This window comes from Capra hircus, chromosome 25 (genome assembly GCF_001704415.2).
Source record: "Capra hircus breed San Clemente chromosome 25, ASM170441v1, whole genome shotgun sequence".
Taxonomy (NCBI): domain Eukaryota; kingdom Metazoa; phylum Chordata; class Mammalia; order Artiodactyla; family Bovidae; genus Capra; species Capra hircus.
This window is the reverse complement of record NC_030832.1, coordinates 19,644,445-19,788,623: the sequence shown is the minus strand read 5'-3', so window position 1 is coordinate 19,788,623 and position 144,179 is coordinate 19,644,445. Positions and strand designations below refer to the sequence as shown.

General features: G+C 42.5%; 2 protein-coding genes and 1 pseudogene across 2 annotated transcripts; 1 reads left to right on the top strand and 2 right to left on the bottom strand.

Annotated features, from left to right (window-relative positions):
* On the bottom strand, window positions 4,094–54,083 carry VWA3A (von Willebrand factor A domain containing 3A). Its single transcript, XM_018040802.1, has 32 exons — window positions 54,022–54,083; window positions 53,573–53,696; window positions 49,506–49,630; window positions 49,335–49,412; window positions 47,394–47,448; window positions 43,573–43,671; window positions 41,442–41,548; window positions 38,569–38,694; window positions 38,167–38,275; window positions 37,889–37,954; window positions 35,432–35,557; window positions 32,502–32,637; window positions 32,290–32,393; window positions 30,833–30,913; window positions 29,967–30,061; window positions 27,918–28,037; window positions 22,471–22,545; window positions 22,121–22,265; window positions 21,499–21,694; window positions 20,100–20,170; window positions 17,069–17,221; window positions 15,529–15,619; window positions 14,745–14,855; window positions 14,079–14,176; window positions 13,140–13,277; window positions 12,102–12,210; window positions 9,219–9,363; window positions 8,128–8,272; window positions 7,564–7,715; window positions 6,688–6,811; window positions 5,337–5,434; window positions 4,094–5,185 (listed from the first exon to the last, which is right to left on the bottom strand). The coding sequence occupies exons 1-32, from the start codon at window positions 54,081–54,083 to the stop codon at window positions 5,134–5,136; spliced, it is 3,516 nt and encodes a 1,171-aa protein (XP_017896291.1). The 3' UTR covers window positions 4,094–5,133.
* Window positions 70,411–143,121, bottom strand: C25H16orf52 (chromosome 25 C16orf52 homolog). The gene is made up of 3 exons (XM_018040803.1): window positions 142,994–143,121; window positions 75,817–76,029; window positions 70,411–70,974 (listed from the first exon to the last, which is right to left on the bottom strand). Exons 1-3 carry the CDS (start codon window positions 143,097–143,099, stop codon window positions 70,790–70,792), a joined length of 504 nt encoding a protein of 167 aa, XP_017896292.1. The 5' UTR covers window positions 143,100–143,121; the 3' UTR covers window positions 70,411–70,789.
* On the top strand, window positions 120,704–121,471 carry LOC102191296 (annotated as a pseudogene).

The window sequence follows — 144,179 nt, the reverse complement described above, 5'->3', positions numbered from 1 at the left end:
GCACTGGGGACCCAGATGGATCACACCATCCCTGGAAAACTCATTCATAAGTGGCAGTGGCAGAGAGGCAAGAATGTGCCCAGGAGTGGGCACAGCTGATGAAGTGGAGCTAGGGGCGGGGCTGTGCTCCAAGGCTGACCCAGACCACCAAGGGCTGCTTATTTTGGAGAGGGCTACTGCAGAGGCTTCACCTGTATGAACTTCCTTTGTGTGCATGGGTAGGAACAGGGAAGAGAAAAAACCTCAGCCTGCACATGCTATGTGGCAAGTGGTAAGGTGTCTTGTTCAAGTCTCACAACTCTGTTTTAGCGCTGCTTGCTTCATTAATCAGATTCAGAGAGATGAAAAGTGGTGTAGTGGGAGAGTGTAGTGGGGCAAGGCCATGGGGTCAGTTCAGTTCAGTTCAGTCACTCAGTCGTGTCCGACTCTTTGTGACCCCATGGCCGCAGGATGCCAGGCCTCCCTGTCCATTGGGTAAACTCAAGTCCATTGAGTCGGTGATGCCATCCAACCATCTCATCTTCTGTTGTCCCCTTCTCCTCCTGCTCTCAATCTTTCCCAGCATCAGGGTCTTTTCAAATGAGTCACCTCTTTGCATCAGGTGGCCAAAGTATTGGAGTTTCAGCTTCAACATCAGTCCTTCCAATGAGTACTTAGGACTGATCTCCTTTAAGATGGACTGGTTGGATCTCCTTGCAGTCCAAGGGACTCTCGAGAGTCTTCTCCAACACCGCAGTTCAAAAGCATCAGTTCTTTGGCACTCAGCTTTCTTTATAATCCAGTTCTCACATCCATACATGACTACTGGAAAAACCATAGCTTTGACAAGACGGACCTTTGTCGGCAAAGTAATGTCTCTGCTTTTTAATATGCTGTCTAGGTTGGTCATAAGTTTCCTTCCAAGGAGCAAGCGTCTTTTAATTTCATGGCTGCAATTACCATCTGCAGTGATTTTGGAGCCCAAAATAATAAAGCCAGCCACTGTTTCCACTGTTTCCCCATCTATTTCCCATGAAGTGATGGGACAAGATGCCATGATCTTAGTTTTCTGAATGTTGAGTTTTAAGCTAACTTTTCACTCTCCTCTTTCACTTTCATCAAGAGGTTCTTTAGTTCTTCTTCTCTTTCTGCCATAAGGGTGGTGTCATCTGCATAGCTGAGGTTATTGATATTTCTCCTAGAAATCTTGATTCCAGCTTGTGCTTCATCCAGCCCAGCGTTTCTTACGATGTACTCTGCATATAAGTTAAATAAGCAGGGTGACAATATACAGCCTTGATGTGCTCCTTTCCTGATTTGGAACCAGCCTATTGTTCCATATCCAGTTCTAACTGTTGCTTTCTGACCTGCGTACAGATTTCTGAAGAGGCAGGTCAGGTGGTCTGGTATTCCCATCTCTTTCAGAATTTTCCACAGTTTATTGTGATCCACACAGTCAAAGGCTTTGGCATAGTCAATAAAGCAGAAATAGATGTTTTTCTGGAACTCTGTTGCTTTTTCGATGATCCAGCAGATGTTGGCAATTTGATCTCTGGTTCCTCTGCCTTTTCTAAAGCAGCTTGAACATCTGGGGTCAGTCCTGGGCTTAAATCTTGGCTCTGTCACTTTCTCGTGTGTGTTTGGGCTCAGTTTCCTCATCCATAAACCAGAACTGGTGTGTATTTTACAGCTGTGGTGTTGTGAGACTTGTGGCTACCAAGGTACCATAACAGAATGCCGAGTATGGTGTCTGCCCAGTCAGCACTCAACCAGTGGTAGCTGTTAGCATTGTTACATGAGAGGTTGGGATTCAGTCCCAAGACCTGTGATTTGCTGCTTTGCAAACCATGCATCTGGTCTGTCCTTCCATTCACAAAGACCAGACTTTCCTCTCCCACCAGCAGGGCCAGAGGACTCTTGTTCTCCAGGCCCAAGTGTAGTCTCATTAGGAAAAGCATAGTTTGCAACTGTTAATAGATGTTACAGTTGAATTGTACCACCCTCAAGTTCATCAACTGAATGCCCTCAAGTTCAGTTGTGCCGCCCTTGAAGTCCTAAGCCCCAGCACCTCAGCATGTGACCCTAGTTGGGAAGAGTCATTGCAGATGTAATTAAAGATGAGGTCATATGGGAGTATGGCCCTAGCCCAGTGTGACTGGCATCCTTATAAAAAGGGGAACTCTGGACACAGATATGCGCACAGGAGAGCATCATGGGAAGATTGGAAGCATGCTGCCAGAAGCAAGGAACTGGTAGAAGCCAGGAGAGAGGCTTGTTCCAGGCCTTTCCCAGTGCCTTCGGAGGGAGCACTGTACTTTGATTTCGGACTTCCAGCCTCCAGAGCTGGAGACAACACTTCAGCCACTCAGTCTGTGGTACTTTGTCTTGACAGCCTGAGTGACATAACACAGTGACCGCGGGTTGCTTTCTCCGCACGGATGGGGATGACGTGGAGGGCAGCTGTCCAAGACAGAGACCAGACTGATATCCACTGTGGCAGGGACTCTAGTCACTGCTGTCTCCCTGGGCCGGTACAGAGCCTGGCCAAAGGCATGGCTTGTCAACCTTTAGTAAACTGCGTTTTTAAACAGTTTGATGAATTTTTACTTATCAATGTAACCACCACCAGACTGAGATACAGCCCTGTGGCTCCAACACACACAAGGTAATCACTTCTGACTTCTATCACCAACAATAGTTATGCCTGTTCTTTTTTTTGGTACTTCTCACACTTTGTGGGATCCTAGCTCCCCAATCAGGGATTGAACCCAGGCCCACGGCAGTGAAAGCACCGAGTCTTAACCCCTGGACCACCAGGGAAGTCCCCAGTTTTGACTATTCTTGAACTTCATATAAATGGGACTACAGTGTATGTGCTCTTTTGTGTCTGGTTTCTTTTGCCCAATTTGTTCATAAAAGCTTGCTGAATATAGCTATTCATTCTTTTTACATTGATGTGTACTATTCCACTCCAAATATGTATCACAATCTATTTGTCCATTCTACCACTGATGGGCGTTTAATTAGTTTCCACATTCTGACTCTTATAAATAAAGATGTTATAAGCATTCTTATATATGTCTTCTGTCAAACGTGGGCACTTGTTTCTCTAGGAGTGGAACTGCTGGCAGAGAGGAGGCATACTTTTTAAAAACTTTATTTAATTAATTTATTTATTTTTGGCTGCACTGGGCCTTTGTTGCTACCTGCAGGACTTCTCTAGTTGCCAAGAGCAGGGGCTACTCCCTAGTTGGGTGTGGCTATTCTCTCACTGCGGTGGCCTTCTCTTGCTGTGTGGCATGGGCTCTAGGGCTTGGGTTTCCGCAGTGGTGGTGCATGGCCTTAGCTGCCCTGTGGCACGTGGAATCTTCCTGGACCAGGGATTGAACCTGTGTCCCTTCCATTGGCGGAGGATTTTTAACCATTGGCTCACCAGAGAAGTCCACATATTTTACTTTAGTCCATATATTTTACTTTAGCAAAAATTGCCAAGCAGTTTTCCAGACTGGTTGGATCAATTTACACTGCCCTACTTCCACCCCAGCAACGTGTGAGAGTTCCAGTTGCTCCCTATCTTGATATTGTCAGTCTTTATTTTTAACCATTCTAGTGGATGTTGTGGTGGTTCTCACTGTAGTTTTATTTTGCATTTCACTGATGGATAAGGCTGTTGAGCACCTATATATACACCTATATTCATATATGTAAAGTTAATTTATATCTGTTTGAAACTTCTGTCCATTAAAAAAAGTTACGATGTTTATCTTTTGATTTGGAGTTCATATATCTAGAAATGAGTCTTCTTTTTAAGTGTGATTTTAATTTTATAGAAAAAATAAAAATTGCACACAATTTGAATATGTAAGTTTGCAATATCTGAAATAAGTTAGCTGTTACATGATATAAGAGCTAAAAGTATAAAAAATACTAGAAAGACCATGATCACAGTTTTTTTAAAGATGCAAATAAACATAGCTACATAGAAAAGCTCATATACCACTTTCTCATAAAAAAAGTTAAAACATAGATGAGTCTTTTAATAAAGTTTATCTCACCAAAAATTTACACACAGACACATGCCACAATGATCACATCAGTTTAAAAGTACCTTTGATCCTATTAATTATATAAAAGCAATTTTTTGTGTCTTAGAAATGACCCCCAATGATGTAATACATGACACATTCATTTTGTGTGTCCACAGTGTGGCTGGCCCAGCAGATCCAGCCCAGTTTTCACAGGCTTGAGCCAAGCATTTGCTCTGGATTGGGCTCCAGAGCAGACTGCAGTCCAGTTTGGTTGAGCAGGGGTGGGGGTGGCGGTGAGACTCATTTATTTCTTCTTCTTCCAGGATGGGCTGATGCTGAGTCTGTGTTGCACCCATGGACTAAGGTGGTGGGAAAGCACAGAGCAAGAGGATCGGGGCCGAAATGATCCCATCTGGCCAGTCCCCAGAGCGGGGCTCTCATAACTAAGCTGCAAGCTCGCAGTTTACTACGTGTCTGCCACATGGCAGGTTCTGGGGACCCAGAGATGGTTAGGACACCAGCCTCATCCTGCGGGAGCTCATGGTCAGGGAGAAGAGACAAAGAAGCCAGGAAGCACGATGTGGCGTGCTAAGTGTAGTAAGTGCCACCACTAAAAAGAAAGATGAGTGGTCAGAATGCTATGGGGGGAAGGCTGGAAGCTCCCAGCTCTTGATGGATCCCAGGGGCATCTTCGCAGAGAACCTGACGCCATTTGCACTGTGCCTTGATGCATGAGGAGGAGTCACCAGGCAGAAGGTGGCAGAAGGGTGCTCCAAACAGGGGGCTTGGAGTCCTTGCAGGACTTCCAGCAAGGAATGGTCTTGTGACTGAAGTGCAGGGTGTGTTGGGGACAAGGCAGGAACATTAGGGTTGACCCAGGGATAGACAGCTTTCCTCTTGCAGCTTCCGGGGAGTCCTGGTGCCTGATCTGCTGATCTGGCGGTTATAGCTTTCCAGAGCACCTTGTGCTCACAGCAAGTATGTGGTTCTTTGTAGGATGGCCTTTCTATGTAGAGGAATCCTCCTTGTTTCTGATCCCTCCCCATGGTTACTGCTGTCCACAAAGCAGAGCATGCTGCCTGGCTTGCACAGGGTTTGTCCCCTCCCCTTACCTGAGAACGCTTCTCTAAAAAAGAGTGACCTTCGGTTCTGGGTTGTTTTTCTTCTGGAGTTGGGACCTAGTGAACAGGAGATGAAGGAAGATGCCCAGATTTCTGGACCTGGCACACAGGAGCTCTTGGGGCAAGGGTGTCATGACTGGGGTGGGACCCAGGGTCTGGGTGGGCTAGAGCTATGAGGCAGTGGGGAGGGCCTGCTTGAAGGGCATACCTGATGGATTGGGCCTGCCAGAGGAAGCCTCTGGCCTTGGTGATCTCCTGCGCCAATCTCCTTAAATCATCTCCTTCAAATAGTGGCAGCGCAGGATCCTTGAAAGAGGGAAATGAGTCTGAAGTTAGATCCATTAAATGACTGGTTGGGACATGAAAATTCAAAATCTCAGGAGAAGAATTTTAGAGTGAACTCAGTTCAGCCTTCCTCCCAGTGCAGGAAATCTTGTGGGCCTCAGATTGCATGTTTTCAGGGACAGAGAGCTTACTATTTGCCATGGCAGTCATTCTGTAAAGGGGACACTTTGCAGTAAGATGTCTGAGAGTCAGTGGAAACTAAGATGGGCCCTGGACTTCACTGAAGTCAGCACTGCTCTGCCCTGTAGAACAGAAGTGGCATATACACCTTATCTCACTGTCAACCAGTAAAACCTATCCAGCCCCTTCTCTATTTCTTCTAGTAAAACAGCTCCACAGACATACCTTTTTCTTATGTCAACTAATGAAATTCCAGAGCTTAGCCTTAAAAATACAAATTCTCACAATTAGTAAGAGAATCTAAGAGAGATGAAAGTGTTCCTTCTCCCTGGAAACAGTAGTGGCAACGGTCCCACTCTGCACCCAGAAACTATTCAAAGAATCTGATTTGATAAGGCATTAAACAGAGAACCTTCCCAATATCATCAAGTGTGTTTTCCTTATGTGTAGGATATGGATGAATATTTATTACTTTTACTTGTTCTGACCTCTATATCATTAGTAATATTTGCCCCCAAACTGTTACTCAAACAAAGAAATCATGCAAAGCACTCAACTTCAAAAATTTTGCCATGTCCTGTGACAGTAAAGTTTAATTAAAAAAAAAAATCTAAAATTCTCATTGATTGTTCTACTGGATGATTTGTTGGCCTAGAAATGTTATAATTCACAGCAGCACATCCCTAGAAGGTATGAATAGATACATAATCTTTCTAGCAGGTTGTAAAATCTTATTCCATATGTGTGATAAAATCTATGACTTTACTATATTTATTTTTAACAGATCACACATTTGAATATCTGTACTTTAATGAATTTATGGTGAGAAGACAGAAACATCCAGGAATTAAAGCACAGAACTTAGGAGCGTGGATGTCTGGACTCCAAGCTTTACCATTTACTCTGACTTTAGGTGTATTCCTAAACCTGGCTGAGCCTGTTCGTTCATCTGTTAAATGGGTACAGTAATGGTTGGTAGGATTAAAAGAGATAATTTACAAAGAGCTAATTGTTGGTTAGGAAGAAAAAAACCACACCTGTTGACATTGTATTGCACCATTTCAACAGAACTCACCCGCGGATTTACAACCTACCCTTTGGTGGATGAAGCCCCTGGTCTGCAGGCCCTGCATTTCAAGAAGCAAGTCCTCACCAACAGGGCAGTGATAGCGCCCCCCGGTGAGGGCAGCCAGGTCTCTCAAGAAGCTAGCAGCAGTCCTGCGGGGAGGAACAGGGGGCTGGGGTCAGGCCCATCAAGCTCTCTGTGAGCCCCCAGCCCCTGGAGAAGTCACGTCAGTGGGGTAATGGGTCTTGGACCCTGACGCTGTGTGTTATTGGGACCGTGTCATGATCACAAGCCCACTCTCCAGGATGGTTTTTGAGTGGCAGTGCTGCTGCTGTGTGAATTGTATTCACCGTATCAGGGTCGCCCTCTGAGCACATGGCCCCATTCCTTGATCTGTCCAGGGCCGTCTATGTGTCTGGCCTGGCAGGGAGACACTGTGCCTTTTACGGAGCTCGTGGTTTGGACAGAGAGATTAAATATGAATGTAAGTAATCACAGCTTTGCCAATTACATTAAATTTTTTTTTTCAGAAGGAGCTGAATCTCTCGTTTAACACATGTTCTTTCTTCTGTGGTGATTGTTTATGGAAATAGCCATAGCTACTTTACAGTTTTACCCCTGAATATTCACAAATGTGCCCCCAAGAAAGACGAAGTGGGAGAACACAGTGTGTGACTGGGAACCAGTGCAAGTCTGTTTCTACACTGGAGAAAGTCGGGGTGCCCTGCTGACAGGGAGGCAGGGTTTCAGTGGGGTTCCCTCTCTGGTGCAATGCCTGCTCAGGGGCCTCCTAGTGGCTGACCCATGGGACTTGGGCCCAGGACGACTCAGCTCACGGCCACGTGCCCCTCAGACACGTGGCGGTAGGTAAGTGGTGCAACTCGGCTGCCTCCTCGTTGCCCACCTGCAAGAGCAGTCCAGGGAGATGGTGTGCACTTTGATGTCTCTCTTCTCCTTGAGTCTCTGGACTTCACTGAGAATAAGGCTGCAGCTTGTGTCTGGCTTCCCGTCAGTCAGGAGGTATAGTCCTTCTACATCAGGAAAACTGAAAGCTTTCTGAAAGAGCACATAGGCTGTCTGGCTCAGAGGAGGGGCCAACCAGGATGCAGAAACCACTGACCTGCTATCCCCAAGTCTGCTTGGATCCTACCAACTTGTCATTAAGACTGTGAGCCTCCCCTTTCACCTAATGACAGACCGGGAAGCTGTTGAAGTTTAGGAAAAAGAGTGCCACTCACTCCAGAGCTGGTTAACCCCAAGCAAGTCATTTAACCTCTCTGAGCCTCTGCGTCGTCATTTATAAAGTCAGAAATTCGAGAAACTCATTCTCACTGGATTGTTGGGAAGATGCAGTGATTGAACACTTAGTAAATTCCAAAGTGCTCTCTGTAAACTCTAAAGCATCATGCAATGTCAGGATTAGGGGTTAGGACAGTATTTCTGGGTTGGGCTTGGTGGTGGAACTTGCCAGCAGTGCTTGCAAGACTGAGGTGCTCCCCTGAGCGTGCAGGCAGGTCACCCACTGCATGGCCTTGTGACAAGCTGCGTCTGTGGTCTCCACCAGAGAGTCCTGCCACGGCTGTAGGCCCTCTGCAAAGCTGAGCAGGTTAAAACTGGGAAGCAGGGAGAAGTGGGGGGTGGAGAGAGGAAAAAGAGATTTTTTAGCATGCGCCAGTCTATATTGAGGGCTTCACTGATGGCTCGGTGGTAAAAAATCCACCTGCAATGCAGGAGACGTGGGTCTGATCCCTGGGTCAGGGAAGATTCTCTGTAGGAGGAAATGGCAACACGTTCCAGTATTCTTGCTTGAAAAACTCCATAGACAGAGGAGCCTGGCCGGCTACAGTGCATAGGGTCACAGAGAGTCAGACACGACTGAGCATGCGCGCAATCTATTTTGATCTTGGGCGAGTAACCTCCATGAGGACACATGCTTATCCCTGAAGACCCTACAAGCAAGCCCTGGGCCCCCTGCAGACCAACCGAGTTTGAGAAGGTACACGGTGAAAATTCTAGATGCAGACAGATTTAAATCCGCACTCAGTAATTGCTACTTACTAGTTATACGACCTTGGGCAAATGACTTAATCTCTAAGCCCTTGTTTCCTTTTCTGAAGAATGGGGATAATAACAGGATCATTGTGCAGGCTGAATGACCTCATGCATGTAAAGTGCTTGGCACAAGGAAAGAGCTCTATAAATGCCTGCTCATTTTAATATTAAGGCAAGAACGAGTCCCAGCCTGGGGTCTGAGTTTCCAGCTGTCCCTTTGGGGTCAACCCTTCTGGGTAGAGAGAACAAACCACACCAAACCCCCTCTTGAAAAATCCACAGTTCAAGGCGGCCTGGTGGTTCCTCTGATCTGCTTGCAATTGTCACTGGACCTGAGACGGATTTCTAAAAACCACTTCTGCAATAGAAGGCAGTGTTCCTTCCCGCTATTCAGCTGAGCAGTTTGGAACCCTCCAGGCCCTTTGGAAGTGGTCTTGGCCAGGGAAGCATCCAGAACTATCACTTGGATCTTCTTGCCCCAATCTACATGCAACCCCTGCCTCTTACCTGTCACAGTGCTTCCGCAGCTGTTCCCATATCAGCAGGGTAAGCTCCGCCTTCACCTGCGGCAGGTAGGGGCCCATGGATCCTGACGTGTCCAGCAGGATGCACACTTTGCTCTCCAAAATGACACCGAACAGTCGGCGGCTGCCTGCTCCAGGGTGGGTGGGGGCAGAGGCCAGGAAGGAGCGAGGGTGGTTTTTCCCACTGCAGCTATCAAATACACCACACCCACCGCCTGACCGTTTGTGGATCAGATGTGAACCCGCCGGGAGGTAGCCTCTGTGGTGTTGCTAGAATGGTCACCGTTCAAAGGCAGAGCAGGTCGGTGGCCTGGGCTTTGGGAGGTCAAGGTTTCCGCTGTGACTTTGCCTGAGATTACCTGATTATAACCTCCCTGGGCTTGAGCTTCCTCACCCCTAATGTTAGGTGATTGAGTTAAGTGATGTCACAGCACTGTTTGGGGCTGGAAGCAACATTACAGAACAGAGAGTCTGTACACTGGTCAACAGAAATCAAGTGAGCATCCACTGTGTGCCCGGTGCTGAGCAAAGTGCAGTGGAGATGAGGGAGGCTCCCTGCCTTCACGGAGCTGCCAGTTGGTAAAGGAAAACAGATGTTATACTAACAGCTACCACTCTGCTGACGGTTCTGACAAACTTACAGGCACGCACACTGGGGAGAATCTGAAACTGATGGATGTGGGGTGGGGAGCAGACAATCTACGGCTGAAGGATGAGGAGCAGTGGCCAAGGAGAGGAGGTAATGTATGGAGCAGACAGACTGAGAAAAGCTCTGAGTGGGAGAAAAGTGTCCCATGGTTGGACAGAGATAAAGCTGGAGCGGCTGGTACAGGATTTGGGAATTATCCCAAGAGGAAACAGAGGGTCAGTGACTTGCCCATGGTCACACAGCCTGGCAGCGAAGCCGAGATTCACATCCAGGTCCTCTGATCCACATTTTAAGGCAACAGCTAGCCCAAGCCCTTCTGGTGCCCCAAGGCTAAATGGAAGTAACACGGAGGAAGCCAAAGAGCAGAAGATGGCGTGTCAAGTGTTCCTAAATCACACTTCAGATCTCATTGGAGGCAGGAGTAGAAAAAATGGAAACCTGCTGCAAAACGGGCTCACTGCTCTCCAGGAAAAGGCGGCCTGAGATGGCTGGACCCACCACCCAAGAATCTTCCAGGACTCACGTGGGGTATTCTCTGGCAACGCTCATGGCCACATGAGGATGGGAGGGGAGCCATCCTAAAGCGTGGGGGATGTTCTGTGAGGACAGCCAGCCAGCTGTCAAAGGGCCTCCCACACAAAAGGCCAGCCGATCCATCCTGGGAACCAGACAGTGGAAGGGAACACCCTGCAAGCCACTGAGCCCTGTGGTTGTCTCCCTAATCTAACTCTGCTTTCTTCCTCTGTCTCCATCATCACTAACCTTCCCAGTTATCCTATTCTTATCTCCTGGATTCCTACTAGGTTCCCCTGATTGCACTCCATCCCCTCAACAATTGCTGTCCACACAGCAACCAGAGAGATTGGTTGTAACTTCATCACATTTCCTTTATTTAAAACCTCAGTGTCTTCCCATTGCTCTTAAGATAAAATCTGGGCCATGGCTTCGTCTTCTCAGGATGGATGCACCCTTTACTCTCAGCCAATCCGGCTTCCTTTCAGTCTTTGTACTCAGCCTAGTACCCTGTTGAGCAGCTCAACCACGTCCTGAGAGTCTTTCGTCTCTTTGCTCAGGTGATATCTATTCATTCTTCAGATCACCTCCTCAGGGAAGCCCTTCACGATCTTCCTGTGCAGGCCCACTGCCCCCTCTCCCTGCACCATGCCTGTCTCCACCTTACACTCGTCATCACTGTTCTTTGGGTAACATCCTTCTCCTCTGGACCGTATGCTCCATGAGCTCAGGGACCACGTGGGGTGTTTCCTCTACCACCTCCCCAGCACGGAGCGGGAGAATGACACTATTTGCTGAATAATGAATGAGTGAATCAGTGCAGCATCCTCTGGGTATGTTTTGAGGTGTTAGATGGTGTTGGGTGTGTAGCTCTCTGTGATGTGGGGGTGCAACTCGTACTACACCAGGAGTGACTGCACAGCTGGCCTTCTCACTCTCCCGGCAGGAAGTGTGTCGGAGTGGGGAGCGCACAGAATGTCACTGTTGCCCCACGTTCAGCCTCTGACTTGACAGCTGCATCTGGGACTTGCAGCCCCCTCCAGAGGCTTTGGAGAGCCATGGCAGACCATGGACTGTTTATACCAGGTTTTACTGCAGAGGACTGGACTTAATGAATCTGCACAGGAGCCCGAGTGGCCCACACTGGGATGCTTCTTCCTATTGTCCCAGGAACTCTCTGGGCCCCAAAGCCTAAACACCTTCCCGTTCAGTTCTAGCCAACCGCCCGGCCTTTTGGACTTGATGCTGCAGACCATCCTGATTCCCCCCGAAGCTGCCTCTAGGATGTGAGTCTGGCTCCCAGCCAGCCCGGCCACTGGCCTCTCCAGAGGGTCCTCAGGGCTCTCTATAAAGAACAGGAGCATCCTCCCTGCTGGAGACCCTCCTATCTCTACCTTCATGGACCAGTTCTTTGGAGCCCAATCAATGCTAAATTGAGGCTCCCGAGGGCCAGCCCCTCAGTCACACCCAGGAGGTGGGGTCTGGGAGGCCTCTTGGATAGACCTGGTTCTCTCTGATGCTCTGGTCCGTGCTCCACCTCCTGTTATCCAGCACAATGCCTGACCTCTGAACCCAGAAGTCATGTTGCTGCTGGGTGACAGTTTGTGAGTGCTTAGTCTTGGAAAGAGTGACCCTGGGGTCCCTGGGGTTGCCCTCCCCCGTCCCTTCATGCCCCCCGCCCTCCAGGACAGCGGGCAGTCTCACCAGACAGCAGCCATTGCAGCCTCTGGATGTAGCGGCGCATCAGCTTGTCCAGGTGTGTGATGTACACCTCCATTTCCCTGGGGGTGCACTCAATGTGTCTCACTGTCCCCTGAATTAAAGCAAGCAAAGAAAAATACTCCCCTGCCAGCTCTTTCTTCATATCCCCATCACCCCCAAAACAATTTAGTCTATTGTGGTTCACAATTTTTGCAACACCGTAAAAGCATACATTTTTGTTTGTTTGTTTAAAAGCTTTTTTTTTCTTTTATTAAACTATCAAATGCAAGGGTTTAGGTAGGTATGGGGGAACTGGGATGATGGTTTTTGTGTCAAATGTGGTCACTGTCATAACTAAAAACTAAAATAGTCTCTCTAAATTTTAAATAGAAAACCCTTAATGGTAGAATGGGAGGTCGATATATTTCACATTAAAAGATGACCTCGGATGGAGGAGGCAGACAGCATGATTAAACTCCTATGAAACTTGTATGGTGGATAATTTTTAGCTTTACAGTTGACAATGTCACATTAAAGGGCAAGGAGAGAAAATGTTTTTTTTTTTTTTAAAAGCAGGATTAGATTTTAATTTTGTACTAAATATACCTGTTCCAGTGTCAGATAAATTAAAAAACTACATCAAAACTAGGAAATAGGGAAGCTCCCCTGATCTCTTGCCGTAACCCCTGTTTCTGGCCATCTTAACAGAACCACCATCAGAATCGGGGTAGAGTTCTTATTGGTGAGTATTCTAGCCACTGGCCTGTGATCTCAGCAACTGTAACTAATTCTCACCCCAGTGAGTCCCTAGAACCTTGACCATGGTCTCAGGCATTCTGAGGGGCTGGCTTTTCTTCCAGCAGGGCTCTGTATCCTATTCCTTGAGGGAAGTCCCCCTTTGGGGGGTTGGGGTTCTTAGCAGGAGGAATAAAAGCTGGGGGCTCATACATTCGTGTGGACTTTCCCCTAACACACGCAGCCATCTGTGTCTGAGAAGAGACAGAAGCTGGGAGTGAAAAAACAAAACCAATCTCGACTTACACTGATCTCTATGCTGGGGAAGACACTGCAGTATTTGGCTGATGCCGACGTCTGTACTGATTTTTGATGAGTGCAGTTGGGACCAAGGTATCTGGAGACCTCCATCTTTAGTTTCTTTAGCCCATAATTTGCTACCCACTTTGGAATAAAGGAAAGAATGATTATCTTGGGTAATTTTGGCTTAATGGAATGATTGACTCATCTTTCAAAAACCTCATGTTTGAAATCTGTCTTGTATCTGAAATGTGGGGTTTCCCAGGTCCTCACCGAGACTACCTCATATGCACATTCCTGCCCTGGTGCAGGAGAGAGAGCCAAAGAAATATGGGAACCAGGGAACAAAATTTACTGAGGACTTACTCCCTGTCTGGTGAACCCTCTGGCTTCTTCCATTTCCATTTCAGCCTCTTCCATGAAACTTGAATGGAAACCCTGATTGGTCTCAAGTTTAGATCAATCAAGATATCACAATAAGAGATACAAGAATGATCAGGTTTAAAGCAATCAGCGTATGGCATCCAGGACTGGACAAATTAGAACCAAGCTCAGACTAACTGATGGTTGCCAGAAGAAAAGATATTCCTATCTTTGGATCTGAACAAGAAGGGGGGTTTCTGGTACTTGCCTCCAAAAGGATCTGATACCACTAAGGACTTTACACAAAATATACTTCAATTAATCACCAATCCTATTAAGTACAAGAGTCTTCATTTTATAAATGAAGACACTGAGATTGAGTGACTAGCTCAAGGTCACCCAGCTAGGAAGTGGCAGACTCAGGCTCCCCCGTAGTTCTCTTTAATCCTTATCCTGACACTTGCCACAGTCATTCTAAGCAGATTTGGTCTCAATTCCAAGTATGTCCACCTTCCCAGATATAACGGTTGGTGGAAGGAATGACTGCTTGGGAGGGACGTGCTGGTACAAACAGCATAATACCTCTTGGCTGGAGCAGACTGTATCCTTTCTGGGCAACTCAATAGATGATCTAGTCCTTCTGAGTCCCTTTCCTTGAGGGTACTTCTTGTATACCGAGCCTGGGAAAAAGAGAGCAGAATTATCTTGTGCAATTCTCTTACCCTCTCCTCCCTTTTCCATGTCAGTTTCTGTCAATCAAGTCAGTTGTAACATTCCTTAGGTGCAACTTGCTAAGAGATAGGAGGGACTCTTGGGGGGGATCTAGGGAGGTCTTCTGGGACCCTCTACCCCACCCTACCCCACTCCACCCCACCTCCGCGCTTCTCAATGAGTTGCTACTGGGACCTGCGCCTTTCCACAGCTATCAGTCCTGCTGACTTGGGGGACTCATGCCCACTTCCTTCTCAGTCAGTCTGAGGACACCACCCCTTGTGAACAGAGCCAGAGCACTGTACCCAGGGACCTGGGGGAATGCCGACATCACCTCTTCCCATTCTACTGCTTTGTGTCAAGACTTTGTGAACTCACTTCCCTGGGTTGGGAGATCTGAGTGGTTTGAGGATAGGCCTACTCTGCGGGCACTGCTGTCTGTGTCCTGGGCGGGTAACTCTCCCTTGAGGCCTGATCACCTTCCAGGTCTCGAGGGGTAAGGGGGCTGTCCAGACATCTGTGTAGCCGCCAACTTACCCACTTTATTCCCTGTCTCTGTGTAGAACAGCGAGAGAGCTATTTCTGCATCCCTTGATTGGGTCTTCTTCCTCCGCTCCGCAGTCCCTTTCTTCACTGGCGGGGCTGCAGCTAGAGGACATTTGGCCTGTTGTCTGGAGCAGCCTTGAGAGTTTATGCAGTGAAGCCGTGCAGCTTGGCTTAGAGACTTGTCAACTTCAGCTATGTTCTGCCCTCAGAACTGGGGCTCCAAAGTGGCTTTGAGGTCCTTTGGGACGACCTGACTCTGGCCTCACCGGGATGATCAGTAAAGCTAGAGCTGCTGCTACTTACCAGGCTTGGTGCGAGGTGCCTCCTGGTTCCTGTCTGGGTTTATCCTCACAGATGAGGCACGGGGCACTCAGAGTCAGTAAGAAGCAGAGCAAAGACTCTACCCAGGTCTTGCTAACTCCAGGACTCCAGAACTCTGCTCTGAACGGCCCTGCTGTGTTTCTGACATTAGTGAGACACATGGTGTTAGGCTCTATAAGCTGAATACTTTCAGAAAAATACCAGCGCCTTGTCATGACCGGCTGGCACCGGACACTCTCCTTAGTCCCTCTGAGCCTGAATTTCTTCATTAGTGAAACAGAGGAACTAATAGATTCCTTGCTGTATAGGATGGATGGTTACAAGCTTTAAAGGGGACGACCTTAGCAGAGGGCAGGTGCACGATCACTGATCACTGATCACTTTAGAGATGCCATCACTCATCCATGTCTTAGCTGTGTTTGTCCGCCCCTCCCACCCCGTGGCCATGCCTTACCTGGGGGGATGCCTGCTTTGCCACTGAGTGGACGCCATGGCAGAGCTTTCAAGGGGGGCCTCTTCTCTCTGTCAGGGTCATCTTTAACACTCTAGAAAACAGGCAGCCTTTCCCATCAGAGGCCTGTTCTCTGTGGTGGGCAGTACCCCCATCACCCCAGCCCCAATATGTCAAGTAGGAGCCTTTGCATGGAGAGGCCTGAGGAAGAAGTTTTCTCATATGCTCACCCCTCTCCTGCAGCAGATACAGAGAGGACTCTGGTGTTTGAGGTGAAAAATATGTGTGTGTGCATGTGTGTGTGTGTGCATATATATGAATGGGTGTGTGCCTGTGTGTGTGTGTTATGAGAGAGGGCCTATGGACGCTCCCTGGTGGTCAAGTGGTTAGGACTTGGAGCTGTCATTGCTGTGGCCTGGGTTCAATCCCTGGTCAGGGAACTGAGATGCCACAAGCCATGAAAAATGGCCAGAGAGAGAGAGCGAGCTTGCTAGGACAGCTCTGGGGATTTGCCCAGAGACGAACCTTCTTCATTAGCTACCTGCCCTTCTTCCTACTGGACTGGGATTTCTGGGCCTCCAGAATGACCAGTAACTACTCAGTAATTTCTCTACCATGTCGGGCCCCTCAGTTTTAGGGGAGGGGTTCCATCACTACTGGGCACAACTGGAATGTGGCGACAGTTGAACAAAGTCACCCAGGCCCGGGACCAGCTGACCCCCATCACCTACCCAGATCCCTGTCCCTCATTTCAGGAGGCCTGAAACCCAAGCCCCCTCACACTGAAGGCCCAACCGGCAGACTCCGAGACCCCGGGGTTTCACCTCAGAACTTGGGAAGACGAGAAGGGGCTGGCTCCCGACTCCACCAGTACCCGTGTGGACAGAACCTCTTGAGGGTGCAGCCCCGGAAAGGGAGTGAGCTGTGTTCACCAGAGTCTGTCAGCTGGTGAAATGCTGAAGAGTTCACACACCTCACTGCGGCTGCTGCTCACAAGTGCTGAGGAGTCTGGGGTCTTCCCCCAGGCATACCCCCCGAAGCCCCCTGTGATTGTTACAGTGGACATTTTATGCAAGACAGATTTTGACAGGCTGTGAACAAGGATCAACGCTGCGGAAGACCCAGGTCCAATCAGGCCCCTGTAAGCCTTGAGCCAAAGCAGCAAGAGCCCATTAGATGCCACACCACCCTAATTCCTTTGCCCCTGAGAGACCATCCGGATGAGCCCTCCTGCCTTGTAACCAGCATGTGCCAGGGTGCCAGTTCTACAGAACCCTTAGTACCACAAGGACAACCAGGCAGAGCCAAAGCTGGAGTGGACGGGGTGGACAGAGCTGAGAAGCAGGCCCCGGGGGTCTCCTCCCCCTTGGAGGCTGGGCCACTGACCACTGAGGACACTACCCCCGCCTCCACTGCCCCTGGGACCTAGGGACCTGGTCCAGGCCACTTCACTATCTAGGAAAGACCAAGAGACAAGATGGAAACAAAATCCTCTGTGTGTTATTGGCGGGGTGGCGGGGGGGGGCTGGGCGGGGAGTCAAACCATTCTGGCCACGGAGAGTGCTGTGGGCTTGGAGGGACAGAACTTCCTGGGCTGGCTTCCCGGCTTGAGCACATTCGGCTTCTCTTTCAGGAGGGCCGCACTTTGCTGTTCTTTCCCAGACTGGTTCTTCAGGGAGGACACGAGTAAGGCACACTGCAGCGGGGATTGGGAGTCAGCCAGGTGCCTCCCCACAGGGAGTGCGCACACACACACACACACACACACACACACACACACACACACATACACACAGAGCAGTGGCTGAGGCCACTGGGGCCCCTGGATTTTTCTTTCTACCCCTAAAGTACTGCTGGGAGCTGAGAGTTCTGTGGTCAAACCTACTAATAGTAAGTACAGAGGTCCTGGGATGCATCAGGCTAGTTAGTGGGCTAGTTCGTGCCTGGGGGTCTCAAACCCTCTTGTCCACAAGGCGTGTGACTACACAGGCAGCGTAAGTGCCATCTTATCCCATTTTACAGGTGAAGAAGTAAATCTTACGAACTTAAAGGACCTGCCCGAGGCTACTACGAGTATACAATGGATCTTCCATTCATTCTCAGGTGGACCTTGTCCCAAAGCCAGTTTCACTCCCTATGTGGACCCTGTGCCCATGGCCAACCCTGGGGGCCCACAGAATGGTGGTGTAATATTTGGCTCCTTTGCCTACCTAGTTCTCAACTGCCTGAAAGATTCTTCAACAATTATTCTCAATCAAAGCACTAGAAAACACCACTTGAATGTAAATAACACCATATGAGGGTGGATTAAACCAGTATTGCCCATTAACACCTTGGGAACGAGTTTATCAAATGAGGGAGCAGGACTAATGGGCACCTGAGAAGCAGTTTTTTTTTTCAAAACACCAAAGAGGGGCCCTTTCAGGGTGGAAAGCTCAGACACATTTCGGGGAGCCACAGGTCTGCCAATCCATGGCCCCACCCTCCCAGGAGCTCACAATGTAGTTGGGGAGACAGGCAGTTCTGGCAGTGGTGGTACTTGAAATGTGAGTCGCCTACATGCTCTGTCCATCTCCTGGCTTCAACTGCCCCACAGCTCTATGTCTGGCCCTCATCTTTATCCACCTGCCAGAAGGATGCCCCCACTTATTATCTCACAAGTCCCATAGACTCACCTTTGTTCTAGCCTCTCTGAACTCTGTCCTGATTTCTCTCTCTGGGTCTATGGCACCACTGTCTACCAGGTCCCCCAGCAAGTCACCCCGGGATTTCTTCTTCTTTCTCACCCCGTGCATTCAATCAGCCATAAGTTTGAACAATTCTTCCTTAAAAACATGATCTCAGGTTTGTTCCTTTGTTTCCATTCTCTTTGCTTCTGATGCGGTCTGGTCCCTCTCTCACCTCACCTTGAGCTGCTCAACTCCTTCTCTGAAGCGGTGACACTTTAGTGAACCCTGAATGATATGGATGACCTGGGAGGGGCACAGCTGGCAGAGGACATAGCAGGTGCAAAGACAAATTTGGGGATGAGTTTGACCTGTTCAAGGGTGTACAGGCCAGGATGCAGAGCACATAGACCCCAAACCAGTGACTTAGAGGAAACCCTCATGTTTCATTGGAAGCCTTTGGTGTCTATGGATCAGCAAAAAGGTGGAAAGCTGACGTGGGGGGAGTTGTGTCCCCCAAAAGACATGGTCCAAACTCCTGGTACCCGTCAACATGACCTCACTTGGAAACATGGCCTTTGTAGATGTAATTAAGATGTAAGTTAATGAGGCTGTACTGGAAGGGTGGGCCCTTAATCCAATATGACTGATGTCCTTAGAAGAAAAGAGACACAGACACACACACAGAGGGAGGAGAGCCATGTGGAGATGGAGGCAGAGATTAGAGTGAGGCTGCCACAAGCCAAGGAATGCCAAGGAGTGCTGGTGATAAGGATGCCCTACTTGACCAAACTCTGGTCATGTTCCTCTGAGCCCTCTTCTTGACTGGGTTTTGACTGCTCCAAAATCACTGCAGATGGTGACTGCACCCGTGAAATTAAAAGACGTTGCTCCTTGGAAGAAAAGTTATGACCAACCTAGACAGCATATTAAAAAGCAGAGATATTACTTTGCCAACAAAGGTCTGTCTAGTCAAGGCTATGGTTTTTCCAGTGGTCATGTATGGATGTGAGAGATGGACTATAAAGAAAGCTGAGTGTCCAAGAATTGATGCTTTTGAACTGTGGTGTTGGAGAAGACTCTTGAGAGGCCCTTGGACTGCAAGGAGATCCAACTAGTCCATCTGAAAGAAAATCAGTCCTGAGTATTCATTGGAAGGACTGATGTTGAAGCTGAAACTCCAATACTTTGGCTACCTGATGAGAAGAGCTGACTCATTGGAAAAGACCCTGATGCTGGGAAAGATTGAAGGTGAGAGGAGAAGGGGACGACAGAAGATGAGGTGGTTGGATGGCATCACTGACCCAATGGACATGAGTTTGAGTAAACTCTGGGAGTTGGTGATGGAGACAGAGAGGCCTGGCGGGCTGTGATTCATGGGGTCGCAAAGAGTCGGACACAACTGAGCGACTGAACTGAACTGAACTGAACTATTGAACCCAGTTTTAGCAAAGAATACTGTTAGCAAGAATCTCTCTACCCTCGACATCTAATCAACTTCATCTTAGTAACTTTCATTCCACTAACCCTCTCACTCTGCTCACTGGCTATAAATCCCCAGCTATCTTTGCTGTATAATCAGAATTGAGTTCAACCTCTCTCCCTGATTGCAGTCATCTTGAACAGTGTCTTCCTTGCCATTTTGAACAAGCATCCAGTGAAATTTCATTTCTTTAACAGCAGTTACCACCAAAGCTATGAAAAGGTAAAGAGAGCCTACTCAGAGCCTTTGGGCGGGGGGCAGGTCATGGCTCTTTAGACATCTTGATTTTAGGCTCCAGCCTCTGGAACTGTGAGGGAATAAATACCTGTCATTTTAAGCCACCTCTTTTGTGGTCCTTTAATGACAGCCCCAGGACTCTAACAGAAGCCAGTGTAGTCATTGATTGCCCCATGCATAAGGCATACCTTTTGGGAGTAGTTGAGAGCCTTTTCCATCTCAGACGTGATGGCGTTGATATCATCACTTTCGTAAATACCTGGAAACAAAGCACATCATGAGTGTGGGGGAGGGGTACAGATTCTGGCAAGTGTCCATATCTGTAAACACAAGGGCCACGTGGAGGTGACCTCAGCCCAGGGGGCAGGCTGGGGTCTTAATGGGCTGAGCTGACCAGCACCACCCCACACTATCTGGTGGTAAAGGAGATGGGCAGGTACAGTGAGGGTACCAAGAGTGGAGCCAGCCTTAGGACCCAGCACTCTGGCACCCAGCCATGAGCTCTCACCCACAGAAGAGTAGGTCAGGGAAAGGTCCTGCTCCTCCAGTGAATAAGATCCACCTTGAGGTTACTTAAAGTAGCTAATGTCTGCAGTGAGTAATGTCTCAAATAGGAGAAGGCAGTGGCAACCCACTCCAGTACTCTTGCCTGGGAAATCCCATGGATGGAGGAGCCTGGTGGACTGCAGTCCATGGGGTTGCTAAGAGTCAGACTCAACTGAGCAACTTCACTTTCACTTTTCACTTTCATGCATTGGAGAAGAAAATGGCAACCCACTCCAGTGTTCTTGCCTGGAGAATCCCAGGGACAAAGGAGCCTGGTGGGCTGCCGTCTATGGGGTCGCACAGAGTTGGACGCGACTGAAGCGACTTAGCAGCAGCAGCAGCAGCAGCAGCATCTCGAATATGACTCATTTGAGTGGGACTAGAGTGTGACGCCTAAGAAGACAAACTCTGGGTTCAGCTCCTGGTTCCTTACTTACTATCTCTGTGCTCTGGGTTCTGTGTCTCAGCTTCACTGGCTGCAAAATGGGGTAATAATCATAACCCATTTCATAGGGTTATTGTGAGGAATGAATCACATGTTTAAAACACTTAAAACCGAGTTTAGCATATAATAACTATTTTATAAATGCCTGCTATTATCAATAATAATCACCAATAATAACTTAAATGTATGTGCCTGGCACTTTTCATGAGTTCCAGCCCCAGCTATACCACTCATGTCCCTGGGAGTCATTTCTTCATTTGTAAACCAGAGAGATCAGAATGGCACTCTTGTGTCCCAAGCTTCAGTCCTTCCTGAATCACGTCACAATTTTGCCTTGTCTGCATATCACCTAAACCATAATTTACTTAATAAATGTATTTTTAAAATTTTTAAATTGGAGCATAATTGCTCTACAATGTTGTGTTATTTTCTACTGTACAACATGAGTCAGAGATAATTATGCAATTATCCCCTCCCTTTTAAGCCTCCCTCCCCACCCCTAACCTATCCCTATGTTTATGGCATAGGGAGCTATGTCAGTACCAAGACTACTGTCTGCAAAGAAAGAGGTGGAGGGACCAGCACCACTCCCTCACCTGTGTCTCCAAACCAGTGGAAGCGCCCACCAGCAGCCCGGGTGACCTCCCTGTAGGCGGCGGCAGTGTCTGTGCGGCTGGCATAGCAGGCAGGGGGCATGGTGTCCGTCTGTGACTCACCCACATAGAATAGACACACGTTCAGATGAAAGTCACAGCCCCCGCAGGCCTCGGCCATGTAGGCGCTGAGCATGGCCTGTGGGCAGAGAGGGAGGAGGGGCCCAGGGCTGAGGGCTTTTCAAGCTGCTGGTCTCGGGTCAGTTCAGCCCAGTCTCTTTCTTGTGGGCCTACTGTGTACCAGGTCTAGTACATGGCACTGAGGAAGGAAAGATGGAAGAGCCTGGGTCACCATTTCTCTTACTATCTTAATAGATCTTGGCAGGGAGCTGGGGCTGAGATCTTAGACCGGCAGCCTCTAATCCCCTGGGAGCTCATTAGAAATGCAGACTCTCAGGCCCCTGGGAGCCAGGTCTGACCACCTCTGTCTGCATTTGAACAACATCTCCAGGTGATAACATCTAGATGGGAAAATCATGCTGGAGAAACTGGTCGCTAGGCGTCCACGCAGGGGAAGATGTGGGGGTCCTGGAGGATAAGGGAGGCCGAGACGAGGCTCACCCACCATGTCCTGGTCAGGGATGCCCCCTGTGAAGAGGTAGATGCCCTGTGACTGCTGTTCTTCTTTGTCCTTGAAGTCCACTTCCACAGCCTTCCGCAGGGCGCTGAGGATGTTCCTGCTGCCCTGACACTGCAGGTCCAGGACCCACCTGGGAGGCAGGGAGGCCGTGCTGAGGCAGGGGGCTGCCAGGCCCCAGAGGGGAGGGTGGGGGATGGAAGGGGGATGTTTCCCGATTCGCGTCTGTGCCATCTGTCGGAGGGCAAAGGTTCTAGAGAGAGCTACTTGCTGGGGGAGAAAGGGGGCCAGAGAAAGTAGCACCAGGGAGGCTGCTGTCAGACCAGCAGGTCACCTACCGCCAGGCGCTTTGTAAATTGCTGTGGCTGGCAGCAACCATCTCGGGCCTCCAGCTTTCGATGGTGCTTCCGAACCTTGGAGAGAGGGAAAGAGGTCTTGTTCTTAGTGGAGAGATATGTGCCCCAGCTCACTGGGCTTCCCAGGATTTTAAGGGGGCAAAATTCTGGTTGAAAGTGAAAGTCGCTCAGTTGTGTCCAACTCTTTGCAACCCCACGGACTATACAGTTCATGGAATTCTTTAGGCCAGAACACTGGGGTGGGTTGCCATTCCCTTCTCCAGGGGATCTTCCCAACTCAGGGATCGAACCCAGGTCGTCCGCATTGTAGGAGGATTCTTTACCAGCTGTGCCACCAGGGGAGCCCAAAATTCTGGTTACATCCCCCAAATGTTAGGATGTCACCTGCGAGCTCCTTGCTGGTCAGGACACGTCCCAGCATATTCTTGGTGGGAGCAGAGCAGGGGCCCTCTGTCTGACCTGCCAGGACCGGTTTGGCTAGACCTCTTCCCTGAGGAAGGTACTCCCTCCCCTGTGTGAACTTCCCCACCTCCAGGGAAGGAGTCGCTGCTCTCTTTTTGGCTCCCCTAGCATGGATTCAGGGCTTCTCAGGTATCTCAGATGGTAAAGCGTCTGCCTGCAATGCAGGAGACCCAGGTTTGATCCCTGGGTTGGGAAGATCCCCTGGAGAAGGAAATGGCAACCCACTCCCATAACTTTGCTTGGAAAATCCCATGGACGAAGGAGCCTGGTAGGCTACAGTCCATGGGGGTCGCAAAGAGCACGATTCATCCTCAAAGCTTTCACTCTCCACCTGTATTACAGTTTCTCTTTTTTATATGCATCAGCTCATTCTCTCTATGAGACAGAATTAAAATCTTTGAGAAGAAGATTTATCTCCTTTATCAAGGAAAAGCTGTCCCCTCTCTGGTTTGAGAGCAATTCCTCCACCTGGGTCCTTTACTTGACCACCACCAACCTGTCTGAGATGCTGCCCCGTGGTGACCTCCCTCCCACGCCCACTCCCGGGTCTACTTCCCTCGTCCCCTCTGCCTGTCTTAACTATCATTCCACCAGGGTCCACTCTGCCGCTACTCCTCTCTCTTTCCTCTTCCTCTTCACAGACAGGCTCCCTGGAAAAACAATGTTCCTACCACTTCCTCATTATCTGCTTCTCAACCCTCTGCAGTCAAGCTTCCACCCTGGGCAGTTCTCTGGCAAATATTAATGATGACCTCCTTTCCTAATCCCATGGAAATCTCTATTATAGTTGGAAAATAAATCCTCTATTATAGTTGAATAAAAATTCTAACAATATACAGAGAGTGAAAATTCCTTCAATTTTATCCCTCCCTCCAAATTTCTGTTAACTCTTTGTTTTATATTCTTTTGGATTAAAAACTGTTAGATAAAGATATATTGATAGAAGTGGAATTATAGCCTTTCTTCCCACCCTGGTGACCTTGTTTTCTCCCATAAATCAGTGTTACAGCCTAATGGATAGTAACTGCAAGTTTGTGAAGAGAGTTTGGAAACCTGGGGGTACTGAGAAAGAGGGTGGGCGTCAGCTTAACATGGTTATTTTTTCACTTTACACAATAATTTTAAAAAAATTTCCAGCAAGATAAAAGAAATGGAATTACATAACCTATACTATTTATTTCATTTGGACTTATTGAGGAAGTTTTCTAAATGTACTCACATAACTCTCCCACAGTCTTTTGAGTAGTTGCATAGAATTCTACAGTCAGGTTTATTTTACCAATTCCCTCTTGTTTTGTCCCAGGTTTGTCAATTATCAGAATGCTGCACTGAAAATCCCTTCAAGGTTATCTCTGCACAGTCATCTTAATATTTCCTTTGGATATTTCATCAAGGTTTAATTGAAGGAACATAGACCATACTGACTCAGGGCTTAGTTCAGTAGCACGTATACTAAAATTGGAACCATACAGAGAAGATTAGCATGGCCCCTGTGTGAAGATGATGCACAAAATATTAGGCACTCAGGATTAACATATACACATTATTATATACAAAACAAATAACCAACAAGACCTACTGTCTTGTTGACCTACTGTTTAGCACAGGGAACTATACTCAATATTTTGCAATAACTTATAAGGGAAATGAATCTGAAAAACTATGTATATAGTATATGGACTTCCCTGGTGACTCAGATGGTAAAGCATCTGTCTACATTGTGAGAGACCTGGGTTCGATCCCTGGGTTGGGAAGATTCCCTGGAGAAGGAAATGGCAACCCACTCCAGTACTCTTGCCTTGAAAATCCCATGGATGGAGGAGCTTGGTGCAGGCTACTATCCATGGGGTTGCAAAGAGTTGGGCACGACTGAGCGACTTCACTTATATAGTATGTAACTAAATCACTTTGCTGTACACCTGCAATTCACATTACATCGCAAATCAACTACGTGCATGTGTGGTCAGTTGTATCTGATTTTTTGCCACCCTATGGACTAGAGCCTGCCAGGCTCCTCTGTCCATGGGATTCTCCAGGCAAGAATACTGGAGTGGGTTGCCATTTCCTCCTCCAAGATCCTCCTCCAGGGGGATCTTCTTGACCCAGGGTCCAAACACACATTTCTTGTGCCTCCTGCATTGGCAGGTGGAATTTTTACCACTGAGCCCCCCTGGGAAGCCCAAATCAACTATGCTGTGTGTGCTGTGCTTAGTTGCTCAGTCGTGTCCGACTCTTTGCAACCTCATGGACTGTAGCCCACCAGGCTCCTCTGTCCATGGAGATTCTCCAGGCAAGAATACTGGAGTGGGTTGCTATGCCTTCTTTCAGGGGAACTTCCTGATCCAGGGATTGAACCCAGGTCTCCTGCATTGCAAGCAGATTCTTTACTGCCTGAGCCACCAGGGAAGCCCAAGAATACTGGAGTGGGTAGCCTATCGCTTCTCCAGGGGATCTTCCTGAGCCAGGAATCGAACGGGTCTCCTGCATTGCAGGCAGACTCTCTACCAGCTGAGCTACCAGGGAAGCACCAAATCAACTACACTTCCAATTTTAAAAAATGTAATACAAGAGCTGTACCGTATTACATTTCCACCAATACTTTCCAGGAGTGCCCTTTGCACCAAATTATCATCAGCATTGGGTACTATCAATCTTTTAAATGTTTGCCAAACTAAACTGCAAAACCATTATGTCTCATTGTTTTCCAATCAGGGAGCTCTATTGCCAGATTCAGAGAATTCCTTCTCCTTCCTACTTTGCTTCTGCAGGCCCTAACTCTGTTTCTTTCCAAGATCCTCCTTTTCCTTGGGAAAGGGGAAAACAGCTTTCTCTCCAGGTTTTCCTCCTGCCTCTTGGGCTGCTCCTCTTGTTTCTTAGGTGGTTCCCTTTCTCTGCCATCTAAATGGCAGCTTGTCCCCAATTCTGTCCTTGGTTGGCATCTCTCCTCCATCGCGTCTCCACAAGTGCAACGCATGCCCTCCCATGTCTTCCACTTATGCTGATGGCTAGAGCTACAACCAGGAGACTCTCCAAACTCTTAAGGATCTCAGACTGTGTTTATCTTCCAAACTCTGCTCCACCTGGCACACCTCTTCACCATCCCCTCGTCCCCTACAGCCAAGCAGTGGCTGCATTCTGCATATGTAACCCTGGGCACCCCTCACAGGCCCCCTGTCTTTCATTTCCACTGCCTTGGCTCAGATCTCCCCTCCAGTATCACATCCCTTCAGCCTGTCCTTCACCTTGTAACTCAAGTGTCTCAAGATTATTATCTTGCTTAAAATCCTTCAATATCTATATGTCCCCTAGTATAAAAGCTCCTGTTTAAAGCCTCCGTCAGCTGGTGTTTCCTTTCATTTCTAGGCCATCCGGTTCTCTCTCTCACCCTTTGTTCACACTCAACTACTCACACTGAAGGTCCCCCAAGGTTGTGTCACACATCACACCTCTGTGCTTCGCTCACGCTGCTCCCTGCACCAGAAGGCCCCTTCTCCACATTCCCTGTCTCTTCTGTGTGCCGGGAAACACCTGCTCTTTGTCAAGACTCAGCTAAGATTTCCTGACCTCACTCTTCCCAGGTGAATGAACTGACTCCGCCTTTGAGTCGATATGGGACTTGCGGTCCCATATCCTGCCTTCTACTTATTCCTTCAGAAAACATTTAATAGCATTTATATTTTAACATTTCTGCTTCCTACTACTAGGTGATAAGTTCCTTAAGGACAGGTATCATGTGTGTTAACTTCTATATCCCTAATGCCTAGCATACCTGCAGTACATGGCAGCCTTTCAATAAAAGTTTGTTAAATGAATGAATGGGATGAGTGAATGAAAATCTTGTCCAAAATGCTTCTCTAAGCATTTTTCTGTAGAATTTATTAGGGAATGACTAGGCTCTGACTTAGTAGGTTTAGAACACTCCCTATATGATGTGAAGTTGTGTAAAAAATATATATAACTACATATATTAAAATTATATATACTTTATAGATAAAAATATAAGTAACTATGTAGATAGACCTATAACTTAAATATTTATACTATTATATAGTCATATATAATTTAAACATATGTAGTAAAACTACATATTAAATATACTTTAAGTTAAATTTACTTATAGTTAAAATTTATATACATAATTATGTATAAAATACATAATTTAAATATATAGCTATATAGTATTAATTTATATTATATATACTTATATAAGGGCTTCCCAGGTGTTTCAGTGGTCAAAAAAACCCAACTGCAAATGCAGGAGACGTAAGAGACATGGGTTCGATTCCTGGATCAGGAAGATCCCTTGGAGAAGGAAATGGTGATCCATTCCAGTGTTCTTGCCTGGAGAAGCCCATGGACAGAGAAGCCTGGTGGGTTACAGTCCATGGGGGTCCATAGGGTCTCAAAGAGTCAGACACAACTGCAGCTACTTAGCATGCAGCTACTTATATATAACTTAAACGCATAGTTTTATATATAATGGAGCCATGTAGTTTTATATATAAAGGTATAATTTAATTCTATATAGCTCTATATAATCTATTACTTATAACTATATATAATAATAATATTGATAGATCTATGTACAGTTAAAATTTATAATTGGAATTCTGAATGTTTAAAATATCGTGGCTTGCTAGAACTGAGGTAGGAGCCAAGCCTGGGGACCCTTCTTTTTCTCTTTTGCGTTTATCAGCTTGGGAGCCAAATGGGGCAACGGGCTGAGTTACTTTATCCTGGCTGATCAAACAGTGTGTTTTGGGGCTGCTTATCACCTTCAGCCCAGGGGGACCGTCCTACAACCATTTAATTATTCAATGCCCCAAACAAGATGGTTCAAATGAGATAAACGGACAGCCCTCCTGGGAGGCCGGCTGCCCATACATTTGTCGTCCTGCCAGAAGCCTCAGCCTGGCGATGGCAGCCTTGTGCCCACGACCTCCCCACCAGGAGAAGCTGCTGCGTACGCAATGATGTTGAAGCAGTCCTTGTTGGACAGCTGCTCCTCCAGCAGGCGGCGCAGGGAGTGCTGGATATGAATAATGTACATGGAATTGGTCACGGAGATATCGAGCAGTATAACCACCCTAAAAAGAAACACAAGCTTTAAGAGGAGAACCGAATCTCTCAGATAATGTTTATTCTGTTCCATTTTACTATTTAACGTTTTTTCCAGAGGAGCTCTGCACGCCAAATTCACCCCTGGCCAAATCTTCTCCGTGGTTTGAGGTCAACACAGGCAGTAGCCTGAGGGTCATGGAACCTTTGCTGCAGGAAGGTCTATCATGGAATAAAGCCTCGTGGTGGACAGTTTAAGGGCAGGACTGCATATAATGATTTCATACATTTCCTTGTTTTAAATCACTAGCATTCGATACGACAGTAGATTGGGGTCTGTGAAGGGAAAACAAACAAGCTAAGCAAGTTAGATGGGGAATTAGGTATAACTGGAGCCTTTGGGGAAATGTATCTTTTTATTTTCTCTCTCTGTTTTAAGATCTCTTGCAATGGCATCCTACTCCAGTACTCTTGCCTGGAAAATCCCATGGACAGAGGAGCCTGGTAGGCTGCAGTCCATGGGGTCGCTGAGAGTCGGACACGACGGAGCGACTTTGCTTTCACTTTTCACTTTCATGCATTGGAGAAGGAAATGGCAACCCACTTCAGTGTTCTTGCCTGGAGAATCCCAGGGAGGGGGGTGCCTGGTGGGCTTCCGTCTATGGGGTCGAACAGAGTCGGACACGACTGAAGCGACTTAGCAGCAGCAGCAGCAACAGTGTTGAGCCTTCTCTTTAGATCTTATAGTCCTATCTCCTCCCCTCATTCTCATTTTGAGACAGCTATGGATTAGCAAAAGAAAAGTCACCTGATATAGCATCAGAAGACCTTAGTTCAAGTCCCACTTTCTGTGGGGCCTTACGCAAGTCACAGCACCTCTCTGATCCTTGCCATGCGTTTGTGTGTATGCTCAGTCATGTCCGACTCTGCGGCCCCATGGACTGTAGTCTGCCAGATTCCTCTGTCCATGGAACTCTCCAGGCAAGAATACTGGAATGGGCTGCCACTTCCTACTCCAGGGGCTCTTCCTGACTCAGGGATTGAACCTGAGTCTCTTGCATCTCCTGCATTAGCAGTCAGATTCTTTACTACTGCACCACCTTGGAAGCCTGTTCCTTGGCATATTTAACTATATAAACTATAATAAGACTCTTCAAGGGGTTGCTTTGAGAGTTAAAAAATAGAGCGGATGAATGGTATTACAAACTTCTAATATAAAATAAGTGGTAATGCATTAAGTAAGGTATGGAATGGTAATGATATAATAGATACCCTACAGTTTTTTCCTACTCAGCATCCATTACCTCTACTCAAAACAGCATCTTGATCTTTTTTTCTGGTGTTGGGGGGAATACCTTTGTCTGTAATGGTCCACTTGAGTTGAGTAGAGCTGACCCCAGCCCAAGCTTTAAAGTGGACGTTAGACCCCAGGCAATCAGAACATCAAATCCTCTTGGCCCAAGTGGCTCACGGGTGGACCCATGCCCTAAACCCTGGAAGTGCTAAACTGGAAGGGAGGAAGTTGGGAACTTTGGGTGGCTATCTTGCTACCTAGAGGGGGCAGCCTACCTAAAAACAAAGCCAAGAAAGAGGAAAATGGAACTGAGGGTTGGAAAGAAATTCCTGACATGTATGAATCTCTGGATCAAGCCAGGCCTGAAGACAGCTACCAAATCTACTTTAGAATATAGTTATCTTAACCAGACTTCCCTGATTTGTTTCAATTTGCACTTAGTTTCTTTTGCTTTTTAACAAAGACTCCTGAGTGACACAGTGATGCTATTCTTGAGGTTGCAGTTAATGGTGGTGACTTTTCCCTCCAGGGGTTCTGCTGAGCCATATTGATCCTTAATCTAAATGATGGATTCTGACGCCACCAACAGGAAATTCATAAGCTGAATGAGTGCTGTGTCACACACGACACCATGAAGGACAAGAACACTACTGGAGGAAGTTACCTTTTTTCACAGACGGTGCCCCAGATTCTTCTGCTGGCCAAGGAGAGCCACTCGATCCTTCTCTCGTACATCCGCATCGCTCTGCTGAGCTGTTTCTGCAAACTCACGGGTCATACACAGTCAGCACTGCACAGAGCATGTGGGGGAAGAGGGTGTACCCCACTTGGCTTCTGGGAATGGTGTGTCAAGGCCATGGGTATCCAGGCAGTACAAAAATCCCTCTAAAGCATGTACTAGGACTTCCCTTGTGGCCCAGAGGTTAAGAATCTGCCTGCCAATGCAGGGAACACCAGTTTGATACCTGGTGCAGAAAGATTCCACATGCCACAGGGCAACTAAACCCATGTGCTACAGCTACTGAGCCCCGACTCTGGAGCCCGTGAGCCACAACCACTGAAGACTGTGCCCATGCTCTGCAAAAAGAGAAACCATTGCAATGAGAAGACCCAGCAATACAACTAGGGAGCAGCCCCTGCTTGCTGCACTAGAGAGAGCCCGTGCGCAGCAACAAAGACCCAGCATAGCCAAAAATATATAGATAAATGAACATTTGTTTAAAGAGAGAGAGAGATATAAGCTTGTACTTGTCTGTCACAAGCCTAGGAAGGGAAGAGTCAGAGTATTTCATTGCCTCAAATGGGGAGGAGGTAAATCTTGACCAAAAGGATTAGAGGTTTTTGTTTAAGGCATCCGGGTTCCTGCCTGGAAAGGAGGTGGAGAAAGCTCCAGAAGGGCCTGTGGGTGAAGCGCAGTCTGTTTACAGGAGGGGGTTCTGTCACTGGCTTGGTGCCTCCACATTCCATGACACCTTCCTGCCATCCCCCTCCCCACACCCCACATTCTGACTGATGGGACCCAGCACTGACCTGGTACTCGTACAAGAAGGGCAAGTCCACATGAATATTCTTCACTGTCCCGTCATGCCATTCAAACTGCACCATTGCCTTCTGCATGCAGGTGTGGCCAGGAGGGGAGCAGGTGAACAGAAGCGCAAGTGAGGAAGGATTTTGAGTTTAAATCGGTCACTGGGTTCTCCAAGTCAGATGCAAGAGAGGGAAACGGGCTCTTAACACATCTGCGGGTGGTTTGTGCCCCTCCCCATCACCAGGCCATTGCCTTGGCTGGAGCTGGCAGCTGAGGGACTTCAGGACACAGCCCCCTGAATGAACCAGGTCTGACCGCAAGCCGGCTCCCTTCTCAGGAGGCTCTTCTGAACATCAGTGTCTTTATTACAAGGTATGGTTAGAAGTTTTGGTAATAGTAGAGTTGGAGATTTAAAACATACTACAGTCATAAGTTCTTAGATTTGGAAACCCACGTGGGAAACACACTTTGAAAATCAAATTTGTTCATTCTGTTCATTCATCCTCCATCAAGCTGTCATATCTGTATCTCTGTCTCTGCTTCCATCTAGTCATTCATCTATGGGCTGCCAGAACTAGACCTCCCCTGTCTCTTTCCTTTCATTCTTCTGTCTTTTCACTGATCTTCTCTTCTCTGGCCTTGCCTCGCTGCCTGTGGGATCACAGTCCCCTGACCAGGGATCGGACCCATGCCCCTGTAATGGGAGTGCAGAGTCTCAACCACTGCACCACCGGGGAAGTCCCTCCACTGACTGATCCTTCTGTTCACCTATTATGCTGTCCTTCCAATTCTCCAGCCTTTATCCTTCATTTAATCTTGACTTTCATCCTTTCATCTTTTTGTTCTGTCCTGTTATCTGTCCTTCCATCTGTTCATATTTCCATCCACCTATCCATTCTTTTACCTATTCATTTATCATTTCCATCGATCCACTCACTCAGCCTTTTCCTCCCTCTTTCCATCCTTCTGTCCACGCATGCAGACATTCCTTGACTGCTTACTTGTACTACATATAGGGGACAGAGTGTTGGGGAAGAGTTTTTCCTTTTATAGGGCTCATACCGCGGTGGGCATTAGACATGTAACAAATACACACAAACGCGCACCACAGGAGCAATAGGAGAAGTCTGTATCAGGTAGAGCGAGGGCCCAAAGAGAGAGCGTGTTCTGAATGACAAGGAGGAAACCTTCATGGAGGGGGTGACCATGGTGCCTGATGTACTCCCTCTTTCCCCAATCTCCCAAGTTTCATTTTTTGTATCTTTGAAAAACAGCAGCTAGGGTAGATTTGATGAGAGTTCTAGAGTCCTGCGTGGAAAGCCTGCACCCCACGCCAAGCCCTCAGCTCCTGTTCCTTCGTCTCTGTCTCAAGACCTCTATTTCCCCAACATTTCAGAAAGGAAATACCACACGGGAGCTCCATGGCAAAGGTCTAGACAGAACTCTGAATCTGAGTTACCTCATGGATAGTTGATGATACTGTTTTCCGGAGAATAGGCACAAATTCCTCCACGGGAGAGAATGCATTGGGTGCCAGAACCTGATAAAGGCTTAGCTTCTTGGCTGTAAAAATAAATGGTGGGGTTTGAGGCATGGCTCATGAAGCCCCAAAGGGTTCATGCCTTCGGTCAGTTGTCTGCATCTTGGGTTCTTCCCTCTCTGGGGATTTACCTTTCAGGCTATTGGTCTTCAGCCATTCTGCAGAAGTCATGTCCAAGTTTGGGAACTCAATCATGAGGGGATCCTCATGCTTTGGGGGTTTAGGCAAGAGACTCATGAGTGAACTCTTTGCAACCTCTGTGGAAATCTAAGTTGAAATGAAAAATCATCATTACATAATCATATTATAGAGCTGAAAAGTCCACAGCCTTCCCCCACCCACCCAAGGGAGCATCTTAAAACATTGTGCTTAGTCTTTCAGTTGTGTCTGACTCTGTGACCCTGTGGGCTGTAGCTTGCCAGGTTCCTCTGTCTGTGGGGATTCTCCAGGCAAGAATACTGGAGTGCGTTGCCATGCCCTCTTCCAGGGGATCTTCCCAACCCAAGGATCGAACCCAGGTCTCCCACATTGCAGGCAGATTCTTTACTGTCTGAGCCACCAGGGAAGCCCAAGAATACTGGAGTGCGTAGCTTATCCCTTCCTTCTCCAGGGGATCTTCCTGACCCAGGAATTGAACTGGGGTCTCCTGCATTGCAGGCAGATTCTTTATCAGCTGAGCTACCAGGGAAGCTCTCTTAAAACATTACCTATTAAATTACAGGCAGTTTTGCCTTTCCCTCCCATAGTCCCATCCCCATCTCGAGAGATATGTGGAATTACCGGGAGAAGACAGAGCTGTACCCAGCAACTCACTTCCTCTGTCATCTGTCCATCCTCCTAACCACTTCCCACCCTTACCATTTGAATCAGCACCACGGACTCCAAGATGACAAGTGGCCCTGCCATGGGCACAAAACATAAGCTCCGGGGAACTAAAAAGCAACTCCTGTACCAAATCATTTAGGGAGCCCTGATCTAGCCTAGACTCCCTTGCCCACATTTACAACTGAAAACCTGAGGTTCTGAGAGGTTAAGTCACATAGAATGTGTATGAGGAAAGCACAAAATAGCAATTTCCAAACTTCAGACATTTGAGAACCACCTGAGTACCACCATACTGTTATTTGTTGTTGTTGTTGTTTAGTCACTAAGTCATGTCTGACTCTTTTGTGACCCCCATGGGCTGTAGCCCACCAGGCCCCTCTGTCCCTGGGATTTCCCAGGCAAGAATACTGGAGTGGGTTGCCATCTTCCACTCTAGGGAATCTTCCTGACTCAGGGATTTAACTCATGTCTCCTGCATTTACATATGGATTCTTTACCACTAAGCCACCAGGGAAGCCCTATATTGTTATTTACTCAATATTTTAAAAAATCAAACAAGTAACACTAAGTCTTTTTAGTTATTAATTTCACTAACATTAATTGAAATTAATATCAATTTCAATTTTGATTTTAATGGACCCCTTTTTGTACTTAATTATATGTATGTGTATATGTATGTGTGTGCATATATATATATATATACACTTTGTTTGTTTTTGGCCATGCCTTACAGAATGTGGGATCTTAGTTCTCCAACCTGGGATCGAATCTGGGCTCTTGGTAGCGAACGCATCAAGTCCAAAACACGGAAACTGTCAGAGAATTCCTAGAACTTAAATACTTTCAGAAAGCTCTATTTCTACCATAATGAGCTAGTTTTAAATATATGACATTTAAAAGAATGTTAATCTGCATATCACCTTATCATTATTTTGCAAACTACAAGTAGTATTTTGCAAACTACAAGAGCATTTCATTTTGGGAAACTCCTGGCAAGATTCTGACATCAAGCAGACCTAAGTTCAATCAAGACTAATCAGCTTTTATCTCTGCGATCTCAGGCAAATTATTTAAACTCAACTTCTGTTTTCTCATCTGTAAAATAACATATCTGCTGGAGACCATTGCCGGAAGATAAAATAAGGCATTTTAAAAGATTAAGCCTTGTGCCTATCTTAAGTGCCTACACACTCAGGAATTGAAAACCATTAATTATTGTTATTGTTTATAGGTAATCACATGGTCCTGGAGGCTGTGGAGTTTGAGAAGACTCTTGAGAGTCTCTTGGAGTGCAAGGAGACCAAACCAGTCAATCCTAAAGGAAATCAGTCCTGAATACTCATTGGAAGGACTGATGCTGAAGCTGAAACTCCAATACTTTGGCTACCAGATGTGAAGAACTGACTCACTGGAAAAGCCCCTGATGCTGGGAAAGATTGAGGGCAGGAGGACAAGGGGACGACGGAGGACGAGAGATCATCGGCTGGATGAACATGAGTTTGACCAAGGTCTGGGAGTTGGTGAAGGACAGGGAAGCCTGGCGTGCCACAGTTCACGGAGTTGCAAAGAGTCGGACACGACTGAGCGACTGAACTGAACTGATAGGTAATCAGTAGAAGAGTTGAAACTAAAATTCAAGACCTCAGTCTAAGTGCTGTGTTTCTTTCAGGACAGCTAGCCAGGTCAAAACGTTTGGTATCCCAAGTCCATACCTTCACTCTGTGATGCTACAGAAGCGTTTCCAGTTCTCTTCTGTCCACAGCTAAGTTGTCTATGCTGCCTAAACAGAGCACAGCTTTTATGGCGCTTTTGTCCATAAACTTTCTGAGTTATTCTGCTGATAAATTAAATGCCCTCGAGCAGGGCCTTTGCCCCGAATGAATGAGATGCTGGTGGGAAGATGTCTCCAGACCTCCTGCCCTGTGTAGCTGAGGTTTTCGTCATTCTCCAAATTGGGGGGAAGGGGGGGACACTGTTTAAGTGGACGGGGTGGCAGAGGCCTAATGGCCTTTCTCTGAAATAAATTTTTTTTCCAGTTAGAAAATCCACCAGGATCCTCCAGCAGAGGCTGTGGCAGTTCAGAGCTGTGGGGGCTGCGAGGGGGCGGGGCCTCGCTTTACTCCACTTTTGGGGGCCTGGCAGCCACGCCCTTCAGTGACAGGTGAGACGCCAGAGAGCATGGTGAGGCCAGCTGCGCGCCTCCTGGAAGGTCTGAGCTCCGGCTCTCAGCACCTACCTCCTGCATCATGCCGGTGGACTTCTCACAGGGGGCGTTGGGGTGCAGGGCTTGCATGTGGTCCCGGAGGCTCTGGGCCTTTTGGATTTCTGCCAGGAGCTCATCCACCTCCCGGCTGCTGCAGACCTGGGGGTGGTGGGGACAATCAGTCACCCAGTAGTCACCTGATTACCGGCAGTGGCCGAGGTGGGAAAGGGCAGGATGCCACGTGAATCCCTAGGGCGGAGTGGCATGCTCTTCAAAGCGGAGGTTATAAACAGGATCCATGTGCAGGACAGAACCTGCCAATGCCTGTTCTATTTGTACATTATTGGCTTGCAGTGTTTTAAATAGTTGAAGATGTGAAGAAACACTCTATACCCTCCCCTAGCTATAATAATAATTATTAAAGGGCTATAACAAGTGTTGGCAAACACTGGAGAATTGGAACTTGAGGGGTGCAGGTGGAACCGTAAAATGGTGCAGCTGCTGTGGAGAACAGTTTGGTGGCTCCTCAAAATATTAAACAGAATTACTACATGACCTAGCATTTCTACTCCTAGCTATGTACCTACAATAATTGAAAACAGGGACTCAGATACTTATCCACCAATAATCACACCAGTTCACAGCAGTTCAAATATCCATTGACTGATGAATGGATAAACAAGAGGTAGTATATTCAGAAAATGGAATATTATTCAACCATAAAAAGAATGAAATTCTGATACATGTTAGAACACAGATGCATCTTGAAAACATGATGCTGAGTGAGAAAAGATGGACACGAAATATCCACAATGGGCAAATCCCGAGAGATGGAAAGCAGATTGACAATGAGCTGGGGCTGCAGGGAAGGGGGAATGGGGAGTAATTGTTTTAAGGGTACAGAGTTTCCTTTTGGGGAGATGGAAATGTTTTGGAGCTAAATAAAGGTGGTGGTTACACAACATTGTGAGTATAAAAAGTGCCACTGTTGTTCACTTTATTTATGAGAATTTTCTCAATTTTAAAATATTTATTTATTTATTTGGCTGCTCTGGGTCTTAGTTGTGGTATGCCGGATCTAGCTCCCTGATCAGAGATCAAACGCAGGCCCCCTGCATTGGGAGCATGGCGTGTTAGCCACTGGACCACCAGGGAAGTCCCTCAATTTTTAAAAAATGAAAGGAAATCACACACACACACAAATCCAGATTTCTGGCTCTTGTTGGAAAATCAGAAGACTGGTAACACTGGGGGTCACTCCTGCAGAACAAATAAACAATGGGCTAGAGCTGAGCAGAGGCGTCTCATTCACTGGGGCAAGTGCTGTTTTGTTCATCACACTCCTCACCACTCTCTGCTGTGTTCTCATCAGATTCAGTTGTAATTCTTTGTCATCTTTGCACTGTTGTTTTGCTCATAATAAAGAAAACAATGAAATTTGTTTTACCCATACCTCCATCAAGAGTGGGAAAACAACAACTAAGCCAACAGGTTCACAGGTTTTTAAGAGAAAATATTTCTTAAGCCAGCCACCAGTTTCATTCACTCACCCATAGTATCTTCCTAGCCTTGGAGTATGTCACTCCTACAGAGTCTGGCCAGTGAGGTAACAAGGGGTTTTGCCCAAGGAGAATGTTGCCTGACCTAGACTTTGTAACACTAGGACATACTTGTGAGATGCAAACATTCATTTACTCTAGGCAGTTAGTAGTTAGCAGGCAAGGCACAGCCTGTAGCTCAACAGACAGCTGGATTCTCAATCTGCCATATGGATTTACGCACACATTTTCTGTCATCTCCATTACAGACACAGAGTGTGTGACGTTATTATTAACTACGACAAGGACTAATGGATGGATTGGTACAGAATTAACTTGCTCATTCAGAATTGATTGCTGTGTGTCTCTTGCAGTAAATGGAGTCTACCTAGGAGAGAGAACTGAAGCAACTGCTTCAGACTCAGAGCTTTGGTGGGAGCAGAGGTGGGGTGGGGCCCATGTTGATGGCAACTGGGTAGGAATTCAGAATTCTGTCAGCATGCAACCAGCTCACTGTGTGCATGCTCAGTTGCTTAGATGTATCCAACTCTGCGACCTTATGGACTGTAGCCTGCCAGGCTCCTCTGTCCATGGGATTCTCCAGGCAAGAACACTGAAGTGGGTTGTTATTTCCTCCTCCAGTGGATCTTGCTGATCCAGGGATTGAACCCATGTCTCCTGTGTTTGCAGGCAAATTCTTTACCACTGAGTGATCTGAGTAGCCCAATCAACTCATCATACACCCTGACAAAAGAATCTCTTGTGACTTTTTGTTGTTTCTGTTCTTCCCACATTCTCTTTTTAATCTGATTTTACTTGAGTAAACCCATTGAGTTGGGGAGAAGGGAAGCAGGTACACACAAAGAATCTTTCTGGCCCAGATTCCCCAGGCACAACCTTGGAAGCAGGCAGGGATAGGAGGAGGGAGCAGTGTGTTGGTCCAAGAGCTTACCTCTGTCTCTGGGCTGTAGCAGTGATAGTAGCCCCCAAAAGCTTCCACAAGGTTCTTCAGAACAGCCTGTGGGGATGGAGACAGAGTCAGCCCTCCCTAGGGCAATGCCGCTAGTCTTACAAGCTTTTTCCTTGCCTGAGCCTCCCAACTGGGCTGACCAATGGGAGAACTAGATATAAGGAGAATTGTATTTTGATCCACAACTTCGGGGCCTCAAAGGCTGGCCCAGCTCACTATCGCCAATCCAAGGGAAGCCTTGAAGATTCTTGGGTACTTACAGGCGGCACCTGATCATCACATTTGTAGGTGATGATGTGGGTAATGAGATCCCTTCCCAATGTAGACTGTTGGATGTAATCAGACAGGATTTCAGAAGGTTGATCTGGGCTGGGAAGAAGAAGCAAGAAGAGAAGGGGGCACTCCAGCAAGATGGTAATTCCCAAAGAACCTCTACCAAATCACCTGTGTCCCAGGTCACCTGTGTTAAGATGCAGGGCATAGTGGGCCTCAGGCTTGGCCTGTCTGGCCCCCTGCCATAAAAATCTGTGATGAATGCCCAGGAAACACAGCCCTCTCTCAAGAGTACGTGAAGAGTCACGCTTGATGGTCTTTTCTCTAACATTGGTTTGGTTCTCCAATCACTTCCTGGGTCTGTTATCAGCTTAGAAAAGGAGGCCTACCAGCTTCCCATGATGGTCACCAGAGAATTCAGCCGCTTCAGAACGAAGACTTTCTTCAGGGCTTGTAGCAGATTGCTGCCTCTGTCTGGCTTCAGTTTTTTCACCCAAAGCTTGAGTTCCTGGAGACTAGGCAAAATGATAAAACCTAATAAGAGTACTCATACTAGGGACCAGGCCCAGGACAAACACGGGCTGGTGTGAGCCTAACAATAATTCTTTGAGATGGATACCTTATTCCCATTTTATAGATGAGGAAACTGAGACTCAGAGTTAGGACTTGCCCAAGGGGATACTGTAAGCAGCTGGAAACACTGAGACTTCAATCCAGGTGTGACTCAAGGGCCTGAATTTCTAGGCGACTCTGCTACGTGGGGTCTGGGACCTAGCTCCTTTCCCCTCCAACTCTTCTGGAGGCAGATCTCAGCCTGAAACATGGGGTTAATCCCCAACTTAAACAGTCTTGAAGAGAAGACACTACAGCTGTGTGGCTACATCCCACATGGGTTGGAATACACACTACTGGCAATAGGGGAATGACTCAACACAGAGCTCTCCTGGTTCACTGTCTCACATGGAACTTGTGAGACGGCTCTGGTCTCGCCATATCTCTTTCATTCTGACACCCACCCCCCAAAAAAACCCCTCAGCTCATTGCCAGTAAGTCTCTTTCATTATTGTAATGGCTGAATTTCCCTTTTTAACAAAGAGAACAAATCCCAGGCCTGGCGCCATCTCTAGTCAATAGGTTTCAAGCTGGAATTTAATCTTACTGTTTTGTCTGCTTTCATTCTATTTATTTTTATAGCAACTTTCTAATTATGCCAAGTGATACAGGCTTCTCAGTTATGGCATTGATAGTTTCATTCAGAATAAATATTGGGTTATTTTTAAAATCAATAATAGTACAAGTTGCACAGAGTAAATAATAGTACAAGTGGCAGGGATATGACAAAAATCACAAGGGAAATCCAGGAATAACTGCAGTTGAGGAACTCTTGGCTAGATGGTCTCAAGGTGACTTCCAGGTCTGACATCCTGGAGCTTTGAGGTTGAAATCACCGTTAAAAAATAAACAAACAAACAATCTTATCTGCTGAGTGCCTTCCCCATGCCAAGCACTTCCCATGCCAACAACTCTGTGAGAAGCAGGTATCCTCACCTTATTCTGCTAATGAGAGAGTTAAAGGATGAGTCGGGATCCCCCAGTAACTGTCAGAGCTGGGATTCAAAGCCTATGCTGCCTGAACGGGCACTTCTCTACCCAGAAGGGCACCCCTCTGCGGCTAGTGCTGGACAAGGGAACTTCTGTTCCAGAAACCTAAGCATGTGGCTTTCCTTGGGATCCGCTCTGTGCTTTGGAATCCAGTCCTGACTACCATTTCAGAAATGTTCCCTAACCTGAGTCTCACTTTCCTTGTCAGCAAAATTGGGATAGTAATCCTATTCCATGTGTTGGCTATAAATATTGAGTAAGAGAGTACGTGCGAAGTGCCAAGCATGGTGGATAATCAAGGCTATTCTCTTCCTGGAAAAGAGATGTCTACTTTCAGGCATAAGTTAGTAGAAATTCTTAGTCATTTAGTTACATTTTAACATGTTAAGTTGCGTCTGATTCTTTCAGACCCCGTGGACTGTAGCCCACCAGACCACTCTGTCCATGGGATTTCCTAGGCAAGAATGCTGGAGTGGGTTGCTATTTCCTTTTCCAGGGAATCTTGCCAACCCAGGGATGGAACCCAAGTCTCCTGCATTGGCAGGTGGATTCTTTACCACTGAGCCACCTGGGAAGCACAAAACTGTGGAATTGTAGGTAGCTGTTAAAAAGAAAGAGGTTGATCTCTACATACTGAGAGAAAATTAGGTGCAAAGCCAAGATGAAAAAAAGTGTAATGTTCTCTTGATTATGTTTAAGTAAATGAGGATAAACACACAGATGCATATATGTGCAAAGACTGTGGAAGTAGATTGAAGAAACTATTATTGGGAGGTGAGAGGGGGAACTAGGGTGAGAGGGAGACTCATCTGCTATTTTTTATCCTTTTATACTGCAATTTCTGAAAATCAGCATGTATCATTTTCTTTTTTTTTTTCAGAAGAGGTCATAATTTATTTTTCTTTATTTTTATTTTTTAAATTTTAAAATCTTTAATTCTTACATGCATTCCCAAACATGAACCCCCCTCCCACCTCCCTCCCCACAACATCTCTCTGTGTCATCCCCATGCACCAGCCCCAAGCAAGCTGCACCCTACGTCAGACATGGACTGGCGATTCTTACATGACAGTATACATGTTAGAATTCCCATTCTCCCAAATCATCCCACCCTCTCCCTCTTCCTCTGAGTCCAAAAGTCCGTTATACACATCTGTGTCTTTTTTCCTGTCTTGCATACAGGGTCGTCATTTCCATCTTCCTAAATTCCATATATATGTGTTAGTATACTGTATTGGTGTTTTTCTTTCTGGCTTACTTCACTCTGTATAATCGGCTCCAGTTTCATCCATCTCATCAGAACTGATTCAAATGAATTCTTTTTAACGGCTGAGTAATACTCCATTGTGTATATGTACCACAGCTTTCTTATCCATTCATCTGCTGATGGACATCTAGGTTGTTTCCATGTCCTGGCTATTATAAACAGTGCTGCGATGAACTATCTTTATTAGATTTATGGATAGAAATGGTATCTGGTCTTCATTTTGTGGTGCTCGTGGGGTGATGACTTTTCCAAAAGGTATTGGCTCCCTGTGTTTCTGTTTTTGTGAACTGTCCTCACTTATTTTGCACTTTAATCATTTGATAAAGACATTAACACTTTTAGGGAGGAAAATGACCAGGTAAACACCCAGGCCAAGGCCAGGCAATCACTTACCTGGAGGTGCTGACTTCTGTTGGGTTGGGCCAGAGGGCACTGGTGGTGGCACCGAAGGACAGGATGTACAGCTTCTCTTTATGGCTCAGCTGCTCGTCAATGAGGTTCTGGTGGGCAAGAGGACATCAGTGGCTCCCAGAGTCATACGGAGCTTGCCTTCACCTCTCATGCTGTGGTTGAGATGCGAACTGTGCTGAAACAGGTTCGCTTAAGACTCAGCTTAGCAGCCCCAAGTTGACATTTGTTTGCTGCCCCTGGGGTCACAGGGGTCTAGGTGGAGCACCCCAGCTGCCCATCCCAGCTTGTCCTTGGCTGTGCGTGGTCAGGGTAGGGCCTGGGTGGTCAGCCAGTTCCAGAGACTGGCTTTCACTCCCACTGACTGCAGACCAAAGACCTCTTCTGGAGCAACTGCCGCACACTTGGGTCATGGGTGTGGTTGGGATGAGCACCCACTTCAGCGTGTGCAATGGCTGAACCATTTATACGTGGCACCCAGGGAGGAGCACAGAGATGGGGGTGGGGGCAGTGGTTGCTGTACCGGCCATGTTAATTGGTGATGGAGTGATGGGTGCAGGGCCAGCTATTGGGTGTTCTCAGGCTCAGCCTGGTGAGTATCCAACAGTAAGATCACTCTTCCCTCTCCTTCCCAGTGAGAGAGCTTATTCTTAGGTACACTGATAAGGAGACCAGGGTCCTCGAGGAGGAGGAAGGGACAGACTTTTTTTCCTACATTCTCTCATCTTAGTCACAGAAGACTTTTCTCCCCTGAAACTTTGCATTGTTATGACAACAATCTATTTCGCCTAAGACTAACTTTCTTTAAGCCTAGAGCTAATGATTGCACAACAAAACAACACATCTTGCTCAAGGGTATGTTTTTCCTTAAGCTCTGTGCTAATGATTATACAACAGCCATATATCTTGCTCAAGGGCATGTTTTGTCCTTAACAAAAAGCAGCGACTAATCCTGCTATCTTAAGATGTGTGTTGTGGGAGTGGGCCTGGTAAGACTTTTACAACCTTGAGATACTCTTTTGATCTATTGTTGGTAACCAAATGAAAGAGTATATAAAGCCCCACCCAAACTAGTGGGGCACTCTCTGCCTCCTTCTGATGTCTATGTCAGAAGCTTTCTCTGTCCCATCTTCACTGTAATAAAACAAAGCTCTGAGTGACCGAAGCTAAGTCTTTGGTCCCAAAGGGAAATTTTCTCCTTCGGAGATCACAAATCCAACACCGTTCACCATAAGCTATCATCGGCCACCTAGAAACATTACCTGTTACCACCAACATGAGCTCTGCGTTGGTTAATACTGAACCAGGCCACCAGGGGTATCTCTGGAAACTGGGCCCCGGGGATGCTGTGAAGGGCAATCTGCTCTGACAGTGGTTCCCTGACACCTGCTGAGACCAGGAAAGGGCAAGCCTGGAAACTGGCCCATCTTGATCCCTCTGTAGGATTCTGGGACCAGCTACGGCTGCTCAGGTCTCATTCAAAGCTTAGAGGTTCCTCTAAGAAAACAGCCCCTCCACATCACTTCTCAGAGACTACAGGGGCTTTTGTCGATGCCAGACTCTTGTACTGAGTGCTTCATTTGCTTGGGCTCCTTTTGTCCTCTCGCGACCCTGTGAGGTGGTGAGAGTCATCGTCCCTGTTTCACAGATGAGATAACAGAGTCACACAGCCCAGAAGTGGTGGAGGTGTCTGGGATTTGGCCCTAGAGCTCTTAGCTTCTCAGTTACGACCAAAGCAACCAGGATCGCTCCTCATCATGAAGAGGCTAGAAGACTGTGCTGGAGTTGGTCCAACTGATCCCCACCTCCACAACCTCTTTCCAGGGAGCACAGGCTGTTGAGACAGTCAAGTTGGTAGGGACTGCCACAGCGTGAATACTAGAGGCTCACACTGCAACTGAGAATGACTCTGAGGCTGGGTTTTGCAGAACTCAACATATTTTTTTAACTGTAGGTGCTAATTAAGTGTGAAATGTTCTTTGTGAAACACTCCATTTTGCACTTGCTATCAACAAAGCCATTAGCAAGCTCACAAGGGAGGGTGGGGAGGAACTAGGGATAGAGGGTGGGGAGGAGGTGGTGGTTCCAGGTACTTCTTTGCGCCAGAGAGACTTACCATGAGGTCATTTTGGAACTCCTCTTTCTGAGGGTCACTGCTGACAGCTGCCACGTCAATGAGAATGCCAACTCTGGCCCCCTTGATGAGGCCAAATGCCTAAAATCAGAGAGGGCATGCAGAACAACCAGCGCAGCTCTGTGCTTCTGCAAACCTTTCATTGGGCAGCTTGTTGAAGCAGAAAGTCAAGCGCACTCCAGCCTCAACAAGAGGCCACACAAGGAAGACCCATTTTGAGGAGGAGAGCGCAAAAACTAGGTGTCTTGGTTTTAGTTTTGGGCATTATCTGCTTCTATTTGTGACAACTGATTTAAAGTTTTTTCCCCTTAATACTTATTGTCCACTTTTATAAAGTAATTTGTGTTCATTAAAGAAAGTTTGGAGACTGGAGAAAAGCAGCCTTTGTAAGATAGTTTGACATCTAATTACATCAGCTTATCTTATTTCATTTCTCTATATCCTTATTTATTTTCTGCCTATCCTACCAATCAAAAGCAGATGTGTTAAGTTCTCTAGCTGCAGTGGTATTTCTGTGAATTTCTAATTATGTTTCTAACAGCTATTTCTAGCTACATGTCAATGCTGTTTGATTCACCTCGTAACTGTTCTTCCTGTTATAGCTGCATTGTGAATTGGAATTTTCATTCATATGAAATTGATAGTTCTCTAGGGCAGTAGGTTCCACTGGATGCTTGCCTTAAATCTTGCTTTATTGGATATCTAAGTTATTGTTCCTCTTTAAATCTGTTACATACTTAGTTTTCCCCACCTCAGTAAATGGCATTTAACATTCACCTAGGCACTCTGGCCCTAAACTTATCTAATCCATCAGCAAGTCCTGCCAGTTCTGCCTCCAAACCATACCCTGAATCCATCAGTTCTCATCCCATCTCCATACCTGACCCTTGGATCTAAGCCACCATCATTTCCGCCTAGATTTTGTTGTCTGTGGTCAATTTATGAAGCATACAGAGTGATCTTTTTGAAACTGAAGTCAGATCATGTCACTCCCCTGCTTAAAACGCTCATCTTTGGGATAAAATCTGAACTCAGCAAGGTCTTCTTGATCTGTGCCTGCCCCTAACCCCATCCGCTCTCCAAATGCTCACTCTGGGCTCTTGAGACAAAGTCAAGAGCTGCATGGGCCTGCTTGCTGCTTCTGGAACAGGTCAAATATGTTCCTGTCTCAGGGCCTTAGCACTGGCTGTTTCCTCTGCTTGGAACCTCCTCCCTCAATCTCAACATCACTCCCTCCCTCCCTTTAGGTGTCTGTTCAAATGTCTCCTCTTGGACTATCCTATTATTTAAACATCCCTGCTTCTATCCCTCCCTCTCATCCCTCATCCTGCTTTATTTTTCTTTATAGCACCATCACAAACTAACTTTGTATGCGATTTGTCCTCTCCCCCGGACCATAAATTCCATGAAAGTGGGAGCTTTGTACTAGTCATGTTTGAATCCCCAGTCCTGGAAAAAGTGTCTGATATGCTGTAATCACTCAAACAATATTTGCTCATCTAAAAACAGATGAAGTATGAAGCTTCCCAGGACATTGCCAATTTTCAGGGGCCAGAAGGAATTCAAATTTGGGGCCAGTTCTATCCCTTAAAATTTTGAGAAAGCTGACTTTAGAGCTTTAATAATTGACAAACGCATTCCCTTAAACCTAGCCATTGAAATTACAGAAATTTATCCCAGAGAAAAAACTGGAAGAGTACATGAGAGGGAACTGGAACCCAGTGATGCCAGATAGCCCTAAGTTTTTTCAAGAGAAGACTGAAAGTAGACATAAGAGGGAAATAGCAGGATTTAAAAATCTTGACAACTAATTTAAACAATATTTAAAACTACTGAGGCCAGGAAAAACAGGGTTGTAGGGCTAGATTTGCCTGCAAGCCACTGGTTTATAACCCCTGCCTTTATCCTCTGCAGACATGGAAACAGACACCCAAGGAAGTGTGGTTTTGGGGACAACAGAGTCCAAAACTGGGTCCAGTGATGGACTATGCATCACGTCAGGCGCGGAAGCACCCAGAAGACTCGTGAGTTCACTTACAAGTGATTGCTCCCCTGGAATCCAACTGGGGTTTATTTCCCTGGCTCCTCAATAACTCCATCAGAAAAGGATAAGGGGAAGAAGGACCCAACCAGCAATCTCTGCGCCTCTGTCGAACGTGCCAGGACAAGTGTGATGGGCGTAGCTGGGTGAGAGAGCTGCGTTCCCTGAACTGATGTTTACGGAGGAGGTGAGGCTGTCGTCCCTCTCTGCCTGTGTTACCGCGACCGACCAGAGGGGGCGTGCTACAGCTGGAGATGTGCATCTGTTGACCTGTCTCAAGCGAGAGAAGAGGGTTCTGGATCTGAGATGTAGACTACACCCTGGAATCGGCTGAGGCAGCTAGCCTTAGCACTGTATTGTCACCTACTGGGCTTGTGTACAGGTAGGGGTTGGGGTTGGGGAGCATGAATTTCAGCACTCACTCTCAGGCTTTAAAACAAGAGGTTGGGATTGGACTTCCCTGGTGGTCCAGTGGTTAGGAATGTGCCTACCAATGCAGGGGACTTGGGTTCAGTCCCTGGTGTGGGAAGATTTCACATGCTGCGGGGCAATTAAGCCTGTGCACCACAACTACTGAAATCCGCAACAGCAACTTACTGAAGTCTGCAATAAGAGAAGCTTACATACTGCAACTCAAGAATAGCCCCCATTAGCCGCAGCTAGAGAAAACCCGTGCACAGCAACAAAGACCCAGCACAACCAAAAGTAAATTAGAAGTAAATAAATAAATAAAGAGTTGAGGATTGCCTATCACATCATCATATCATGTAGTTACTCAGTCATGTCCGACTCTTGGCCACCTCAGTGTTCGCCAGACTCCTGGGATTTTCCAGGCAAGAATACTGGAGTAGGTTGCTGGTTCCTTCTCCAGGGCATCTTCCTGACCTAGGGACTGAACCTGGGTCTCCCACATTGCAGGCAGATTTTTTACCATCTGAGTGACCAGGGAAGCCACAAGGTGGCTAAGGATTGCCTAAGGTGAAAGCAAACGGTGGGCCAGAAAGGCATCAATTGGAAGAACATAGGCTAAAACAAATAGGGAAGCAAAATCAAGGTTAATTTTCTTATGAACACCCTTCTACCCTTTGGGTCTGAGGGAAACATTTAATCAGACTTTCAAAAGTTACGTCTGGACGATCAGCCTTAGTTGTAAATCTCACTAAAGGTCTGAGCTTAAATGGTCCAGGGGAGCTTCAGCAGTTCTCACCCAGGATGTTTCCTCTTTCGGTAACAGCTCTCTGGCTTTCCAAGTGCACCCATCTGTCTCCCTTTCTCAGTCTGTGATGTTTGGGGAGATCTCACCCATTCTCCCCAACTACCCTGACCCCTGTCTTTCCCCAGGAGTGAGCACTAGTTCCAGGCCTAAGTAGTCAGTGTATCTTACCCTGTTGGCTATGGTGGATTGGTCTAAATTGGCCCAGAGAGAGTCAGTCCCAGGACTTGGGAGGGTGCACTGGGAAAGGAAGGCCACCACTTCAGTGACATGTAAGCTGAGAGCTGCTGGTGACCCGCATCTTCCCAAGACTGGGGAGAGTCTTGTGGAGGGTAAAACCAACCCAGAGGAAAGCAGAGCTCAGAAACAAAGAATGATGTCATTTGAACCCTAGGATACAGCTGTGTTTGGGCTTTTCATTTCTGTAGGTCTAGAGATTCCTTTTTTGGGTTTGGTTAATGTAAATTGGAGGTCTATTACTTGCAACAGAAAGGGTTCCAACAAATACAGATGCAATGACTGAAAGGAGGCAAAGAAAAAATCTATTACCTTCTTGCTGTTTTCTGTGAGCCACTGAATTCTCTGTTGATAGAGTTCAATAGCTCTGTTAAAACACAAGGAAGACTTGTCACCCAAGGTCAGTTCCAGCACCGAGCAATGCCCACTCACATACCAAAGGAAAATGCAGTGGGAATTTATTTCTTTTAATGTGTTTAAGGCACTGGGAGAATATATGGCAAAATCTAGCCCAGAAAAAACTGAAGGTCTTTGTTTGCTGGGGCAAATTATGGGGGGGATTGTGGAAAGGATTAGTGCTTCAAGGGAGGGTCAGTCTGTGCAGGATGGGCGAAGGTTCTCATGAGGAAGGTGGAAGAACATTCTTGCTCTTCTCAAATCTGTGTCTTCTCAGGTGAGACTTCTAGTCACCTGACATAATCATAAATGCACAACTGAGGCTGCTCAGCGTCAGTTTCTCAGTGGATTGATGAACAAAAAACTGTTTTTGAATAGTAAATGGCCAGGGGAACTTCTAGAGTTTCCCTCATCGCAGACTATTCCTATGGCTATCTGGAGATCAGCCTGTAACACGTGCTCAAGTGAAGGGCTCAGTCATCTGAATTTAACTGAATTGACCTCATTGAGGTAGGTGGGATTTGGGGGGCCCAGAAATGGGCCTCTGGTCATGAACTCATGGATGGGGGGCAGTGGGCAGAGTCATAAGACACACAAGTAGGTGCAGGCAAAAAGCATGGGCTCCATGATGAGATGTGCTTGTCTTTGAGACCCAGCTGTGTTGTTTACTAGCTGTGTGACTTGGACAGCTATGGTAAACTCTACAGTTTCAACATCTCCAATGTGAAGATAATAATAAGACTTTATTCAAGTCAGTTTGCTGAAATTTAGTCTACTTGAAACGAATTCTCTGAAAATCAATTTGCCAAATGACCAGTTAACTGAATAGAACATTCCTTAAAATGCTGGATTCACAATTAAAACCAATCAACCAAAAATACTACAGAAATCTTTAAAATCTGTTTAAACTTCCAACTCAATAAAATTTGCTATAAAGGTTACAGTTAAAATGCTTTGATAAATTTGACAAATTGGTCATTTAGCAATTGATTTTCCATTAACTGTCTTGAGAATAATGTTATTTTTTGAGTTGTGAAGATTAAGTAAGATAATGTGTGCAGCCTTTAGCAGAATTCCTGACATATGAATAAATGTTGGTTCTTTATTATTCTAACCTTTGAAGAAATCTCAGGCAAGCAGTAATCAAGCAAGCAATTGCTACACAGGGGATGGTGCTAACAAAATCTAGTTTGGGGGAATTCCATGGTGGTCCGGGAGTTAGGACACTGCTCTTTCACTGCTTAGGGCCTGGGTTCGATTCCTGATCGGGGAACTAGGATGCCACAGGCTGTGAAATGAAGCCAAAAAAAGTAAAAAGAAGCTTTAAAAAAAAATCTGGTTCAGGGACTTCCCTGATAGTCCAGTGGTTAAGACTTTGCCTTCCAATGCAAGGGGTGAGAGTTCAACCTCTGGTTGGGGAATTAAGATCCCATATGCCTTATGACCCCAAAACCAAAATGCAAACGGAAGTAATATTGTAACAAATTCAATAAAGACTTTAAAAATGTTCCACATTAAAACAACAACAACACTGGTTTGGAAGTGGGGGACCTGAATATTTTTAACATATATCTGTAAAGATATGAACCCAATCAATCTGTCACTCTTAATCGTTACACATCAGATGAGGCAGTGAGGTTTCATCCAAAGGGGCCATGGGTTTTAAGAGGGTGAGAAAAACTGATATAGTTTAACCTTCTTTATTTGAAAAAAGAAGACATTGGAGCCAGACGTGGGAAGAGAACTGCCCACAGGTCCAACAGAGTCTGTCTTTTGAACACAGTCACTTTCAGAGAGCTGAAACCAGGTAATTCTTGAGCTCTGGGCTTGTTGGGAGGACACGAGAAACATACTTACTCAGAAAGCTTGGCTTCAAATTGGTGGACGGTCTGGGTGGGGAAGTGCATTTTCTTCATGACACTGCTGGCCTCCTCCCTGAAGAAGCAAAGTCTCATGAAAGGGTCTCTTGGGCTCAGGGGGCTGGACATGTCTCACAGGCTTTGGGGCGGGGAGTGGCTTCGGACTTACAGCACGGATGTGCCCTGGCATATCAGGTCAGCCAAGGTGAGTTTCTTAGACTTTAAACTGTGCATTGAAAGCCAGTCTTCTGAATTCTCCCAGACTGAAGGCTGGGTCTCATCCCCCTGTAGCCTCTGTGAAACAGAAGCCAGAGTCAAGGCAAAAACAGGGAAAAGAGAAGGCAAAGCTCAGAGTGTTTTAGGTCTCTCCATGGGGAGCCCCGGGGGTGCCAGCCTGACTGGTCCTACCCAAGAGAATCTGTTCAGGAACTCGCCTTGCTGAGGCAACAGACATGTGCAGAGAGGCCTGCTGTGGGCCACCTGCCCCCGATGATACTGGTTCCCATCCCTCACCTCATGCCCAGTATGTCCCCAGAGGAGTCAAGGGGTCACTCACCACATCCTGCCTTGTGAGAGACTGAATATACAAACACACAGTGGCTAGACCCTGCATGACTTCAGGACTCTGACCCACATCCTCTGCAGCAACCAGTCCATGGAGCCAAACCATAACCTCTCCGGCAACTGGATCAGGAGGTCAGGACTGCGACGGGGCTGCCACCTTTCCTAATTCATCCCCCTTTCCAGCTCAGGACCAGCCAGAGAAATCCAAGCATGCTCCCAAACCAGTCACAGGAGATACCCAGCTTCTAGTTAGCTCATCTCTGGCTTCTGTGTGCCTGCTCCTTCAGGGCACACCTGAAGCTTCCTCATTCTTTTCACTCTAAAGTTTACCTATTTCCCTGCCTGCCTTTGAGTCTTTGACAAACACAAGTGACGGTGGTGTGTTTGTTTATTTCTGTATTTGCATTCTCTGTATCTTTTCAGATATAAGAGTTCGGCCTCCCTCTCAGTCTGAGGGATCCTCCACAAATATTTGTTGACTAATAGAAGAGGGAATAAGTTTCCCTGTCTGTTCCAGAGGCCAGAAACAAGAGCAGAGGATAAAAGTTTTAGTGGAAGAATTTCCTAGAATTCACAGGAGTCTGGCCATGAAATGAACAAACCCCCTTGCTTGTGCCTAGTGGTGCTTGTGTCCCTTACATAATGCTAAGCTCAGGATGTGGGTGGTGGCCTTGGTGATAGAGCTGAAGTCATTGACAGCAAGCATTCAGCATCGCTGATATGTTCTGGGAGCCAGAAGGTGGGAGAGAGCTGACATAAGGCTTTGAGCCCATTTTCCTTGTTTTGAGCCCTGTTTTGAGGTGCTAGGGCTACAGTGTGAACAAGATAAAAATGTTCCTGTCTTTTTGGAGCTCACATTCTAGTGTGGATAGAGGGTTAGTAAAGAAAAGCAAAATCAATGTACATAATTTTAGGAAGGAACAGTTATATTAAGAAAGTGGGGCAAGAGAATGTGACAGAAAATGACTAGGGTGGAGATGGGGAGTCACTTTAGCTGAGATCGGGGTCAGAGAAGGTCCTCCTGAAAGTCCAGGAGGCAGCCCTGTGCGACCCTGGGAATGCACATTCCAGGCAGAGGCAGACTTGGGGCTGGGTCAGGGTTCTTCCAGAACAGAAGGGTGGCCACGGTGACGAGTGTGTAGTGAACACAGGGTGTGTGTGACACGAGAGGAGCCTGGAAAGGTGCAAGGCCTGGCTCAGACAGGGATTCTGCGAGAGCTTCCAGCACAAGCACCATTGTCTGAATGAGTCAATGGGCCTTACATGCTGCCAGGGTTGGCCATGACTCGGGGTGAGGAATCCCATCATCAGGGGAGGCTGGTTCAGACCCACAGTGAGAAACCACCCTGCAGTGTCCGATGACTGTGGAAAGGACCTGCGCTGCTTAGCCCACCACGGCCCTGTCTACACCCAAGGATGGCTTTGCCCGTCTCCTGTGCACCTGAGTGGGTCCTGCTTGGGCTTGTCTTTGTCGGGCTGTCACTGCAGAGGGTGAGGTGGTGGACAAGGGGATGAAATTACCTGCTGTGGCTGACCAAGCTGCCTTAGACAGAATTAGATCTGACAGAGGATTCTGAAGGAGGAACGGGCAGAGGAAGAAAGAGAGGAAAGAAGGGGGTGCAGTCCTGGGCCCCCCGCTTACTAGCTTTGTGATGCTGGGCAAGCCATGCATCTCTTACACCAAACAGTGCTTAACAATGACTCTTGTTTCCCCTCATATTTGGTGGACAGAAGACTACAGTTCATGGAGTTGAACTTGACTGAGTGAGCAGCACACACACAGAGGAGGTAACGAACAAATGGACAGTGAAAATAAACGGCTGCTGCCCTATTCCTGGTAGACAGCATTGGGTGCCTTACATCTGTGCCTGAGGCCGGATCACCCTCTGTTTCAAAAGGAGATTAGCAACTGCTAAAGTGTGAAAAACAGTAATAATTAGAGCGACACCTAATAGCGCTGCTTTAACGTGACAAGCACTTCACATATTATTTACATCTGTGAAACAGGTTTCATCATTGTTAACCTCATTTAACCAACAAGGAAACTGAAGTACTGAGGATTAAGTAATTTGTTCAAAGTCATATAGCTAGTAAGAGGTGGAAATGGGATTCAGACCCAAGCAGTATAGCTTGAGTCATGCTCACAATCACCATACTATGTGGACTTTAAATTTACCACCAGATTCTGACTGTCTTTGTGAAGGATCGAGTGAGAACTGACTGAAAAGACAATTTTCTCATTATTTCTCTCTGCTAATTAACGTTGCCTGTAATCTTAGCCCCAGCCCCACACTTAGGGAGCTGCTGCTGTACATCATATAACCACTAGATGTCACTCTTCTCATCTTTCAGGACAACCACCTCCCTAGTTTGTAACAGAAACAGGTAGACTTCTCATTCCCCTTTTTCTTCCATTTTACTTGCATTTGAAATGTTCCATCATGCTTTAGGACATGGATTTTGTATTGTTGATGTTTGAAGAGTTACTATTAGACACAGGCTTCCCTAGTGGCTCAGTGGAAAAGAACCCACCTGCCAATACAGGAGACTCGGGTTCAGTCCCTGGATCAGGAAGATCCCCTGGAGAAGGGGATGATGACACACTCCAGTATTCTTGCCTGGGAAATTCCATGTACAGAGGAGCCATGGAGTGGCAAAGGGTTGGACACGAATGAGCGACTGAGCACCATTAAACACATTATGGATTTTGACTGTAGACATACTGATTACACGCTAAAGGAAGTGCTTGACATACAGAAGAGTATGATCTTTGTTGGGGCAATCCATTCTCTCTTTCCCACTGCAATTTGTTTGTGATGTAAATAAGGCCCCGGTTGCGGCTGATAAGTAAGAGTGGTCCTTGTACACCTGGGAAGTCATGTATTTGATAAGAAATTAGGTGAGATAGATACTCTTAGTATCAACATCTAAGGTCACTGAGAGAATGCTTCAGAATCTCCAGACACTACTGACCTTTGCTCATTTTCTTGTAATTAAACTTGCTTTCCTGTTAGTGCCAATATTTGGGAAAAGTAAAACACAACTATTTTCCTGATTTTTAATCACCAGCACTAAAATTGTATTATTTTTGACTGATTATCATTTCAAAAGATTTTTGTTAAACTCTAGTATAGGTAGAGAGTTATGGGCCAGGCTTGCGCTGACAGCCGTGGATGACAATTATTTCTACGGTAGAGTGAGCTGTGAGTTCTAGACAATCCACTCACCACCATGAGAAGACAGCTCATCAACATGCTGGGAGTCAGCCTAAGACAACAGTTCCGGTTATTCTAGAGGTTAATTCTCCTGCCATAACTCTCTCACTCCAATAGCACTTCCCGAAACTGATTTTTGGATTTAGATTTTTTAGGAAATCCTACAAGAAAAACAAATCTCAGGAAGGAGAATCTTAGAATTAAATTCCTTAGTCTTCAAGCTTTGATAACAAGGACAGCATCTTCACACCCTCCTGAATATTTGATGATAATGGCCAAGAAGGCTATACTATTTCTATAAATAGCATAGAGATTCTTTAGTAATTTTTAAAGACAGGAGATTAGAGATGAATTCTTAACTAGTCCTGAGATCCTACATGAAGAAAGAAATACATTCTGCATTCCCAGCTATGATTTGTGAACACGGCTGCTCAGTAGAAGCACTTATGGTTTTTACCAGTAAGTCCTGTGTCTGGTTAACATGCGTAACCAGGAGTCCATTGTCTAGCTTTTGGCCACGTTCATTGATATTCTTCTGGTTCAACTGCTTCTTCGGATCTCTGTCATTGTTTCTCCTCATGCTACAAAACACAAAGTCATTTGATCAATGCCCTGGTGCCAGACATTGATGCCACATTGTCAGGGCCTCCAGAAGCATTTTTATTTCTGTGTAGTAACAGGGGAAGTTTCTTGTGTAGATCTTGATTAAATGTGGGCTCCAAGTTCATAAGACATTTTATTTTATTGTTTTGGTTGTTAGGTAACTGAAGCCCTCAGGTGTAAGATGATGCAATTATCATTTACCCAGTCTCACTTAAAGGCACGTATTTCCCCCTCAACTCTCATGATAAAAAAAAAAAGTTATTGTTGTTGATTTCATTTGGAAAAATCAGAGAAGATGCTTACCAGTGATTTTCCAGAAATGTACTGTCTTGACTATGGAAGACATCACTAATTTGTGTGGCCATTATAAAAACATCCAGTGCTTATTTTCCTAGGGAGCAAAATAATACCAGAAAGGAATGAGTGCAACATGTAGGCAATGGCCTTGGAGGGCATCTATATTCAGCTCAACTCTTTAATTCGTTCATTCAGTAAGTCCTTATTGAACGCCTACTTGGTGCTGCGGATACAATGGTGAAGAAGATGACAAAAGTGTTCTCAACTTCAGGGCTTCTGACATTTTGGATGATTCTTTGTCATGGGGTTGTCCCATGCACTGAAGAATGCTCTGCCTATCAGATGCCAGGAGCATCCCTGCCCTTTGGGTTGTAACAACTAATAATGTCTCTAAGCGTGGCCTAATGTCTCTGGGGAGCACAGTCATCCCCAGCTGACAATCATGGAGCTAGACATTGTCCTTGTCTTGCCAGAAGAAGAAACTGATGTTAAAAATTAAATATAGTAGGGGCTTCCCTTGTGGCTCAATGGTAAAGAATCTGCCTGCCAATGCAGAAGACACAGGTTCAACCCCTGGTCCAGGAAATTCCCACATGCCATGGAACAACAAAACCCATGTGCCACAACTACTAAGCCTGTGCTCTAGAGCCCAGGAGCCACAACTACTGAGCTCTCGAGCCTGAGAGCCTGTGCTCCAAACACGAGAAGCTATTGCAATGAGAAGCCCTCACACGGCAACTAAAGAGTAGGCCCCCACACTCGCCCAAACTAGAGAAAGCCTGTGCAGCAGTGAAGACTCAGGGCAGCCAAAAAAATAAATAAAATTTAAAAATTAAATATAGTAATAACAAACTGTGGAACGTGTTATGAAGGAAGGATAGAGAGTAATCAGGAATCTCCTTTGCATAGGTAGGGTGGTCAGTGAAGGTGTCTTTTGAGCTTAGACCTTTTTCTTGTTGTTAATTTTGGCCACACCCCATGGCATGTGGGCCCTTAGCTCACCAACCAGGGATCTGACTCATGCTCCCTGAACTGGAAGGTGGAGTCAACCCCTGGACCACCAGGGGAGGCCTGAGCTTAGGCTTTCTTGAAGGATGGAAAGGAGGTAGCCGATGAAAAGTCTGGCAGAGAGGACAGCAAGTGAAGTAGGCAGAGAAGACAGCAAGTGCCCATAACGATTTAGAGGATGGGGGAGCGGACAGGGAAAACATTAAGATGAGGCCGAGTTTTTCCTCTGATAACTGCCTCTGCACTCAGAGGGTGGGTCCCTGTAGCTACTGCTTGCAGCTTATGGGGTTAGTGGTACACGCGGGCCTGACAGATCAATCAGATCCTCCCTTTGGGAATTCAGAATGAAGAGCTGTGAGGCCACCATGTACATTCAGAAGCAGGGAAAGGCTGTCTTCAGAGCCAAGTTGAGGGCAGGGCCATTCCCGGCCTTGGTTTCCCTGGGGCCTTTCTCTCCCGGCTCCCTCCTCTCTCTGCTCCTTCCTAGTCTCTTTTGCAGGCTCACCTTTTCTACCTGAGCATTTTAAGTTGGTGTTCCTCAAGGCTAAATCATGCACACAGTTCTCCTCTCACTTTCTTCTCTTTTCCTAGGCAAACATCCTTGTCCTTGACTTCAACTGTCATCTGTACATCAGTGACTCCCAGTTGCATGTCAAAAGCCCAGACCTCTCACTCTGACTCCAGACCTATGTGTTCAGTTACACTGGATATTTCCACCTGGAGCAACTTGGACTCAGCATGTCCAAGACTGAATTCAAATTTCCTACACACTAACCTCTGGTCTTTGTTCTCTAACTTAAGAGAAAAGAACCACCATCCATCTAATTATATGAGTCAGAAATGAATTATTCTTGAGAACCTCATTCCCCATATCCACTCCATCATCTAATCTTGCTTTCTTTTTTTTTTTTTGGCCATGCTGCCCACATGCAGGACCTTACTTCTGCCACCAGAGATCGAACCTGTGCCCCCTGCAGTGGGAGCCAGCGTCCTAACCACTGGACTGCCAGGGAAATCGCTAACCTTGTAAATTTTACCTCTCTCAAATCTCACCACTTGTCTCCACTGACGTTTCTCGCATTGAGGCTGCTGTCACCTCTGCCATAGATGACTGCAGTAGATCCTAGGTGGCCTCCCTATATCCCCTCAGTTCTCCCATCTAATCTCTTCTCACTGAAGTCAGAGTGAAACTTTTTAAAAACAGAAATTCAGGGCAGTCTCTGGTGAACTAGTAGTTAGGATACTGTGTGCTCACTGCCATGTCTGGGTTCAATCCCTGATCAGGGAACTAACATCCCACAAGCCATAAATTGCAGCCAAAAAACCCCACAGACCCAAAGTCACACCCCCTCTTCTGCCTCTTGATGAAAACTGTTCAAAGTCTTCCCTTTATTTCTAGAATAAAGATTAAGATAATAACAATGGCATTTGAGGCTCACAGGCTCTGGCCGCTGTCCACCGACCTCTCCAGCTTTCCCGCCCTACCACCCTTCACCATGTCTGTGTCCCACAGCTCCCCTTCCCCTTCAGACCCTGCAATGCTGCTCATTTCCTCTAGTCACAGGACTTTTTCATGGGCTGGCTTTGCTCTGAACATTCTCTTCCCCTCCTTGCCCCCAGTTACTCATCCTTGACTCTTCAGCTCACACTTCACTTCTGCGAAGTCTTCCGCACCATCCCACTCTATTCCAGGTTTCTTGTGTTATGTAAACTATCACAGAACTGTGCTCCTTTCTTTGAAAGTACTTAATTTAGAATAATACATTCATTAGTGTGATTTTTTTAAAATTGGCATCTTTCTCCCGTGAGATTATAAATTACATGAGAGCAGGGACTGGTAGACAGTAAATATTTTGAGGAGGGGAAGTAAACCTTGGTTTTTGAAGAACTGACCTCACTTCCTGTTCTTGGGTTCCATTAGATACTTGTTCCTCCTAATTCCTCCCTTTTTGTAGGAATTCCTTCTAATTCCTCCCTTTTTGCTTTCTGCGTGCTAAGTCGCTTCAGTCGTGTCCGACTCTTTGCGACCCCTTGGACTGTTGCCTGCCAGGCTCCTCTGTCTGTGGGATACTCCAGGCAAGAATACGGGAGTGGGTTGCACTCCACTTCCCAACCCAGGGATCAAACCCATATCACTAGCACTGCCTGGCAACTTCATTTAGGTTTCTTGTTATTTGAAACAAACAACAAACAAACAAACAAAAATTGCCTAAAACACAGCCAGTGGGAATCTCCAGATGGAGTTGAAGGTTAACATTGGAGTGGGTGTTCTCATAAAAACATTAAATAGTTTAATGATGGTTCAGGGACTTTCCAGGTGGCTCAGTGGTAAAGGGGCTTCCCTGGTGGCTCAGATGGTAAAGCATCTGTCTGCACTGTGGGACACCCAGATTCAATCCTTGGGTTGGGAAGATCCCCTGGAGAAGGAAATGGCAACCCACTCCAGTACTCTTGCCTGGAAAATTCCATGGACTGAGGAGCCTGGTAGGCTACAGTCCATGGGGTTGTAAAGAGTCAGACACGACTAAGCACACACATAGCAACATAATGATGGTTCAGCAACTTGTTTTTCTCCTTTGGGTCTTTAATCTTTTATTCAGAAGAGTTTTCTTTTCTGGGAAGCACCAAGATAATGTGGCAATATCTCGAACAACAGCTGGCTCTACTTACAGTTAGCCGGGAAACTCTCAGTGGCTGAGCCTGTTGGAATAGAAAGGCCTCGTGAACACTGGATGCCCCATCAGGCTCAGTTCCCTCTTTTCTAACAACCTAATGAACTCAGAGGCTTGCACAACTGGATTCTGGGGTGACTTGTGTTGGCTGATGGAGGGGTATTTGGGCTGCATAAAACTAACATAACAATGTGGCGTGCTAAAAGGAGCACTGGACCTTTGGTTTCTCCATCGGCAGAAGGGCATGGGGATAATAGTAACTGTGCCGTCTACTTCAACTCCATCAAGAGGCTCAGATGAAACTGAGAATATATAAGAGCTTTGTAAAATACAAAGTACTATATGAATGAGGAATACCATTTTAAAACCTGCCACATCTTCAAGCACTTCAGCATGTGACTCAAGCACTCATTCATTCTGTGTACATTTATAGAGTGCCTATTCAGAGCAGGAGAGACCTGGTACTGGGGAGGCAGAGCTGGACAGCCCTTGCCCTCAGGCCTTTGCTCAATGAAACCTCAGAGACATCTTCTTTGATTGCCCCTCCTCAGACAGGACCTCCTCTGCCCTGTTTAGTTTTCTCTGTAGCACATTTCATCATCTGATGTTCTCTATATTTATTATGTCTCTGCTTCACTCTCCCCTACCCATCAGTCCATTAAAAGTAGGATCCTTGAGGGCAGGGACTTAGTTAACATAACTAAGTTAGAATGGTTCTTTGTAATCATTGCCTAAAAAAACATTGCCCCCCAAACATTTGTTGAATAAATGTACTCAGGGCAGGTCCGGAGTTTAGACAAATGTGGGCCACGTTACCTTGGGAGACTGGTCACAGGAGGGGAAGAGAACATGCAAAACAGGTCCTTAGGAAACGACATCTTGTCAAAGGGAGAGAGGTAGCCCTGATTAGCGGATAAAAGAAAATCTTCAGCTAAGTTCCTGATGTGCTAACATCTGGATCTAGGATTCTCCAAACTATCCAGGATAAAGCCACACCCAGGGTTTGTATTTTTAACTGCCAAGTAACCTCTAGTCTTGTCCCTATCCGATCCATTTTACAATCTGCTGCCAGAATGATTTTCTGATATGCAGAACTGTCTGTATTATTACCTGTTTAGAACCTTGCCGTGGCTCCTCAGTACTGTAGACAAGCAGACCAGATCTTCTTCAAAGACTTTTCACTCCTTTTGCCTCTATTCTTTACTCACCTCTCTACCTCATCTTGCATCCTTTTGTGCACCCTGATAACCTCACTTATACACTTTGCTAATTCATCCCCTTCTTGGCTCAAGTTGGATCTACTTCTAGAAATGCCTTTGCAACAAAAGTTTGATAAGAAAACCCAAGAAGTTTTTCCTGAACCCCATTTGCTGCCCCCAACCCCTAAGGAAATAATTTCCTCCTAGTCCTGCCCTCTGGCTGTCTCCTATCAAACTGTCACAGTTCTCCCATTATTCTCTTTTTTACTGTTGTACCCCCAGCATCTAGCACAATGCCTGGCATGTAGACAGCAGGTGCTTAAGACCCAGGCTCCCTGAGTCTCTCACTCAGCCCAGAGCTTTGTGTCTGGGCCTCCCTCACCCTCTCTCTTACCACCCTATCAATACTTGAGACTCTCAACCTCACCTGCATTTCTCTATTTCTCCAACTCTGGGAGAAGGGCCCTGGTCATTCCAGCACTCTGTTTTTCCTGGTTCCCGCTTCTAGTTCCTCCAAGCAACAGTGAAGCTTGCCCTGTCGCGAAGTGTTAGCTGGTGTCCAAGGTAACAGACTGCACTACTGCAGCTAGAGGCAGGGATGGGAAAAAACGTTCCTCACCCTGGGGAAGAAATTACCACTTTGTTGCTTGTAACAACCTCTCCCTGGGCACTCTGCTTTTCTCCACCCCCACAAAAGCCAGGAGCAGGATTTGGACCTCTTCTCTAGTTTTAGAACCTCTGGGTCATCGGAAAACTATGGTTTAGACCAGTGGAGCCCTGGTACCTGCTGCCTTCCTGTGCTAGGAACTGAAGACAGACAGCAGAGAACCTGTGACATGCGTGAAAGCTGATGACCTTCCTTCTCTTCTGCAGATTCCCTGGGGCCCTCCAAACACACTCCTTGGGAGAGGTCTGGCAGTCCCTCACCCCGACCAGCTCCAGCTCCACCCAAACCTGGCTAATGCAACAGCAGGCTCAGTGATCTCTTAGCATAAGACGAGATCACCTATTACAGTGGTTCCCAAGCCCAGGTGCCCATCACAATCATCTAGGTTGTTTGCTAAGAAAACATACATACCTTCCCATCTGGCAGACTGATACAGAACTGTATCAGAGTGTGGGAACAAGAATCTTTAACAATGGTTCCAGGTGATTATGATGTAACCAGCTCTTAGCCCACAGTTGGGGACCTTTCCAGCTCCTTCTATGGAAGTCAAGAGAGATGAAGTGATGTACTCAATGTCAACTAACTAGCTTGTAGTAGCGAAGGGATCTGCACTTGGTTTTTGTTCTCCAGGTCATTCCTCAAATCATGATCTTCACTTACTGAATCTTGAATTCGTAATTTAGAACATGTGCTACTTGTGGTAGTCACTATGTGATAGAGAACCCCTTCAGATGTTGACCCCCCCCAAGATCCCTCTATAGGTCAGATCAGAAACAAAATTCTTCAAAATAGAGACAGCTCACTTATCACCTCTCACTCTGGGCAGACTAGTTATGGGTGAGAATAGCAGCTGTAAATCATGGCATTTGGTCAACACCAATGAGGCAGCAGAGGAGGAGCCTAGAAAGAGAAAAGGAAGTCAGAAGAGGGAAGAGCCACAGATGCCAAGAGAAACCAGCCAAAGGCTACCCTGTGAGCAAGAGGTGAGGGTCCTTGGGCCCACCTGATTGGAAATCCTGGGTAGAAGGGGCTGGCTGGCTTTGATGCACCATTCTTGGAGACACAAGGGCTCAAGATAGATGGGTTACCACCCTCACAACATCCTTTGCTCCTGGATAACGGATTTTCAACATTTTACAAGAAGTAAAACCCAACTTTGAAAAGTTCATTGTTACTACTGTTTTCTATTTGAGTTTACATGACACATACTCTGGATGTATTTGGGCCAGATGGGTAAAGCAGAGTAAGGTTTTCAGGCTTTATGATTAGTGTAGGAGAAAGCTCTGTGCTGGTACCATCTTTGAAGGCTCTCCTCAGACTGCATACAGCTCATGATTGGCCTTGTGTTGGAGCACAGTAGGAATTTCTCTTTCTCACACCTTAGTTTCTTGGGACCTGCCATCTACTATACTCCAGTATATATGTACTGTATTCTGTACTCTCATGCTCAGGGCCTGGGTTCAATCCCTTGTTGGGGAACTAAGATCCCACAAGCAGCACACTGCGGTGGAAAGAAAAATCCTCTTTTTTTTTTTTTTTTTAAATCGAGGTATAATTGACATACTACATTAGTTTCAGGTGTACAATGTATCTAGTTAGCATCTAGTTAAATTTGTTTTTTATAAGCCAACTAAGTCTGAGGTATTTGTTACAACAGCCCAAACAGACCGACAATATTGTGATATACTTCTTTAGACACCAATTTGTATTTTGCTGTATTTCTTTCCTCCATTTCAAGCAGTTGCAGGTGTTTTGTTAGGTTTAGAAGTGGCCTGAAGTCAACAGTTTTTTCCTGTCTTTTGTAAAAGCCTAAGTCACTTAAAAGATTAAAATGACATGCAAAGCATGGGAAGTGATGGATGTATCAATGTCAAGAGGAAAGTGGGAAAGTATAAAGATTCTTTTAGTTAAAAGAGACAAAAACCCAACTCAAACTGGCTTAAGGAAAAGAGGGAGTTTATTTACTCAGAAGACAGAAAAATCCAGGAATAATTTTGGCCTTGGGCATGGCTTGATCCAAAGGCTAAAATTATGTTCAGAAATTTGTCTCCATTTCTTTGTGATGGCTTTATTCTTAGGTAGGCTCTTTAGGAGTGGTTGGCAAACTTGGGACGTCAGCCCTCAGCTTTCCTCCCCACAGCCTTCAGCACCCTAAAGAAAGAACAACTCTTCCAGGAGAGTCCCAGGCTTGGCTTGGTCACAGGATATACTCATTCCTGAACCAATCACGGTGACTCTGATTGGCCAGATCTGGCTTCTGCATCTAGTCCTGGAGCCAGAGGGTGAAATCAGCCTCATGAAAAGATCTGTTTTTGTTGTGGTTTAACCAAAGAAGGGGACACTAGGCAAACATGACTGAGGAAAGCCAAAGCAAGAGAGAATAGTCCCCAGAAAAACAGAGGTCAAGAAATCAGATGTGAAATTAGAGGGAGGAGGGAACCGCATAGCGTTTGTAGCCATAGTGGTGAGATAGCAAGACCTAAAAGGAAACGGGTCCTTGGTACATCCAGGAAGATAGTCCAGAGGCATAGGGGCTTCTAGCTCACCAAAGGTTACCATGCCCCAAGTGTGGGGATTATTGCACCATTCGGCCTAGAGTAGCTGATGTTTCAGCAGCAACGAGTATAGGGGCTCACTACCAGAGGGGTCAGTCAAACCACCAGAGGGGACTTTCTAAAGTTTCAGCCAGGGGTCTCTGCACAACTTGAGGGTGTCCCCAGTGGCCAATAGATTTCCTGCCAACAAGGTAGAAGAGAGCTAGTTGATTTTTTAAAGTGTTATAGGTAGGATAGGGGATGGCCTTTTTGGGAAAATTTCCCTATGTGCTCAATTCTCAAGAGGGTTCCAATAAAACCATTGGATGACATCATGTAATTCACTAGGTAAGGAAGTAAGCACTGCTGCTGCTGCTGCTAAGTCACATCAGTCGTGTCCGACTCTGTGCGACCCCAAAGACGGCAGCCCACCAGGCTCCCCCGTCCCTGGGATTCTCCAGGCGAGAACACTGGAGTGGGTTGCCATTTCCTTCTCCAATGCATGAAAGTGAAAAGTGAAAGTGAAGTTGCTCAGTTGTGTCCGACTCTTAGCGACCCCATGGACTGCAGCCCATCAGGCTCCCCTGTCCATGGGATTTTCCAGGCAAGAGTACTGGAGCGGGGTGCCATTGCATTCTCCAAAGTAAGCACTATAAAATACCAATTAGCAATGATTGCAGAAAGCTTGAAAATCAGCAGTGAATAATGGCAGATTAAAGACAACTTAATAACTTTTATAATTTTTTCTTTCAATATAAGTAATATTTATAAGTAGAGACTACCTTTTATGGTTGTTTGCATTCCACATCCAGAAGAAGCAAACCATAGATTTAGCTGCTCATGTCTGAGCCAAGGAATCATGCATCTGGGACAAGTTATTTTTATTTTCTTTAGACTAGCCAAACTGGCAATGTGGGACAGCAGAAGCAGTTCTAGATCTGAAGTCAGGGAACCTAGGATTGAAACCCCAATTCACTAATGAAACTTTGGGTAAATGGTTCACCCTTCTGATTCTTGGTGTTTTCTAATTTATAAAATAGTCTCCTACCTCATAGGAGTATTAATTGACATATGGAAAAACACAACATGGATTTAACGTTAGCTTCTTTCTCTAAACTCTTACAAATGCCACTATTTTCAACCGGTTTTTTAAAAAAAATATGAATTGCGTTAATAGAGTAATTGATGTGCTTCGGTTAGAATGTCAGATTATTCTATTTGGCGAGATATTTGGGGAGTTTCTGTTATCTAAGGATTAAGTTCATAGCTGCATTATTTGTAATAGCAAAGACTTGGAGACAAATGTACAACAGGAAAGGAGAAATATATCTATATTATACAGTGTATAAGAGATGTATCTATATAGTCATTAAAAATGAGGAAGATCTATATTTACTGACACAGAAAGAGTCATCATAAATTGTTAAAATAGAAAGTAGTGCTACTCATGTATAATATGATCTTGCTTTTGTTAAAACAGTTGAACAGGATACATCCACATACATATACGCAAATACCACACACACATACACACACACTGTAAAGAAAGCAGTCTCTGAAAGAATACCTAGTAAAGTGTCAACAGTGGTACTCTCTGGAAGGTGGAATGTCAGGAAGGGAACTTTAACTTCCTATATTCATTTAAAAATTACAGACGTGTTACTGTTAAAAGAAAAAAAATATTTTGTCCCAATTTAGGGTCATGGTTAACTTTCTTCTCCACAGCAGCACTGAGGACAAGAAAAAGTTGCCAGTGACCTTGAAAGCAGAAACGAGCTAAAGTATTTGAGTGGCGTGTGTGGGGGGGGGGGCTGTGACACACAAGTCCATTTTGCTCTCACTACATTAGCAAAATATGTAGAAGATGAGGTAGTTAAAAACTTTCTTAGATATGTGGAATACTTTTTCCCCTCTAACACGACTTATCAAGGTTAGTGGGAGAGGTTTTCTTTGGTGGTTCTTCAACTACATTTGCATTTTGCCACAGAAAACAAAGCAATGTGAAAGAAAAAGGTTTTAAGTTTTTTATTTAAGAAAATACTTAACTGTCTTACACAACTAAATTAAGTATTTAAACAACATGAAGAGTGCCAGCGTTAGGACATAGCATTAATTTTACTGACTTGCCCCAACAGATAATAAATATTGATTTAATGGTGACCAAACACATTGGCAATAGCAACTAAAGTGCCATAAGATGGTCAGTTGGGGATAATCTCCTCTAAAATGAGATCAAATCCTTGAGTCCATTCCTTTTAGCAGAAACAAAACCATCTTGGCAGAACCAGGTCTCGGCAAAACATACCACATGTATGGAAGGCTTCAAGAGAATGAAGAACCCACAAGCTTGAAGAAGCCTCCAGAGTTCTCGTCAGGATCAACAAGGTGCTTGTTATCATCGTGGTCCTCTGTATGAGTATCAACATTAGAGCACTGTGAATTTAGTAGTAAAGGGTCTTGAGTCCAGAGAAATCCTAAGGGGGTCAGCAAGACTGGCACGTTACACAGTCCAATACTTACCAATAAAATAACCACACTCACCCATAAAGGCTGCTGATCTATGCATGTCTCTGCTTTCAGGAAAAAGTTCACTGAAACAATCCTGGCAGATAGGTAAGTGGGCCTTTCACACCTCCAGGAAATAGTTTCATAGTTTTCCTTTATAACCTAGCCCCAAATTTAGTCATGATAATTCATGTAAAGCACTGTGTCAGGTCTCTGGACTATGAGAAAGCCACATTCCTTGAATTCAGAAGTTTGATCAAATTATAGAGAAGTGTTTAATAACAGCAGCAACTAACACTTGAAGGTTTACTATGTACCAGTAACTTTCTGTGCTTTACCTCATTTAAACCAACAATACCCTATGAGGTAGGTACTATCAGACTCGGGCTACAAGTAAGAAAACCAAAGTGCACAGAGATTAAGTGATTTATTACGTGATTTATTGTGGAACTGAGACTTGAATCCAGGCAGTCGATCTCCCTCTAGTTAGTTCTGTTACAGAGGTACAAGCAAAAGAGAAACACAGCACAAAAAATTAGATTATTTAAAATACAAGAGGGATTAAAGAAACTGCAAGGGGGAGGGCATACAGGCACAGCTAAGACAGAAAGCAAGGTGTAGTAAAAGAATGAAGATGGTTTGTCAGTAAAAAGTGAAAAGAGAATGATGGGAAATCAAACTGAAGAGACAGACTGAAGTCAGCTCATAAGGGTTTTCGATATTATGGTAAGGAAGCTTGGATTTCATTCTGTAACTGTGGGGCTAACAGGAACTCAAGTGAAGAAACGAAAAGTGTTCTTCTGTGTTAAGATTATTTTGGCAGAAATGATTTGGATGAACCGACGGAGATGGAGATTAGTTGAAGAAACACTAATTCAAGTGACTATAGAATTTGAAGAACTGTCCTAGGTCAACAACTGCCCAAGGCCTATTTGTCAAACATTCTTTTCTACAGTATTGAGTGTCCTGCTGAGACCTAGTTATGTGACTTTGGGAAAGTCAAGAAGCCTTTGAATCCTTGATTTCTTCATCTAGAAAATGGAAACACTGAACATGCTTTTAGATTTCATCCAGCTCTGAAAATTTGAGTCGCCTGAAGAATCTTGTCTTGAAACTTAATCTTGGGTGGTCTTAGTCTTTAGAACTGGGGCTTATTTGTAGAAACCTTGAATGTGCTTGAAAATATCCCAGAGTTTTTTTTTCTTGCTGGGAAAAGAACCAAAATTCTAAAAAATAATACATTATGCTTTCTATCTTTAATACAACTTATAAATAACTACTTTTATTTTGTTGCTGGGTAACTGTGACCCAGAAGAGCTGACTTTGCATAAAAGGAACCCACAGTCCTCTAGTCTTGGTGTTTTTCCTATAATCTTCTCATACAGTGGTTAGAAGAGTTGATGGAAGACTAACTCAAAGTATTTTTTAACTCATATTATTGTTCTTTAAAGACAGTGTGTTGCCTTTTCCTACAAAGAGAAGAAAAAGGCATTTTTCCCCCCTCTCTTAGAAGTTCAGTATTTAGTCAACCACTGCCATTTCCAGTTGACCTATTCATTGATATTTATAGAAAATAACCCTTCAAATACCTCAAATCTGTGTTATAAATTGGGGTAAGATCTGAACGGTGCAAAAGCAGGGTGACCAATTAATTTCTTTTTGCCTGGAACTTTCTCAGTTACAGCACTAAACATCTCATTTCCCAGAAAAGCCCTGTCTCAAACAAACTGGGATGGTTGGTCATCCTAAGATGCCGTTAAGGTCCAGAAGCCAGGAACATCCAATTCCTACCTTGTCTTAAACTCCCAATTCCCTATGAGGCTCCTGCAGAGGCCATATAAAGAAACAGCAGTGAAGGGTAAACCTAGTGTTTTATTTGATTACTAGTTACTATTATGCTAGGCTACTCCCAATACTACTAAACAGAGTTACAGTAAAGCTGGGATGGAGCATGTGAATGAGTCCGGAAACCAAAGGGCTCTACATTGCTCCTTCAAGCCCAGTTTTAAAATCTTACAAGCTAAGAGTCTTTGGCCTGAAATAAAAGTAGAAACAGAAGACTGAAGCAAAGATGAAAGAGTTTAGGTCAATGTGCAAGGAAAAAAGAAAAGATGAGAGCGCCTTGGCTCAGTACCTCTCTTCAAGTCCATGGAAATATGATACAGAAGAGTGCCACACGTATGGTCTTTTATTGCTGAGTGCCTCTTCTTATTGGTAAACACACACTGACCCATGTTGTGGAATATTAACAGCATCTCTTCCCTAGCGGGTAGGTAGGAGAGTGGGAGAGGGGAGGCCTTTCCCTGGCACAATGCTAACAACAAAATCAAACCAAGAGGCATCGAAGTGTCACTGTGTGAGTATGTGAAACCGCTATAAGAAATTTATTTCTAAAATAAAGTTTTAAATTCAAAGCTTGTTTCAAAGTAATAGAAGCCTTTTTAGTTTCTTTAGTAGACAATTTATTTTGATAAACTTGCTCAATAACAAAAATACAAGTGAAGAAAAATTATGTTCATTTTATACAGTTTGTATTAACAATTTGTTTTTAAACTATTAATTGAAAAATGCTATAACCAATTAGAAAACAATCCTTAATAAAGTTTGGGGTAATATACAGGCCTTGATCACAAACTTTAAAATCTCTTGAGGTGATATAACTAATAAGTCCTGTGTAGGGAATCCAACCTACACAGGCCACTTTTTTCCTTCATATGCTTTTATCCTTCAAAAATTAGTTCTGAAAGACAGCTTACTATTTTGAATTGTGAATGTAAATTTAATATTTTAAAAGAAGATCAAAGTGGGTTGATAAAATAGCTACTATAATCAGAGTAACTTGTGGCTAGTAGTCTTTTAATAAAGACAAAATAAATGCAACATGTTCTTCCCATGAAGCCCACGATGCAAAACAATAGCTAAGAGTAGTGTATTCAAAGTTAGTTTCCATTACCTTTTCAGGGTCTTCCTCAAAATCAATAGATTGTATGTCACCAGGACTGTTCACTATTTTACTTAAGAGATTAAGTGAATTCACAGAACATCAAAAGGGATATCAAAGATTTAGGCAAAAGAGTAAAAATCAATGAAGTGTTTTGGTCATCTAGAACATTAAAAAGAAAAAAAAAAGAGCCATCCTTCAAAAGCAAAACAAATGAAACAGAAAATAGGTTGATAAGAAATAGAAGAGTCAGAAAAATTACATACACACATTAACAACATAGAACATGGATTACCTTTGGAAAGAATCATACTGAAATATTTGCTTTTAATGAATTGAAGATTTTTCATGTTTACAGATGTTTAGGCATGTTCAATAGGAGCTTCCAAAAATTTCAAACTAATTAAGTCTTGTGCAAATAAAACCTATAAATATTTTTCAGCAGATTTTACAGTGATGTTCTTAGGTATGAGAAGAATGCACACACTCTAAAAACAATGTAACAGACAAAAGTTTGACAAATGATTGCACCATTAAACAGTGTTTTATATACAGTTTACAAGATATGATTTCCTGCTATAAATTAATACTGTACTCTATAGTACTTATTATAGTGACCTTTTTAAAAGCAACTGCTGACAATTGTCTATCTTTTCACTTACAGGATTTATAGAATTTTATATGAATGAGTCCATTTCAATGTTTGGTCTGGAAGAGTACAAAGATGTGACTTCACATACTACTTGATGGGATGGTTTTCATCCTGGGTTAGAGTGCGGACTGGTTAGAGGGAGTTTCCCCCATCAGTCCTTTGTGCACTGGACCTCCAAGACAGTGATGAAATTAAAGACAAGTTTATGGTTTGTGTAATAGATACAAATAAAACTTTAAATTCTGCAATCTTATATGCAATACCACTGTAAGTGAAAGAAGTAAACAGTGGGGAAATTCTTAGCAGCTGAGAAACTTTCTCTCCCCATGCTCTTGATCCAGTTAGAAATACTTTGAGAAACTATTTACAATAAAATTCATCTTTTGGAAGAGAAAAGCTCTTGGTCATTATTATAAATTAATTTGAACCATACTTTGCTAATAACACTTTACTTCAGTGGTATAATGGCGACAACCAAAGCTTTCCTTCAAAGTGATCCACTTGACTAAGACTGAGGTCCAATCAAGTCACAATGAGAACTGCAATCCCAAATGTCCACAGCACATGTCCAGTGGTATTCTTAGAATGGACTAGACATCATAATACTTGGGGAAAACTAATCTCCCTCAGGCATTTCCTAGAGATTTCTTTGACCCTGGGAAGGAAATGTGTGACATTCCCCCAGTACACTCAAGGAACACACCACAGTGGTGGTCCACCTCTTACCCTGACTCCTGAGTGAGCTGAAACACTGGGGTTTTCTTCTACAATCAATTACTGCTGAATTAACAGTAAGAAATATGAATGTCAAACAAGCCAGTGTGAAACACATCAGGCTCCTCCATTTCATACCTTGAATAACTGAGGAGGCAGCCCCATCTCTGAAGTAATCATTAAAAAACAAACAAACAAACAAAATAAACCAGTGCATTCATTTCCATTTGTGTGAAATAAGGGACCTACACTCTACTGAGGACACTTGGGTTGCTGTTGTCATGAAAGACTCTCCTGCCCCACATTTCAAACAGGAGATTATCTATTGTGTTTGCCTGGAAAAACAACTAGGCATGAAGGCATGGAAATGTGGAGAAGAGAAATACTGTATTTCAAAATGATCTGTGGGCTCAAACGTTAGCTGCAATGTTGCTTTCAGGAAGAAATATAAAGCTGTGAGGTTAGTACAGCTCTTTAAACTAAATGCAAAGATGTTAGCTTTTAGCAAACAAGGCATATAGCATTTAAAGAAAATATTGTATTGCTCATGTTTTTGGTAAAGGAGATTATTAATAATGCTTACAGATGAAAAGAATATTAATTTTTATGGCAGAGTGAAGTTAGTGTTATAAATAGCCAAAATATTGTAAATTGATTCTACTAGATTTTGAACTTATGTAAAGTTGTGTGCTTGAACACATAAAATGCATTATTAATGTAATAGACCAAGCCAGTTGAAAAAGAGAACCTCTGTACAACAGACAACAGTTGCCAATAATTTAAATAGTGTCAGATTCCCCAAATTATAAGATTTGACATGGTCTTACCTTCTACTATCATGTACAAATAAATTAACCCTACAAAGAATTTTAGTTTAACTTAAAATTGCACCTAGAAAGGTATGGGATTATTTGTACCTATTACAAAAACCAGTTAAAATCAAGGGCTGCTACAAAGAATGAGGTAAACTGAAGACTCTCTCCACTATGCAGCCTTCAGATAAATGGCTTTTTTTTCTATTGGGTTCTAGGTTTGCACACCACAGTGTTTTGCTAGCAAAGCATTCAGAGTTCTCTTCCAGGAACTGTTTGCATGTGTGTGTATATAAATTTACACACACACATACACACACACACATATATACACACTGTATACTGCATCAGCAAAATATATATATTATATATATATTTATATAAATATAAGGAACATTTCCCCCACCCACCCACCCCCAACATGTTTCTTAGTGTTTAATTTTTTTTTTTTGTACACAGAGAATAGGGAATTTCAGAATTTTTACATACATTTTAGCAAAGAAGTTTTGATCTATTGGCTTCTTGGTGCAGTGATGCAATGGCAATCCATTCTGGTGCCAAAGACTCATACCATTACAAGGAAGCTGTGAACACTAATTTCTTAGGAGGTGAGGCCAGCCCCACATGAACATCTTTTGCATCCCTCTGGTCCGCCATGATTCATAAATACTTAGACTTTTTTCTTTTCCTCCCTCAAATGAATCATTAGACGTTAAAAATGGAACAACAGAGTACAAAGGGCCACATGCTTTTCGGTATAAAGCATTCTCCTTCACTAGGTTGCTATCACAGTGCAGACCTGACTGCCTGAATATGCTCAGGAGATTTAGTCAATATTGTCTGTATTTGGTTATGGAAAAGGCTCTCCTTATTTTTGTTTTTAAATCCAAAGTGCATAGTGAGAACAAATCAAAGCATTTTTTTTTTTTCTTTTCAGCATCAGTTTCATCTAAGCATCTTCCTATGTGAGGACTACTCAGATGCCTTGCCTTTGTCCTCCCCACCCTCCAAAAATAAAAAAATAAAATAAAATTAAAAATAATAAAAGAGTCAAGCAATTTAGACATTCATCAGCCTGGTAAACAAACTTTGCCGGCAAATAGAAGTCCTACTATTGTAAAGAAAATTGATAAGACAAAAAGTACATATGATGACCCAACTACTGTGTTGTTGGGTAATTTATAAGGTTGACCTCCGACTTCATTGATGTAAAATCCTATTGGAAATATTAGGGCAGCCATACAGAAAAGGATCACTGTAAAACAAACCAAAACATAACATTAGTAACATGGTTTGGTGATTAAGAAAACAATGAAAATTTGGCACAAAGGAAGTTTATAAGCAGGGTTGTGGACTGATGACAACATGGTCAAATCTGTTACAACATGGACCACTTGTAAAAAGGTTTGCATATACTACAGATCCTCCAAGCTTAACAATTAAATACAACAAAAGCTGGTTTAGCCTTTTACATACAGTTTTGAATACAACCATTAAGAAAGGCCACCAAACCTACTAAGTAATTGTATATACAATTCTTGACCATTTAAAGCAGTGGCAAAGGGCTCAGTCAGACAGGGGCGAAGTTCTGGCTCTACTAGAGTAATCTTAGTCTTCTGAAATTCTGAAAATGGGTAAGTTGTAGGAGAATAAACAAAACAATTTTAAGTCCTTTGTGCAGTGCCAGGTTGATATTCAGTGCTGAATAATGTTGATTATTATCATCCTAGTATTATTTTCCCAATTCTCTGCTCTTCTCAGTTGATATGTTATAAGGAATTGAGGAAAGGTACATACAAATATAGATACTATTTACCTTACTCTGATTTAAAATCAGCTAGTGGAAAGAGCCACAGACTTCTGATATGTGGAACAAACTGCAGGTGTTTCTCTCTCATGGACAACATTCAGAAAAAATAAAAAAGCACAACTCTCCCAGGTTTCTGACTGCACAGAGTTTAAAGAGGGGGATGGTGGGGAAATCTTTGAGTTTTGTATACAAATACAATGAAATATATTATTTGCTAAAATGCTTTTAGAAAGATATCAGAAAACCCAGTGTTTGGGCAGAAGTTATTCCATAGTTGGTTGTTTTAGAAACTATGTGCTCCCCTATGCTACCAAAGAAAATCACTTCTTAAGAAACACAAATTACCTATAAATAGGCTGGCTCTTCCAAGAAAATATTTTGTGCTTTTTGAAAGCATATTCATAGTCTTTCAACTTTCTCTGAAGGCAGAAATATTTCCTCAGTATATTGTGAAGGCAGAATACTATAGTCATCCCTATTACTAAATCAATGAGAAAAGTTTTCTGTGTTAAACCCATTCCCAGCAATAATGACAGAATCCTGGATGAATATACCAGTTGACACTTGTCCTAAATTATTTGTGTTACTCAATCAACAAAATTTAATAGGAGAGTTCTGAAAAGGCCAATTAGAAATATTTCCTGGATGGAACAGCTCCAGAAATGTAGTAAAAGGCAACATTTTCTTAAGTAATACACTAGCTTAAGAAACACACCAGCACGCTTGTTTGCTTTGCACCATTTACGTGACTATTTTATATTAAATCGACATAGAGTTTGTTTTCATTTTGGGCATATGACCACAGCAAATAATGTTACATAAGCAGATTTAGATTCTTTTAGATACCTACTACAAAGCGAATGAAAAATTCAGGTATTAAGCATTAGATTTTTTGGCCTTTCTGTTGTATAGTTAGCAATAAACAACTTTATTAGCACTGCCAATGTCCCCTCATCAGTGTTATTTGTCACCAACCTTTAATGGTTCTTATGTCTTAATGTGGTTTGGTAAATAAAATGAAATCACAATCTAAATAGCTATAGACAATCTAATAAAAGCAATGGGAAAACATTATTGTCTTAAAAACAATTTGTTATTTAATATAGATTAATCTAACTTCAGGAAACACTAAAATAATTTAGAAGTGCTTCAGACATATGCAGATGTTACTCTTGTTCATTCTGTTAACTGATGTGCCAACTTAATTCCTATCCTTTATTATTTTCTACTGTAAAATAAAAATCTATCCTTTATAGTAATCATTTACCACTTAATGACTATATTTAAAGCAGGGTTTAATATTTTACAAGTGTTAAATATTTTCCAAATTGGTTAGGAACAGCTTAATCAAATTTCAAGGAAGCAATGAACACCTGATTGTATCCAACAGTGACTTCTAATCCAAGGAATCAAGTTATCTATACTTCCTGAGGAGTTTTTAATGCTGGTGGATGAGATTTTTTTTTAAGCTCTTGAGACCTGAGAAGTTACTTCAGATCTTAAAATACTGTTTATGCTGCAAATATCTATCAACTTTTGACAATTAAGTTCTGGGTCCTAAAAAAGTCTGTAAAACATATATAAAAAAGTCTGTAAAAACTTCATATCCTGTATGGCATAGATTTCTTGGCAGTGAGAGCCAGATATCAGGTGTACTGGCAGACAAGTAAATTAAGGTGGCAAAAGCAAGGACGAGAAAATAACTTGAAGAAAAAGACACGTCTTTTTGTCACTCTTGCCGCCACAGGTGAGTCCCTAATGTGTGGCTCTCCTTTGAGCACTTCTTCTGTGTAAATCCATTTGAAAATTAATTTAGTTTATATTAACAAAACGACTGAGAAGTACATTTTCAAAGGCTGAAAGGCAACACTAGGGGGAGTCCAACCCCTCTTCTGACTGCCACCCCAGTAGACTAGCTGGGGTAACAAAAACAATGCATTTAAGGAAGTTAAGAGAAAGGCTCTACGCTTCCTTAGATGACATCAACCCTAAAATACACTGTTGAACCAAAAAACCAAGATACAGAATAGTATAAATAGAATAAATATGTATTTATAGAACACTCACACATATACATATATGTTTCTACACACAGAACACCTCTGGTAGGAAACCCCAGAAACTGGTGAGAATGGTTGCTTCCAGGAAAGGAGTAGTGGGTAACTGGGTGACAGGGCCATAAATGAGATCTACTTTTCACTTGGTGACCCTTTCATAGGCTCTGAATTATATATCATACACATATTTTAAGAATTTAAATTATTTAAACTGAAAAATAAAGGAAAAAATTCTACATTTCAAGGTGAACCAGTGAAGTTGCTCAGTCGTGTCCGACTCTTTGCGATCCCATGGACTGTAGCCTACCAGGCTCCTCCATCCATGGAATTTTCCAGGCTAGAGTACTGGAGTGGGTTGCCATTTCCTTCTCCAGGGGATCTTTACGTATGTAAATATTCTCTCTTGAAGAGGAATGAAAAACAAGATAATCAAATTTCTTTCCTTTTATTGAGTCACAAGAATCAATGGCTCATGTGAGTAACTTAGTGCTTTTCTTTGACTCATACTACTTTGCTAACTTATATTTTAGATTTTTGATATTCAGAGCATGGAAAGTGAAACTGTTAGTCACTCAGTCGTGTCTGACTCTTTGTGACCCCAAGGACTGTAGCTTCTGTCCATGGAATTTTCCAGGCAAGAATACTGGAGTGGGTTGCCATTTCCTTCCCCAGGGGATCTTCCCAATCCAGCAATTGAACCCAAGTCTCCTGAATTGCAGGCAGATTCTTTACTGTCTGAGCCATCAAGGAATATGCACTCCCAAATTTTAACTAAATCCTTCTGGATGTTATTTTACTTCTAAAGAGTGAATTCTATCTGGACAAGTAACTGTATCTGTAAGTAAAGATTCTCTTTAAATTCCTCATCAGTACCCTTTAATTTAGTAGCCCCATCTCTGTAACTGCCTCTAGACCCTACTATTTAGAAAACTGTCTCAGGAGGTCTGAACTCAAACAAGATCATCAACTTGTTTTACAATTCTTAACAAGGTTGAAGAAGCGTTTTTATGTCAACTGCAACTTGATCTACATTTTAAAATTAAGGGAGAAATAGAGGTGAGAATAAAACGACAGATCTGGAAATGTATACATTCTCTAAAGAAAGAGCTTCACAGAGAGAGAGGGAGAAAAGAGGCTCATGAACTAATATCCCTATCCTATGATCTTTAAGAATAAATTGAGTATTAACATTAATAGGAATACATGGGATTATGCCTGCCCCTATAAATCCTACATGGCAATATCAAGGAAAGTAAGCTGTGCTATAATATTTATTTTTTAAAAAACTTAAGAAAACCTGAGATGATTATAAGATACTGAATTAGAAATTAAATCCTGTATTATTTGGCATAGGTATAGTTACGTTGTTCTTTAGTACAGAGTTTCTTAACAGGCCCTACTGGCATCTGGGGCCAGATAAGCCTTTGTTTTGGGGGCTATTCTGTGCATTTGTACACTTCTTAGCAGCATCCTTGGACTCTGCTCACTACCTGCCAGTAGCATCCCCTTAGTTGGAATCTATCTATCAATCTAAGATGTTTACAGACTTTGACAAATGTCCCCTGGGGGATAAAACTGCCTTAGAAGGAAGAAAGCAAAATTATAGGAATCTTTCCTTTGTGCATTTTTGTTGTTTCTAGCTTGGGAAAAGCCTGTGTTGTGTTTTCAAATTAAACCAATTTTGCAAAGTACAAGAGAATGTGTCATATATGTATCATACCCTTGGGTATAGCTTAATGGCATAAGAAATGTTGACAAACAACTGTTAGCTAGCTAAATGTGTTGATTTTTCAATGATCACACAACAACTTACAGCAGAAACTCAAATCAATGATATTAAAAAGCAAATCACCACCTTAAACTAATTTATATTTCTGTATATATTTTTCTAGATTTATTTGACAGAAGATACCAATACCTTTAAGAAGAGGCAAAGACTCAGGTTAGTGGTAGCTCTGAGTCACAGGCCTGGAAAACTTATGTCACGGTGTGAGCAAAAATAAAATTCATTAAAATAGCACTTTATTCAAAGCAATTAAGGTCTGGATGTCCTGGTCTTGTGGTGAGAATTCTGAAGAGCTGATGGGACTGCGTGGAGTCTATCTGATGGCCGTGCACAAATGGTGCTCTTTGATGATTAGAGAGTCCTTATTACTGAGACTTGAATATCTTCATAAAAATACCAGTGTGAGTGCCTTCGAGACAAATTTACTTAGCACAGGTTACTTACTTCCAGTGAATGCTATCCATCGAGCATATTTTGTGGCTTCTCTTCGCCAGTGGGAAGCCACCAACAAACCACAAGTGACAGTCAATGAAATGATTCCCATGATGATAAAAAACAGTGTGGTGACCCACTCTGGGGGAAGCCGAGGTGGGATGCATGTCCGGTCTCGCCCATGGATTGTTTGACACTGTCGCACAAGGCCTACAGTGAGTGCTCCTGGGGAGATGCAAAACACAGGAATATGTTAGTGGGTTTGGCACACCCAGGGAATAGTCCCTACCAACACCCCTTAAATCTTATTTCTCTCTGAGTGGGTCATCCCAGCACTTAATCCCACTGGGTCCTACTCTGCAGCATTCTGCTGTAGTCTGTTACGTAGAAATATTTCATTTAACATGCAAAGTAAACTTAAACAAACCCCACAAGTCATAGAAGGCAATTCATTCAGTCATTTATTACTTTTCTGGGTGCTTGAGTCAAGCACTGTTCTAGGCTCCAGGGAAATAAGTGAATAAGAGAGATGAGGTTCCTGCTCTCGCTGGGCTTATCATTCTAGCAGAAATAATTGAAACTTTTCTATTCCCAGATCTAAGTCTCACCGTATATTGTTTTGGCTGAGAAGAAACACACTTTTAAAAAAAATTAAAGGCAAACTTGAACTATTTCTAAGTGTAATATGTAGATAAAATTAAATAATGGATTAAATACTAGATACAAATTATTTTATTAAAATGTAAAAGGTCTAAGAATATTACAATATAAGCATTTTTCCATGAAATTCAAGAAAATGCTAGAAAAACTAGTAAGTTCACCTTGTTTGGTAAGTTCAACAATTTTTGTACAATGTAAAAGTACTCACATTGCTAAATCATTACTAGCATGCTTCAGCAAAAAATCATAGAGGCATCAGTGCTAATTTTTAAAACACCTCTCTCCCATTTAAATAAATGAAAGCATTTTTTGGTAAAACATTAAGTGCTATTTTTAAACAAACATGTTCTCATGTCAAACCCAAGGAACCCCTCTATCAAATTTGGGGTAAATTAATTTACAGAAATCTACACAAGGAAGATGAAAAAGTAATTATTTTATCCTTTTCCCCACTAAGAAGAACAATTAAAATGTTACTTCTGAGTAAAACTTCCTTGCTTCTCCCTTTAAGAGCAACTAAAAATGGGAAAACAGCTGCCAAAAATACAAGAAATTTCTGGAGCCACTGAAAACATAATAGATTTCTGCATCTTTTGTTGGTCTTATTTTCTCACTATGAATAACAGCTACAACAAAAAGACGTTAACCTCAAAATCACAGCACGTGCCATGAACAAGTTCCTTTGTGAGGCATTTTGGGAAGCTGCCCTTAGTGGGAGAAGACAGACCAGGGCTGGAGCTGTATATATACGTGTATATGTGGCGCTGTTGGATGGGTGCTGCTTTCCTGCAAGTTGCCTTTGCCATTAGTACATTTTTAGAAATAATCAATGTGTTTAAAGAAAACAAAGAAAAAAAAACAGCTCTGCTCTCAAAATTGAGTTGTGGTCTTTTTTTTTTCCTCTAAGGCTAAGACTGTAACTTTTCAAGAATGGAAGACAATAACTCAAATGGGCTGGACTTTTTCTCTCAAATCATCTGATAATTAGGCGCTTCCTGTGATCTCCGAAGAGGTGCAAAGAGCGTTATAATTATGGGATCATCTCCAGCAAGGTGGAGGAGGTGAGGGGGGAGAGGGGCAGAAAGTGAGCAAGCCTTCATGGTAATGCTACACTATCCGCCTCCTATAGCCGCTGTTTGGAGTGGAGTGAGTTCATAGGCTCAGTTCAAAGTTTCAGACAATCACTAACCCCCTAGATCACGGATTGAACCTGTGTCTCCTGCTCTGGCAGGCAGGCGGATTCTTTACCACTGAGCCACCAGGGAAGCCCAACCTTTTTAGTATCCTGGTAATTGCTTCAGACCAGAAAAGGGGCGACAACAGGGGTGAAGAGGTACCAGGGAGTTGCATAATTGTTCTTAAAATGAATCACTAAAAAGTTTTCTTGAAAAGGAAACTTGGGGGAGAGAGTGTGTCTTATTATGATAAGCCATTTTATAGTAATTTGGGAAATAAAGAAGGCATTCACAGCAGTGCTCAAGTACTTCTATCAGGAAACCATTCCTGATCACTCAGCAAAAAACTTCTAACAAATTACCCTCTGTAGTCACTATCTCATTTATAAAAGCTCTAATTACTGTGAGAATAGACAACAGGCAATAAAAGACCCTCTGGAAAAATTCAATATTATGAATTCTGATTACAGTAACAACTTCCCTCACTACTTAAATATTGGTACAGACACTTTCATCGGTAACTCTAAACAGCCAGCACAGTGAAATTTAAATTTGAGAATTATTCTTTGCTGGTAAATATTTGAGGCTGTAGGTTCAATACATCTCTCCTTCAAAATATTTTTGAGTATCCTTTTGTTGCCCCTCTTATTTTCCATTTATGGGCATGGCAAGGAGGACTCAAATTTAATTTTCTGCGCCTGTAGATTGTTATGCTTTCTGAGTAGGACTGCTTTTTCCTCCTCTCCTGAGAGGCACACCACACCAAGTGAATACAGAGGTAACAAGTAAGAAAATGAAAATTATAGCTTTCAGTTCAGTTCAGTTGCTCAGTCGTGTGCGACTCTTTGTGACTCCATGAACTGCAGCATGCCAGGCTTCCCTGTCCATCACCAACTCCCAGAGCTTGCTCAAACTCATGACCATTGAGTCCACTGAGATAGCTATACTTTCTAGAAATCAAATGGATATAACCTGACAGATGTTCAGCTTTGAAAGAGGAGTTATGCTCCTATATTTACAAAAGGCCTTATCACCACAAATCAAGACCAAATATTCAACAGCTATGTTCTGGAAGAAAAGAAAGCTAATACTAACAGGAAGATATACTGTATATAAAAAAATCAACTCACAAATATTTTATTGAGTGTCTCTTATGTGCTCACATTTCTATAGTGGTTTGAGATTATAAAACTAATACTCTGTCACACTTCGGTTAAAATAGATTTTTTTTTTCTTAAATTATGCAAGCCTTAGTGCAAATAGTGGTTGGTCAACATTGTTGCTAATATTCATTTTCCTAAGATTCTAGGGCAATATAATTTATATCAGAGTTACATATTTTCCATAAGCTGTCTGGATGTAGGGAACTGCAAGGGTAACTGTGCTGCTATTGTAGAATGCTATAAACTCAGGTACTGTGAGTACCCGAACTTTCACCAGGTCTTTAAATTTCATCTTTTACCTCAAAGTATTATCTCCTACCTGCAGATTCAAATCCACCACTCACACTGACTAGATAAAATCTTTTATATCCTCCAAATTCTCTGAACACACTTACAGACTGTATCACGTAATTGTGCACTTGATTTTTTAAACATAAATTTTTTATTTATCTATTATTTTTGGCTTTGCTGGGTCTTCATTGCTGTGTAGGCCTTTCTCTAGATGCAGTGTGTAGGCTTCATCATTGTGGTGGCTTCAGGGCACGCAGGCTTCAGTAGTTGGCTTCAGTAGTTGCGGGCACGCAGGCTTCAGTAGTTGGCTTCAGTAGTTGCGGGCACGCAGGCTTCAGTAGTTGGCTTCAGTAGTTGCGGGCACGCAGGCTCCAGCAGTTGTGGCTCCTGGGCTCTAGAGCACGGGAGCAATAGTTATGGCGCATGGGCTTAGTTGCTCCGTGGCATGTGAATCTTCCCAGATCAGGGATTGAACCTGTGTCTCCTGCATTAGCAGGATTCTGTATCAGTGAGCCACCAGGGAAGCCCCATGCACTTGATTTTAAGGTAGCTTCTTTTAGACCCAAACAGAAAATGAGGAAACTGAACGTTTCACTTCACTGAAAGCCCTCAGAATGGCCTGCAGCAGTGGGTGCAAAGCAGGAATTAACAAACATTTGGTGAAATTAAAAAATAAACTAAATTTAAAAATCACGCTGCATTAAGTAAATTCTCTATAGAACTCAGTGTGATTTCTTGAAGCACACTAAATTAAGCATAAACTTAGCCATTCACTAATTTTTTGCTTTATCCAACAGGTCTTCTGTTTCTTGAAGGGGTCTGTAATTCCATTTCCCAAACAGCCAATCCATCTTTACCCTGCAGCTGTTTCCTAGGTAACCAGTCTAGCCAAATAAAAGACTTGCACACATCAGGAAAAAGGAAATCAAACCAGGAACTATAGCATGCCATAGGCCTCTTAGTATCTCACCCGTGTATCAAAACACAGAAAAAGAAGTAATAATTTCCTGTGAAGTGGGGAATCTTAACTGAGGAGGCTTTTGACATCCATCATCTATGGATCCAAACACTACTGAAATGATTTAACACAGCCAGTTTGAGCACGTCTGTTGTTTGCTACAATGAGGATGATTACAAGGCATGTCATCACCACGTGGAAAAGCGGTGTTAACAGAAAATCTGAAACACAGGAGTCGTAAAGCACTAAGGCATGCATATCCACCAATCCGTCAGAGCAAACTGGGTGCAGTAACTACTCAATAAACTGGCCATAGATTGGGTTTTCCAATATAGGTTTGAATTTGAAGAAAACGGTGAAGTTATTTAACGTTTGCTATTGTCCTCTTCCATCTTCCCCTTGAATTTTCTTCCTACCTGTGTTCTCTTCATCTCATGGGCTCTCTTTGTTAGTGAAAGGTACTGGGAACTGGCCCATCCAATTGCTACCACTGAGGTGGATCTTTTACTCTACTTTCTCTCTGGGGATATAAACATCTGATCGTGGCAAGCTACCTGCTAGTAACGTAAGGGTCTTAATGATTGATAAAGGCTTAACATATTGCCCTTTTCAAGAGCATATGTTTAAGTAAGGGACAACCGAACTGAAACTTAAGAGTTTTATGTTTTAGTGACAGGTTGGCTGAGGAAATTTAGGAGAATCTGGAGGCAGGTGAGAAGAAGCCTGGTAGGGGCCCCAGTGTGGGCAGTGATATACACCTTCCTGTGTAAGTCATACCCTGGCAGCTCATACTTTAAATGAGTAGGGACACAAGCACAGAAAATAATAGCTCACAGGTAACTTAAAAACTTCACCTATTTAATTTTTTCCTCCAGAAGCACTGCTAGTAATGATTATTTTTTATCAGCTGTGATTTCTGGTTTCTACCTTAAGAAGTTGTTGTTTACTTGCAAAGTTGGGTCCGACTCTTTGCCGCCCCATGGACAGTAGCCTGCCAGGCAAGAATACTGGAGAGAGTTGCCATTTCCTTCTCCAGTGCATGAAAGTGAAAAGTAAAAGTGAAGTCACTCAGTCGTGTCCAATTCCTAGCGACCCCATGGACTGCAGCCCACCAGGCTCCTCCGTCCATGGGATTAATATTTGGGTTTATTAGGCCAGTCACCAGTGTCTGCTATAGTAAGTGTCCCTTCCTCTTACTTCCACCTGTTCTTATACCTCCCTGGCACTTCCTGTCACTGGCTGCTATTTTCTTACCATCCACCACTCTGCTATCTTCTTCACTTCTTCCCTTATCCAGCCTAGAGTCCTTGATCCATCATATTACCCCCTAACTTCTATCCTTTCATTGCACCCACCTGGCAAAAACCATAACCCAGATTCAATGTAAGTTTTGCCCTTGCACTTACCTCCACGATGCGGACGCTCAGAGCAGAGGAGTGCCACTGTAAGTTCCTATCGAGAAACCATCACTATCTCAGGACCATTATTATCCAGAAACAAATTAGATTTCCCTAATTCACCACTTCCCCATTCTCTCCTGCGCCCATTTCAAGTCCGCTGCACTCAATATGAGAACGATCCACCACCCCCTATCACTTCAGTAGATGCCTTTGTCTGTTACTTTTCAGAAAAGATAGGGGTCATCATACAGCAACTCCTTAACTGTTCACCATCAAAACTTACAAATTTATCTGCATATACTTGTTCTTTCATCTTATTGATCTTTCTACCTTTGTTTTGGATCCTATTCTCTCTTACTTTCTCTGGGAACTTGCCTAACATTATTTTCTTTCTCTTCTGGATTGCAAAAGTCTCCCCTATTTTTTAAGACCTGTTTACTTTTTATTGTTTGGCTGCACCACCTGGTGTGTGGGATCCTAATTCCCTGACCAAGGATGAAACCCATGGCCCTTGAATTAGACATGGAGAGTATTAACCACTGGACAGCCAGAGAAGCCCCCTAAGTCTCCCCTATTATAAAACAAGAACACCCCATCATGTCAAGTCATCCTCTGATCTCAACATGCCTGTGTTTCTGTCTGCTCTGCCTAGCATCTTTTGTCCCCGAGCCTGGTCAAGAGTTCCTGGCTCCACTTCCCTGAGTTTTGTTCACCCTTAAATCTACTGTAGCTTGGCTTTTACCCCAACCACCCCCTGGCACAGCTCTTGCCAGGCTCATTCATCTACTCTGCTGACTTTGATAGATATTTCTAAGTCTTTTCTTAATATTTTAGCAGCATCTGATATAACTTCGTTTCCTCTGGTTTTAGTGGCTCCATATTCTATTTATTTTCCTCCTGCCTCTCTGGTTTTTCGTTCTCTTTTTTCGCAGGCACTTTTTTTCTCAGCCATGGTGTTTCTTAGGGATCTTTGCTGGATCCTGTTTTTCTTCTACACATAGTTTCCTCGATTAAGTCCAAGTCGCTTACAAAAGTCTGGATGATATTGCTTCTTTTTTCCTTTTTCTTCATATTTGGTGTTCAAGTTCTTAAGTTAATTCTTAAATCATCTCTAACAAGCATGAGCACACCAGGCTTTCATATATGCTGTTCCCTCTGCTTAAACTACTCTTTCAAACGGTTACTACCTACAATTCCAAATCCCAGTCACAGTTTATAAGTCACTTCTGGGAAGGCTTCCTCGACAAGCTCATACATTCCCACTCCGGGTGCATCGCTCCTCTATGCTTTCATGACCCCAGTCATAGCATCATAACTGTTTCTTTATTGAACTTGAGGGAAATCCTAAATTTATAGCCAGTAGGTCAGAAATACCCCCTCACCCCAAACTTGTGGCACTGTCTGAATTAGGGGCAATCTTGTGGAAGACAGAGCCCTTAATGTGTGGGATCTGTGCTAACTCTAGGTGGCTACTGTCAGAATTGAAGTGTATTACAGTGTTCTCGGGAGTTAGAATACATACATTTACACAAAAACTTGTATATGAATATCCAAAGCATTATTCATAATAACAAGGAAAGTGGAAACAACCCAAATGTCCACCAACTGATAGACAAAATCCATAGAATATTATTCAGAAATTTTTTTAAAAAGTACTAACACAAGCAACATGTATGAACCCTATGTTAAGTAAACAACAACAAAAAAGCCAGACACAAAAGGCTATCAGTCAGTTTAGTTCAGTCGCTCAGTCGTGTCCGACTCTTTGTGACCCCATGAATACCAAAGGCTATATGGTATATTATTCCATGCATATGAAATATAATAAATAGGTAAATCCACAGAGACAGAGATTAGTTGCTGCCAGGGGCTAGGGTAGGAGAAATTGGAAAGTTCGGGGTTTCTTTTTCCTGGGCTGATGCAAATACTCTGAAACTAGATATTGGCAATGACTGCACAGCGTTATGAATATACTAAAAATCACTGAATTGTACACTTTAAAATGATGGATTTTATCTCAAACAGATTAGATTTACCAACAGATTAACCAACTTAATTTCAACAGTATACCAAAATTTTCGCCCCAATATCCCTCTATTACCTCCCTTTCTTTTGTACTTATTACCATGTAAATTACATCTTTATACATTGTAAGCCCATCAACACAGTTTCATAATTATTACCCCATTTTAAAGAGAAAAAGAGGACTTCCCAGTTAGCTCAGTGGTAAAAGAATCTGCCTGCCAATGCAGGGGACACAGGTTCAATCCCTGGTCCAGGAAAATCCCACATGCTGCTGAGCAACTAAGCTTGTGCACCACAACTACTGAAGTCCAAGAGCCTAGAGCCTGTGCTCCACAAGAGAAGCGACTGCAATGCAAAGCCTGCGCACTGCACCTAGAGAACAGCCCCCACTTGCTGCAACTGAAGAAGGCCCACACAAAGCAATAAAGACCCAGCGCAGCCTAAATAAATAAATAAGCCTTTTGAAGAGGAAAGGATTACTAGCAAAAAGACATTTATACTGACTTTTACTTTTACTTCTGTAGTTACTTTTACTGGTGGATTTCTTCAAGTGGATTCAAAACAGTGCCTCATGCCCTTTTATTTCAATTTGAAGAAAACTCCCCTCAGTATTTCTTACAGGACAAGTCTGTCTGTGATGAATTTTCTCAGTTTTTATTTTTTTAAGAATATCTTGATTTCTCCTTTGTTTCTGAAGGATAGTTTTGCAGAATTTTTAGTTGACAGTCTGTTTCTTGTAGCGTTTTGAATGTGTCATCCCACTGCTCTCTGGCCTCATGATTTCTGATGAGAAGTCAGTTGCTAATGGTTTTGAGGATCCCTTGTACATGAGGATTCACTTTTCCCCTGCTGTTTTCAAGATGCTCTTCATGTCTTTGGATTGTTTGACTACGATGTAGCTAGGTGTGAATTACTTTGAGTCTATCCTGCTTGGAATTTGTTGAGATTCTTCAATGTGGAGATTAAAGTTTTTCCATTAAACCTGGAGAGATTTTGGTCATTATTTCTTCAAATATTCTTAAAGTTCCTTCTCTGTCCCCCTTCTGAGACCTGTTATGTGTGTGCTAGAATACAATATTCCCCCCTTAACCACAGTTTTGTTTTCCAGTTTGTTACCTGCAGTCGATCGCAGTCCAAAAATATTAAATGGAAAATTCCAGAAGTAAATGATTCTAAACTAAATAAAACTGTTCAAATTTTGGGGGGTCACAAAGAGTCAAACACGACTGAGCGACTGAACAACAAAATGAAATAATTAGTTTTAAATTGTGAGCTGTTTTGAGTAGCATGATGAAATCTCATGCCATCTGTCTCTGGCCCACCTAGGACACGAATCATCCCGTTGTCCAGTGGGTACACACTGTGTGGGCTACCGCCTGTTAGTCACTTGTTGTTCAGTCACTAAGTCATGTCTAACTCTTTGTGACTCCATGGACTGCAACATGCTAGGCTTCCCTGTCCTTCACCATCTCCCAGAGCTTGCTCAAACTCATGTCCAGTAAGTCGATGATGCCATCCAACCGCCTCATCCTCTGTTGTCCCGTTTTCCTACTTTGCCAGCATCAGGGTATTTTCCAATGAGACGGCTCTTTGCATCAGGTAGCAAAAGTACTGGAGTAGCCAAAGTACTGGAGCTTCTGCATCAGCATCAGTCCTTCCAATGAATATTCAGGGTTGATTTCCTTTAGGATTTTTGGTCATGTAAGTTATCCAACAGACTCTTGAGGTATCCCAGTGCTTCTGTTCAGGAACCCTTATTTTACTTAATAATAGCCCCAAAGTACAAGACTAGTGACGCTGGCAATTAGGCTATGCCAAAGTGAAACCATAAAGAACTTATTTTACGTGAAAGGTGACAGTTTTCAGTAAGAAAAACAGTTGTATGCCGAGATTGCTAAGATCTATAGTACAAATGAATCTTCTATCTGTGAACTGTGAAGATGGAAAAAGAAATTCATGCTATTTTTGCTGTTGTACCCCAAGCTGCGTAAGTTATGGCCACAATGTGTTAAGTACTTAGCTAAGATGGAAAAGGCATTCAACGTGTAGGTGGAAGACATGCCAATTGATGGCAATGTGTTACATCAGAAAGCATAGAGTCTATAGGAAAACATCAGCAAAGGAGTCCCTAAAACAAATGATACCAAGCCATTTACTGCCAGTAAAGGATGACTACATAGCTTCAGGAATAGGTCTGGATGGAAGAATATACAAACTATTAAAGAAGTTGTATCTGCAAATGAAGAATCCACTGCCACATTTCTGGCAGTGTTGAAGTTAAAGACAGAGATCACATTCACATAACTTTTATTCAATATATTGTTATAATTGTTCTCTTTTAGTTCTTGTTTTTAAGCTCTTACTCTGCCTTATTTACAAAAACTTTATCATAGGTATTTTTGTATAGGGAAAAACATAGTATAGAGGGTTGAGTACTACCTGCAGTTTCCAGCATTTACTGGGGGTCTTGGAACATACCCCCTCATAGGGGAGAAAAGGCAGGAACTACTGCATTTCCCTTACTGAAGTATAAGAGCTCTTTAAATATTAAAGAAATCAGCTATTTATCTGTGATTTGAGCTACAGATTTTACCTGAGATATCCTGAGAACTCCTGCTTTTTCCTAGAGATAGGTTTACCTTCAAAACTTGCTTCTTGTCAAAGAGATGATCAGACCTAAAGAGTAACGATCAATTACACTTGGCAAGAATAGTGTTTCTTAAATCCTGGAATTATTTTCTTTTGGAGTTTAATATTTTAAATCACCACATAAAGCCTCTGGTGCTAGAGATATAGCGAAGTATGCTATTTAAAGACCACAAGGCAGAGTAGAGGAACACAAGCAGAACCCAAGTCAATTCACTTTACTTACTCTAGCTTAAGAGAGGATTTCCTTTTAACTTCCAAAATTAAAGTGTTTGAAAATACTTCCAGAGTGCTTTCTTTCCAAAGCAAACTCTCTGGCCACAAAACAGATGTAAACAACCTCAATCAATAAATCAATAAAACAGAATCAAATAACCTCAACAGATCAAATGTATATATGATGGCATTAGAAATCAATAGAAATAATGGATTAAGAATTAGAACTTTTTAGAAAGTTAAAAAATAATTTTCTAATTAGAAAAGAATTAAGATAGATCCCTGTTAATACCCTGTATCAAAATAAGATAGCAGAAATATAGAAATTAAAACCATAAAATGAAAAGAAAAAAAATAGGGGCTTCCCTGGTGGCTTAGTGGTGAAGCATCCACCTGCCAATGTAAGAGACATGAGTTCAATCCCTGGTTCAGGAAGATCCCATGTGTCCCGGAGAAACTAAGCCTGTGTGCCACAACTATTGAGCCTGTACTCTGGAGCCCAAGAGCCACAACTCCTGAGCCCACATGCTGCAACTTCTGAAGCCCACGTATCCTAGAATCTGCATTCAACAAGAAAAGCCACAGCAATGAGGAGGAACCACAACAAACAGTAGTCCTTGCTCATCACAACTAGAGAAATGCCCGCACAGCAGCAAAGACCCAGCACAACCAAAAAGAAACAAATAAATAAAAGTATTTTTTAAAAAAGGAAAATATACTAGTTGACTGTGTGGTCTTAGGAATGGGGAAGACTCTTCAACTATATACGCAAAATCAGACTCTATAAAGAAAAAGATCACGATTGTAATTTAAAAGTAAACAATAACCACTGTGTAATACATATGAAGGGGTAATATTCTTTATATATAGCGAGTCCTTTCAAATTAATATGAAATCGAACATCAAAATTGAAAAATGGACAAAGGATATGAATAAGCAATTCATATAAGATGGCATACAGGATATCTAAAGTATATATACTTTAAAGTTCATGCTTTCCAGTAACCAAAGAAATGCAGACCAAAACAATATTTCTATTTTTTGGCTACAGCAAAAATAAAAAATATTAAAAAAAAACACGAAACACCAAGTTGAGGAGGTGAAGTAAGATATTCTTCAATAAGACAAATTTCTAAACGTATTCTTCAGGGCAATTTGGCAACACATATCAAGACCTTCAAAAATATATCCGTATCTTCCGATCTAATACATACAAGAATTTAGAATACAGTAAAGGTGGCATTTCAAAATATCAGGGAAAAAAAAAGTGCCCATCAATGAATAGCACTGGGGCAATGCCCATTACTGGGGGAAAACATAAAGCTAAATATTTAAAATTATGGATAAAAATAAATTCAAAATGTTATATATAGCTAAATATAAAAAAAGAAACAAACCCCAAAACTACAACCCTGAAGACTTAAAAAAAAAAAAGACACAAAACCATCAGCTCATAAAGAAAAAAGATAAACAAAACTTTAGGGACTTCCCCCACCACGGTGGTGCAATGGTTAACAATTTGCTTTGCAACGTAGATGACACAGGTTTGATCCCTGGTCATGGAACCAAGATTCTACATGCTGCAGAGCAAACAAGCCTGCGTGTGGCAACTACTGAACCCGAGCGCCACAACTAGAGAGTCTGTTCGCCATCAATGAAAGATACATATACACAATGCAGTATTACTCAGCCGTTAAAAAGAATTCATTTGAATCAGTTCTGATGAGATGGATGAAACTGGAGCCAATTACACAGAGTGAAGTAAGCCAGAAAGAAAAACACCAATACAGTATACTAACACATATATATGGAATTTAGGAAGATGGCAATGACGACCCTGTATGCAAGACAGGAAAAAAGACACAGATGTGTATAACGGACTATTGGACTCAGAGGGAGAGGGAGAGGGTGGGATGATTTGGGAGAATGGGAATTCTAACATGTATACTGTCATGTAAGAATTGAATTGCCAGTCCATGTCTGACGTAGGGTGCAGCATGCTTGGGGCTGGTGCATGGGGATGACCCAGAGAGATGTTGTGGGGAGGGAGGTGGGAGGGGGGTTCATGTTTGGGAACGCATGTAAGAATTAAAGATTTTAAAATTTAAAAAATAAAAAAAAAATTAAAAAATTAAAAAAAAATAAAGAAAGATACCACGTGACACAACTAAGACCTGACACAACCAAATAAATAAATATTTCAAAAAACTTTTAAACTTCTTTATGACAAAAGAAACCATAAATAATAATGAAAAATAAATCTGAAAAACCAAAATGAGGCTGGGAGAAAATATTTTCAACTATATGACAGTTTAATATTTGGAATATATGAAAAAGTACCAGCAATCAATGAGGAAAAGTTAAATACTTCAAGTATACAAACAGAAGCGTGGCCAATAAGATGAAAAGATGTTCAGGGAATTCCCTGGCAGTCCGTTGGTTGGAACTCCGAGTTTTCACTGCCAAGGGCCTAGGTTTTATCCCTGGTCAGGGAACTAAGATCCCACATGACTTCAGCGTGGCTAGAAAAAAAGCTCAATTTCATAAAAAACAAATACAAATTAAGATAAAATACCATGTTTTGGCCATTAAATTGGTAAAAACTAAGAAAATTTGTATTATCCAGTACTGGAAAAGGTATGGGGAAGTGAATACTATTTTACACACTGTTGGGATGGTGGGAAGAAAATTGGTACAGTCTTTTGGGAGACCAATTTGAAATAATAACAGCAACCACATCAGTTAATGCTTATGTAGTAATGTCCCAGGTACTATTCTAAGGGCTTAAGATAAACTAGCTTGTTTCATCTCTTTATGATACTATGTGTGTGTTGCTTAGTTGTGTCTGACTCTTTGCAACCCCATGGACTATAACCTCTGTCCATGGAATTCTCCAGGTAAGGATATTGGAGTGAGTAGCCATTCCCTTCTCCAGGGTATTTTCCTAACCCAAGGATAGAATCCGGGTCTCCCGTATTGCAGGCAGATACTTTACCATCTGAGCCACCAGATCTGAGTCCCTATAATACTATGAGGTAAGTACTATTATTTCTCTAGCTTATAGATGAAAAAACTGAGCCACAGAGATGTTGTGTAAAATCATACACAAAGATGTGGAACATAGGAAGTTTGTTCTAGACTGTTATCCATTATGCTATATTATAGGGCTTCCCAGGTGGCTCAGCAGTAGACTCCGCCTGTCAATGCAGGAGATGTGAGTTCGATCCCTGGGTCAAGAAGACCCCTGGAGAAGGAAATGGCAATCCACTCTATTATTCTTGCCTGGGAAATCCCATGGGCAGAGGAGCCTGGCAGGCTACAGTCCATGGGGTCACAAAACAGTTGGACGCGACTGAGTGAATAAACAACAACAAAATGCTATAATTGTACAGCAGTAGCAGCCTTGGAAATACACTGCTCAGATTTCCCTTGAAAACACCTTGAAGTTTAACTCCAAAATGCAGTTAGCCTACAGCTGTTAGTACTTTTTAAGAGTTACCTCATTTTTCAACAAGCCGTTTTTTTTCTCAGAAGCCTCTGGTCAATGCGGAGCATGAAGGAGTTCGAGGGCCTAGCCATTTCTGTCCAACACAGCACTATTCCTCTAAAAGGTAATCTTTACTTCAGAGTGTCCCACTGAGTTGGCGGACTCTGACAGATCTGTATCATGCTCTGACCACTGTCTCTCACCTTTCGTGTCTGTTCCCTTGTTTTTCACAAGCACAATTCTCAAATACTATTTGCAGTTCTAATTCCGTCTCAGCCGTCAGCTTCCCAGAGGACCCAACTGATACAATTGCCTTTCTAGCAGAATTTTAAGCAAAGCTGCCTTTTACCCAGCAGTTTCATTTTTACATATGTAATCCAGAGAAAATTCCGCATCTATCAAGAAAAAGGTACAGACACACACTGTAGAATACTGAAATGAATGAGATAATTCTGTGCATACTAATGTGGAAAGATTTCTTAAGACATCACGAGAAAAAAGCAAACCATAGAACAATACGTATCATGAGATTCATTTATTTAAAATGCATATTTCTGTAAGTACACATATACGTAGACGCATAGGAAACTGAGTAACCACTCTTACTTCTGGAAAGGAAAGATGGAGTGGGGCGGGGTGGGAAAGTTAGATATGAGCAAGAAAACCTGTATTTTCTTTTTTTTCTGGCCACGCTGCATGGTTTGCAGGATTTTAGTTCCTCTCTTCAGGGACTGAATGTGGGCCCCAGCAGTGAAAGAGCCGAGTCCTAACCATTGGACTGCCAGGGAATTTTCTTAGTTTTCATCTTAAAATTTAAAATGCATTCACATACAGTTGATCCTCATTATTTGTGGATTTCATACTTGCAAATATGCTCACTCATTAAAATTTATTTGTAACCTTCACATCAACAGTTGAGAGGCACTTTAGTGGGCATCCAAAGAAAACAGCATGTGTGCAGGATGGCAAAAAGCTGAGTCACCTGACATACACATTTTCAGTTGAAGTCAAACTAGGTGATGCTCTGCCTTGTTTCAGCTCTCATATGGAAAACAAGTGTCCTTTCCATGGTCTCTTTATGCTATGATTTTACATTTGTGAGGTGTTTATTGGCGATTTTACTGTTCACTTTTTAATTTTTTTGGCTGTGCTTCAGGGCACATAGGGTCTTAGTTCCTTGACCAGGGACCAAATTGGCATCCCCTACATTGGAACTGCAGTCCTAACCACTAGACCCCCAGGGAAGTCCAGAATTGGCTGTTTAAAATGGCCCCCAAGTATAATGCCCAAGTGCTGCCTAGTGTTCCTAAGCAAGGCTAAGTGTTCCTAAGTGTTCCTAAGGAAGGCTGTGGTGTGACTTTCAGAGAAAAAACATGTGTCAGATACACTCTGTTCAGACATGAGTTATAGTGCTGTTGGCACCATATTATTATATATTATTAGTAGTGTATGGAGAAGGCAATGGCAACCCCCTCCAGTACTCTTGCCTGGAAAATGCCATGGATGGAGCAGCCTGGTAGGCTGCAGTCCCTGGGGGTTGCTAAGAGTTGAGCACGACTGAGCGACTTCACTTTCACTTTTTACTTCCATGCATTGGAGGAGGAAATGGCAACCCACTCCAGTATTCTTGCCTGGAGAATCCCAGGGACAGAGGAGCCCAGTGGGCTGTTGTCTATGGGGTCGCACAGAGTCGGACACGACTGAAGCGACTTAGCAGCAGCAGTAGTGTATAATATTTGTATATTAATATATCATTGATTTATTGAATCCTTAACAAGTCTTTTGGAGAAGGCGATGGCACCCCACTCCAGTACTCTTGCCTGGAAAACCCCAGGGACAGGGGAGCCTGGTGGGCTGCAGTCCATGGGGTCTTGAAGAGTCGGACACAACTGAGCAACTTCACTTTCACTTTTCCCTTTCATGTATTGGAGAAGGAAATGGCAACCTACTCCAGTGTTCTTGCCTGGAGAATCCCAGGGATGGGGGAGCCTGGTGGGTGGCTGTCTATGGGGTCGCACAGAGTCGGACACGACTAAAGCGACTTAGCGGCAGCAAGGTGTCTTTAAACAGAAACACGAAACTAGGTAATGAATTGACTGGTTGATGAAATGTGACCACAGGCTCACAGTAACCTAACCCTTAGGGGACAGTGATCCACTATTCACTAATCCAGCATTTGGAGTGACTTTACAGAACATAACTACCAAATGAGAATTAAATCAAAGTTTAAAAAAAAAAAGGCACAGGAGTTATGTTAACCAGAGTCCATTAAAAATAGAAAAATAAAGTCCTCAACAGGGGTCGTGTCCTTTTAGTTCTCCTGTGCATTCAAATTCCACATCCCTGACCTTTCTACTTTTCACGTGGTGATAACAGAGCTGTCTGGACTTTTCTAAACTTAAGTTTTTCTTCACAAGGCCCCAAATAAAAGAATTAAACAAATCAAAACAAATTACTACTGACAACCTAGGTTCATTCAACAAGATTGAAGATTTTATTATGAAAATGACATCTTGGTCAGCTTGAACCTGAACCAATATATTAGCCACTAGACATATTTGGTTATTAAGAACCTGAAATACGTCTATCATAACATTTTTTAAACACTAACCAAAAATCTTTTTAAATTTAAGAAATGCAGAGGGCAGACAAATTTTTATTTTCAGGATCCAATAACTATTCACTTTTGTTGTTGTTGAGTCACTAAGTCACGTCTGACTCTTTGCGACTCAGTGGACTATAGCATGCCATGCCCCTGATTCTACTATCTTCTGGAGTTTGCTCAAATTCATGTCCATTGAGGCAGTGAAGCTATCTAACTATCTCATCCTCTGCTGCCCCCTTTTCCTTTTGCCTTCAATCTTTCTCAGTATCAGAGTCTTTTCCAGTGAGTCAGCTTGTCGCATCAGGTGGCCAAAGTATTGGAGCTTCAGCTTCAGCATTAGTCCTTTCAACGAATATTAAGGACTGATTTCCTTTAGGATGGACTGGTTGGATCTCCTTGCAGGCCAAAGGAGTCCCAAGAGTCTTCTACAGCATCACAATTCAAAAACATCAATTCTTTGGCACTCAGCCTTCTTTACGGTCTAATTCTCACAACCATACACGACTACTGGAAAAATCATAGCTTTGACTATATGGACCTTTGTTGGCAAAGTGATGTCTCTGCTTTTTAATATGCTTTCTAGGTTGGTCACAGTTTTCCTTGCAAGGAGCAAGCATCTTTTAATTTCATGGCTGCAGTCACTGTCTGCAGTGATTTTGGAGCCCAGGAAAAGAAAATTGGTCAGTTTCCACTTTCTCCCCTTCTAATTGCCATGATATGGTGGGACCAGATGCTATGATCTTAGTTTTATTTTAATCTTTTTAAATTATGAAAGTATGATAATACATTTATAGGAGACTTGGAAGATACAGAACAAGGTTACATATAGTTCCACTATATATTACAATTGCTTTTAAGTAGATAAATTAAGATTTTTAGTTGGAATTTCAATAACAAACTCTCAAAAATTAATAGAAGCAATATACAGAGAAGTAGAAGGATACAGTTGATGTGAAAAGCACTGTGAACCAATTCAACATAATTAACACTTATACAATCTTCGCACAACAGCAGGATACACATTCTACTCAAGTACCCACAGACTGTAAACTAGGAGACACTGGATCATATCCAGGGACATAAAACAAGGTGCAAAAATTTCATGGTCTAAAGGTACTGACTGGGAAAGGAGTATGTCAAGGCTGTATATTGTCACCCTACTGATTTAACCTATATGAAGAGTACATCATGCAAAATGCCAGGCTGGATGAAGCACAAGCTGGAATTAAGATTGCCGGAAGAAATATCAATAACCTCAAATATGCAGATGACACTACCCTTATGGCAGAAAGCAAAGAGGAACTATAGAGCCTCTTGATGAAGGTGAAAGAGGAGAGTAAAAAAGTTGGCTTAAAACTCAACATTCAAAAAACTAAGATTATGGCATCTGGTCCCACCACTTCATGGCAAATAGATGAGGAAACAATGGAAACAGTGACAGACTTCATTTTCTTGGGCTTCAAAATCACAGCAGATGGTGACTGCAGCCATGAAAGTAAAAGATGCTTGCTCCGTGGAAGAAAAGCTATGACAAACCCAGAGAACATATTAAAAAGCAGAGACACTACCTGGCCGACAAAGGTCCATATAGTCAAAGCTATGGTTTTTTCAGTAGTCATGTATGGATGTGAGAGTTGGACCATAAAGAAAGCTGAGTGCTGAAGAATTGATGCTTTTGAACTGTGGTGTTGGAGAAGACTCTTGAGAGTCCCTTGGACTGCAAGGAGATCCAACCAGTCCATCCTAAAGGAAATCAGTCCTGAATATTCATTGGAAGGACTGATGCTGAAGCTGAAGCTCTGAAGTATTGGAATTCTCCAATCAGTTCCACCTGATGTGAAGAACTGGCTCATTGGCAAAGACTGATGCTGGGAAAGACTGAAGGCAGGAGGAGAAGGGGATGACAGAGGGTAAGATGGCTGATGACACCACCGACTTGATGGACATGAGTTTGAACAAGCTCTGGGAGTTGGTGACGGACAGGGAAGCCTGTTTTGCTGCAGTTCATGGGATTGCAAAAAGTCGGACATAACTGAGCAACTGAACTGAACTGAGAAAGATACTGAAATCATAGAGCCAGTTCTCTTATCATCATGGAATTATGTTAGAGATCAATATCAAAAGATATTTGAAAATAACCCACATATTTTCAAGTCAATGTGACATTTACCAAGAGAATTTTTGACTTAGTTATTCAAAGCCTTAATTTAGACTGAAAAAACCAGAAGGTAATTGCAGAGAAGAAAGCATTTAAATGAGAAATTAGTATCAAAATGAGAAATTAATATTAAAAATAATTTAAACAATATCCCATGCATTTGGAAATTAAATATCCAATTTAAGTAACGGGTGTTTCTAAGAAGTGATAATAAGGAAAATTAGGAAATATCTGTAAAAGAATAAAAATGAAGAGAATTTATCAGAATTTGCTGCATGTAGCTGAAACTGCTCAATGCAATTAAATATAATATGGAGTCTTGAATACGGTATGAAAACAAGTAATGGAAATGAGCATAATATTTTGTGAAATTTGAACAAAACTTGTACTTTAGTTAGTAATACTATATCACCTGTTAACTACTTTTCTTTTTTATAACATAGTATTTCTCTATATTCTCAGAATTGCATTAGAAGTTTCAAGCCTCATTCCATTTTTTAAAATCACTAAGATTATAAATTCTCTAGATTTTTAGCAGTAATACTAGATACTAAAATACATGGAACTACATCAAAATTTTGAGTGAACATATATTAGAAATCTAGCATTCTATTCACACTAAGTCAAAAAAGTGGAATCAAAATGTCATAAAATTTGTTAGCTAAGCAAAATTTCATAAACGTTGCAAAATATATGCTATACATATTATACACACACACACACAAGCTTTTCTACTAGGCTTGAGAAAGAACAAAAATAAAGATATGGAGAGATTTGAAAACAAATGAGAACACAATGTAAAATAGGAAAAGTGAAACAAATTAGATAAAAATAAAAGATCATCATATAGTCTAGTTGTTTTTAAACATGGCTGCTCATTAGAAACATACCTGGAGGCATCTGTATTTTTCAAAAAATTTCAAGATAATTCTGTTATGCATCTGGATTTTAAATGGTGATAACAAGTTTTTCTATTAAAGGAAGTTTTAGTGATATATAATTCTACTATGTTGAAGAATCACGATACAGCGGTATTAAGTGAACAATACTTATGTTATCACAATAGTAAAAGATGTTTATCAGTTGTCACAATCAATAGCCACACAAAAAATAAAAGATAATTACAATTTCCATAATCACAGAAAACTAACCAATCTGATCACATGGACCACAACTTGGTCTAGCTCAATGAAACTATGAGCCATGTCGTGTAGGGCCACCCAAGATGGACTGGTCATAGTGGAGAGTTCTGACAAAATGTGGTCCACTGGAGAAGGGAATGGCAAACCAACTCAGTATTCTTGCCTTGAGAACCCCATGAACAGTATGAAAAGGCAAAAAGATAGGACATTGAAAGATAACTCCACAGGTCGGTAGGTGCCCAATATGCTCCTGGAGATCACTGGAGAAATAACTCCAGAAAGAAAGAAGAGATGGAGCCAAAGCAAAAACACCACCCAGCTGTGGATGTGACTGGTGATGGAAGTAAAGTCCTATGCTGTAAAGAGCAATATTGCAAAGGAACCTGGAACGTCAGGTCCATGAATCAAGGCAAATTGAAGTGGTCAAACAGGAGATGGCAAGATTGAATGTTGACATTTTAGGAATCAGTGAACTAAAATGGACTGGAATGGGTGAATTTAACTCAGATGACCATTATATCTACTACTGTGGGCAAGAATCCGTTAGAACAAATGGAGCAGCCATCATAGTCAACAGAAGAGTCTGAAATGCAGTACTTGGATGCAATCTCAAAAACGACAGAATGATCTCTGTTTGTTTCCAAGGCAAACCATTCAGTATCACAGTAATTCAAGTCTATGCCCAGACCAGTAATGCTAAAGAAGCTGAAGTTGAATGGTTCTGTGAAGATGTACAAAACCTTCTAGAACTAACACCCAAAAAGATATCCATTTTATTACAGGGGACTGCAATGCAAAAGTAGGAAGTCAAGAAACACCTGGAGGAACAAGAAAATTTGGCCTTGGAGTACAGAATGATGCAGGGCAAAGGCTAACAAGAGTTTGCCAAGAGAACGCACTGGTCATAGCGAACATCCTCTTCCAACAACACAAGAGAAGACTCTATACATGGACATCACCAGATGGTTAATACCAAAATCAGATTGATTATATTCTTTGCAGCCAAAGATGGAGAAGCTCTATACAGTCAGCAAAAACAAGACAGGGAGCTGATTGTGGCTCAGATCATGAACTCCTTATTGCCAAATTCAGACTTAAATTGAAGAAAGTAGGGAAAACCATTAGACATGCATGACCTAAATCAAATCCCTTACAATTATACAGTGGAAGTGACAAATAGATTCAAGAGATTAGATCTGATAGACAGAGTGCCTGAAGAACTATGGATGGAGGTTCGTGACATTGTACAGGAGGCAGGGATGAAGACCATCCGCAAGAAAAGAAATGCAAAAAGGCAAAATGGCTGTCTGAGGAGCCCTTACCAATAGCTGTGAAAAGAAGAGAAGTGAAGGCAAAGGAGAAAAGGAAAGATATACCCACTTGAATGCAGAGTTCCAAAGAATAGCAAGGAGAGATAAGAAAGCCTTCCTCAGTGATCAGTGCAACGAAATAGAGGAAAACAATAGAATGGGAAAGACTAGAGATCTCTTGAAGAAAATTAGAGATACCAAGGGAAAATTTCATGCAAAGGTGGGCACAATAAAGGACAGAAATGGTATGGACCTAACAGAAGAATATCAAGAAGAACTGTACAAAAAAGATCTTCACGACCCAGATAATCATGATGGTGTGTTCACTCACATACAACCAGACATCCTGGAATGAGAAATCAAGTGGGCCTCAGGCAGGAAGCATCACTACAAACAAAACTAGCGGAGGTGATGAAATTCCAGTTGAGCTATTTAAAATCCTGAAAGATGATGCTGCGAAAGTGCTGCACTCAATATGCCAGCAAATTTAGAAAACTCAGGAGTGGCCACAGGACTGGAAAAGGTCAGTTTTCATTTCAATCCCAAAGAAAGGCAATGTCAAAGAATGCTCAAACTACCGCACAACTGCACTCATCTCACACGCTAGTAATGTTTAAAAGTCTCCAAGCCAGGCTTCAGCAATACGTGAACCATGAACTTCCAGATGTTCAAGGTTTTAGAAAAGGCAGAGGAACCAGAGATCAAATTGCCAACATCTGCTGGATCATGGAAAAAGCAAGAGAGTTCCAGAAAAACATCTATTTCTGCTTTACTGACTATGCCAAAGCTTTTGACTGTGTGGATCACAACAAACTGTAGAAAAATCTTCAAGAGATGGGAATACTAGACCAGCTGACCTACCTCTTGAGAAATCTGTATGCAGGTCAGGAAGCAACAGTTAGAACTGGACATGGAACAACAGACTGGTTCCAAATAGGAAAAGAAATACGTCAAAGCTGTATACTGTCACCCTGCTTATTTAACTTATATGCAGAGTACATCAAGGGAAACGCTGGGCAGGATGAAGCACAAGTTGGAATCAAGACTGCTGGGAGAAATACCAATAACCTCAGACATGTAGATGACACCACCCTTATGGCATAAAGTGAAGCCTCTTGATGAAAGTGAAAGAGGAGAGTGAAAAAGTTGACTTAAAACAACATTCAGAAAACTGAGATCATGGCATCTGGTCCCATCACTTTATGGCAAATAGATGGGGAAACAATGGAAACAGTGACAGACTTCATTTTTTTGGGCTCCAAAATCACTGCAGATGGTGATTGCAGCCATGAATTTAAAAGATGCTTGCTACTTGGAAAAAAGTTATGACCAACCTAGATAGCAGGTTGAAAAGTAGAGACATTGCTTTGCCAACAAAGGTCCATATAGTCAAAGCTATCCTTTTTCCAGTAGTCAGGTATGGATGTGAGAGTTGGACTATAAAGAAATCTGAGCGCCGAAGAATTGATGCTTTTGAACTGTGGTGTTGGAGAAGACTCTTGAGAGTCCTTTGGACTGCAAGGAGATCCAATCAGTCCATCCTAAAGGAAATCAGTCCTGAATATTCATTGGAAGGACTGATGCTGAAGCTGAAGCTCCAATACTTTGGCCACCTGATGCAAAGAAGTGACTCACTGGAAAAGACCCTGACACTGGGAAAGACTGAAGGTGGGAGGAGAAGGGGACAACAGAGGATGAGACGGGTGGATCGTATCACCAACTCAGTGGAGATGAGTCTGAGTAAACTCTGGGAGTTGGTGATGGACAGGGAGGCCTGGGGTGCTGCAGTCCATGGGGTCCCAAAGAGTCAGACATGACTGAGCAACTAAAAGGAACTGAATTACAATTACAAGCTATAATGGAAACATGATTAACCTAAGAATATAAAATAATTACATGCAATATGGGGGGTTAAGTAGAATGATATAGTTATCTCAGTGTTTTTGAATGTTGAATTTCAAGCCAGCTTTTTCACTCTTCTCTTTCACCCTTGTCAAGAGGCTCTTTAGTTCCTCTTCACTTTCTGCCACTGAAGTGATATCATCTGTGTATCGGAGTTGTTGATCATTTCTCCCAGCAGTCTTGATTCCAGCTTGTAATTCACTCAGTTCAGCATTTTGCATAATGTACTCTGCATGTAGGGCTTCCCAGTAAAGAACCTGCCTGCCAATGCAGGAGACATAAGAGATGCAGGTTCGATCCCTGGGTCTGAAAGATCCCCTGGAGGAGGGCATGGCAACTCACTCCAGTATTCTTGCCCAGAGAACTCCATGGTCAGAGAAGCCTGGTGGGCTACAGTCCACAGGATCACAGAGTCGGACATGACTGAAGTGACTTAGCATACACACACTCTGTATGTAAGTAAACAGGGTGACAATATACAGCCTTCTCATACTCTTTTCCCAATTGTGAACCAGTCCATTCTAACTGCTGCTTCTTGACCCACATACAGGTTTCTCAGGAGACAGGTAAGGTGGTCTGGTACTCCCATCTAGGAATTTTCCAGTTTGTTGTGATCCACACAGTTAAAGGTTTTAGTGTAGTCAGTGAAGCAGATTTTTTCTCTGGAATTCCTTTGCTTTGTCCATAATCCAATGAATGTTGGCAACTGGATCTCTAGTTCTTCAGCCTTTTTGAAACATAGCTTGTATGTATCTGGAAGTTCTTGGTTCACATACTATTGAAACCTACCTTGAAGGGTTTTGAGTATAACCTAGTTAGCATGTGAAATAAGTATCATTGTATGGTAGTTTGAATATTCTTTGGCACTGCCCTTCTTTGGGACTGGAATGAAAACTGACCTCCAATCCTGGCCACGGCTGAGTTCCAAATTTGCTGACGTGTTAAATGCAGCACCTTAGCAGCATTATCTTTAGGAGTTTAAGTAGCTCAGCTGGAATTCCATCACCCCCATTAGCTTTGTTCATAGTGATGCTTCCTAAGGCCCACTTGACTTCACATGACAGGATGTCCGGCTCTAAGTGAGTAAGCACACCATCTTGGCCATCCGAGTCATTAAGACCTGTTTTGTATTGTTCTTCTGTGTATTATTGCCAACTCTTGTTAATCTTTTCTGCTTCTGTTAGGTCTTTACCGTTTCTGTCCTTTATCATGCCCATCCTTTCCTGAAATGTTCCATTGGTATCTCTCATTTTCAAGAGATCTCTAGTCTTTCTCATTTTATTGTTTCCTCTGTTTCTTTCATTGTTCAATTAAGAAAGCCTTCTTATATCTCCTTGCTGTTCTCTGGAATTCTGCATTCAGTGGGGTGTATCTTCCCCTTTCTCCTTTGCCTTTTGCTTCTCTTTTTTCAGCAATTCGTAAAGCCTCCTCAGACAACCACTTTGACTTCCTGCATTTCTTTTTCTTTGGGATGGTTTTGGTCACTGCCTCCTGTACAATGTTACAAACCTCTGTTCATAGATCTTCAGGCACTCTACCAGGTCTAATCCCTTGAATCTATTTGTCGCCTTCACAGTATAATCATGAGGGATTTGATTTAGGTCATACCTGAATGGCCTGGTAGTTTTCCCTGCTTTCTTCAATTTAAGTTTGAATTTTGCAAAAAGGAGCTCTTGATCTGAGCCACAGTCAGCACCAGGTCTTATTGTTGCTGACTGTATAGCACTTCTCCATCTTTGGCTGTAAAGAATATAATCAATCTGATTTTGGTACTGACCATCTGGTGATGTCCATGTGTTGGGTCAACTCTTATGTTGCTGGAAAGGGTTGTTTGCTATAAGCAATGTGTTCTCACTCTTGCCATTTCCTGCTTGACCATGTCCAATTTACCTTGATTCATGTACCTAACAGTCCAGATTCCAATGCAATACTGTTCTTTACAGCACTGGACTTTAGTTTCACCACCCGATACATCCACAACTGAGCATCATTCCTGCTTTGGCCCAGCTGTTTCATTCTTACTGGAGCTCTTAGAAATTGCCCTCCACTCTTCCCCAGTAGCACACTGGACACTTTCCAACCTGAGTCGGGAGTGGGGGGCACATTTTCCAGTGTCGTATTTTTTTGCCTCTTTTTACTATTCACGGGGTTCCCATGGCAAGAACACTGGAGTGGGTTGTCATTTCCTTCTCCAGTGGACCACATTTTTTGTCAGAACTCTTTACTATGGCCTGTATGTCTTGGGTGGCCCTGCAGGGCAAGGCTCATAGCTTCACTGAGCTATGCAAGGCCCTTCACCATGACAAGGCTGTGAGCCATGAAGTGGATTCTTTTTTGTCAGTTACCAAATACTATGCTACCCACCAATGACCACAGCCAACATCAGAGAATTCAATACAATTTATTTATAACATCTTATGGGAAAACACAAATGAACAATGAGCTTTTTGGCCAATCCAATACAAATATCATGGGAGATCTAGTCCAAATATTGTTCTTCTGGGAATCCTCTGGTGGTCCAGTGGTTATGACTTGGAGGTTTCACTGCTGTGGCCTGGGTTTAATCTCTGGCCAGGGATCTAAGATCCTGCAAGCCACAAGGGGAGATAAAAAATACGAAAACAAAACAAATACTATTCTTCTTATGCCTTCCCACTCTGGTAAAGTGTCATGAAAAACTATGCTGCATTTTTCTCAAATACCCAAACTTCACACTATGAATTAACTACAGATGATAGACAGAATCTTGACTGTGTGATAAGAGGTTACAGTAAACACCAGATTCTTTCCTTTCACTTAGTTATATTATTGCTACTAAACATAAGTTCATCAGATAATGCAGAATAACTTGTTAAGCTGTTTGAAAGCTATCCTTATTTAACATGAGGGCCAGTGAAGGGCAGCACAGGATACTGGCTAATAGCATAGTAAGCCATAGTAAGTCTGTTTGGGGTACTGTCACTTACTAGCTCTGCAGCTTCGGACAAGTAACTTATCCTCTCTATCTCACTTTCTTCATCTGTAAAATGGAGATGATAAAGAGTACCTATCTTACAGGCTGCTGCTGCTACTGCTAAGTCACTTCAGTCATGTCTGACTCTGTGCAACCCCATAGACAGCAGCCCACCAGGCTCCCCTGTCCCTGGGATTCTCCAGGCAAGAACAACGGAGTGAGTTGCCATTTCCTTCTCCAATGCATGAAAGTGAAAAGTGAAAGTGAAGTCGCTCAGTCGTGTCTGACTCTTAGTGACCCCATGGACTGCAGCCCACCAGGCTCCTCCATCCATGGGCTTCTCTAGGCAAGAGTACTGGAGTCGGGTGCCATTGCCTTCTCTGATCTTACAGGCTACTGCAGATTAAATGAGTTTAATATTATAAAAAGCTTAGAACAATGTGTGATACACAGAAGTGCTTAATAAATTAGTTATTAACACTGAGAAGATGTTTCATACAAACAAGACACTTCTAGCTACCTAACTTGGGGAATAGGTAACTAAACCCTTTCAAGGGGTTACATTCTATACAACTATTTTTATTTTTTTATTTTTATTTTTTTTATACAACTATTTTTAGACAATTGATATTTCAGAATTTCTCAGACCTACCTCAACTGAATACATATTTGAGGCAATCGAGGCATCTTAGGCTATCTCCTCATTTGTAAATAGAGATCTTCTATTATCTACATGGGCTTCCCAGGTGGCTCAGTGGTAAAGCATCTGCCTGCCAATGCAAGAGACTCAGGTTCAATCCCTGGGTGAGGAAGACCCTTTGAGGGAGGAACTGACAACCCACTCAGTATTCCTGCCTGGAGAATCCCATGGACAGAGAAGCCTGGCGGGCTACAGTCTATGGGGTTGCAAAGAGTCAGACATGAATGATTAAGTGATTGAGCAGGCATGCATGCACACATTAATACAAGGTTGCTAAAAGTATTTAGCAAGTTAAATAGAGTATAAACAGCATAGTGCCTAGGTGTTCCTCCCACTTAGTTTCAACTGATTCCTACGTACCCAAATCTAGAGAAAGCTGAGCAGATTGGTTTCCTTTGCCCTGAGCAAGGGCCTTACATTTACTTGGTAACTTCTGGTGCCCAGGTAAAAATAAAGACCCTCCATGTGTAAAATGACAGCAAGCACCATATGAATTGTGATCAAAGTCCATAAAAACTTGAGTATGGAGAAAATGAATGTAATTATGAATGAAAATTATACAGGAACTATCTTTTGAGTTGAAAGGCAAATTTTAAATACTTATAAAATACTCTGTATATGCAGTTTATTATTCCATGAAGTGAGATAGGTTAAAAGCATTAAAAAAAGTTGTAAGTAAATCTCCAGATGACAGAGTCGTGATGAATTATCAAGAGAAGAAACATACTTTTAGGATTATTTCTTACTTTGAAAACTGTCAGGTCCACCAGTCAGAAGCCTAATGCTGCTTGTGCATGCATGTTTAGTCGCTCAGTGGTATCCAACTCTTTGTGATCCTTTAGACTGTATCCTGGAGAAGGCAATGGCATCCCATTCCAGTGCTCTTGCCTGGAGAATCCCAGGGACGGGGGAGCCTGGTGGGCGGCCGTCTCTGGGGTCGCACAGAGTAGGACACGACTGAAGCAACTTTGCAGCAGTAGCAGACTGTATCCGGCCAGTCTCCTCTGTCCATGGAATTTTTCAGCCAAGGATACTGGAGTGGGTTGCCATTCCCTCCTTCAGGGTATCTTCCTGACCAGGGACTGAACCCACATCTCCTGTGTCTCCTGCACTGAGTGTGTCTTTACGCAATGAAGCCCAATGCTCCTCAGTTCAGTTTTGTCGCTCAGTCGTGTCCCACTCTTTGCAACCCCATGAACTGCAGCACGCCAGGCCTCCCTGTCCATCACCAACTCCCAGAGTTCACTCAGACTCACGTCCATAGAGTCAGTGATGCCATCCAGCTATCTCATCCTCTGTCGTCCCCTTCTCCTCCTGTCCCCAATCCCTCCCAGCATCAGAGTCTTTTCCAATGTGTCAACTCTTCACATGAGGTGGCCAAAGTAATGGAGTTTCAGCTTCAACATTATTCCTTCCAAAGAAATCCCAGGGCTGATCTCCTTCAGAATGGACTGGTTGTATCTCCTTGCAGTCCAAGGGACTCTCAAGAGTCTTCTCCAACACCACAGTTCAAAAGCATCAATTCTTCAGCGCTCAGCCTTCTTCACAGTCCAACTCTCATATCCAAACATGACTACTGGAAAAGCCACAGCCTTGACTAGACGGACCTTTGGTTGGCAAAGTAATGTCTCTGCTCTTCAATATGCTATCTAGGTTGGTCATAACTTTTCTTCCAAGGAGAATGCTCCTCAGAGGGGCTTAAATTTCTCCTTGGTGAGTCTGTTGCATCTCCCAGAGCAGCTGTTTTGGACCTTTCCATTCTTCTCAAATTCTCTTATGCCTGGCCAGAGTAGATAAACTTTCTTTTCACTTAAAGGTAAAAAAAAACCCCGAGGTCATGTAAATGAAGCAACCACATTTGCCCTCGTTTTCACCTGAAAACATCTTTGAAGCTCAGTGCATAATCTCAGAATTTCTCTATACTACCTCTTCCTGTGTGTTTTTGTTATTGTTGCTATTGTTTTAAGAGCTTAAGAGTAATTTTCATAGTGATCTTTTAATTGATGTATAGTTGATATAACTTCCTATTTCTTTGAAAGGAGATGAACTCCTCCCTCCCAAAGCTTTGCTGTTGTTCAGTCACCCTGTCCTGTCTAACTCTGCAACCCCATGGACTGCAGCATGCCAGGCTTCCTGTCCATCACCATCTCCCAGAGCTTGCTCAAACTCATGTCCATTGAGTCAGGGATGCCATCCAACCATCTTGTCCTCTGTTGTCCCCTTCTCCTGCCCTCAATCTTTCCCAGCATCAGGGTCTTTTCTAATAGTCAGATCTTCACATCAGGTGGCTGAAGTACTGAAGCTTCACCATCAGTCCTTCCAATGAATATTCAGGGTTGATTTCCTTTAGGATTGACTGGTTTGATCTCCTTGCAGTCCAAGGGCCTCTCAAGAGTCTTCTCCAACATCACAGTTCAAAAGCATCAATTTCCTGGCATTCAGCCTTCTTTCTGGTCCAACTTGCACATCCATACATTACTAGTGGAAAAACCATAGCTTTGACCAGACAGACCTTTGTCGGCAAAAGAATGTCTCTGCTTTTTAATACCCTGCCTAGGTTTGTCATAGCTTTACTTCCAAGGAGCAAGCGTCTTTTAATTTTGGGGCTGCAGTCACCATCTGCAGTAATTTTGGAGCCCAAGAAGTCTGTCACTGTTTCCATTGTTTTCCCATCTATTTGCCAGGAAGTGATGGGACCAGATACCATGATCTTAGTTTTCTGAATGTTGAGTTTTAAGCCAGCTTTTTTACTCTCCTCTTTGACCTTCATCAAGAGGCTCTTTAGTTCCTCTGCTTTCTGCGATAAGGGTGGTGTCATCTGTATATCTGAGGTTATTGGTATTTCTCCGGCAGCAATCTTGATTCCAGCTTGTGCTTCATCCAGCCTGACATTTTGCATGAGGTACTCTGCATATAAATTAAATAAGCAGGGTGACAATATACAGCCTTGACGTACTCCTTTCCCAATTTTGAGCCAGTCCGTTGTTCCATGTCTATTTCAAACTGTTGCTTCTTGACATGCATACACGTTTCTCAGGAGGCAGGTAAAGTGGTCTGGTATTCCCATCTCTTTAAGCTTAACCTTTACCTGATTTCCTTCCCACCCTTTCTTTTGACTTCAGCTGCCTCCTGGACCAGAGTGTCTTAGTATTTAACCATATCAGCATCTCTTTAATGGTGTATGTATGTATCTTGGGGGGTGTAGAGGGGGTTTGCTGTCATTGTTCTTTAGTTGCTAAGTGATGTCTGACTCTTTGGAGACCCCGTAGACTGTAGCCCGCCAGGCTCCTCTGTCCATGGGATTTCCCAGGCAAAAAATACTGGCGTGGGTTGCCATATCCTTCTCCAGGGGATCTTCCTGACACGGGGATCAGACCCACGTCTCCTGCATTGGCAGGTGGACTCTTTACTGCAGAGCCACCAAGAAAGTACGAGGAGAGGGTACTTGTTTTAAAATGCTGATTATCTGGTTGTCAGACCTACTGAATCAGATTCTCCTTATATGGCACATTTTAAAGAAAATCCTCTTTTTTTTGGCCATGAGGCAAGTGGAATCTTAGTTCCCTGACGAGGGAACAATGGATCAAATCCGTACCCCCTGCAGTCGAAGTGCAGAGTCTTAACCACCGGACCACCAGGGAAGTCCCAGTAAAATCTCTTGTTGTGCTTATGCACATTAAAATTTGATAACTGTCTTAGACTATGGATCTTTCTTCTCTCTACAAATGTAATGTTTATGTTTTTAAATAAAAAACAAAACAAACTATACTTCTTTTAAATGACTATTCAGATTGCAGACTGCCACACTGTCTCTCTTCATTTGAAAAATTAGTTATTTATTTTTAGTTGCGCCCTCTCTAGTTGCAATGAGCCAGAGCTACTCTTTTCTACGGTACACAGGCTTCTCACTGCAGTGGCTTCCTTGTTGTGGAGGACAGGCTCTAGGCACACGAGTGGACTCCAGTAGATGCAGCACATGGGCTTAGTAGTTGTGGCTGCAGGCTCAAGAGTGAGCAGGCTCCAGTAGTTGGAGCACATGGGCTTAGGTGCGCTGAGCCTTGTGGAATCCTCCCAGACCAGGCATCAAACCCTCATCCCCTGCACTGGCAGGATTCTTATTCACTGTACCACCACTTCTCTTCCTTTAGCTCTGGGAGGTGGGGAGGAGGGGTGATTTATCTCATTAACTCATTCCTCACATCCCCTGTAACATGATTTTCACTTAATTGCTCTATGTAGGTTGTTCTTTCCAAGATCATTCTTGTCCTCTCAGTTCTAAATCCAAAGCTCTTCTCTTCTTTAGCTTTTCTGTAGCTTGTGACACTGGCAGCTCTTTCTTCCTGGCTCTGTCTTTGCCATCCTGAAACCATACTCCTGGTGTTCTCCTGTCTCTGGGGCTGCCTCTTCTGTTTAGTTGCATCTTCCCCCTTAAATGTGGTAAATCCCAAACCCCTTAATTCTTTACAGAATTTTAGCCTCATCTTCTACCTGCTTGGGTGTCTTACTGTTACTTCAGACACACAATGCATGTAAGAGGTAACTTTCTGATTTTCCGGTTTTCTTCATTCATTCAAATATTTACTGCCCATCACTATATATGCTAGTCACTATACTAAGTATCGGACATAAAAAGTTGTAAAAGGAGATGAATGCAGACACTCTTAATAATGAAACTGTCACTGCTTCAATCGCCATTTTGGAAATCATGAAACTATTCTGTTGCTTGCCTCATTCTGTCCTTTCTAATATATTAAAAATTATTCTTTTTGTTTGTTCCTTCCATTTATACTACTATCATCCATATCTAGATCTTCTACTATTGAAATTACTCCAATAACTAGTCTCTCTTCTTCTAGTCCCTCCTATTTCATTTATTCACCATATATTTACTAAATGTCTTCTGTGGGCAAGGCACTCTTCTGGGTACTGGGATACAGCAGTAAGGCAAAGAACATCCCTTTTTTCATGAAGAATATATCCTGGTAGAGGGAGAAAGGGAAAAAAAAAAGAATTGTAGATAGTCACAAATGTCACTACAATACTGGAAAATTATATGGGGTTAGGGGTTACAGAAGAAGCAGCAAATCTTAGATTCTCAGAGTGGTTAGGGAAGGCCTCTGTGAAAAGCTGGTATCTGGCTTAGATCCTATCACATTACTGATTAATCTTCTCAAAACACCACTTTCATGTTATCTCTCTGCTAATTGTTCTTTTTGCTTTCATTGTAAATGCAATCATTACCTTCTTAATTTTTACAGGCTATCTACTAATTATAAATCAAAGCCCAAAATTCCTACCTAGCCTTCCAATTTAATTTTGTAAAAATCTACAGATTCTGCTTCAACTCAAAGTTACTGAGTGCTGAATAGGATATGTCTGCCATTGTATTTTTTTCCCTTCAAAAAATACCCAACTGAATGCATATTCCCAGCAAGTATTATCATGTCCTTTTTACAAATAAAAAGGAAAGAAACCTGACTAAGATCATTCAGCTAGTAAGTGACAGGACTGGCCCACAGGTAATAATAAAAGCTGCTATTTATTAACACTTCTGTGCCACACTATGTGTTAAGGGACTTACTTGTCTTTTTTATTCCTTATCACTGAGAGAGGCATTATTATGATTAGGAAATTAATATGATTAGGTGTTGATTTAATTATTAGGAAACTGAAGCTTAGAGAAGCGTAAGTAATCTGCCTAAATCATTAGTGGTCAAAATAGGATTAAAACTGAGACATGTCTGATTTAAAAGTCTATTAGACAACTATGCTTAATCAATTCAATGTCATGTGGAAAACTCCATCCCTGGATCAACATAATGATCTCCTTTTCCCACATCTCCACTCACTCTGCTGAACTCTACTAGGAAAAAATATATAACCAGAAGACTGGGATCATTAAAAAAAATCTATGTCCCATAGGCCCAGCTAGGCCCTCATTATGACCTAGAAATCTTCCTGCTTTTCTACTCAGTTCACTCTCTCCTCCCACTCTCTACAGTGGCTATCTCAACCTTTTCCACTCTCCTAAAACTTCCAACCTTATCATCCCCTTTTCATTCCTAACAAATGATACCTTCCATTACACTGCAAAGAAAATATAAGCCACTGGAAATAAACTCCCTCAAATTTTTACCATCATATCTAGAAATTAACTTCATCTGCTTGATCCTTACTTCCTTTCCTTTTGTCACAAAGGAAACTGTACCTTGTCTCCTGAAGTCTGTCCCTCTGCTATGCTGTCTACCACTCTGCTTTGTACCATCAGGATCCTTACTCAGACGGGAATTCCTTCTCAGACTTTCCTGGTAGCCCAGTGGTTAAGAATCCTCCTGCCAATGCAGGGGACATGGGTTTGATCCCTGGTTGGGGAAGATTCCACATGCCTGTGTGCCACAACTACTAAAGCCCGCAAGCCTAGAGCCCATTTTCTGCAACAAGAGAAGCCCCCACTCGCCAAAACTAGAAAGAAGCCCCCACTCACCACAACTAGAGAAAGCCTGTGTGCAGCAACAAAGACCTAGTGCAGCAAAAAATAAATAAGAATTCCTTCTCTTTGAAGCATTTTCAACTCCTCCCTTTCTATTGACTCCTTATTACCATCAAGATAAGCTCAACTCTTCTTCAGCTAAAACTGACCCACCCCAGACCCCACATTCTTTTCTATTTAACTTACGTCCCTCTCCCTTCCACTGGCAAAATTCCATCTCCATGGCTATCTTACTTCACCTACTAGTCATTTCTCAACCCACTATGGATGAGGCTCCTACTCTACCACTTCACTAAAATGTTTCACCAAGGCTACTAAAAATCTCTTTAAAACTAATTTAACTTTACTTTGGTAATACTGCTGACCATTTCTTTCTTCTTGAAGGCTCTTTCTCCCCAAGATCAAGATCTTTTTCCACAAAATCAAATTTTCTTTTGGTTTTCCTCTTAAATCTAGCACATGGACACATGAAACTACACAGGTGATAAAACTGTGCAGAACTTATTAATACATAAACAGAAGTGACTACAAGTAAAAATAAGGAAATACAGATAAGATCTGTGGAACACATCAATGTCAATAATCTAGTTGTGATATGATACTACAGTTTTGCAAAAATGTAGATATAGAATAGGAATAGACTAGGAATAGAAATGAACTTCTTCAACCTGATAAATATCATACATGTATATTATAACTATAACAGTAGGATATATGTACATATATCAGTGTTAGCATACTTAATGGAGAAAGACTGAATGAATGTTTCTGCATAAGATCAGGAATAAGACAAGGATATCTATTCTTGCTGCTTCTATTCAGCACTATTTAGCTAAGGCAACTGGGCAAGAAAAATAAATTTGTGGAAATACTATCAGAATAAATGACTGTAAAAAGATTGTAGGATATAATATCAATATATAAAAGTTGTGTTCCCATATACTAGTAATGAACAATCTGAAAATTAAGAAGGTAATGATTGCATTTACAGTAACAGCAAAAAGAACAAAACACTAAGGAACAAACTTAACAAAACAAATGGTTAACTTCTGGTTTCTAGACCTGTATGTACGGAACTCAGACGTTGTCACTCTTGCCCACAGAACAAGAAAGTGACAAACTCAATGGCAACAACTTTTCTTAGATCCATCAGAGAATTGGGGACGCAGGACGACGACAACTATTGAAGCCCAAGTGCCTAGAGTTCATGCCCCACGGCTAGAAGACCACCACAAGAAGCCTGGCACTGCAACTAGAGAAAAGCTGGAGCAGCAATGAAGACCCAGCACAGCCAAAAATAAAAAAAATAAAAAAACCCTGAAACAGAAATGAAGACTGTCTCTGATGGGCTCATCAATACAGTAGACACAGCTGAAGAAAGAATCAGCAAGCTGGAAATGTCTATAGAAAATGCTTGAACTGCAAGGAGAAAAGAGAATGAAAAAGATAGAATATCTAAGAGCTGTGAGACAATGACAAAAGATATAACATAGAATAGTGAGAACACAGAAGGAGAAGAAAGAGAAAAAGGAACAAAAGAAACATCTGAAGTAATGGCCAAGAATTTCCCAAAATTAGTGACAAGTGGCAACCATAGATATAGGACACTCAGAAAATAAAGCAGGATAAGTATCAAAAAACATACAAGAGTCTTCCTTGGTGGTCCAGTGGTTAAGAATCCGCTTTCCAAGGCAGGGGATGCAGGTTCGATCCCTGGTCAGAGAACTAAGAGCCACATGCCATGTGGCAACTAAGCCCCCACACCACAATGGCTGAAGCCTAGGAACCCTACAGCCTCTGCTCTGCAGCTAGCAAAGTCCTGGCACGACCCAGCACAGACAAAAGGGAAAAAAAAAGAGAGAGAGAAAGAAAACAGTTCGTACAAAGTAATAACAGAAACAATGTAGTCAGTGAAGTGAATGACAGTGATGTTGCAAGGAGGAACTGGGAATTTAATACTCTATAAGGGCAGAAGGAGAAGGGGACGACAGAAGATGAGATGGCTGGATGGCATCACCGACTCGATGGATGTGAGTTTGAGTAAACTCCGGGAGATGGTGATGGACAGGGAGGCCTGGCGTGCTGTGATTCATGGGGTTGCAAAGAGTTGGACACGACTGAGCGACTGAACTAAACTGAACTGGATTAGCTACAAACTTGAGGTCAGCTGCTAAAAAATTTTTTTAACTATAACTCTTTTACACTGAACACTACAAAATGTTGCTGAAATTAACAAAGTTTTAAATAGATAGTAAGATATCCAGAGATCAAATTGCCAACATCCGCTGGATCATCGAAAAATCAAGAGTTCCAGAAAAACATCTATTTCTGCTTTATGGACTATGCCAAAGCCTTTGACTGTGTGGATCACAATAAACTGTGAAAAATTCTGAAAGATATGGGAATACCAGACCACCTGACATGCCTCTTGAGAAACCTATATGCAGGTCAGGAAGCAACAGTTAGAACTGGACATGGAACAACAGACTGGTTCCAAATAGGAAAAGGAGTACGTCAAGGCTGTATATTGTCACCCTGCTTATTTAACTTATATGCAGAGTACATCATGAGAAATGCTGGGCTGGAAGAAGCACAAGCTGGAATCAAGACTGCCGGGAATAACCTCAGATATGCAGATGACACCACCATTATGGCAGAAAGTGAAGAGGAACTATAAGGCCTCTTGATGAAAGTGAAAGAGGAGAGTGAAAAAGTTGGCTTAAAGCTCAACATTCAGAAAATGAAGATCATGGCATCTGGTCCCATCACTTCATGGGAAACAGATGGGGAAACGGTGGAAACAGTGTCAGACTTTATTTTTGGGGGCTCCAAAATCACTGCAGATGGTGACTGCAGCCATGAAATTGAAAGACACTTACTCCTTGGAAGAAAAGTTATGACCAACCTAGATAGCATATTCAAAAGCAGGGATATTACTTTGCCAACAGAGGTCCGCCTGGTCAAGGCTATGGTTTTTCCTGTGGTCATGTACGGATGTGAGAGTTGGACTGTGAAGAAAGCTGAGTGCTGAAGAATTGATGCTTTTGAACTGTGGTGTTGGAGAAGACTCTTGAGAGTCCTTTGGACTGCAAGGAGAGCCAACCAGTCCATTCTGAAGGAGATCAGCCCTGGGATTTCTTTGGAAGGAATGATGCTGAAGCTGAAACTCCAGTACTTTGGCCACCTCATGTGAAGAGTTGACTCACTGGAAAAGACTCTGATGCTGGGAGGGATTAGGGGGAGGAGGAGAAGGGGACGACAGAGGACGAGATGGCTGGATGGCATCACTGACTCGATGGACGCGAGTCTGAGTGAACTCCAGGAATTGGTGATGGACAGGGAGGCCTGGCATGCTGCGATTCATGGGGTCGCAAAGAGTTGGACATGACTGAGCGACTGAACTGAAGATATCCCATACCCATGGATTGGAAGACTTACTAGATAATAGTTCCCCAACTGATTTATAGATTCAATGTGCTCTTTATCATAATCCCCAATGGGTTTTTTGTTTTCTGTTGTAACAATCAACAAGATGACCCTAAAATTTATATGGAAATATAAGGGACTTACAAATGGTCACAAACATCTTGAAAAAGAACAAAGTTCAAAGATACACTTCTTGACTTCAAAATTTACTATAAAACTACAGCAATCAAGACTGTAACAATGGCACAAGGACAGACAGAGATCAATGGAGTAGAACTGAGAGTCCCAAAATAAACACTCACATTTATGGCCAAATGATTTTTAACAACAGTGCCAAGACTATTCAGGGAAGAAAGAATAGTCTTTTCAACAAGTGGTGATGGGACATATGTGAAAAAATAAATGCAGACTCTTGCTTCACACCATTTACAAAAATTAACTCAAAATTGAAAAGAAATCTGAATGTAACAGTTAAATCTCTGAGACGAAAACTTAGGAAAAGACCTTCATGACAGTGGATTCTTAGATATGACATCAAAAGCACAAGCAATAAAACAAAACAGTAGATAGAATGGACTTCAAAGTTAAAAACATCTGTGCATCAAAGGATTCCATGAAGAAAGTGAAAAGATAACCCACAGGACAGAGGAAAATATTTTCAAGTCATATGTCTAATAATTATCTTTTATAACTCAATAATAAAAAGATAATTCAATATAAAAATGGGCAGAGGATCAGACATTTTTCCAAAGACAGAATAGAAATGGCCAAAAGCGTATGAAAAGTGCTTACCATTATTAGTCATCAGGGAAATGGAAATCAAAAGCACAATGAGAAACTAGTTCATATCCACTAGGATGGCTATAATCAAAAACACAAGTAACAAGTATTGGTGAAATGCAGAGAAATTAGAATCCTCATACATTGTTGGTAGAAAGGTACATTGGTGCCACCACTTTGGAAAACAGCCTGTCAGTTCCACATAAAGTTGAAGATATGATCAAGTAATTTCACTCCTAGGAAAGCAAGAGAACTGAAAACATATGTCCACATAAAAATGTGTATGTTAGTGTTCATAGCAGCATCATTCATAATAGGCACAAAAAGTAGAAATAACCCAAATGCTCATCAATTGATGAATTACTGAACAAAATGAAGTTTATCTATACAATGGAACATTATTTGGCCATAAAAAGAAATGAAATACTGATACACGTTATGACATTGGATAAACCTTGAAAACATACTAAGGGAAAGAAGCCAGTCACAAAATGGTTATATGATCCCATTTACATAAAACTTGCAGAATAGGTTAAGGCTGGAATATTTGAGGGGGTGGTGATAGTTGAAGGGCAGAGGGTTTCTTTCTGAGGTGACAAAAATGTTCTAAAGCTGACTGGTGATGGTTGTACAACACTGAATTTACTAAAAATTATACACTTTAAAGGGATGCACTATGTAGCATATAAAATATCTCAATAAATCTTTTTTTTTTTTTTTAAAGAAAGAGATGGAAAAAATAAGCTCTTCATGATCTAGTCCCTATTTCCCCATCATCCTTTGACACTACTCTTCCCTTCAAACTACAGTAATCAGGCACACTGAGCTTTCAGGTTCCCCACATACAACTTTAAAACAAAACAAACTTCTGAGACTTTAAACTTGCTTTTCCTCCTATCTGGAACACTCATACATCCTTCCCTTCTCTGGTCAACTTATTCTTTAGATCAACTTATTCTTTGGATGTCACTCTTCTGTGTTGCTAGCCATTTCTAACATTTCAAGCCTGAGTTAGAGGCACTCCAGTGTGCTCCCACAGCAATATGCCTTTACTACTATTTTAGCACTCTTCTTACTGAATTCCAATTAACTGTTTGTTTGTAGCTTTCACTAAAACTGAGTCTTTATTGCATCTTATCCTAGAGTAGGTAAAAAATACTTTGTAAAGAATGGAATAAACTAACTAAGTCTGAATCAGTTCTGTGACCATTTGTCAGCTTAATAGAATACTTAAAAAAAAAGTTCTGAACTGGAAATACTTAATTGTAAACAGAAAGGCACTGGTGCATAATTTGACTAGAAATATGCGTCAAATATTCATGTTATGACACTTGAAGCAAGTTTTCAAGTGGAAAAACAGTGACCTGCCTTAGCTGGTTTAGCTTTATACAGACATACATGTTTAACCTGTTTGGAAAAATAAAGTTTTGATTTTCACATACAACTGCATTTAAATCTTTTCCTGCAGAGATGCATGATAGGTTCTGAACCCCAGTGAATAATCAATCTACAGGTAAGTCTGCAAAATAAAAGACCCAAGAGAATAGTGAGGCTCAGAGCACTCTTACCAACTCTGAATCTGGGTGAAGTTTGAGCAGACAGTATGAATTCCGTATGGAGTACAAAGCAACATGGTGACACACTTTGAATAGATTTCTTCTAATATAAGAATGGATATTAGAAACAATTTTGCTAGGAAACATCCCAAACCTGGGGGACTGGGCAGAGAAACACGGGTTTATGGGGGAGGAATCTGAGAAAAAGCTTTTTATAGCCAAACATTAATTTTTGTGTGAAGCTGTTTAACAATCCAGTGATTTCAAAATTTCTGAGAGAGGTCCAAATAACTGATGAAAAGCCCTTAAGAACACAATAGCATTTTCTGTCCAGAAGATTTTAGTGTCTAAAATTCAAATCAACTGATTACCAAACTACATTTTGGTGGCACACTGAAAGGAGAGGTAAAAGCTTTAAAACTGGAAAGGAGATTGAAGAAAGGAGAATTTTCCCGAATTGTAAGATCTATGATAATCTATATGACATTAAACTATGTTAGATATTTTTCCCCTAGACAGATACGGGGCTTCCCTGATGGATCAGACAGGGAAGAATCTGCCTGCGATACAGGAGACCTGACTTTGATCCCTGGGTTGGGAAAATCCCCTGGAGGAGGAAATGGCAACCCATTCTTGTATTCTTGCCAGGAGAGGAACATGGCGTGCTACAGTCTGCAGGGTTGCAAAGAGTCGGACATGACTGAGCTGCTAAGTATAGACAGGAAAGACCAGAAGACTTTCAATGTCAACTTAATTAAGAAAGAACAGGCAACCCTGTTTCATGTTATGAATCATACACATATCTAACAGCCTTGAGAAAAAAATTCTTTTGAACTTGGAAGTATTCAAAATGGTAGGAATTTACACTAAACAATCTGTACTTTATAACTTTTAAAAACATGAAAGTGAAGTCACTCAGTCGTGTCTGACTCTTTGTGACCCCATAGACTGTAGCCTATCAGGCTCCTTTGTCCATAGGATTTTCCAGGCAATAGTACTGGAGTGGATTGCCATTTCCTTCTCCAGGGGATCTTCCCAACCCAGGGCTCAAACCCAGGTCTCCCGCACTGTAGACTGACGCTTTACCGCCTAAGCCACCAGGGAAGTCCTAACATGAGCATCACAGAAAGTGAAAAGGAAGTAATACTCTGATCATACGTACTAATTCACATATATAGTAGTGATGCAATGGTAAATGGAATGTAAATGTAGAACACAAAATATAATTTATTACCTTCGGGAAAATAAAGTTTTAGAAAAAGAAAAATTAAAGGAAATATGACTAAGAAGAGTATACATATGGTGCAATGGCTCAGTCATGTTGCTCTTTGTGGCCCCATGGACTGTAGCCTGCCAGGCTCCTCTGCCCACGGAATTTTCCAGGCAAGAAAACTGGCGTGGGTACCATTTCCTAGGGAATATTCCTGACCCAGGGATTGAATCCGAGCTTCTTGCATCTCTTGAATTGGCAGGCAGATTCTTTATCACTAACACCAGCTGGGGAGCCTCAAGAAGATTATATACAACAATTCCTATAAGAAAGAGGTTCAGTATAGTAAAAGGTAATTTAGGACTTCCCTGGTGGTCCACTGGTTAATAATCTACCTGCCAATGCAGGGGACATGAGTTTGATTCCTGCTCTAGGAAGATTCCACATGGTGTGGGGCAACTAAGCTCTACTGACATAACCACAGGGCCCATGAGCCCTAGAGTCAGTGCTCTGCTCTGCAACAAAAGAAACCGCCACAATGAGAAGCCCACACCTTACAACAAGAGAGCAGCTGCTGCTTGCTGCAACTAGAGAAAGCCTGCACACAGCAACAAAGACCCAGTGTAGCCAAAAAGAAAAATAACTTCAAAAAACTTTTTAAAGGGTAATTTGAAAAAGGAAATAGTCATGGATATAGAAAAACTAGTGGTTACCAAAGGGAAGAGGGGAAAATTAGGAGTATGGGATTAAAAACTATATGCTGCTGCTGCTAAGTCACTTCAGTCGTGTCCGACTTTGTGCGACCCCATAGATGGCAGAAACTATACGCAGCTATATAAAATAGATAAGCAACAAGGATATACTGTTTGGCACAAGGAATTTTAGCCATTATATTGTAGTAAGTTTTAACAGAGCATATCTATAAAACATTGAATCAATATGCATACACCTGAAAGTAATACTGTTAATCAACTATGCGTCGACTTAATGTTATTTTTAGAAATGTTTAAAACACCCTTCTGGGGATTCCCTGGTGGCTCAGTGCTGAAGGGTCCACCTGCCAATGCGGCAGACATGGCTGGTCCGGGAGGATTCTACGTGCTGTGGAACAAATGAATCCATGTGCTGCAAATATTGAGACTATGCTCTGGAGCCCAGGAGCCGCAACTACTGTAGCCCACAAGCCCTAGAGCACTTGCTCTGTGATGGGAAGCCTGAGCACCGCAGCTGAGGGGAGGCCCCCACTCACTAAAGCTGGAGAAGGGCCCAGGCAGCAGTGAAGACCCAAGACAGACAAAAAAGAATGAATAAATAAAATTAATAAAAAAAAGAATGTCTTTTGATGAAGCAGGAAAAATGACCAATTTATTTTAAAAACAAACAAAAACCACCATCTGATATTTACAAAGTATTAATTATGCACTTCTGATGTCAGCATCTGCTCTCAATTTTTTTGGCCAAGATGTGTGGCATGACGGATCTTAGTTCCCTGACCAAGGATCAAAGCTGTGGCCCCCTGCATTTGAAGAACAGAGTCTTTACCACTGAACTGCCACGAAAGCCCTGGATTCTCTCTCTTTAAAGACCAGGGTCCAGGGGACTTCCTTGGTGGTCCAATGGTTAAGAATCCGCCTTCTTATGCAGGTGACCCAGCTTCCATCCCTGGTCAGGGGACTAAGACCCCACATGCTGTGGGGCAGCTAAGCCCACACCACAACTAAAGAGCCTGCATGCCACAACGAAAGATCCTGCAATCTGCAACTAAGACCTAATGTAGCCAAATAAATAAGATTTAAAAAAAAAAGACCAGGGTTCAGCAGCTTATCTATGACACTGATGTGAAAGTGAAAGTGTTAGTTGTTCAGTCGTGTCCAACTCTTTGCCAACCCATGGACTGCAGCCCACCAGGGCCCTCTGCCCATGAGATTCTTCAGGCAAGAATACTACTGGCGTGGGTTACCATTCCCTTCTCCAGGGGATTTTCCTGACCCAGGGATCGAACTCAGGTCTCCTGCATTGCAGGCAGATTCTTTACCATCTGACTGAGCCACCAGGGATGCCCATGACACTGATGAAATGATTATAATAATAATAAAAAAATTATAACTTCTACTACGCAAAGCAACTGAGTAATCACAATAAAGAAAAACTACATTTGTGTGTATGGGTATATATATATGTGCATGTATGTGTTTGGTGTAATGATTATATTCTGAAACAGATAAGGGAAAACTTCAGTAGTTTAATTGATAATAATTTTTATTGGTAGTCAACTATATACTTACATTTTCTGTATAAAATGTGTATTTCTTAAGATGAATGGGCACAACTTAGGAAAAGAACTGAAAGAAATTTAATGACATAAAATATGATAGGCTTTAAAAATTGCAACTGCATCCAGATATTCTTCCAGAAAGCTATGGTTAGCTAGCCATACTAAAACTGCTGGAAGCTGTTCTCAGTTGTTTCAGTCAGACAAGGATCTCCAAACGAATACAGAAATATTCATATTGAGACAAAGGAACTGAAAGCAAGCACTTGAGGCAGGAAACAAACTAGAAATTCAATCTTCTTGCCACTGTACAAGTAGAGTAGACATTTGGCAGCTTTCTCACTTTCCAAACAGAATCTCAAGTGTTTGGGTTCAGAAAAATATGATTTTGTCTTAACCTCTACTTTAAAACATTAGAATAAAGGGTGCTCAAAATAAACTTTGCTTCCCTATCACTCATAAATCTAGAGGGGGAAGGAAGGATAAATAATAATAGCTGCCATTACATTCTGGGCACTTACTTAGTGCCAGGTATAGTATTATTAAGTGTTTTACATATACTTATTTAATTCTCAAAATAATACAAATGAGGAACTGAATAACAGGTTAAATGACTAGGTACCAGCTAGAAAAAGTTATAATTCGATACTTTGCTAACAGTTTACTATTTAGGCATGTTTTGGTAGAATAGTGTTTTGTTTTGTTTTGTTTTAGTATGTTTGTCCAGAGAGTTAACCCTTAGAAACATCAACAAAGAGGTCTCATAAACTCTGATTTCACAGACAAAGGCACATTCTTCACAAACTCTGCACAGGAAATACTAAAACAATTTTCTTCAGGTGTTTAGAAACTCAGTTAATCTAATAAAAGACAATAACATTATTTTACTGTCTTAATTCTGATAAAACATAATTTTTAAAAATTAATCTGATTCCTAATCTTATTTCTTTTTAACATTATACTGAAATTCTGGGCCTAAGTTTTCTGGACAATTTCTCTGATATGTGCTGTGCTTAGTTGCTCAGTCATGTCCAACTCTTTGTGACCTCATGGACTGTAGCCCGCCAGGCACCTCTGTCCATGGGGATTCTCCAGGCAACAATACTGGAGTGGGTTGCCATGTCCTCCTCCAGGGGATCTTCCCAATCCAGGGATCAAATCCAGATCTCCTGTACTGCAGGCGGATTCTTTACTGTCTGAGCAACCAGGGAAGCCCAAGAATACTGGAGTGGGTATCCCTTCTCCAGGGGATCTACCCAACCTAGGAATGGAACTGGGGTCTCCTGCATTGCAGGTGGACGCTTTACCAGTTGAGTTACTATATTAAATTACGTTTTTAAATCATGCACTTTAAAGATAGTGAAAATAATGAAGTAATACCATTTGCAGCAACAGAGATGGACCTAGAGATTGTTATATTGCATGAAGTCAGACGGAGAAGGAGAAATATCATATGGTATCCCTTATATGTGGAATCTAAAAAGAAATGATAGAAATGAACTTATTTACAAACTAGAAACAGACTCCCAGACTTTGAGAATGAACTTATGGTTGCCAGGTGGTAAGAATGGGAGGAAGAGATAGTCGATTTGGGATGACATGCACACACTGCTATATCTGAAATGGATAACCAACAAGGACCTACCGTATAGCACAGAGAACTTTGTTCAATCTTATGCGGCAGCCTGGATGGGAAGGTGGTTTGGAGGAAAACGGATACGTGTATTGGGTATGGCTGAGTCCCTCTGCTGTTTATCTGAAACTATCACAGTATTGCTAATTGGCTATATTCCAATATAAAATTAAAAAAATTTTTTTAAAAAGACTGGGCCAACTGGAATAATCCAAAACTTTTTTTAAAAAAATTAAAGATAGTAATTCAGGAATGATTAAAAAATAGAATGAATTCCATTTTGATTGTGCGAATTCAAGAAGAGGTTCTTTAAATGCTGTAGTTTAAAAGTAAGTTTGGAGATTTACAACACAAAGTACTTTAAGCAAGATCCAACTAAATTCTTGTATAGTTTAATTCTTCCCATCATTTTTATCCAGCAAAATCTCAAATAGCAGCTTATGTACTCAAATTATTTACATATTTTCTTCCTTAATCCGTCCCTTTTCAAAGGACAGAAAGTTCATTTAACAACTAATTATGTCTTGTTTCACTGCTATTTTTACTTGCCTTCTTTAAAGAATCAATCATTTCAAAATCAAAGTTTATAAACTGATATTTGTTTCTATCTCTCATGGAAAAAATGCAGGTCCAACAATTGCATTCTCTATCACTTTCCCCACTACATCTCTCACCAAATCCCCATAAGATATTTCAAGTTACAAACAGATAGATGTCTTTAGGAATGAAGCTTTCACCTCTTTCCCGGCTGGAACCATGGAGGGTGCAGAAGAGAAGAAAAAGAAGGTTCCTGCTGTGCCAGGAACCCTTAAGAAAAAGCGAAAGATTTTCGTAGAGCTTAAGCTCAAGTGACTGAAAGAAGTTTGCCCAAAAGATGCTTCGAAAGGCAAGGAGGAAGCTTATCTATGAAAAAGCTAAGCATTACCACAAGGAATATAGGCAGATGTACAGAACTGAAATTCAAAAGGCTAGGATGGCACGAAAAGCCGGCAAATTCTATGTACCCGCAGAACCCAAATTAGCATTTGTCATCAGGATCAGAGGTACGGTGTGAGCCAAAGTTTCGAAAGGTGCTGCAGCTCCTTCGCCTCCCGCAGATTTTCAATGGCACCTTTGTGAAGCTCAACAAGGCATCAATTAACATGCTGAGAATTGTGGAGCCATACATTGCATGGGGGTAGCCGAATCTGAAGTCTATAAATGAACTGATCTACAAGCGTGGTTATGGCAAAATGAACAAAAAGTGAATTGCCCTGACACACACCGCACTGATTGCTTGGTCTCTTGGGAAATACGGAATCATCTGCAAGCAGGATCTGATTCATGAGATCTATACCATTGGAAAACGTTTCAAAGAAGCAAACAACTTCCTGTGGCCCTTTAAACTGTCTTCACCAGGTGGAATGAAGAAAATGACCACCCATTTTGTAGAAGGTGGAGATGCTGGCAACAGGGAAGACCAGATCAACAGGCTTATTAGAAGGATGAACTAAGGTATCTACCAGGATAATTTTTGCAGTCTGGTCAGTTAATAAACAACTGAAATAAACTGAAGAAAAAAAAAAAAAAAAAAGACCGAAGCTCTCTCATTTACAACTTTCAGGCTCAGTTATCAATACAGACTATGCCTGTAAGTAATCATTACTTTGATACCAGCTATAATTCAGCAGGAAACTAAGTATTGACAAAGTAGGAGGAATGAGAATCAACAGAAAATTTTTCAGGCCACCTTGGAATTCATAATGAAAAGAGTGGGAAGTGTCACACACCCTTTAATTTAGGAAGGCAGATTTCAAAAAGGTAGGCATGATGGCATGGAATGAAATTCTTGAAGGAAAGGAGATACAAGAGGTCAGGAGGCTCTTGAAAATGAGGTTCTGACTAATATTACAGATGATAAAGAAAAGAAATAATAAAGGATAAAGGGAAGGGACGAACAATAAACAAAAGGTAGGAACTAAAGAAACCAGGGACTCATCTAATAGCACACTATAATAATTATAAAAAGTAGTGTGGTATAATGAACAGGTTATGGGCTTTTAAATTCAGCTCTACCACCTAATTAAATGATGCCAAACAAATCATTCCCTTCTTCAACTATACTTCTTCATCACCAAAATGGGAATAACATTTCTTGTGAAGAGCTACTATAGGGGGTTCGCTACCTACCAAGATCAACATTTCCTTACTGGTCTCTTTGTCCTTAGGTATGGTCCACTAAGAGAACACAGTCAGAGCACTGTATTCAAAAGTTACTTTATTATTTTTTCCTTGGTAGTTACATTATCAATCTGAAATACAGTTAGGCTCACTGGTTTCAATTTGTACTCAACAGTAGGACTTACTTTCTTGCTATCATTTTTATTTTTTGTGAGTATGTGAAACATATACATGGTTCAAGCAAAGCTTTCTTTTAGCATTTCATTATAGTGGTATTATTCTTTATATGAGGTAAAAAAAAATGTCCATTTGTACATGGGCTAGATTCTATATTCTAGTATGGTGACATTTATATCTACAACCAAAAACTACACAGCATTTATGATCAATTTTAAGATAACTGCCTGTGACTATTGAAAAGATTATAGCAAAGAATCTCCGAAAGTCAGTCCCATCAATTTTAGTTGACACGCAGTGCTATGTGCCAAGCACTATTTTATACACATGATGCTTTAACCTTTAAAGAGGCCTCTGAAGCATGTCAGCCAAGACCATGCCACTAGCAAACAGCACAGGGAGACTTTGAATCCGGATTCCAGAGTCTGCGTTATTAGTCACTTAACTAATGTAACATCTCCTGCATTTGAACCAGTCACCCGGTGTTCTTACTATTTGGGGACTACAGACTTTAAGCCTCTTCCCAAATCAGAAAATTGGAGCCCTTAACCACATTAGAGGTCTTTGGTTATATATCTAAGGGGATACAAGAAAAGTCACTGGGAACTGCACCATTTGGGATGGCTGATGACATTTGCAACCCAGACTTTTTCAACTGGATGTGAACTGCTTGAATGGTCAAGTTGGGGATTTGCCACAAGTTCCTAAAGAGGGAGGGCAGAAGGCAAAAGGAGGCGATATATATGGGGTAAAGTATTTAAGTATTTATGGGAAAAGTATTTAAGTATTTTCATTAACTCTAGGCTAACAAAGAGAACAAACGCACTGGCCAACAACTTAACAGAGACAAAAATAAAAAAAGAAACAGCACAGTAGGAAAAACCAAAATGCACCAAACCTCCCTGATAACTCTGGAGATATTCACAATAACATTAATTAAAATCTTAAGTGGTGAGGGATAAATTGGGAGATTGGAATTGACATATATACACTGAGTGAGTGAGTGAATTCGCTCAGTCGTGTCCGACTCTTTACGACCCCATGGACCTACCAGGCTCCTCCATCCATGGGATTTTCCAGGCAAGAATACTGGAGTGGGTTGCCATTTCCTTCTCCAATATACACTACTAGAGATAAAATAGATAAATAATAAGGACCTACTATATAGCACAGGGAACTCTACTCAATACTCTGTAATGACCTATATGGGTAAAGAATCTATAACAAGAATGGATATATGTGTATGCATAACTGATTCACTTTGCTGTAGAGCAGAAACTAACATGACACTGAAAATCAACTATACTCCAATTTAAAAAATAAAACTTGAAAGTCAAAAAAATAAAATCTTAAATACAAGGTGGTCCACTTAAAGCAAGCATCTTACTGGCTACTAGTGTGAATCTAAATGGTTAATGGATGATAACTACCTGCTGGATGGTTAGTAGGCAATACTCCTGATAGAAAGCTTTGGGAGTTAGTCCTATACCAGCAACACTTCAACATAAGAGTTTGTTTTCTGACCCTAACCCACTAAATCTTGTGAGAGTGGGAGTCCTAAAGGTGATCTTACATGCCTACATACATCTGTTATTTAAAGAAGATTCATTGCTATGGTTTTTTCAGTGATTCAATTAACGATTTAAAAAATTTAAACTCTCAATATAATTATTTTATCTACAGGATAGGAAAATACAGAGTTTCTCATTTATGTCTCATAATAAGCAAACGAATAGAACTATAACAAATTATAGGTTACCTGTGATTATCAATCATCCTTTACTTTTACTTTACTTTTACTTTATACTTGGTTACTAACTTCAACTAAGGAGGTCAAGGTCATGGCTTATACAGTTGGCTGGTTAGGGGAAAATCTATTCTTGGGCCACAGACTACATCCATAGTGCACTCAGCAAATGTTACAGTAAAAAGGTTGACATAAATATGGTTTAGTATGTTCTATCATCATTACTGGAAAATCCCCAAATACATGTTACCTTTAATATGCAGAACATAACTTGTATATAAGCATTTAAATAGGCTACCTGAGACTCCCTGGTTGTCCAGTGGTTAAGAATCCACCTGCCAATTCAGGGGACATGGGTTTGATCCCTGGTCTGGGAAGATTCCACATGCTGAGGAGCAATGAAGCCTATACACCACAACTACTGAAGCCTGTATACCCTAGAACCCATGCACTGTAACAAGAGAAGTCACAGCAAGGAGAAGCCTGCACACTGCAACCAAGAGTGGCCTCCGCTAACCGCCACTAGCAAAAGCTTGCCTGCAGCAATGAAGACTCAGGGCAGCCAAAACCAAATAAATACATAATAAATAGGCTGCCTGGTATTTTTTTTTCTCTTAGTGCACTAAACTGGAAGGAAGAAGACAGGAATCCAGATTAAGTATCAGGCATGTATGGTAAAAATGGTATGGGCAACCAGGTCTAACACAGTGATATATCCGAGTTGAAAAAAAATCAGATTGCTTTTGGTGACTATATGAGGTCCATGAATCAAGGTAAATCGAAAGGAGATAGCAAGAGTGAACATCAACATTTTAGTAATGAGTAAACTAAGTGGACAGGAATGTGCTGTGCTGTGCTTAGTCACTCAGTTGTGTCTGACTCTTTGTGACCTCATGGACTGTAGCTGCCAGGCTCCTTTGTCCATGGGGATTCTCCAGGTAAGAATACTGGAGTGGCTTGCCATGCCCTTCTCCAGGGAATCTTCCCAACCCAGGGATCAAACCCAGGTCTTGTGCATCGCAGGCAGATTCTTTACTATCTGAGCCACCAGGGAAGCCCAAGAATACTTGTGGGTATCCTCTCCAGAGGATCTTACTGACCAAGGAATCAAACCGGGGTCTCCTGCATTGTAGGTGGATTCTTTTCCAGCTGAGCTACCAGGGAAGCCCCCTTCTCTGCCTTCTACCCAGCTATTCCCATTCCTGGACAGACACCCAGCAGGCACAATGCAGCTAAAAGTCCAGTGCGTCCTGTCCTAACTGGCCCAACCCAATATACTTCCGGAACACCGACTCCACCCCAAACAATGGTTAGGAGGTTCCATCTTCCTCAACCACTTCCAGGTTTTGTGTTTGTAGAAGACAATGCTCTCAGGGAGGAGGGACAGGAATGAGCGAATTTAACACAGATGAAATGGAGTAGCTCTCATAGTCAAGAAAAGAGTCCAAAATGCAATACTTGGGGTTCAATCTCAAAAATGACAGAATGATTTCAGTTCATTTCCAAAGCAAATCATTCAACATTACAGTAATCCAAGCCTACGCCCCAACCAGTAATGCTGAAGAAGATGAAGCTGAATGGTTCTATGAAGATCCACAAAACCTTCTAGAACTAACACCAAAATAAGATGTCCTTTTCATCATAGGGGACTGAAATGCAAAAGTAAGAAGTGAAGAGATACCTAGAATAACAGGCAAGTTTGGCCTTGGAGTATAAAATGAAGCAGGGCAAAGGCTAACAAAGTTTTGCCAAGAGAACGCACTGGTCACAGCAACCCTCTTCCAACAACAAAAGAGATGACTCTACACATGGACATCACCAAATGGTCAATACCAAAATCAGACTGATTATACTGATTGAATATACTGATTATATTCTGTGTAGCCAAAGATGGAGAATCTCTATACAGTCAGCAAAACAAGACTGGGAGCTGACTGTGGCTCAGATCAAGAGTTCCTTATTGCAAAATTCAGACTTAAAATTGAAGAAAGTAGGGAAAACCACTAGGCTATTTAGGCATGATCCAAATCAAATCCCTTATGAACACAGAGGAAATGAAAAACAGATTCAAGGGATTAGATCTGAGAAACAGTGCCTGAGGAACTATGGTCAGAGGTTCATAACACTGTACAGGAGGCTATGACCAAAACCATTCCCAAGAAAAAGAAATGCAAGAAGGCAAAATGGTTGTCTGAGGATGTCTTACAAATAGCTGAGAAAAGAGAATCGAAAGGCAAAGGAGAAAAGGAAAGTTATATGCATCTGAATGCAGAGTTCCAAAGAACAGCAAGGAGAGATAAGAAAACCTTCTTAAGTGAATAATGCAAAGATATCAGTTCAGTTCAATTCAGTTGCTGAGTCCTGTCTGACTCTTTGCGACTCCATGGACTGCATTACCACAGGCCTCCCTGTCCATCACCAACTCCCAGAGTTTACTCAAACTCATGCCCATTGAGTCGGTGACGCCATCCAACCATCTTATCCTCTGTCATCCCCCTTTCCTTCTGCCTTCAATCTTTCCCAGCATAAGGGTCTTTTCAAATGAGTCAGGTCTTTGTATCAGGTGGCCAATGTATGGGAGTTTCAGCTTCATCATCAGTCCTTCCGATGAATATTCAGGACTAATTTCCTTTAGGATGCACTGGTTGTATCTCCTTGCAGTCCAAAGAACTCTCAAGAGTCTTCTGCAACAGCACAGTTCAGTAGCATCAATTCTTTGGCACTCAGCTTTCTTTATAGTCCAACTCTCACATGCATACCTGACTACTGGAAAAATCATAGCTTTGACAAGATGGACCTTTGTCGGCAAAGTGATGTCTCTGCTTTTTAATATGCTCTCTAGGTTGGTCCTAACTTCTCTTCGAAGGAGTAACCGTCTTTTAATTTCATGGCTGCAGTCACCATCTGCAGTGATTTTGGAGCCCCCAAAATTAAAGTCTGCCTCTGAAAATAGCAGAATGGGAAAGACTAGAGATCTCTTCAAGAAAATTAGAGATACCAAGGGATCATTTCATGCAAAGATGGGCTCAATAAAGGACAAAAATGGTATGGACCTAATAGAAGTAGAAGACATTAAGAAGAGGTGGCAAGAATACACAGAAGAACTGTACAAAAAAGATCTTCATGACCCAGATAATCATGATGGCTGATCACTCAACTAAAGCCAGACATCCTGGAATGTGAAGTCAAGTGGGCCTTAGGAAGCATCACTACGAACAAAGCTAGTGGAGGTGATGAAATTCCAGTTGAGCTATTTCAAATCCTGAAAGATGATAATGTGTAAGTGCTGTACTCAATATGCCAGCAAATTTGGAAAACTCAGCAGTGGCCACAGGACTGGAAAAGGTCAGTTTTCATTTCAATCCCAAAGAAAGGCAATGCCAAAGAATGCTCAAACTACCACACAATTGCACCCATCTCATACTCTGCTGCTACTGCTGCTAAGTCGCTTCAGTCGTGTCTGACTCTCTGCAACCCCAGAGATGGCAGCCCACCAGGCTCCCCCATTCCTGGGATTCTCTAGGCAAGAATACTGGAGGGGGTTGCCATTTCCTTCTCCAATGCATGAAAGTGAAAAGTCAAAGTGAAGTCGCTCAGCTGTGTCCGACTCTTTGCGACCCCATGGACTGTAGCCTACCAGGCTCCTCCGTTCTTGGGATTCTCTAGGCAAGAGTACTGGAGTGGGGTGCCATTGTCTTCTCCAATCTAGTGATGCTCAAAATTCTCCAAGCTAGGCTTCAACAGTATGTGAACCATGAACTTTCAGATGTTCAAGCTGGTTTTAGAAAAGGTAGAGGAACCAGAGATCAAATTGCCAACATCTGCTGGATCATCGAAAATGCAAAGAGAGTTCCAGAAAAACATCTGTTTCTGCTTTACTGATTAAGCCAAAGCCTTTGACTATGTGGATCACAATAAACTCTGGAAATTTCTGAAAGAGATGGGAATACCAGACCATCTGACCTGCCTCTTGAGAAATCTGTATGCAGGTCAATAAGAAACAGTTGGAATTGGACATGGAACAACAGACTGGTTCCAAATAAGAAGAGGAGTACATCAAGGCTGTATATTGTCACCCTGCTTATTTAACTTATACGTAGAGTACATCATGAGAAACGCTGGGCTGGAAGAAGCACAAGCTGGAATCAAGACTGCTGGGAGAAATATCAATAACCTCAGATATGCAGATGACACTACTTTTATGGCAGAAAGCGAAGAGGAACTAAAGAGCGTCTTGATGAAGGTGAAAGAGGAGAGTGAAAAAGTTAGCTTAAAACTCAACATTCAAAAAACGAATATCATGGCATCCGGTCCCATCACTTCATGGCAAACAGATGGGGGAAACAATGCGAACAGTGACAGACTTTATTTTCTTGCTCCAAAATCACTGTGGACAGTGATTGCACCCATGAAATTATAAGACGCTTGTTCCTTGAAAGAAAAGCTATGACAAACTTAAGCAGCATATTAAAGAGACATCACTTTGCCTACAAAGGTCCATATAATCAAACCTACGGTTTTTCCAGTAGTCATGTATGGATATGAGAGTTGGACTATAAAGAAGCCTAAGCACCGAAGAATTGATGCTTTTGAACTGTGGTGTTGGACAAGACTCTTGAAGGTCCCTTGGACTTCAATGAGATCTAACCAGTCAATCCTACAGGAAATCAGTCCTGAATATTAACTGGAAGGACTGATGCTGGGCTGAAACTCCAATAATTTGGCCACCTGATGCAAAGAGCTGACTCACTGGAAAACACTCTAATGCCACAAAGATTGAGGACAGGAAGAGAAGGAGGCCCCAGAGCATGAGGTGGTTGGATGGCATCATTGACTCAATGGACATGAGTTTGAGCAAACTTTTGGGGGATAGTTAGGGAAAGGGAAGCCTAGGGTGCTGCAGTCCAAGGGGTCACAAAGAGTCGGACACGACTGAGCAATTGAACAAAACAAACGGATGAGGAAACTAAACTCAGAGGTCAAGCAAGAAGTCTAAAGCCACATAGCTCAAAAGTGGCAGAGCCAGAATTTGAACTGAATTCTGGCTTCACACCCGTATTCCTTTCACAACATCTTTATTAATAATTTCCCAAGAATTCAATATATGATATCATATACACCCACTTTTATTTTAAATCAAGAGATGGATGGTGAAAGAGGAGCTTGGAACTATTTTTTTGTTGGGAAAAATATAAAGAAAAAGCATTCAAGTAATTTTTCAAGCACAAACAAAACATCTACAGCAAAGCCTAAATTAGAAGCCAAGTATCAACAGAAATACTCTTCAAGTTAAAAACAATTAATTTGTACCATTTGTACCCCTACTGACACACAAAATACTATTTTCCTCCTTATTCCATTCATTCATAGAGACCTTTAACAAACAGTAACCATACTAGCCAGGACTAACAGTCCCTCTCATGAGGGTTGGATGAGGAACATTGGATCCAGCTTATTCTGTATCACTTACTTTACCATGGAGAGATCATTCATCCACTATAAGTTCCTTATCTTCCCCATGTCTACTTCCTACCATCACACACCACACAAATCACACATACATTCATGCACTCATACAAATCTTCCTCATCTCCACTGAGTTAATTCTATCTCTGGATATTCTATCTCAAGAAATCTCTTAAACATACATTTTCTGCAAGTCTTCTTTTTCTTCCTCTGCCAGGGCGATTTGTAAGTAAAAAATGACTCAAAATATTGTTGACAAATGTTAAGAAGAATCTCAGTGAAGCACTTTTGTCACATAGAAAAAAATCTCATGTTTTAAAGTCAAATTGACAAAGGATCAGAGATACAAGCTATTTCTACTTTTTAACTTTTAAAAAGGTTTTTTATCAGTAACTGTATTGCTTTCTACTATGTTTTTTAATACAGAAGTAAATAGTTCAGTCATGACATGGTCTTACTGACTAGCCTAGTAATCTAATTTCCGTATTGACCCAGAGAATCAACTAATCAACCTACAAATTAACTTTCATCTTAAAATAATTTTTCAAAGTTGGGAATAACTAGACAGTAGCTGGACCTTACTTTCCAAAATAAAAACCAACTGACAACATGTAAAAAAATTATGAATTTTGTAGACATACAGCTATTTAAAGAAAACCATTAAAATATAAATATCATATTTGTGAAAATGAGAGACAACTAGGGATGCCAAATCCCTCTTTCCTGATTAGCCCCTTTCTGCTTCGATATTCTACTCTCACTTGAAATATAACCTCTAAACCAAAATCATCACTTTTGCCCTTAAAGTGGCTCACTGTCCAAAGTTCCCAATTCTGTTCCCTACTCCAAGTTTAAAGACTTAGTGTCAACCATAACACTTCCTCTTTCCTGCCAAGTGCAAATTTTTGTGAGTGCTAAGGTACAGAGATCAATGAATTTTATGCCCGGTTCTTTTTTTATATATAAAATTTTAAAAATTATTTTTGTCTGTGCTGGGTCTTCGATGCTGCGTGGGCTTTTCTCTAGTTGTGGAGAGTGGGGGCTACTCTTTAGTTGCAGTGTGAAGGCATCTCATTGTGGAGCAGAGGCTCTAGAGTGTGCAGGCTTCGGCAGTTGTGGCACGTGGGCTCAGTAGTTGTGGCTCAGTATAAAGCACACGCTCAATAGTTGTGGTGTGTGGGCTTAGTTGCTCCACGACATGTGGGATCTTCCCAGACCAGGGAATAAATCTGTGTCTCTGGCAATGGCAGGTGGATTCTTTAACACTGAGCCATGGAGGAAGTCCTATTCTTATAAAACTTTAAAAATCTACACTAGAAAGCAGGGAAAGTAACATACAAATAACCATAATACAGATATGCTACCATGAAAAACACACACGAGGGAAAAGTCATGTGAGGGAGGGGATCAAAAAAGATTTTTATGAAGACAGTAGTTGACACATGCTTGGAAGATGGGTAGGACACCAAACCGACAGGAACTGCTAAGCATGAAAGAGCATCACACTGAGAATAAACAAAGATTTAGAGATGAATAAAGAGACTACTTAGGAAAGTTATGACCAACCTAGACAGAGAGACATTACTTTGCCAACAAAGGTCCATCTAGTCAAGGCTATGGTTTTTCCAGTAGTCATGTACGGATGTGAGAGTTGGACTGTGAAGAAAGCTGAGTGCCGAAGAACTGATGCTTTTGAACTGTGGTGTTGGAGAAGACTCTTGAGGGTCCCTGGGACTGCAAGGAGATCCAACCAGTCCATTCTGAAGGAGATCAGCCCTGGGATTTCTTTGGAAGGAATGATGCTAAAGCTGAAACTCCAGTACTTTGGCCACCTCATGTGAAGAGTTGACTCACTGGAAAAGACTCTGATGCTGGGAGGGATTGGGGGCAGGAGGAGAAGGGGACGACAGAGGATGAGATGGCTGGATGGCATCACTGACTCGATGGACGTGAGTCTGAGTGAACTCCGGGAGTTGGTGATGGACAGGGAGGCCTGGCGTGCTGCAATTCATGGGGTCTCAAAGAGTTGGACACGACTGAGCAACTGAACTGAAAGGGATTACAGATTATATTTAGGAAACCGAAAGTAATACAGAGGGGCTGGAATGTAGATCGACGTAGGGAAAAAGTAGGATCAAAAGTTGGAAAGACAAGCCAGAGGCATGTTGTGAAGATCATTAAGGGCCTTCTGTGCTATGGTAGATGAAGGGTCACTGAAGGTTTCTGGTCCAAACATATGCAGTGGTTAAAAGCCAGGACTCTGGAGCTAGATCCAAATCTCAGCTTTTCCACTTAGCAGCTGTGTGACCCTGGGCAAGTTAATTTCTTTTTATCTCTGTGGGGCTAATAGCAGCACTTAGGGATGTTGTGAGGATTAAATTGGTTCACACATGTAAGAAGTGTCTAGAAAAGTAGCTGTCATAAAGCAAGTACTTATAAGTATTTGCAACTATTTAATATTACCATCCTATCCTTTAGAAAGATAAATTAAGCAGTGATGTATAGAAATGAACTGAAATGAATCTTCCCAAACACTTTACAGGTTCCCCAAGGATAAAATACTTTTTCATTCACTTAAAAGAAATCCCTCAGAATATTTAGTACAGTTCCTTACAGACCACACATATCTTAAAAAGCATTTATTGTGAGACTGTCTGTAATAAAGTACAATGGTGTAGGAAATATCTACATGAAGATTTAAGGAATACTCACAGTAAATGAAAGATTTATTAAAATGGATGGTACTTTATAAATGAAATGGTCATAAATGAAATGGCCTTGGAGATCTTTGCCTTACTTTGAACATGTCCTATTTTTGAAAAAAATTTCTGTATTATAGCTGAAAGTAGACCCAATAATGTTTCAGGTAAATAACTTACTGTGAATATACCACAAATGGGGAGACTCAGTGAAATTCTCCTCTCCCATTTTCTTACTTGACCCAACCAACTGTATTTTCTTTACTTTTTAAAATCTCTAATGATAGCATCATACGGTTTCTGTTGAACAGATCTATATTAAAAGTCAACAGCTGCCTTTTTGCTCAATATACACAACGCCAAGTGTCAAAATACCAAATGTGACCTTTTATTTATAGCAAAGCTAGTAAAAAGAAACACACAAAAAGTGCAGTCTTTTTATCTCAATTAAAAAGAAAAAAAAGCAATTCAAAGAACTGTCAGTTTGCTTCAAAACCGAAGTCATAAACTGAAATGTCATGTAAGTAAACTATACATTCTGGTTTATACATATTCATAAATACATGTAAGTATCATTGATAGCAACACCCAAATCTTTATGCTTTTTTGTCAACTCTAAAGCAATAAATCCCAAAGGACTATTTCATTCTACTTGCCCATGGCATTTCCAGTAAGGATATTTAATTTAGCTGTGACTTACAGCTAATGAGGGAATACATAAATTTTAGAGAGGTATGTTATTGATCTTTAGGTTCCCTCATTCTCTTATTTAACCTCTCTACTATTTCAACAATACGTTTGCTAAATATTGGGCTTCCCTGGTGGCTCAGACTGTAAAGAATCTGCGTGCAATGCAGAAGACCCAAGTTCGATCTCCGGGTCAGGAAGATCCCCTAGAGGGAGTGGCTATACACTCCAGTATTCTTGCCTGGAGAATTCCATGGACAGAGAAGTTGGCGGACTACAGTCCATGATGTCACAAAGAGTCAGACTCTCGACTGAGCAACTAACATTTTCACTTTTTCACCTTCATTTTCAAGGATCCTTAGTTTCTTTCATGCTCTTAGCTAACCCCTCTATTTTAACAATGTTGTGTTAGTTAGCTATTCCAACAATAGCTTTGCCAAATATTATCTTTTCATCAGTCTACAGTCAATAAACAATAAAATAATGTTACCACTACCCATAATCTATTACCAAGTGTACCATGCTTTTTAAGCATCAAACTTATCAGTAGTTATTTGCTAGCTGGGCAAAGAATTCTAAAAAGTACCTGGAAAAACGTGTAACTTCAGAGCTTGAAATAAAACATTCTGACAATTAAAAAAGTATGAATGTTATATTTATGTAAATCATCATAAATAAGTAAAGTTGTAGATGAAAATGAAATTTACACCTATATATTATCACTGCCGTCACTGTACAACCTAATTTATTGGGTTATTCAGAGGATATAAAACAAGGTCACTATGTAAACAATTATCCCTTCAAGTTGCATGATTAAGCTATTTATAACTCAATAACAATAATTTCATGAACAGTAATACTTTATTACATGTCTAAATTTCCCCTGTAAGATTATGTAATATGGCCTACTGCTTAAGTACACACTGAAATGGGGTATGGAAAAATTCATAAACTCACAGGTACATTGAAGAAGCTAATGACAACTAGAAGAAATTTTATTTCATAAATGAACAATTTTCAGTTGTACTATTTGCCAGGTTTCTATCAAGAAACAACTATCCCAGATATTTCAAACTTATTTTCAGCCTTTGAGGTGAGACTCTTTGACTATACTCTAACTGAAAGCTTTACAGATCACTATAGTCCTTTAAAAATAATTTGGGAAATATATGATTTTCATAATTCACTGCAGATACTATTCTTTAACATATTTGTTTTCAGTCACTTTGCAAACCAGTCAATCTTTAATATACAGGAGAACAGAAAGTTGGGGTCAGAACCTGTGCAGCAATTATAAGTTCTACAAGATGTATTAGCCACATCTGAATGATATAATTTTGATTAATAAAAAAATCATCAACTACAACTTGTCTAAGATCAATTACATGGCTAGTGAATTGTGGGACTGGGATCTGACTACATGTTGATCTAGCCCAAAACCTGTGTGTTCTTTCCACTATGGTAGGCTGTCTTTCACTTAGAAAACCTCTTTAGTCTATTCCAGAAACATATAAACTCATGCATTCCTTGGTTTTGGTACTTACATATACCCCATGAAGTTTACATTACCACTACAACTGACTTCACAGTCTGTATTCCTGCAAAGCTCCCTTCCCCAAGCTGGATTTCAGAAATATTCACCACAGACACACTTAAATCTCTTTTTAGAACAAGGCAGGACACAAGTAAATAAATAAAACAGATAATACAAAAGGGAAACATTTTAAAATTAGGATGTTTTGACCTTTCATAGAACAATGACTAACATTTGAGCATTTGCTATATATTAGGCCATGTGCTAATTCTTCATATGCTATATTTTATTTTCTCACAACCATCCTTTGAGATAAATATATTAATTCCAATTTTATAGGCAAGAAATCAAATTACATGCCCCAAATCATAAAATTCATAAAAAGGGAATCAAAAAACCAAATCTCGGTATGTCTGACTCAAATCTCATGGGACTATTTTACTGCACTAAAACTCCAATACAAACTCAACATTTATGAGGAAAGGGGTTAACAACAGAACTATTTTAGGTTTATACTAAGCTGAACAGTGGAGGACTGATGTATATTACTCTTACTGTGCCAGCTTTGAAAGGGGTTCTGGCAGCCAAGTGAGGAAGAACTCAACAAGTCTGGTCAGTATAATAAATGCAACGGCTGTCATCACTTTGTAATACCTTTTTCAGAATTCCCCTCCTCTTAGATTTTTCTACTCTCTCATGACTTCTGTCTATGTTCTTGGTCCCAAATTCCCCTTCACCAAATCTTTTAAGTCAACTAGTTTACATCCTTTATCCTGAAGTGCCTACATCTCTGTTGATAATAGTAAAAAGAGGGGCTTTTTGGAACCAAGGTTGTAAAAATAAAAATAAACGTTTTGTCCAGGAAATCTCATCTCAAATTGGAAAATCTGGATTATGCTGTGAAATTCACAGTATTATAAATTATTTCAAGCTTCAAGTATGACCTGTGAACACTGTAAAAAGACTGGTCTTTGAATTTTTATTCAAAGCTCTTATTTGATATGTTGAAATAAATAATACTGATGATTTACTTTTTTTAAAAAAACAAGTAAAAAATTTTATACCACTTTACCATTATGAAGAAGTGGTATTCTTGGAAGGCAAAGAAATTTACTGGCCCCAATATCCATCAACTGATGAATGGATAAATAAATTGGGATTCACCACACAATTTGGCAGTAAGAGGAAATGAACTACTGATATTTGCTATAATATGGATGAACACTGAAAACATTATGCTAGGTGAAATAAGCCAATCACAAAAGACCACACACTGCATGATTCCATTTATAGGAAATATCCAGAATAAGCAAATCTACAAAGACAGAAAGCAGTCTGCCTAAGAACTAGGAAGTTGGGGGGTGATGGCGAAGGGATCTGGGGTTTCTTTTTGGAGTACTGAGAATGTTCTAAAATTGACTGTGGCACAACTTTATGGTTATACAAACCACTTCATTGTACACTTTAAATAGGTGCATCTTACGGTTAATGAAATTATATCTCAAAAAAGCTGTTTTAAAAAAGAAATTTCCTGGAAAAAGACTCAAAAGGCCATTGAAGAAGTTTTGTTAATGCTTTTTAAGTTAAAGACGAGCACAATCTCAAGATTTTTGCTCTCTGAGGTAAGCCAGTTCTGTCCTCTGCAAGTCATGTCCAAAATGATTAACACGACAAAGTTCTAGACAGTTTAGTTTGTTTAACAAAGGATGGTACAAAGCTCCTTCACACCAAACCAACTCTGCTTACCGAAGTTGTCACAGTTCAGGAAAAGGGCTTATCATTTAATAATTTTCTACTATTTAATAACAGATGTGCTTTGGAAGCTTGTAATTTTAATGTTTTAAACCAAAGGCTGCCAACGTATAGGCTAGGATCTACCTAAAGATCTTGAACTCTTACGTGACAGATGTCAAGCCCACAGTGTCCTATCTGAGGTTTACCAGGATTTTCTGTGGAGAGAGTAGTGGGTAACAGAATGGGAAATGAAACCCTTCCTCATCTTTCTCAATCATCTGCCAGTTTTCATACTTGAGAAAAAAGAAAATTCTTCCTTGCAAAAGGTTAGCCATCTCCTAGGTTTCAACCTGCTAAGGCTTTCTTCCCACTTCTGATGTTTTTATCCATGAGAGGTGGGGTGGAGGTATGGCTGTTAAGAACATCTAAGTTTATCTGTGTCCCCTCACTCAATCTTTCTCAGGTCAGGAGGAATGATTTCATTTGACTGGCAGTTTGAGATAAAAAACTGGGCATAAGTGGTCCAACTTTTTGCCCTTAGGAGCAAGTTGCCTAAAGGGAGCACCCATCTCTTTCGTTCTTTCCCACTGGAAGTCCTACAGTGCAGGTCCCCCAATCCTGCCTGGGATTGGACAATTAAGTCTGTTCATTTTGAGGCCCAGTAAGAGGAAGCTGGAAAAGGGAAAGGCTACCTACTCCAGTATTCTGGCCTAGAGAATTCCATGGACAGTCCATGGGGTTGCAAAGAGTCAGACACGACTGACTGAGTGACTTTCACTTTCAAGAGGAAGTTACTTGTCCAAGGATATAAGTCACATTCTCCAATATCCTCTTTATCAATATTAAATAATATTTTGGCTAATTATCTTATTCTTTTTTTCTCAGTTAGTTCACAATATAAATAGGGAAGAGGATGATAATGAGACTCCTTAAAAACTCTCACATCCAATCTAATTTTAAAAAGAACAAGAGTAAAGGTATTTTCAGGAATAAATACACTATGACAGACTACAATCTGAATAAGAGAACCAATTCTAGAGAGAAAAATTTTGCTTAGATATAAGGAAGAGGTTCAAGTTCCTTCATGTGCTAGAAGACTCCTGGGAAACAGTTGGAAATCTTCATAAAGTACAGTGAGTGAATCCATCTAGGATGATAATAATCCTCAACGGTCAGGCTTCCCCAGTGGCTCAGCAGTAGAAAATCTACCTACAACGCAGAAAACACAGGGCTGATCTCTGGGTCAGGAAGATCCCCTGGAGGAGGGCATGGCAACCCACTCCAGTATTCTTGCCTGGAGAATCCCATGGACAGAGGAGCCTGGCAGGCTACAGTCCGTAGTTACAAAGAGCCGGGCACGACTGAAGCGACTGAGCACGCACAATCCTAAATGGTCACTGAAATCTGTGCCATAGAGGAATGATGCCTCAGTAAAAGATCTCTAGATCACTTATATTTATCAGGAGCAGCTTTGTTGATCTTGTTTAAAAATTTTTTTTTCACTAAAAATTTGTCTCTTGAGGGATGAGAAAACAGTAATTGTGAGGTTAAGGTAATTGTACAAAGTACAGGACATCCCTTTAATACTGAAACCCAAATCTCTTTTACCTCTTCTGTATTCTGGCAAAAATTTTAGCCACTGATGTGTGCACAAATTCCTACATAGGTAGTGTTCTTGAAGGGGGACTTTGCAACTCGGAAACTCAAATCTCATGTGCGAAACACCGACTTATGGGGCAAAATGTAGAAATGACTACTTAACACTGGCCAAATATAAGAACCCTAGGGAATCAAATCAAGTCACAGATGTCAAAGTGCTTCAAAAACTATAAAGCACTACATAAAATATTGTCTCGATATTGAGTTCCAGTAACCAGTAGAAATTTGACCCTAGTATAGCAGAATTAATGTAATTCTGCCATTATATTTACTATCATTTAATATTTTTATTACATTAACAGAAACTCCTGAAGGTCCTTACTAAAGTATCCCCCCATGTATATTCCCCATACAAACGACATCTATTTCTGTTACACTGTATCTTTAGAGTTCACTGGTGGTCCAGTGGTTAGGAATTGGGGTGTTCACTGCCATGGCCTGGGTTCAATCTCTGGTTGGGGAACTAAGGTCCTACAAATCACTCAACCAAATAAAAAAAAAAAAAGGGAGTGGCAGTCATCATATGTTTAAAAGTTTGTGCATCATCCACAAGCTATTAGAACAAATTCAGGAAATGCTATCACACACAAATGAAAATTAAAGGAATATAGTTTCTCTGTATTTGGGCCAATACTACAAAAACAAATAAAAAACTGCCAGTACGGGACTTCTCAGGTGGCTCAGTGGTAAAGAATCTGTCTGCCAATGCAGGAGACACTGGTTCAATCCCTAGGCTGGGAAGATCCCCTGGAAGAAATGGCAACCCACTCCAGTATTCTTGCCAGGAAAATCCCAGGGACAAGAGGAGCCTGGCATGCTAGAGTCCATGGGGCTGCAGAGTCAGACATGATTGAGCATGCCAATGCAGGGGACATGGGTTTGATTCTTGCTCCAAGAAGATTCTACATGCTGTGGGGCAACCAAGCCTGTAAGCCACAACTACTAAAGCCCACATGCTTTAGATCCCAGGCTCTGCAACAAGAGAAGCCACCCCAATGAGCAGTCCACGCACCACAAGAAGAGTATCGAGCCGAAGAGGAGCCTCTGCTCACTGCAACTAGAGAAAGCCCACGTGCAGCAACGAAGAACTAGCATAGCCAAAAAAAAAAAGTCTTAAAAAATGGTAAAAAAAAAAAAACAAAACCCAAAAAGCTTCCAGCATGAAACATGGCTCATAATGTTATAGTAATATAGTTTATTAGTTGAGATTTAAGGAAGTTATTTTACTCAGCTTTTTGTTTTGGGATATTTCATTTCCTTTTGTGGTAGTTCAAGTAGAAGCTGAGGAGTACAGAGACTAGGAGTTGGAGATGAGAGGCTAAAGAGGAGAAACGGTGATGGTGGAGTCCAAAGCCAAGAGGGAAGACAAATTTGTTTGACTTGTGCTAAGCCTTGATGTCTTCTCACTTCCAAGCATCTAATAAAGAAATTGTGTCAGTTCTCAGTAATAAGTTCTGAGCTTCGGTTTCAAAACTGGGATTCTGACACCTGTTATAAACTCGAACAGCAATACAATGATATCTAACTTTTACTGAGCACTATGTATCAGGCACTGTTCTAAATGTTTTACATGGTTTAACTCAATCATTACAATAACTCAGAGATGCTATCTCTATTTTACAGAAGGGGAACTCTATAGAGAAAGGCCAGGTAAGTCAACCAAAGTAACAGAGCTACTAAGTGGTAAGGTTTGGATTTGAATCCTAAACTTTTCCGTTCTAGTTTACTGCAGTGGTTTTCAAACTACATTCTGAGGAACCTTTCAGCTCCAGGAGTTCTATTTTCAAAATATACTTTGTTCATTTAAAAAGTAAAAACATTACAATCAAGACTTTTAGTACGATGTATAATGCACCAAAGGGAATCAACAACATATTAACTTTTTGCTGCCAGGTAAAGTCACTTTTTTGCAGATCTTAGTGTAAAGCCACTCCAGCGTTCTTACCTGGAGAATCCCAGGGACGGGGGAGCCTGGTGGGCTGCTTTCTATGGGGTCGCACAGAGTCTGACACGACTGAAGCGACTTAGCAGCAGCAGCAGCAGCAGCAGCAGTGTAAAGCCAGTCCTGCCACCTCCGAAATCTTAACTGAACTTCCTGTAAATGTTTCATTGATCTAGAAAGTGTAACTCTGCACTGATTTTTTTTTTAACTCAAGACTAGATGTGTTTATTCAGGTAAAAAGTACAGTGAGCATTCAAGCTCAAACACTAGGCAAGATTCAGGTACATCTTACCACAAAGCAAAGGCACAAAAGTGAACAAAGAAACATACCACTTCATTCATTTTAAATTTGGGGGAGCTCCCTGTCTGACATATTTAACCTTAAGAAATACAGGTCAGGGAATTCCCTGGTAGTCCAGTGGTTAGGGTTCCATGCTCTCACTGCCAAGGGCCCTGGTTCAGTCTCTGACTGGGAAACGAAAACTCCACAAGGCATGACCAGGAAAAAAAAAAAAGAAAAACGAAAACAAGAAAGAAATATCGGGTAGATATGATTTTGAAAAAATCTCCAGTGTTCTTACTATCTCCTCTTATTCCTCTTGCTAAACACAGAATATTTAACTGAAAGGTATCTTGAGATGGCAAGGGAAACTTTTAGGGGGGGAAAAAAATCACCTCCTCCACCCCTACTTCAGCCACACAGCACCAGTGTTACAGTCTGGACTTTGTGTCCCCAATCCCCTGCCCTTCCACTCTGCTGTATCAATAACTCTCAGTGAAGTCTTCAACTCTATGGGTCTAAGTCAACTATTCCACTGACCATATGCCATCTGGTATTCAATGACTAAAATATATATAACAGCTTTCTTTTTCACTTTTCCTCTTTATCCAGTTGAGATTTAATGAGCCATCATTACAATATTTTGACCAATGCCTTAAACACTTTTGCTCCTCTGTCATTTTGTTGCATGTATCTGGCAAACCACAACTCTGAATGAAGCTGTCTATTGGCTTTCATCATACACTGGTGCCAGAGTAGCTGAGCACCACCAGAGGGTCAACAAAGCATAGATCGGTTATCACACTTATGTTCATGACCACTGACTTCAATGAAGTCTCCACGCTGCTAGATAATCCTATTGTCTCCAGCTGTCTCTCACAACTATTATTTCAAACATTTTCTACTTCTTTCAAACCTTGGGACTTCCGTCCCTCCCATCTCCAAGGCAACTCACAGCTGATGACTTTGCCTAATTTAAAGGAGTTGTATTCATCTTATTCTTGTTTTCTTTCAAATACAATAGAGTATAACATCTTCTCAGGGAAGTTATGAGATTACTTATCTCTCTTTCCTCCCTCTCTAAGCTCTTTCCTTCCCATGGACATTCAGTCTATTTTATAAACTGGGATTCCACTTGAAACTTCTTTACAAAAGGAGTCACTGAACACATAATCAGATTAAAAACAAGTCAGGAACTGGATGTCACACACACAACTAGCAACAGTGACATTACTAACATTTTCAGAAACAAAGCCTGCAGTTTCACCAAATTTGAAATCATTCTGATATTTTCTTTATATGTTTTACAGTTTTAAAAAACAGATATAATTAACATAGAAGATTGTGTATGTTTAAAGTGCACAAAGTTTATTTGATACATTTATAAACTGCAACATTACCACTGTAGCAATAGCTAACACTGCTACAGGGTCACATAATAATCATATATGTTTTACACTTAAGAGCTCTGCTATGACTATATAGGCAAGAAAAGGAGCAGAAATTTTTAGAGTGTTATTTTAATAACCAGTAAATCTGACAGCATGATTTTGTGTTACTAGGTCTAGATGGGGGAGAGAAAGGAGGAGGAAGCAACAAATGTCCCAGCCACGGCTTTTTTTAAGAGCTAAAAATACTGCAGGATAAATACAGAATCATAAGCAATACTTAAGAAGTAAGTCTGACAGCACAGTGATACATTCTTACAACAAATTATTCATGGAGGGAGTCTGATAGTCCCAACTCTCATTATTCCCTTCACCTGCACTGAACAAGCAGTTAGAAAAGAAGTTTATTCCTTTACTCCCATCAGCTCTCCTGGCAGCTGTTACATTAATTAAACTTTTGGTCTTACAGGTCTGGGTGAGTGTGAGTGACTGTGTGTGTGTATGTGTGTGTGTGGGGGGTGTAGTTGGTGGCCCAAGCCAGGAAAAATCCTGCAAAGGCATTCACCTGGGATACCCTTCAGAAAGATGCTTTCCTCTTTCCCGAGGGCACCACCTTGTCGCTGCTGCCCACAGTTCGGTGGTGTTACAGCAGGCACTGTTGGCTACTGGGCTGCCTACAACTCTAATGTGTTACTTAATTTTGTAACTACTATTAGGATCTCGAAAGCGTTTTGTGATGCGCTGGAATGAAAGATGCTCCATAAAATGAAGTTTATTATTAGAATTATTACAGCTCCGGGGCCTAAAATAAAGCAAAATTATAACCACATAGGCTTCAAAGGGAAAATCGGAAGCCACATGCATCTCAAACACTGCCAAGTGGGCAGGGGCTGGGCAGGGGCTGGGCAGGGGCGCGGGTCTGAGGCTCTCATCCGGCGCCCCCACCGCCACCAGCTCTCGCGGCACCATTAACCCGGTCCTGCCCGGACCTCTATCCCGGACGCCGCTTCTTAGGGTGGGGAAACGAGGGTCAGCGGTCGGCCCCGACTCCTTTCGGCCTCTCGTCGCCCGTCAGCCCTCTGGGGACTCTCACACCCCACAGGCTGCCTCGCTCCGGGCCCCAGACTCACCGCCTGGTTTCTAATTCTTTCACAGGCGCCTCAGTTTCCTCCAAATCGGTTTCCTCCTGTCTCTCACCTGGACTTTTTTTTTTTTAATCCAGGACGACGCTCGTTGCCCCCTCCGCTGTCCCTCAGGTTGGCGGCTCTCCCTTCACCCTCTCTCCCAGGTCCAGGACCATCAGCCCGGTCCAGATCTCCTCGCCCCTCGGCCATTTCGCACTCAGCCCATGGTGCCGCTCCCCTCCGTCCCCCGCGTGTCCCCTTCGCCAGCCCCTCGGCCAGGCAGCCCGGGTCGCCTCACCGCTCCCTTCTTCTCAGGCTGGCCGCCGCCGCCGCGCATCCTCCAGCCCCGTCTTCTCCTGAGCCGGGTCTCCCCTCCCCTCCCTTCGCCCTCAGCCAATCCCCCGCCCGGCCCCGCGCGCCTGCCGCTCGCTCACCCGCGGATTCCCCGGTGTTGATCCAGTCCGGGTTGGCGATGCTGGCGATGGCGAAGATATCGGCGGCCAGAAAGAGACATCCTGAGATGATGGTCAGTTTATCCATCTCCCCGCCCCGTCCCCCCACCCCCCGAGCCCCGGGCAGGCCGCGGCCTCACGCCTCCCGCCCCATGGGCCGCCGCCGGGGCCAGAAGACCCCACGCCGCCGCCTCGCTCCCCTCAGCCCCCGCGCGCCGCTCGCGCCCTCCGCGCGCCCGGGACTAGCAGCCGCGGCGCGGCCCGCACAGCCGGAACCGCCGCCCGCCCCGGAACTGCTCCGCCCGCCCGCCCCTCACCCGGAAGCGAAGCCGAGGCGCTGGCGCGGCCGGCTCCGGCTCTCGGCCCCTGACGACCCTGTTCTGTCTTCTCGGTCCAGCCCAGGCTCGCAGCCCCAGTCCTTCCTCCCGCCCGCCTCAGGCCTTGCTCCGCCCGGCTTCTTCTCGGCCGCCCGCCTCGCTGCCCTGGACTGGGCAGGAGCCGCTTTTATTCCGGCAGGAGGCGGCCTCGCGACCGCCGAGGGAGTTGGTGACAGGCTCTTGTCACCTTGCATTATCGTTGCCTCTGCCGTATCCGTCAGCCCGGGACTGCCCTATTTAGGGAATGCAGCAGGCACTGTAGGTGCTGGGGGTGCCGAAGTGGACAAGAGAAACAAGTTTCCTGCTCTCAGAAAGCTTACTTCCTGGGGGGGAAGGGGGGAGGAAGAGACAGAAACTTTGTTAAAAACTGATCTTTAATGCTAGGTGTTAATCTGTCTGATGAGAGGTTTAGGGGGCGGCGGTTTGATGATACTTAGGATAACCAGGGAAGGTTTTCACTGAGAATGCCGCGTTCATAAAGACCTCATGCGTGAAGATCTGGGCAAGACTGTTCCAAACAGAAAAGAAAGTTCAAAGAACATTAGGGAAGCGGGCAAGGAAGAGGTGGGCTGTTCAAGGAACTGCAAAACGGCCCATGTGGCTGGAGAAAAAGAGAGGTAGGCAGAGATCAAATGTAGGACTTCGAGAGCTGTGATAGAGAGTTTGGATTTTGTTCTAAATGCCACAGGAAAGCACTGGAGGGTTTAAAGCAAGAGAGTGACAGGTCTTATTTAGTCTGTAAAAAGAGTATAGACTGTAGGTGGGGAGGGGCAAGAACAAAAGCAGGGATA

Excerpts from the sequence above, each read along its gene's own strand:
- VWA3A (XM_018040802.1), bottom strand. The coding sequence starts at position 54,083 with ATGGCCACACAAATTAGTGATGTCTTCCATAGTCAAGACAGTACATTT. Across the intron at positions 15,620-17,068 it reads CACTCTCCGTGGCCAGAATG|AGTGTTAAAGATGACCCTGA; the intron begins GTTTGACTCCCC and ends CCTGTTTTCTAG. Across the intron at positions 8,273-9,218 it reads CTGCGGAAGCACTGTGACAG|TTTTAACCTGCTCAGCTTTG; the intron begins GTAAGAGGCAGG and ends CCTGCTTCCCAG.
- C25H16orf52 (XM_018040803.1), bottom strand. The coding sequence starts at position 143,099 with ATGGATAAACTGACCATCATCTCAGGATGTCTCTTTCTGGCCGCCGAT. Across the intron at positions 76,030-142,993 it reads CAACACCGGGGAATCCGCGG|GAGCACTCACTGTAGGCCTT; the intron begins GTGAGCGAGCGG and ends GCATCTCCCCAG. Across the intron at positions 70,975-75,816 it reads ATGGATAGCATTCACTGGAA|TGATCCTTTTCTGTATGGCT; the intron begins GTAAGTAACCTG and ends TTTGTTTTACAG.